Below are 128,196 nucleotides of genomic sequence, written 5' to 3'. Positions count from 1 at the left end.
AGATGCTCAAACACCAAATCTATACGTATTGCGAGGCATCAACGATGCATTAACGACACATGCCTGTGGCAAACATGCTTTGATGATGTGTGCAGCTGTGCATTGTCCTTGCAAGCCATTGGCCTACGCCTCCTGTGTGACCGTCTCCCAAGTGTTCGACCCGAGAACGCCAAGACTCACGGCACAAAGGCGATGGAAGTATGAGACTGAAGACAATTGTGGAGATTGTAACAGACGCAAAAGTAACAGAAACTGAACTGTTTTGCATGAGAACATTGAAGCGAGTGTAAACATCTAATTTGCCTCCAGAACAATCAAACATCCACACACACACGCGCGCACACACGCCTACAGAAGCGCACACACGCCTACAGAAGCGCACACACACACAGAAGCACACGCTGCTCGGGCCACGCACTCGTTGCTTTATTGATAAGAAGACAGTCGTGACAAGCTGCAGGCAAGCGCCACCACACCTTGCATGGACATATAGAGGACCCCAGTTAAGGCACACAACATGTGGGCAACTTACTTGAGGAAAAGCATCGGCGTTACTACCGCCTGTTTGTGCTCGTACACGTTTCAAAGAAAACTGTTTCGCTTGTGCGTGATTGAAGGTGGGGCTTGAGAAAAGTTACGTTTCTAACGAACACGAACAGTTGCTCTTTTTGTGAAGGAAATTGGTAAATATTCGTCGACGTTGCATTTGTGTGCGTCAGCGGCGCCGGAGTGGAAGATGACATTGGTCGAGGCGTGGCGATGAGCGACGAAGCCCCAAAGTCCGAGCGTGAGTAGGACGAGAGCGCTTGAGTGGACAAGACGCAGCGCACGACGACAACGTGGAATATCTTGGACTAAGGTTGACAAAGTTCCACAGGTCGTTGACTCGACTAAGACAAACTAAATGTGGACTTAATTAACACCGATTAAAACGAACTTAACATTTTTTAGAACAACTTATGATTGTTAATTAAACATAAAAAGGGTTGCAACTGTACCGACTAATATGTAACCAGATGTTTGTATATTCATTTCTCTGTATCGAACAATGAAAATATACACCGGAATGCCAACCCAGTACGAACATTCTTTGAAAAACTGGACCATCGTTTAAACATTGTGAATGTTGTACAAACGACATGGCGACTTGTGGAAAGTTAGAAACACATTCACAATACTTACAATTTGACTCTCATAACATGATAAAACAAAAAATGCGTTACTTTGGTGAAATATACACAACGTATTCGAAAGAGATTTCTTCCATGTGACTAATACCATCCCAGAGCACCGAGCCAGGTCTGGGTTCAAATGTGGACCGGCACCCATGGTCACACATGGTCACCCATGGTCACACATGGCCACACATGGTCACACATGGTCACACATGGTCACATAACACATCGCACATTGTTCTGAAACGCAGCGGCAAGTTACTGGTCTCGGAACCATAACAAATGGCAGCACATTAAATGTTAAATACAATTTGGATTTTTCAGCTCGGAGTGAAACTTGTGTAGGTCTTAAAACATGTGCCCCCAAAGCTTAGAATAGTAACACGTCTATTGAAGGGACTTCAGAAGTAGATGTGACATCAACTGCTCGTTGTGACCATTTCGAATGCGGATTGTCTGGTACTGTGGTAGTACAGCAAATAATGTGGGTTTTTTCCTCTCGAATCGCAGCAGTGAATTGTGCAGCTTTATCCTCGATAATATTTTTTTACACTATATTTGAGATGGACCCAATGTATCTATGGAGTGGATACGGAGAGGAGGCAGAGACAGAAGAGATGGCAGTGGGAGAGAATCGAAGCGTTTGGAGGCATCTACAAAACTAGAATGAGGAAAATGGGGAAAATTGGAGAAGCATTTGCCCAGCAGCAGGAAGTTACAAGCTGATGACTCCATACAGTAAAATATTACTGGAAACATATCGTAAAAAAACCCAGCGCAACTTGTATAATAGCTCATACATTGAAAACTTAATCCACGCATTTCAATACTAAAAGAACCCTTAACTAAATGTGGTACATCTAAAAGTAATCTACATCTCCCATGATTAAACATGGGCACACGCATCAAAATGTAACGGCAGAAAAAACTATGAACGTGCAGAACTCGGTGCGTTTATAGACCACTTCTCACAAAACGAACAAGAAAGTCCATTAAGGCAGCCTCCACTTTGTTATAAGATCGGACTGTGCCAAAACTTGCGTAGTCCTCACTCGCATACACGGTGGGCACAGACTTGGAGCACACGTGCTCCAGTTTAACACATGGCAGGCGCTCGCGATCAATATCATCCATAACACAGGTGTGTTTGCGTTAGGTCGCGTAAAGAAAAATGCGTCGTTAAACCCGCCACCACCCGACACAGCCAATTAGTAAGGTTTGTCACGTAAACAGAACATGCCAAATCGTTACTAGTACAGCACGCCGGTGTGTTGGAGAGCAAATCCATAACATTTAAAATATTGTGTAAATATAATTCTTAGTCGAGGCCCCTCCTCCACCCACGGTGGTGTGAGTAAAGCAATTGCAGGGCTGCACCTTTGCCACTGTGCCCCAGTAATATCGATATGGGCATTGGTGTTGTTTGCAAAGTGTCAATGGACGAACGGTTGGACAAGATTTGTTCAGGCATAGCACGCAGTCAAACAGGCTCACTAAAATTAGATTTGCATAAAATCCGTTGATTAGGACATTCAACAAAATAACATTCTGTACTGTGTATCCCACTGACATGTGCACATCTGATCAATCAAGGGAGATGCTCAAACTCGAGTTGCTGCAATGTGGTGATACTCGATCTCATACACGGTCCACGATCATCGTGTTGTCCGCTTACAAAGTAATGTGTCGTGATAATGGTTCCTCATTTTACATTTTAAAGTATATATTTTATTTATGTAAAACGCAATCTAATGTTCTAGATAAATAGCTGATACTTATTAAGTGATTTTCAAAACGTTTCCGTGAGTAATTAACAGAATGGTGGTTGTGTTAATTATTTTTCCAGTCTGCTTCATTATTTTTCACCCCTCCGTCCGCACGTGATCATGATCATTTAGAAATTTAAAATGAGCAATTTTGAGAATACCGATGGCAGGCTTGTGTTGAGTAGACTGCAGTGAAAGAACTCGCAAGTCATCTTTATGCATTCAAGTGCGCTCAGCACAAACAAATCAATGAACCGGTGCAATGTCGTGATCGTCATATCGTGGCATGAAACAGTCGCAGCAACCCTCGGGGAAATAAATAAATATGATTTTCTCTGCTGCAACTTGTCTGCTAGAACCTGTCCCAAGAAACCGGATCTCACGGGACACAATGAAAGTCACACAGTTGATTGATTCATCAACGCATGTTGATAATCGACGTTTAACGTTGATAATCGAAGTGTAACGGAATGTGATAGTAGCTGATTGGTTGTAAACCGTTCACAAGCATGACCACGTGGTGTTCTCCTGAAGAACACAGACCTCAGCACATTTTATTCAGACACCCTTAAGTCTTTGTTGATTTGTTTTGCTCTTAACGTTGAATACAAACACTCATTCACCGATTAGCCAACATTTAGTAATGCACATCCGTATTAGTAAAACATGATTTGGGGGTAAAAGTTTTTTTTATATTTCATTAACGAGCATTTGTAATTCGAGATGAAACTGCAGCACCCAGAGAAAACCTGAGCACATGAGAGTGGTACGAGGGAATGCCGCCGTATGCACCACACAGATAGATTCACGAATCCATTGCTCTACAGGACTGCCATCTTTCAGTTAAATCACAGCCCAAGCCTTCATCTGGTGTTCTCCAGCTTCGCTTCTGAGATTTGAAAAGATCTGGCACATTCAAGGCGATTTGGTCATATATCAATAGGTTCATAGTATCCCTCTAATATTTAATGGAATGAAATGTCTACAATAACTAGAACTAATGACAAATGTTCTTCTTAGTTTCAAATCATATTTTTTTATAAATTAGTGACACAAACACGTGGTTCTGAAACATGGTTACAATTGTCACGTTTACAGGTGACGTACGGACTTGGTGAGCACACTTGCTGATATTTTACCGAGTTATTTCACCGTACACCCAAGTGCTTTTACCCATCACATTTAAAACGAAACCATGCTTCCTAAAGACGAAACCTGCTTTCTGACAAACTTATTTTAAACGAATTGCTGGGACATTTTTACATCATAATTTACTGCGAGACAAAAGGTCAAAATAACAACACACACAACAATACGTAACGACTTTTCACACAGATGTGCGTGGAGCAGCCCTTCGTAAATCCTCCGCTGGGCGAGGGTCTCGCCACACTGTGCAGGCTGCTGCTGTGCGGATTAGTGAGGAGGAAAGGCCTTTCCCGCCAGCAGTGGCATAAGAAAGAATGTGCAGGGCTGCAACGTGACCGTGATATTCATTGTAAGTGGGGTGACTGGTGGCAATGTCTGAACGGCGTCTTTGAAGGTTGGAGACTGCACCATGATTGATTGGTGTAAAGGGTATTGTTGTATCAGCCGTGGAAATAATACAGCAACCCCAAATACTTTCCATGCGCTTTTAAACACATGTAAAATAATGTTCTCGCATTATTGTTAATGTGGTATCATATTTCCATGTAAACTAGCTATTACAGAAACAAAATCAAACAAATGAACAAAACATTGGTGTTTACTAGCACTGAAGAATGCAGTATTCCCTTTCAAATAATAACCTGATCAAGGCGACATGACCCATTGAATGCACATGCATAACAGCCAAACAACAACAACAATTGTAAAAACACCAAGTACTCATTCTTGGGGCAAGTAAAAAATATAAATATTAAATTAAATATCTTTAATAAAATAAATGTATTGTGAAAGTAAATGATATTAAAACAAAAGCACATCGACTAGAAACGAGATTTTTGCAAGCCAAACCAAATATAATTACCAACAAAACATTTGTGTTGGTTTATATGTAAGAGGTATATCCATATAGGGTGTGTCCAAAATGGTATCATCCAATATTAAACAGAGTAGTTTCATGGAGGTTAATGACACCACACAAACACACTGGGAAGTATGAACATTCTATCGTCGGAGTCTCATCGCTCTAAACCTCCACCTGGCTGCTACAGCATTGGCTGTTAAGGATCGCTTGACCTGTTCAGTTTAGAATAAGGAATATTTTGCCACTCTTTCAACCACGCAATTGAAACTGCTCTTTGTACTTCTTTAACAGCTAATACCTGCATAGAAACCAATGACACAATGTCGTGTAAACTAACGGGCTATCTGCCCACGGATTATGATGACGTTCATGGACACCCTGTGCTGTATGTTATATGAATAAATAATAATTTAAGGGTAATTTTATATTTGCTTGGAGCAAATGGCAAACTGCAGGCAGAGTATTCCAACGGGCTTATATAATCGCCCAACATTGGAATACATTACTCCGATGAACTGAACACATGCGTCAATAACACTGCCTTAAAATCTACATATAATAGGTGATGCATTTGGTATGGCCCTTCTTAATAGCGCACAATGTGCTATGAATGTGCTCGCTAGGGCCCATCGCCTGAAATGTCGCCTCTTGTGTATTTTTTCCCTGTTTCCGCAGTGTCATCGACGGGGTGTGAGCTGCTTTGCTATTTGTGTTTGTGCGCCGTTGCCGACGCAGCAGCAGCGTCGCCAAATGATTTACTCACTCAGAATTTTGCCGGATTATGAAAAATCACTTGCACTAATTGCTCCACGTATTTAAGCCGTAAAAATCCATGATTATTTTTGGATAAACAGTGCTTTTGCTTTAATATCGATTGCAAATATTATAAATAAACACAAAAATGTCGTACGTGCAGATTTTATACGAGTATCATTTTACGGTTTATAAATTATCTTTGTTCACGTTTCCTTGATTCTGAATCATTTGGTTTTAAATTCTTGTGCTAAAATATTCCAGAAAATGTTTGGATCCTGCCAGCGCAGGTGACATGCCATGCTTTAGTAAAGCTGATGACAAATAAGTGCTTAATAATATAATACCAAAATAAATTAATGGGGGAAATGCAGCACATATCAAAGATCTGGGATTGTCGGTCTGGAGCGAGCGTCGCGCTAGAACCGGCCTTGTCGACCAGATTAAGGTCAAGTCGCTTGTGACCCAAAACAACCCGTTAGTCACATTAGTCACAGTGAAGCCCCAGCGAGCCAGACTTCGCACTTAGCCGCGCCAGCTCGCCACGGGGACATCCATTGAGTAGCTACGCAAAAATCTGACAAAATTTGACCCCCCCCCTCCCTGTAGGCAAGTGGACTTTTTACACCCCCCCCCCCCCACCTGCGTACGTACACCTGACGCACCCCCCCGAGTCCTATAGAACGGCCGATATTTAATCGACGCAGAAACGATAAATAATATTAACGTGTTAAAGCAAACAGATAGACCACCGCTGGACTATCTAACTCATTTGAGGGCCAAAGTAGACAAATTAGTATCGAGTCTTCACCCCCCCCCCCCCCGTTTCCTATGCGTACATTGTCAGCAGACCCCCCATACACAAGCGGAACGCATTTGGCTTAACCCCCCCTCCCCCCTCCATGCGTACGTACTCAATGGATGGCTCCTACCCACACGTGCAGCGCGTCCACACACCCAGTGGGCGGCGGTATCTCCGTGTAGCCGTCTCAGTAGCCCTGCCTCTCTCGCTTCGTGCCACTCCTCAACTCCCCGTTAGTATTTCATTCTGTTAAGTCCACTCCGTTTTTGTGTTCATTAGATCTCTTCTCAGAGAGCATCAACACAGCTCAACAATGAGCAGAGTGCTGCACTCACACTGTAAACACAGTTCTTGGATTCGTTTTTGTTCACGAAATTTGTATCTAGCATTGAAAACACAGGTAAATGTATTGATTTAGACTACATTTCACACGTGTTTCTCACACTTTACAGTGTTGTTATTTTCATGATGTACAGGGTTGTTTACGATTTTATATTCATCGGCAATAATTTTCATTGTTGCAGCAACTAGTTGGACTTTTCAGCGTAAACAGACTTCTCCTCCTTAAGTCCAGCTTGCCGAGATTTTGAAGCATCACAGCGATGCCCTCCACGACTCCCGACTCGGATGTGGCTCAACCACCTCAATGTAAAATGAGACTTGTTACTCGACATCACCGTCATCATCCATACAAGCCGGGATGTCGGTTGGTGTGCATGTCAACTTCATGTTCGCATAATTGATTTCATCTATCTGGTCAATCTTTGTAAATCTAGGCAGGCCCGTGCTTCCTACATATGTCAACTAAACGCTTATGCCCTCCTCACTGTGTCAAGCAACAATCCAGGATAAAAAGTGCACATTTATGAATTGAGGAATGTATACTAAAAATGAAAGAAAAATCTGCAGCTTTAAACAATATGAACATGCCTAAGTGGCAAGTGTACAGTAGAATTAACGTTTTTGTTATTCCTTCAACTAAGACAACTCCAAAGTTTAAAGGAATACAAAAAAAGCTTCTGTACTTAAAAAAATAATACAGTGGATTTAACTTAACGGAGCGCAAGACGTGGAATTACGTCCTTTGCACTACTAAGCAGGAGGTACAACCCTAGGAACAGCGTCTGAATGTCTGTGGACTAACATTGGAGGCTTTTTTTTCCAGGTCAAGTGTGACCCAGGAATGGCTTCGCACAAACCTAAAGGGGATGCATGGTGCTCGGACGTGCGACCTACAAACCTGCAAGTCACAAATAAATAAATAAACTTCGATCCAAAAATTGTGCTCATTCAGCTCAACTGATTGCTTTAAAGTCAAACATCTCCAACCGTATTGAGTAAATCTGAAAAGCACCTTGGGGTGTTTTTTCTCATAATACTTGATATTAAAGCTTTCCTTTGAAGTGTAAAACCACATGATGCTTTCACGTATATCAACCCACAAGCGCAACTTTATCGCCGAATAAAAATGCAGGCTTGCCACGAAACGTTCACACGCCGGTCTTCCGCTGGTCTGCGCTCAGATAGAGGAACCTTCGTTGCAGGAGACGGGCAAGTAGGTGTTTGGCGAGAGCCCGTTGGAATGCTTTTCATCCGGAGTCCCAGTTATCGTCTGCCAGTAATACCACAAAGGAAACGGGTCACCGCATAATACAGGTCAAGTATATGGCAAAGATAGATAAGTGCTGTGCCGTGGCGTGCCACGGTTAAAGGATATTTTCAAACGTCTTGCAGAGGCCTGGAGCACACATCTATGAGTGTGCAGATCCCGATGGAGAGTTCTTCTTCGCATCATCCGATGCCGATAGCATAATGCTAATTTAATTGGGGAGGGGAGGGGAATTAACACAAATAAAATAACGTTTAACTGCAACAAGTGAGAATGCAAGTGTTTTACCTCCGCCTTCACAAAACCCAGATTCGCACTTTGCCTCCGTAGATCCGACTTGATAAGTGCTTCAGAAACAAATCGTAGAGAACAGGGAACGGTACAAGTCAGAGGCGTTTCCGTGTTCAAAACATCAAGCATTCTCCATTGGCAGGCAGTGGCACAAAACTCACCACTCGCACAATGGGGCTCCGTCTACCCGTAGCATGAACGCTGTGGAGCTCCCACAAAGTGGTATACAATTTCTAGTCTCATCTAAACATTTTATTCAATTAGCAATCAACACAAAGGGGGGGGGGGGAGATGGGAGGGGAATGTATGTACGCAGCGTACGTAGCCAGTCCCGTGCTAATCGGAGGTGCAGGGAAAGGACAACAAACTAAGGACAAAAAGCAGTTCTAAACAAATGAGTCTTCAATCTAGTTGATTTAAAAGTGCTTAGCTCCAGTGGCTTCCTAATATTGGAAGGAAGAGCATTCCAGACGGCCGCAGAAGCGCATCTGAAAGCGCCGCGTGATGCGGTGATCACCTCAAACCATGCTCGACGTGCCAGCAACGCCAGCAAATACAATTACTGAAGGCAACGTCGACTTGAGCGGGGTTGAACGACAGCCGTGGGAGAAGGCTTAAGATTCTATGACCTGGAAAATGGTCTTCACGCAGCGTCGATCCCACGTGCATGCACCGGTGCGGCCCCTTTAACTTTATCGTTACTCCCCCGAGGGATTATGGGTTTGAGTCGAATGCGAGCCAAGCACGCTAACTACAGCGCTGCCTGGCGCTTTAACGGCATTCTGACGAGGCTTTCTGGACAAATGTTTTAAAATTTCTGACAGGTACAAGATCATCATTTGTTTGTATTCACTGTGTGGGAGAGGGTGATGAGTGAGGGCAGACTGGTAACCACAAGCACATTTGGTTTTCATCACACAAATTATCAACGGATAAGTTTGTAGCTTTACGTATACAGTATATACAAAACACAATGGTCACAGGTGAAATATTTACCGTGGGCATATTTTTATGAAAAGTACTTGACGTACAGTAGATACAAATGAGCTTGGTTCAACAGAGCCATGGTTCCCATCAATTCTAAAGGCTGCACGATGTCAAATAGCAGTTGTAGGATGAGATTATTTCATTCAGCGTTTTATATTGAATGTAAAAAAAAGGTACAAAACAGCAACTAGTTGTTATTATGTTGCTCTAAGTCTGAATAAATCCCCTCAAGCCATCGTCACGTCGAACTAGCCTGCAATGTAACGATACACCTAGGATCCGAACGTGAACAGATTTCATCGCTCCATTTCTTGGCTGCCACTTCGACATTATTCTAGACCAACGACTCTGATCCCTTCTAAACCATGACATACACTGCACAAGCAAGCTTAATTTTCAAAACCGTCTCAATGATGTCATTATCATGCGCATGCTCTCAAATGCACGCGTTCCTTTTCCTGTCTCTCAATGTCGTCGCAAGCTCACATCTCTCCAGGATTCGTTGCACACTTTGGGGGTGCCACGGTGGTGAGATGTTAACTACCTCGCCTGGTATACAGCAGGTCGTGGGCTCAATCACAACCCTGACGTTTGTATATTTGGAGTTTGTATGTTGCTCTCCCTGTGATCGTGTGGATATTTCTTTGGGTCATCTGGTCTTTCCCTCCACATTCAGAATCGACACATTTTTAGAGTATTTGGCTGCTATGAATTTCCACATCAGCAAATTCGTTGAGCTATGATTTATGGGCAGATCACTTCTAAAAACGAGCGATATAGCTGAGTGGGAGTCTGACCTGGTGAAATAAAAAATTGTTTAATAGTTTCTATTTTTCACAAATTATTATGCTTATGAACCATATATTTGCAGGTAGAAGTGGTAAAGCTCTACAATGTCTGTATGTTGAACTGCACCGTACGTAGCCAACCGTGCTACTCGGGAGGTGCGGGGATGGATCTCACCAGTGAGGACGCACCCCAGCAGCAGGAAGGCACACAGAAAGATATTCCCTGCCAGCGGGCTGTACAAGGTCGTCAGCTTCCCTTGCACCAGCGTGAAGATCAGGCCAAAGATCTGCACGATGCATTACGATGACAATCAGACTCATCTCTCTTCAAGCGAGTGCAGTTCGTTCACAAATATCCGTCAGTGGATTATCGGGAATGCCGATTCACCGAGCTTGTGATAAATAAAATATCTTTACGAGCGTTGGTTTAAATCGTTTGGCTGCTCCTCACTCAAGGTTATAAAAATAATACTCTACCCCTTCTGGCATATATACAGGAGGTGTTATGATGTTCAAACACCAAATAGACACCGATTGCAAGGCATCACGTCTGCATTAACCACACATGTCACAATACAAGAAAATACGCATTTCTGTTTAATGCAGACTTGATGCCTTGTACAAAGGTGTCTATTTGGTGTTTGAACATCTTAACACCTGGATTCATGACAGAAAAGGTCAAGTATTTTTTTTTATCTTGATACAGTACTAGCAAAAAGGGTCCCGTAGAAATGCTTCTCACTCGTTGAGGGTCTGCAACTCAGTGATCATGTGACATCCTTACGGCATTCCAAACAAATAAATATATATTATCACCTAATTTACATGAAGCTTGCAATAGTCGTGATGTTTAGCCCAGCAATCTATTACCCTAGATCACTACGAGTCACTGTACATGTGTATGTAGCTTCTCAATGACATTTACTTCCAATTCTGGAAGGGATATGAAAAAAACTCGATGCCAAATGCCTTCATAGGATTTATTTCCTCCTTTCATGGTCATAGGTCATTATATTACTTTTTGAAATCGAATTCATCAGTTATCAAGCCGTCTAGCGTAGGTCCTTGCACCAGCAGGTGCGCCACGGTGGCTAGATGTTAACTACCTCGCCTGGTATTGAGGAAGTCGTGGGTTCGATCCCGACCCTGGCGCCTGCTGTATATTTGGAGTTTGCTTGTCTCTCTCCCCGTGGTCGCTTGGATTTTTCTCCGCATCCTCTGGTTTTTCCCTCCAAATTTATAAATACGCATTTAGAGTACATGTATTTAGCTGCTATAAAGTTCCACATGAGAAGCCACCTTCGTTGGGCTATCATTTGTGGCCAGGTCACTTCTGAAAAAGAGCTAAATAGCTCAGTGGGCCTTACCCAGTGAAATATAAATCGTTTAGTTGCTTAGATAAATTCCAGGGCTGCACTTTTATCTTGACATAGTAATAGCAATCCTCCCCCCTCGTGTGGATACTTTGCTCCCTTGGACGTAACGCAGCGGCTCGTGGGACTCGGCACGGACGTGAAATGAGAGACGTCGAAGAAAGAGCTGGAGCATTGTTCACCGCTGCATTTTCATGTTGTGATATGGACAGTGTGTCCAGCAGTGGAAAGAGCATGGCCAATGATGATGATGATAATGATGCACAGCTGCTCGAGGGATCCATGTGCGCACCTGTGCAGAGGCGTTGAGAAGCCCGGAGGAGGTGCCCTCGGACTCGGGATACGTGATCTCAGCGGCAAACTCGAAACCAAGAGGCAGGTAGCCTGTCATGAAAAACCTGTACGAGAAACACATGCGGTGTGTAAAAATACGACAAGGTAAATATGCAGCCGTGAAATTGCTTACCCACACCGCTGTTGGTGGAAAGGCCTCCACTAGCCGTGAGTGGATATAAACAGCCACTCCAGAGGGTATTTTTTTTGGCCTACTCTTCCACGCTCGCCAGACGCCTTAAAATAATTGGGAGAACCCACACTTTTTTTTTTCACCACGCGCGACCTACCGATCGGCTAACTGCGATGCATCCATTTACACTGCTGGGAGGGCGGTGGTGGGGGGAGGGGGAATGTGAGAAACTTGCCCCATTGCTGCAAGTGCCGTGCCGGGAGATGCTGCCGGAGTGCTAACGGTGAGCAGACTGGACTGGCGAGCCAGAGGTCATCGGTTGGTCAAATCTTTTAACAATCTAATTTAGCATTGGCGTTTTAAGTAACTGTATATGTTGTAAACAATTTGTTATATAAAAACCAATGCACTCATGATTGCAATTAGGCATGTAACGATTCACTCCACTCAATTCGATGAGTCGTCATTATTCGGGCTCTTTATTTCATCCAAGAATCGATCCTTTGTTTTAACACTCGCTGGAGCGCCTCGAGTAGCCGCAGTGGCTACAGGCACCAACTACAACTCGCACTCAGTTGAATATAACCGATTCCCTGCAAGCACAATTTGATGCATGTATCACGAGTGGAACGACCGGTTTTAATAACTGAAACAATGTTGTTACATGCCTGATTGTCATCAGTAATTATATTGCTGCTGTCCTGCTGAAAATGTGCTTAGCAAACATTGCCAATGAACACTCGCTTATTTGTTTTAGTTTCAGTGAATTTAGTGGACATGTTAATTATGAACAATCTATAGCGGGGAGCAGGATTTATGAACATGTGTGTGTGCATGTTCAACTTCTTTCTCGCCGTACGTAGCCAACCGCGCTCATCGGAGGTGCGGGGAAGGGCAATAAACTAAACGCAAAAAGCAGCTCTAAAGAAATGCATTTTCAAATTTTCAATCTTGATTTTACAAAAGCACTTCATAACCCAGGTCACCCTTGCAAATAACAAATGTCTTATGGGTCTCAAATAGTTTCTTATTTAATCTTCTGGTTAAGTAAAGGATACAACAACTCATTAGTAATATTATTGTAAGACATCTTCTTGGTTCTTTCGGTAAAGTCACGTAGAAGGGAAGTAATACAATAATAAAAATAAAACATAATAAATTTTTATTATTATTTTATTACTTCACTTCTACGTGACTTTACCGAAAGAACCAAGAAGATGAATCCCTGCAGTCACGAAAGCTTTAAATCAAAATTGTAAGACATGTTTACCCAGTAAAACCTCACTGAGCCTCAAGACTCTTTTTGGAGTCTTTGAGGGTCCTGTCAAGGTTTTGCCAGAGCGGGCGACATTGCTGTGTGGGAGCCAAAATTCGTCAATTTGCAGGAATGTTTCGGCAGTGGGACGTTGTGGACAATACCAGTTACACTGGATGGATTGTAGCTACGGGAGGGAACTGTGGAAGCCGGAGGAAACCAATGCAGGACAGGGAGAGAACATAGACTCCACACAGAAAGGCAACCGAGTGGGGAATCGAACACAGGTCTTTGGTGCGAGGTGCAACCGTCACCAATGCACCACCCTGCCGCTTAGCATGTAAGACTTGGACTGATCGCTACGAGGATACAAGGACACCCCACCTACCCGAGCAGGCCAGCGGTCAGAAAGACCAACCACATGTAGCCCAGGTCCAGTGTGAAGGTGAACACCACCATGAAGACGAAGGACAAGATGTAGACTGTCAGCGTTGTCTGCCTGCAAGTAAGACAAACACAATGATCATTCATTGAAGAAGTGGTTCGCGCAGCAGGAATGAAAACATGTCGCATGTTTTAAGCTGTGACGCTTGCATGCCAACCGTATACAATGCGGTGTTTAATATACGGGTAAGGTAAAAACAAAATGTACAGGGGACTGCAATAGGTTCCTTACATCAGTACCGGCATAATGCCCTCCACTGAAGGCAGCTCTACCGAGCAGCTCAAGAGGATAAATGCGGCCCACTCTTACACGCTGTAAAGCATTGTGGGTAATACATCAAATAAACTGTTGCCCTATCTCCAGTTAAATACAAAATGGACTTCTGCTTCGATCAGCATAACGACCTGCCAGACTTACGTTGACAGTACAATATTTAATCCAGCACGTAAACTCTGGACCGGTTTCATGCATCCGGGGCTCATCGGCAGTTCGGCTTGTAAAATAACTGCTGGTTCACTCTTCCAAGCTTGCCAGACGTTTCGGAAGAGGCACGAAATATATAATCGAGAAATAAAATGTAAGCAAAATAAACCTTTTAGATTTAGTTACATGAGCTGAACTGAAGCTGTTGGTTGTACACTCATCATATAAAACCTTCAAGTACTTCTGACAGATGTAATGTAGTTTTGGTTCAAACACGTCATAGCCTTAGAAAAATGCATGCGTGGCTGACACACCTTGTCCTGTGGCCACTGTGTGAAAGGATAACCTATGATATACACCTCTGGAACTAACACGTTTATTCTTTATTTATCTCAGTCCAAATGACTTGCTAAAAACTACACGCCTTGCTCATACGAAATAGTGGGCAAATACGCAGCCCCTACAAGTGCTGACTCGCGCCACTGCTGGCAGAAGGCTTCCACTGGAGGGAGCTGAAGAGAGCCCTTCCTCCCACAGGGTATTTTTTTGCCTCCTCTTCGAAGCTGGCCAGATATCCTAGAAGAGGTAGGAAGAGTCCCTAGAATTTGCCCCACCAGATGCTACCTGCCAGTCAACTAACTGTGATGCATCCATTTATACTGCTGGGTGGTCAGAGGTCGTGGGATTTAAGAATCTTGCCAAATATTTCGACTGCCACACCAGGAGATTGAATCGGCAACCTCTTAATTGCAAGCCCAGTGTGCAAACTATCACAAAACCACAGCATCCAAATATGTGTGTAAAATTTCTTGAACATATGCAGGTGCAATACAAACAGCAAGCCCAATGCGGAAAAGGTGTGCGAGCCACATTGGCACTTACTTAAAGGTCTTGGTGCGGTCCAACCAAATGCCACAGATGATGGAACCCAGCATCCCCGCCAGCACGATGGTAAGACCGATCCAGCCAGCAGCCACCTCATTCCCCTGTGTGCAACAACAAGAATTCATTGTCGTCAGAGGGTAAGAAAGTTCAAGTTAAGAGCTCGTGAAAAAGCAAGTCAGTCTGTCATCGATGCCTCCTCCATCATGTCGATTTCATGACAGTGTGAACGTCATATATGTGCAATGCCTTGCAATACATTTTGCACATGGTACCTTGCCTATGACCAAATCACCCAAAATGCATCAGATTCCAGATGCTAAGCAGGTATCAGCCTGGATAGTGCCTGCATAGGTGACCACCATGTACTTTCAGGTTGTCGTAGGTGGTTGCTACTTAGTGGGCAGTAGCCAACAGATGTAGCAAATTTCACTGTTGTACTATACTTCTATGCTTCCCACCTTTTACCAACCCGCACTGATTGGCAGGGTCAAACAGCACCTGACACGGTGTGGAGAGGCCCTCATCAAGAAGTGGAATGACAAGCACTGTACATGTTACCCGACAATTTGGGAATGCTTTAAACCTGTAACACATGGATACATTCCCAGCGCAGTTATCTTAGGAGCTAGAAACACACTCTGGAGAACATTTTCTCTCTCACAAACAGTGGATTGTGGTCATATCTTCTTAATTGTGCTGTTTAAGGGAAATGATTTTGTGCAAGGACAAGCCGTGACATGCCTTCCCAAATGAAAGAACTCCGCGAGGCAAACATACTTAACGTGTTTGCCAAAGGAGTTATAACTACATTGCTCTTCACGAACCTGACAGATGATTTACACAAGGAAAGCATTACGGTAGATTGCATAAATGTACATAACCTCCTGATCGCAAACGGTTAATAGCAGCTTTAAAAAATGCAGTATCGATTCACAACCCTTTCACCTCCAACACTTTGGTCATATAGTGGTGGTATTTATGTCAAACACAAGTGCCGATTTACTAACCTTAAAAGTTAATCATTAACAATGCATATTAAATTAGCATTACAGGCAACAAACACAGGAATGTGTTTTAAGTTTATTGTATTGAATAACATGTATATAAGTATAACATGCAGCCTATATATTTCATGACTGCAATGATACATTTGACTTCAAGTTTTCTTCATTTATTAGAATGATTGCCGTTATATAATGTTTCACGATATATTAATGACAATTATTGCAAAACCAGTTCCCCGTAGCGTTCTATATATATTTAACATTTTTATCGCTTTGTTTGGTGCTTTCCTGTTTGTCCATTTCAAATAAAGATGACTTCATTCTTCTACCGATGTTCACTCAACACACGCCTGCCATACACGTCTGATAATTATTGCAAATTTGCACATTCTGCGAGTCAGTGCTCGTCATGGGACCTTTTTGCCAGCATCAAGGAATCAAGTTGCTGCATTAACCACACGTGCTCGTGGTGAACATGCAAACAAACATGCTCTGACAATATATGTACTGATTTTTAAACTGATTGGCCTACACCAGAGGCAATATAACGATATTTAGAAAAACGAAATTACCGTATGATATATCATACCGCTGCGTCATCCTGGAAACCAACGTAATTTGTGAAGAGCCAATGAGGGGGGTTAAGGTGCAAGAGGTCAATGTTTGTGACCCAAAATAATAAAAATGTAACCAAAGACACGCTGGATGTGAACTTTGTCTGACTTGTGAGACACACATGGCCACATCATCATCGCGGCATTATCGATGTTTCGTCATTGTGGGGGAACGGCCCCCCGTGGGGGTGGGCGGAGTATCTGTTGAGAATGCTGAGAGCCAGAAACCGACAGTCTCGAGGGGTGAAAGGAGTTAGTTAGCGTTAAGCCATGCAGCCTCTACAGACACTAGGATGCACTACAATGTAACTAAAATATCACTCCTTTTTGACAACAATTGTGACTAAATTGTGACAATGCGTTACATCTCTGGATAGAAGAGTCACGTATTCTGTTTATTACATATGGTAGCAGCGACTCCAGATGGCTGGATACCTCAATAGCTCGAACACAAGTTACTCACCATTGCGAAGTCTGCACACATTCAATAATACAAATGTCGATGCAGCCCATTAACATTACCAACGAGTAGTCTTCTGTTAAAAAAAAACATTTGAAATCTGACTGCAAATAACAAGCTGCAAGTTTAACACGTGGGCTTTCGCGACCAATATCATCCATAATGCAAGTTTTTTGGGTTAGATGACAATTCATTATTAGTACAGCACACCGGTGTGTTGGAGAGCTAAGCCACACCATTTACAATCTGAGTACGACGTTTCGCCAGTAGTTACAACTTGCTTCATCAGGCAACATCCAGATTTGTGGAGAAATCCTCCCGTTTCGTTCCTTAAACAGAGACGTAGATATGAGGACGACACTTGTGAGCAACTTCTTGCGCTATAAATGTTGTGGCTTGGCTCTCCAACACACCGGTGTGCTGTACTAGTGACGAATTGGCACGTTCTGTTTACGTGACAAACCTTACTAGTTGGCTGTGTCGGGTGGTGGCGGGTTTAACGACACATTTATATAATTACGCGATCTAACCCAAAAAAACCTGTATTATAAACAAGCTGCAAGTAGATTTTTTGTGGCATAATATAATGATCATGACTGTCCACCCTTGAGGTGAGTTGTGAGACAGTGTGATGTGTTTGTCAGACAGCTTTAATCTCTGTCACCTCACCGGGTAGTGACGAATCACCATCTGATTGAGGAGGGTAGACATGGAGTAGAAGGATCCCGTGTTTATGCCTGACAAGACATCAACATTTCCATCACTCATTTACATATCCTCTTCAATAACAAAGTGAACACAACTTAACGACTACTGTAGAAATTTGACTGAGCCCTCTACACCCTCTAAATCACGTGGCTGGAACTTAATACTGTACATATAGAAATCGCCATCTCATAGTGGTTCGTGCTCTTTGTTATGAACCCGGCCACGGCTAACGCCAGACTAGAATGAACATTCTCGAGCAACGCGAATCTGGACCCACACATTCAAACCGTCTTCAATAGCTGGAGGGGGCGATGGACGTCAGAGTCTTTCCTCATGCGCAAGGGGGGGGGGCGAGAGCCAGAGCAGACTATACGACAAACAGACGCAGATCCTATGGTCGGCGTTCCACATTGACCGCGTCGTCCCCACCCTGAGCATGTGTGCGCCCTCCTCCCTTAAACGAGGTCACGATACGGGGGTTTCCCAGACATGAGCACACAGGTGCACGCATCTGCGGATAAAAATCAATGTCGCATTGGCTAGCTATCGAGTGCACAGGGCTTTACAACCGCACCAAGGTCCACGGGCCGGAAGGTCTCAGGTGCTGGCCTCGGTAGAGGGACGAAGTTAGACCGGGGGTTGCCCAATTCATTCTTTGTACAGGTGTTCCTCGCTTTATGCGCTAGTAGTAGATGCGTCCCAAAAAAAGTGCACACAAAGCGAAACCGCATGAGACAGCTGCCTGCTTAGTAGCGTGCGCAGTGCACGCACAGTACACACACTGTACACACACACAGTACACACAGAGTACACACGCAGAACACAGTACACACACAATGTTGTCCCACGTCCGAGCGCATAGCCGCAAGCGAGAGAATTCAAACCGCATAATATAGCGAATTTTGGGTAGAAATAGGTTCGCCGCATTATACAGCGGGAAATCGCAAACCCAACCCCTATAAAGCGAGGGAAACCTGTGCGAGGGGCCCCATGCCTACGACACCACGCCGCTGGACTCCCCGTTAACATCCGTGTCGTACCGTAGGTGACGACGAGAAGGCAGAAGGGCCTGCTCCGTGCGAGGTGGACGATGGAGCGCCTGTACGAGTACTCGATGGGCGGCACGAGGAGGAGCGAAGCCTGCGCCCGACTTGGGGGCAAGGAAGGCCCCTCCTTGAACACTGCAGAAAGCGAACATTGTCAGTGCGCACTGGAAACGCTGAGATCAACTCGATGAATTTAACTCTGACAAAAGAACTGACCTTCAAATAACACTTAGTAGATTAATCATCATAATGGATATGACTTGTGGGGTGATATGGCTCTTTCATTATGGGGCTGGAACAAAAACCCAGAGTATTTTGACAAAAGTAGACAAATTATTTTAAAATGAGAAGAGTAGTTTTTCTTTCAGTAGATGCTCAATATAAACACACCCTTAGAAAAATATAGAAAAAAATCAAACGCTCCAAGTTAATGTTGAAAAATACTAAAGGAGGAAAAACTGTTAACTGGTGCAGTTCCCACTGTCAATTTAAATAAGCTGTTTACAATATAGGCTAAGCCATGTAAAGCTGCACATGCTGAGCGCGTGATGAGTCGGTCACTCCTGTCGCCGTTGTGCTGTGTGGCTCTCCGATGTGTTTTCGGGTCGTGCCGTGCGTTGTCCGATGTAATGGCTCAGCTCATGAAAAAGCTCCCAGCATGTGGAGCGAAACAATGGGACATCATGCCAAACCCGCAGGCATATAGAACCGTAAAAACACACAAACACATCGGAAAGCTGGCCACTCACTCTTCTGCTCTGAACAAGGGCCTATGCCTGTTTATCTTTTCTACTGTAAAAAATTTCTCCTATAAAGACATTCACTATTATTGCAGTTCGTGGTTTTTGACTTGTGCATACTGCCAACAGTCTTAATAATTATTTAAGTTTTCATCAATCCTTACATATCTTGTAGATTCGTATTATATGCTGGCTGTGCTAACTAATGTCTATTTTCTGTTCTGGATGAGACATTTGCAAAGATAATCACATTCCAAATTTTATTAATTTACCCCATCTCCTTTAACAGCCCAGCTTTGAAACAATGCACATGATATAATATATTTAATTCAAGTAATGTATAGCAGCCCTTTGTTAATCCACTGCTGGATGAAGGCCTATCCACTCTGTTCCCATAATGGGGGTTTGTTTGACGATACATCACATTGGTCCATACGGGTTGGTGAAGTCAGTGGGGAGGGGTCAGGACGGGCTCGGATATCACTCGCCACTGATAATAGCCATGGCCAGGAATCTAACCGAGGTCACCTGTTTGCAGAGGTGGGACAAAGTCATTGTCATGCAAGTCCAAGTCGAGTCTGAAGTCATCAAATTCATGACTCGAGTCTGACTCGAGTCCAAGTCACATGACTCGAGTCCACACCTCAGAGGTGGGACAAAGTCATTGTCATGCAAGTCCAAGTCGAGTCTGAAGTCATCAAATTCATGACTCGAGTCTGACTCGAGTCCAAGTCACATGACTCGAGTCCACACCTCTGCCTGTTTGATAGTGCAGTGTGCTGCCCCCTACGCTACAGCTCCCACACTATGTTCACAAAGCTTAAAAAGCCGCCTTTCAAATGTATATTCATTCTCTGAGGCAACTTAAAAGGTGTATTCTTTACCCGAATATAATGTAATGTTCAGGGAAACAGGAAGCCAGGCTACTGATGTGGAGTGGAAAGACCATGGGTAGTGTACATTGTTACCCTATGACAGTTGGCATGTCACCAAATATACACTCGGCCTTGCCGCATTGTTTGCTGTCCTTTTAATACAAAAAGCTGTTAGCCAGCCACTTTACCGTTAAAATATTTTGTCCATCATGCTCGATGATTAGGGGACTAAATTCGGGATTTTAAGGACAATTCTCGATAATTTTCCCAGAAATGTATTAATGCCAACCGAAGTTCCAGGTGACACCACTTGCAGTGAGAAAAGAGCAACGTGATGTGATGCAAGTAACCTTCACTTCCTGTGACATCAAACGTTGGGATAAATCTGAAACAAATAATTTGTTCGGATCGTCACGAATTTGGTCTCTCGGTCCGATTTAGGATTATTCACATGAATCCAACAGCCTGGAACACATCCCGATCGCTGATATATTTTGTAAGGGGAGTATGGCTGCTTATTTTGTGTGGTAATGGTTGCCTTGAGATTGGTAATAAAATACATTCAGAAAGAAACACTTTATCCAGATGATGTCAGCGATTCATAGAAATGAATACACACTACAGGGAGACCTGCATAAACAGCGAATAATATAATAGTGTAGTTTTTTGTGGTGTGCTGTATATCTCTGCAGTGTGTTTTCGGGTTGTATTGTGTATAATGTACAATGTGTTGCTCTGCATACTCCCAGCACGTAGATAATACTGAAAACGCATCGGAGAGCTAAAATAATTTCAGTCACTAATGGGACCTAACATTGCCCTAGCATAAAGCAAACATGTGGTCGTATTACTTTATAGGTTGTGACAGTGTCTAATAACATCATAGAAAGTATGGTCCCTCATTCACCATATCTCAGTGCACGTCATTTTATTTGTAAATCATCTTGAGATGCAGTCATATCCAGGCGCTTTATACATCCACACTGTACTGTAACTGAAGCTTCCAGTCACAATAAAGCGACAGCACCCTGGGCACTCGTGCCAACCCGCACTTCCATCCCTTATCTACGCGCAAAACCAGCCCTGCTATTGCTTCCCTACTTGCGACACTCCATGCATGCCATCTCGTTGGCTACTCTCACTCAGGGCCAGGGTAGTGCTGGCCAAATAAACATTTGCTCTAAAATATACATTTTCCGAGAGATGTTCGCAGCATGCGCAGCGAAACGTCAGACATCTGACACACAAGCCGAAACCGCACTGGGGAGCTGGCACAGCAGCACGACCGCTCCTGCAGTACCCCTAGAGAAGAGTTAGAGGTACATCATCACTTTATTATACGGCTCACGCCAACTGTAATATACAACCAAACATTGCAATTAACGCATGTTCAATTGAGCAAATGGTTGCTGCCGTTGTAGGGCTTACGCTGGAATGTATTTACTCTAGAATATTGTGGAGTATTGTTCGTTTTTGAATAGTTTGCAAAAAAAAATTGAAATGCCACTGGCACAAATGCTTTCCTTAGTTGCTGTAATCCGGGTCATGGGATGAACAATCCGCTCACAACACACTAACACCCTTCTAATCTGCAGGTGACCGTGCCAACAGAAGGCGAGCCAGTCACGAGGTACTCGAGATGTGTATTTGCCAAACTGACGTTTTCCCCCCATCACTTTGGGTTGCCACGTCCCTCTCATTTGTTTAACCCTCTAGGTGACCTGAGGATGTAAATAACACAGTATTTTTTTGTTAACATGGGTAAGCCGAATTCACATCTTGATGGGTGATGGGTGAATAACAAGGTACTTACCTGGTCGTAAAGGTCTACCCCTACAATATATACATTGTCAACTATGTTTATTATACATTTATAAAGGTATAGCATATACTGTACATTGCATTAAATCATTAATCGCTTTATTGACACATAGAAAATGTGTTTGACCAAATTAGCAGGAATGTGTTGCATCTCAAATCGCTGAAGCTAAGCAGATTTGAGCCTGGCTAGTACTTGGATGGGTGAACACCATGCCCAGCAGGATGTTCTAGGCTGTGGAGCTATGTGGTTGGCAATGCAGTAATATCCATTATTGTACTGCACTTCAATGCATCTGTCTGTGCTCCCCACCTTCACCAACCTGCACTGACCTGCGCGATGAAGTATGGTCAAATAACCACCATGACCGGCATGGTCTGCGGGAGGTCATCATCCAGCAGTGGACTGACAAAAGGAGCTGTACATGTAGCAAGGCTATTTCACCCCAGACTGTCTGCCGCTGCTGATGTTCAATAATGCAAAGCAAACAGGCAGCTGAAACTACACTGCACAAAAAGGTCGGGCTGAACTTATTGAACTCGGCAGCTGTAGAAAGAGCTTTTGTTTGAATGTTTTCTACCATTTCCATTCAAGATTAATGATTGATTTACATTGAAGACTTTTGAGTCAATCCACTGCTGAGCGGAGGCCTCCGTGCACCGTCACGATCACAGGGGTTGTTTGACCATACTTCATCTGTGAGCCTGGGTCCAGTTTAGATATCACGAGGCAGTGGTGTGAGCTGTGGCTGGATATTGCAATATAAATGTAAACTTGTTTAAAACGCCATCGCCGGAACATTACTTTAAATGTATGAACAGTTGATCATTATTACTATAACAACCCAGAAATCTGTCCCGCGTGTGACGTCACACCACATGCCGCACCCCCCCCCAGCGGAAAGATTTTTTTTTCACAAAGTCGCTTCTTTACAGAAAGTGACGGTCAAAATGTATCTACGCAGCACAGTGCTACATCCGTACGTAACGTCACTGCAAAAGAGCCCCCCCCCCCCACCCCCGTCATGACTAGAATAAGAATAAAAAAAAATTCGCTTAAAATTTGACATTTCTTTATTTAAAGTTATTCAAATAAATAATTCAACGCGACACTTTATTTACAGAAAGTGACGGTAAAAAATAAATATACGCAGCAGTGCTACATCCCCCCCCCCTCATTAATAATCATGAGCGGGTGGATTTTTACACTCCCATAGGTCGAGCAGATTTTTTTTTACGCAAATTCGCTTTAAATTTGACGTTTATTTATTTAAAGTTAATCAAATAACTAATTCTACGCTGCAACAAAGTGTATTTGGTGTCTTTATTTATTTCTGCAGCACTTGCAACAAAAGGTAAGTCTTCCCATCGACAGTTGCACGTGGCCCTGTCTAGATCTAAAAATCCTCAGCGGATCAAAATGTTCATCAAGGATAGTCAACTGCATGGAAAACCTTTTGAACAGTGATAAGAGATTCACACAAAATATCGTATACTGAAAAATCTTCCAAAGGCCTTAAGTTCATTTTAAAAGTTATGAAAATTTTATTTACGTGCAACAATTACTCAAAAAAATTGCAATCACACAAGAAAACGCAAATGTACATGTTTAATATTACAGCTTCTGTCCTAGGACGGGCAAAAGGCTAGTATTTTATAAGATCTGTACGCTGAAAATCTGCATGTAGGAAGGGTGAGGAGGTCTAGCCGCTTGCCATTCAAGAAAGCCAGACTCCGGTAAGTGTAAGCTCATTGTAGAATACTCCATCGAGACTTGTGCTCCTTGAAGAGGTACATTATAAAATATGAAGATGCCATTTAAAACTGAGACGATATTAATACCTTAATATTTTACTGGGAGGATAAACATTGGAGAGGCGTTGTAATTGATCATTCGTTTTGTTGTCATCCAAAAACGCAGATCACCAAATCACCCAGAGTGTGCCCGAGGCTGTCAGACCTCGGAAGCTCAGCAGGATTTTGAGCCTGGATCGTGCTGGGATGGGTAACCACCCATTGTGGGTAACAGAGAGCAGTGCTGCAACATCCACTGTTGTTCTGTACCTTTGCCAACTTGCACTACCGAGCGTGGTGAAGTATGAACAAATAACCCCGACGGCCCGCACAAGGTGGGGAAAGCGGATCAAGCAGTGGACTGACGAAGAGGCTGTACACGTACACGCTATCCAAAACATCAAGGTCCAGCAGTTAACTCCCAGCCTGACGCAACGCGACACGAGTGTAACGAGCAGACTGGTAGATTGCGTCAGTCAAATTTCACATTCACAAGAGTAGACCTTACCAAGCAAAACGAGCAGGAACAGTAGTGTGGAAACGCCGGCTGTGCCATAGAAGAGGATGTTGATGTAGTAGCCAAGCGAGGCCACCTCCACGTTTGGAATCACCTGGGGTGGAACCAGGAAACCAATGGCCACCCCAAGCTGTGGAGAGAAGCCAGAGACAGATTTTACATTCAACCCAGAAAGCTACATCTACTCGGGGAACCCTACACAGTTCAGGAATATAAAAAGTTTAATGTGCAGCCCTGCATTTGCTTTTCATTTACATAACACAGTTAAATGAATTACTTATATTTAACTACTTAAGGAACTGTCTGTAGAATGTACTATAAGCCTCTGAATTTATCACTATTGACTGCAACTGTAAAATGCTAACTGGTTCAAGACGGAAATGTACTGTAAAGCTTACAAAACATAATCATAACAACCCCATGACAGCCTTTGTACTGTAAGAATGGCACAAATGCCAAATGGCCTTATATTAAGAGTCTCTATGGGTTCTCCACAATGATGTAACCTCATTTGTAGAAATTACTCAAAGGGTAGCTATGAATTTTCACTTGTTCAGCTGCAGAATATTCTAGATGGTCAAACAACATGAATATCCACGTGTGCAATGATTTTTCCTATCTTCTTTGGGTTTGCATGGAATATTGCGAAAGTGCAGGTGAAATGATGAAATGCTGACATAATATAGCATCACTTTTTCACTGCTTGTTCGTTGACGGATCAATCCCGAGAGGTAATTGAAGTGTTCTTATTCCCTACTCGAATTGTCATCACGAATGCGCTCCACACTCGTTCAGGGTTCATGTAAGAGGGTTTTTTTCATTCTTGAGTTTATTCTTGCGCATATAAGTTTCTCTCCCTCCCTTTCACCCTTTTTACAACGCAATGTTCGCATTATAGTTCACGCATTTCTAATTTACAATGGTAACCATGATATGAAATTAATATCCCATCACACAATGAGAGCTGATACAATTACATTTAAGGAAACCTAATAACCATTACAGTTTAGTCTGGTTTTGTCGCAGTCTTAAAACACACACGTGTAGTGTGGGGCCATCCATTGAGTACGTACGCATGGAGGGGGGAGGGGGGTTAACCAAAATGCGCTCGCTTGCGTATGGGGGGGGGGTCTACTGACAGTATGCGCATATGGATCGGGGGGGGGGGGTGAAGCCTCGATAATAACAATGCAGCCGGCGGTGGACTATCTGTTTGCTTAAACACGTTAATATTATTAATCCTTTATCGTTTCTGCGTGGATTAAATACCGGCCGTTCTATAGGATTCGTGGGGGGGGGGGGGGGGGTGCGTCAGGCGAACCTGCACAGGTGGGGGGGGGGGGGTAAAAGTCCGCGTGCCTACAGGGAGAGGGGGGGGGGTCAAGCCAGAGCATTGGCAGGCCATGATACGCAATTGTGAGTGTTGCAGATTCAGTATGCAATCATGTAGGAGGATATGGTGGCTGTAAATTGATTAGCGAGGCTCAAAATATGGCCCTGGCAAAATGTCTAATAAAAAATGGGCCAGGAATTTTTTTTTTTTTATCAAAGGAGCAACTGGCAGATTTTGCAGGTAACTGGGATGGAATACGCCTCCACGTGAATCACCAGGAGCCATGAGCAAATCAAATTTTGGATAAAGGCTTCCCCGAGCCGTCGCCATCTCTCGCAAGTCTCTCTTGCAAGTCTCAGGTCGGGGCTTAATTTCAGGCGGAACTGTCCAGTTCCTGAAAATATCTCCCTGCTCCACAGCCAGACGCTAGGGGACAGGGTCCAGCTGTTTGAGAATTTAATCCCGTTTAATTGGCATCTTAAAATCTCCAAAACCGTTGGAGGTGGCCCAATTTATGGCATCGAATTCAGGATATGGCTAGTGGCAGAGAGATATTATATTACAAGCGTGAATTTGGTGGCCGAGAGCACGCCGATATGGTCAGATTACGGCACACGCAGCGCACAGACCCGCACAGCACCATGCACAGCACCTGGTTGCCAAAGACGGCTACGGCACAGGCGGTGGAGACCTCCCTGGGGCCGAACCACACGGAGGCGATGCGTGAGGGCATGCCCAGGATGAAGACCTGGCCCACGGAGCACACGGCCTGCGCCAGCATCGTGATCCCGAAGCCCGCGTGGTCCGGCCTCACGCTGGCCAGCTTCAGCCAGGCCCCGACGCAGTTGAGGGCCGAGCCGACCACGGCGATGAGGCGAAGGCCCTTGAGGTCCAGCATCCACGTCACGGGGAAGATGAGCGGCACGTACAGCAGCATGTAGATCATCGACAGCCAGTCCACAGACATCAGGCTCACGTCGTAGTAGCGCGCGAAGATGTTGCTCACGATGCTGTACTCGATCCACTGGAAGGCGTTGGCCAGCGAGTAGGTGCTGAAGACGAACAGCACCAGCCATCGGCGAGAGGACAAGCCGGTGGCAGGCGGAGCCTCGGGGGTCGTGGTCGGGGTCGGTGATGGAGACGGGGCCATGAGGGGGCCGCGCTCCGGGCCTTTAGAAGTCCCCCGAGCCCCGGTCACCTCCTCCTCCTCCTCCAGCACCTCGTCCTCGGCATTGCCTGGCACGGACAAGTATGGACGCTTACCGAATGGACTGGCGGTCTGATGGTGGTGGTCTCCTGTGTAAGCGCTGCCAGATTTTGACATCGTCCACGCGTCCGCGGACGGGGCAGTTTCAATGAATGAATGGATCGACTGACTCGCTGACACGCCGCTGACACGCCGGGCTCGTCGTTCACCAAAGTAACGAATGTAATCAACGTCGTGTTCCCATTCACTCATTCATTCATTACAATCCAATGGTTTGTTCAATCGGCGAAGCGAGCGTCCGTTCGACACCGCCGCCCGCTGTTGAGTGCGCAGAGCGAGTTGCGGAGATCGCGGGTCAACCAAAAATGTGACGCCTCCCCTCCACCCTCAGCACACAGCAGCTGGTGACGCGGTGACAGCGCGACACGAGCACAGCCGCGCCATCTTAGGAGGGGAGTAACGCAGAGGAGGGCGGCCTCTCGACTTCCACGGGCGACATTGACCTGCGGCGCCACCCAGCGGGCGATCGTTGTCGTGCGATGTCCTTGCGTAACATGGCGGTCTGTTGTTTCGTCTTAACGAGTGGGACCTCGAGACGTTTCGATGTATATCGAGTGTACGGTTCTGTGGAGTTCACGTGCGGCACGCTGCCATGCTGCTCGTGTACGACTGTAATTTTTTTGTAATAAATGAAATAAAGCTGAGATATCTATGCGTGTAGTTTACACTGCAGGAATGGATCGATGTACAAGGTGGTCCATATGTCTTGTGACCTTCCAATTAATGGACCCCGAGAAAATTTTTCCATTGAATCATTATTTCTGATGTAAATAAACCTCACGTAACGAATGCAAGGTTTTAGATGATTAAATTGGGCTCACAAGACGTCTGGACCATGCTGTACAGGACTGGCAGCAGCATGGGGGCGGAAGCCTTCATCCAGCAGTGGATCGACCACGGCTGATGATGTTGCCTATTCCGAGTATCGTAACGCAATACTGTATTCTAACATAAATTAATATACGAATGGCGAAATAAATTGCCTGTTTACATATTTTGGTCACCGATTATCGGTTCGATTAGTAAAATCGAATAACTAAAACGGTGTCATCTCAGTAACCCGCGATTCGTGTTCACCATACTTCACCACACTGGTCAGTGGTGGGGGGCAGGGTGGGGTGGTGGGGGGCACGGTGGGGGGGGGGGCACGGTGGGGTGGTGGGGGGCACGGTGGGGTGGTGGGGGGCACTGTGGGGTGGTGGGGGGGGGCAGGGTGGGGTGGTGGGGGGCACGGTGGGGTGGTGGGGGGCACTGTGGGGTGGTGGGGGGCACGGTGGGGGGGGGCAGGGTGGGGTGGTGGGGGGCACGGTGGGGTGGTGGGGGGCACTGTGGGGTGGTGGGGGGCACGGTGGGGGGGGGCAGGGTGCAGTGGTGGGGGGCACGGTGGGGTGGTGGGGGGCACTGTGGGGTGGTGGGGGGCACGGTGGGGGAGGGCACGGTGGGGGGGGGCAGGGTGGGGTGGTGGGGGGCACGGTGGGGTGGTGGGGGGCACGGTGGGGGGGGGGGGCACTGTGGGGTGGTGGGGGGCACTGTGGGTGGGGGGCACGGTGGGGTGTGTTGTAGTGCCCCCTGTTGACAAAGTAGCAGATGAGGCCTCCACGACAATTAAAATCGCGCCGAGGTGGAATGGAAACGTGACTTGGTCCATAATACAGGGGGGGGTGAGATCGCGTAAATAAATATAAGTGTCGTTAAACCCGCCACCACCCGACACAGCCAATTAGTAAGGTTTGTCACGTAAACAGAACGTGCCAATTCGTTACTAGTACAGCACCACGCCGGTGTGTTGGAGAGGCAAGTCCACGCCATTTACAATCGGATTGTAAATGTTTACGTGACAAACATTACTAATTGGTTGTGTCGGGTGGTGGCGGGTTTAACGACACGTTTATATTTACGCGATCTCACCCAAAACACCTGTATTGTGGATATTCGTCGCGAAAGCCTCCTACGTGTTAAAGTGCCAATTGTCGGTGCAGTGTCACTGAGGTCCACCCACAAGCAACGTGGCCCAATGCCCCCTGTCCTCTGATGACCACGGCGATGATAATTCACAATGTAACACGATTTTTGTTCCTGTTATTTTCTAATTGCTTATGCCTCAAGTATAGAAAGTGGCTATTCCCCACAAACTTTGCTTTGGTGACCAGGACTTTATGTGAAGGAATGACACAAATGCACACGTTTGCTCATTGAAAATAGGTAAATTTCGAAATATCACTGTCCTGGTCACAAAAGCAAGGTTTGTGGGAAATAATAGGCATTTTCTGTACTTTTGAGGCATAAGCAATTAGGAAATAACTCTTACTACCCAGGAACATTTTTTTTGTTACACAGTGTTATTATCATTGCCGTGGCCAGCAGAGGGCATTGCAGTGAAAACACATTTTATTGTAGAGGACTTCCATGCTCCCGGCTGCTTTCACGAACCCCGCACAGACTTGTGTGGTGAAGTGTGCTCCAATAACCACTATGACCCACAGAGTGTGGCGAGGAGGCCCTCATTCGGCAGTGGATTGACAAAGGACCTTTGTGCATTGAACATAATTAGTACCGAGCAAAGATGACTAGGCTGGTGTTGCAATAAAAGTTACGCCCTGCCAGGCGCAATTAGTGGTCCGCCACCCACCAACGTGGAGTTGCACAAAGATGCTTTCTGGCACAGACATTGCCAGTAAGAGGCGAGTATTGGATATGTGGTCTGGTGAGAGCGTTGTGAGTGGGAAGCGTGAATGGGGAGTGCGTTTCAGGTGAGTTGTGGTGGGGGAAATCCATCAAACTGATCGAAATTCTGTTTTCCACAGGTGTCTCATGATTAAACTGCATCTGGTGAGTGGTGTGTCGGTGAATTTATCGTGTCAGGTGAGCGGTAGATGGTGTCTGGTGAGTGGTGTGTGGTGAGTTGTCTCGTGTGGTGAGTGGCATGAGGTATGGAGAGTGGCGAGCCGTGTCTGGTGTGTGGCGAAAAGATGCGACATGACCTGAGGTCGACCTACTTTGGCGTGCAACTTCACCACACACCGACTTTACATGAACACTGGAAACAAGTTTGCCTCCGTGCTTCGGGCATCGACCATACCCTGGCGAATTCGAGCGCAGAGAACCGTTCTGCCATGCCCGACTCATCCCATGCCCAACTGGACATCGTGCTGCAAATCATCACGGGAACTTTAATTGTTATTCTTGGTAGATCACACACATGTGAAACTCACAAATGTGGGCGTCGATGTGGCATAGAGAATGCCATACAGCCAACATGTGTCACTGGATGAGCCAGTCAATACGGAAAACAAAAATCAACAATTTTGTGGTTAAGATTAACTCGCTTAGGACAACAATTGGAATGCATCAAATGCTCTTTGGTTTTGTATTATGCAATCCGCATAGACTTGAAGGTAGATTGCTGGAGAAAATGTACAATTTTGAGGGAAATAGGGATTCTGTATTCTGGAGGTAGAATGTCATGGGTTGATGTAACCTGGTGTGTGGGAGAGCGAAACAACTACATGGACATTTTAAAGCTGAGATGCGCCTTATCTCTATACTCTGCATAGAGGATATACAGTAGTATATGTCAATGCTTGCAGTGGTTGCATGTTGTATTATTTTGTAAGCATTTTTTATCGTCTTTCAAGCACCCAGAATACAGTGGAGAATATCGAAAGGAGGGAGGAACAACATTCAACAACATCCCAGGCGGAATGCGCCACCACCCCCTAAAGTAGGAAATGAACGAGGGCATCGGTCTCGCCGTCCTACCGTGGTCGGGGTGATGATCAATGGGAGCAGTGTGTTTAAGGGGAGGGAGGAAAATGCGAAATAACATAAAGGCGATGTCCCAAGTGTGTCAGTATTATTATCTCCCAGGAGCAACGGTTGCCATGTGTTACTGAGGGTGGCGTCGTGTCCAGAGTCCATCCCATCTCTCTCGCCCCCATTTCACCGGCTATTCGTGCTGGGTTCTGCGATAACGGGGACCATATGGCATCGTATTCCCTCTCCCAGGTACACACCAAGGCCTGCTGAAAGATCTATAAACACCTTTTTCATGCGGTGAAGGTCATACGTTTTGCCAACGGCACGAACGATAATTCATTTCACGATTGCACGTGTTTTAAGATTGTATCGCCAACTCTCAGTTGCTTCCTCATCTCTTGGCATGTGGTTCAACCGGGACATTTCTCACGCTTTGATGCTTTAAACAACCCCACAGAGCTTGCACTGAAAATTCTATGGATGGAAAACATCTGTGAACGGAGGGCAAGTAAATACAGTACGGTATTGAAAAGTGGGAGTACATGAGATTTGTCGCTAAGTTTGATTATATCACTTTCGTATATAACCGAGCTTATAATCGCTGAAACCCATACATACATTAAAAACAAATGTTCAAGCAGGCAGAGGAAACAAGTGTATTAAATATTGACTTAAAGCTTTCGTGACTGCAGGAATTCATATTGTTTGGGTCTTTCGGTAAAGTCACGTAGAAGGTTCAAAGAAACGAAGTGTATTAAGTTGCATATTTGACAGTGTTCTTGCATAAGGTATGTACCACAAGTGCGATACAGTGTATGTGGAAATGAACCGACTTATGTCCCCAGCAGATGCAGGAAAAGAAAATTGAGCTAATTATATTTGTTCCTTCTTCTCTACAGTGCATTCAATAAAATAAGTACCGTAATTCAAAGGTCAGCTCGTTTGCAATGGGTTTCACATCTTTTATGTGTTTTTTTAAATACTACTTACGAGCGAGTTGTACTACAATGTACGAAAATCCACCATCAAAACCACGAAGGAAAATGTTCTTAATTTCATACCGAAGCTTTCATGACCACACCAACCGCTTGCACCTCGTGCTTAAAGTACAACTCTGTTACAATACGATCTTAACCCTTCAGGTGCACACATGTTCTTCTAAATGTTAAGACACTTGTGCTGAAATGCAAAATGTGATGTGTTTTTCAAGAAACTGAGGAACCCAGCCATCGTTACTTAAGTGTATTATTCATCAATATAAATGCACTCTCTTTGGTATTTGTTCTTTTGAACCCACTTATAGCCTCCACAACGACACCAATTACTATTTTGAGTTCTGTATTTTATAATTTATCATCGAACTGTGAACCATATCTTGAAGGGGTGGTCCTTGTCTGTAACATTTGGCAATTCACCAGCATTGAATGAAGCAAGCCTGACCCTAGTTTAGTAAAACAAAATCTCTGTGCCACCTCCACTTCCATCTCAGCTTTTTGCTGAATATGCCACGTTACAAATATTGGATTGATTTAAGTCCAGAGTTAGAGTTCTTGTTTTGAATCAAATGCTGGTGAAATGATGTTACTCCCAAAAGGAACGTGGCCACGCCAATGGCTTATGCAATGTGTGTGGAGAGATGGGATAGGAGATGTCCGCTGACCTACAGTATGGTGTTCTTGCAAAACCAGTTCACACACGGAAGTTCTTCTGAAAGAGTTTAAATCGATGGAAGCTGAGACTTTGCTAAAGGCAACTTTGCAATATTTCGCAAGACGTAGTCCACACGAGTTTTACTTAAAGTCCCGCCATAGAGCATTGGCTCAGGGCGATAAACAACAGATAAGCACCATCTCAATGCTTATGTGTGTAGGAATTCACTTTTTGACTTTAAGTAACATGTTTAAGGTACAGCCCTTGCAACAACAGCTCGCTCGCCCCTCTGCTGGTGAAGGGGCTTCCACAAGAGCGATCTCCAACACCACGGGCTGGTTTAAGATTACAATTCCAGCCTGCGTAATCATTATCAACCACAGCAGCAGCATTATCATCACCTGTCGTATATGCTTGTAAATAAACCCGAACAACCAGCAATTAACATTGGACGCGTAATTACACGCTAATATTGACAGACATGTTCTTCACCTGAGGACGGCTGCTTGCGTTGTGGCCGAAACGTCGTGAGAATTGTTTTATTATGTTTTATTTTTATTATTTTATTACTTCCCTTCTACGTGACTTTACCGAAAGAACCAAGAAGATGAATCCCTGCAGTCACGAAAGCTTTAAATCGATATGTTTTATTATTTTATTAGTTCCCTTCTACGTGACTTTACCGAAAGAACCGAGAAGACATTCACGCAAAGTTAAATTTTTTGCTCGAATGGCGAGTGAACTGACCCGGGCTAAATATAGTCTTGGGCTAGAGTCTGGCTATTTTTAGTTGCACAAGTTTCCTGCAACCATTGGTCGCGTCGGATGGTGGAGAGGGCAAAGAAGTGGGCTGACCCCATCCCCTCCTCCACTCTGGCGCTTGAGGCGTGGGTCTAGCAAGCCATTGTACACCACCGCCAGCGAGTCGCGCGTGTCGCTTGGAACGCCTCTCTCTCCGTCTCTCCAGTTGCTAGCAACACAACGACGCCTCTCACACTCCCTTACACACACACACATCATCACACACACACTCCCTTACACACACACATCATCACACTCTTACACACTCTCCTACACACACACATCATCACACGCACTCTTACACACGCACACTCTCCTACACACTCCCTTACACACACACACATCATCACACTCCCTTACACACACACTATCACACACACTATTACACACACACACTATCACACACACTTACACACACTATCACTCACTATTACACACACGCACGTGTGCTCCCACAAAGGCGAGTAGGGAGTGGGGATAGTTGAAGACGACTCCCACCGCCCTCGAGACGAAGCCTCATCGCCGCCAAGGCAATGGACGAGGCAGCGAAGGAGGGGCAGGTGCACATCCTGCAGCACAAGTTCGCCAAGGTGAGAGGGAGGGGAGGAGGCGAGGGCAGAGGGGATGCGGCACGCGTGGAGGACGAGGAGGAACAAGCAATGGCTTTGCTCCCTCCTGGTGCCGCCACCACCACCGACTGCACCACCACCACCACTGCACCACCACCACCACCACTGCACCACCACCACCACCACTGCACCACCACCACCACCACTGCACCACCACCACCACCACTGCACCACCACCACCACCACTGCACCACCACCACCACTGCACCACCACTGCACCACCACCACCACCACTGCTGCTGTTGTTGTTGGTTGTTGGCACGCGACGAGGATGAGGCTTGCAGGTTTCCGCTGATTACCAGTCGAGAGTTGTTCCAAACGTTGCAGTGTATGATGTGCACAGGCCTCTCTTCTACAAATGTTGTCAATGTGCATGGCTCTAGATAGACAAAGATCCCTCCCCCCCCGTGTAGCCTTGACAGACTGCTGGGGCTGTTAGCGAGTAGCAGCAGCACCTGTGAAGGCTACCGGCACGGTGGCACACGAGGGGGTGGGTGGCCAGCACCACGCCCGGCCGCCTTTGTCTCCCCAGCGGAGATGTTTGCGCACTGCACCAGGTAACTCACTTGAGGCTGAGTCGACCTAGGGGAGGCCCAGGCACCGGTTTAGATAATCGTCACGGGTGTTGGGTCACTGCACGACCACTCTGCACACACTGCGTGATCCATGTATAGATACCCTAGCAACATAACAATAGAGCACTTTGTAGGTGAAAGCCTTTCTCCAGTGTACGCCACCCATCTCAATGCACCCACTGTGCTGTACTACTACTACACCTTTAGCACGCTCACCTGTAAGACATTGAGTCAGTGCTTTCACAATGGTAAATCTTATGGAGAAATAAATAAAGGGTAAAAGTTTTGGAAATCAGTGGGGTATCTGTAAACGGATCACTCTCCATGTGTACGTGATCAACAATGATGTATATCTGGGAAGCTAAGCAAGCTCTCGTCTGGACATTGCGTCTATGCGCGACCACCATGCACACATAGCAGGGGGCGACGTTGTGGGGCAGCAGTGGGCAGGGCAGCAACATCCAGAGTTGTACGGTAGTCTGCGTCCACGTCTACGCTCCCCAGCCTAAACAACCCGCACTGGCCACCAGCCTGGTGAAGTATGGTCAAGTAAAACCCCCACGGCTTGCAACAGCGTGGGGGGGGGGGGGCTCGTACAGCAGTGGAATGACCATGTCCGAAGATCACGTACATCTGTCAATCAGAATTCGCTGTGTTGAGCCAATTGTCACTAATCTCCTGTTGGGCGAGGGCTTCCATGACACCGTGTCGGTTATGGGGGTTGTGTGGGCCATACTTCACCACTACATGTGTGAAGTTGAGAGGGGCAGGGAGCAGGACAGGTTGATGGATGATGTTAGCCGTGGGCAGGATGCGAACTCGGGTGTTGATGAGTGTACATGGCGATGCTGCGCCACGCCGGCATCCCGTGTTTAAAGTGCCACTGTTGAAATTCAATACGGGGAGGTTGGTGTGACTTGGTAGCAATGTGTCAATGTTTGCGGTGGCGACATGGGACTTCCAAATTTCCTTTTGTTATGACACAACAGCCAGGATAATATGCAGTGCCCGGTCACCAGCGTGAATAAAACATTTCGTTGTGTTTGTAAACGTGAACAGTTTTAATGTACAACAACAGTATTTGTGTTTTGAAAATCGATTGCTATGGTCTGATGTCGTTGCTTAAGCTCGCGATACATTTACCGAATGTATGTTTATTATTCGTGTGACCCGTGCAACCACGAGAGGCTCTCTACCATTCTCGTTAGAGATAATAACAACAATAATCATAATAAAAGCTGCTTCATTGCAGCCGTGGCAATTCATCTCATTGTTGGAGGTGGCACTGATGGCGTGAATTGTCCCCAGGGCACATGCCAGGGATCACTCTTTGGTCCTTTCGGTGAAGTCACGGAGAAAGGGAAAATAATAAATTAAATAATGGCAGACGACGTTTCGATTGCAACACAAGCAATCATCATCAGGTACAAATGAAAGAGAAAACAAAACCTAGTAAACTTAGAAATATAATGTAATACAACACAGAGAGTCGGCTAACATAACAGTCAACATCCTACCTGGTTGATTACGTTCTTCCAAAGATTGCAAAATTTAAGAGAGAGATTAAACACAGAACAGGAGACACATAGACAGACACGTAAGCAGAGAGAGACACACAGAGACACACAGAGAGAGAGACACACAGAGAGACACACAGAGAGAGACACACAGAGAGAGACACACAGAGAGAGACACACAGAGAGAGACACACAGAGACACACAGAGAGAGACACACAGAGACACACAGAGAGACACACAGAGACACAGAGAGAGACACACAGAGAGAGACACACAGAGACACACAGAGAGACACACAGAGACACACAGAGAGAGACACACAGAGACACACAGAGAGAGACACACAGAGAGAGACACACACAGAGACACACAGAGAGAGACACACAGAGACACAGAGAGAGACACACAGAGACACACAGAGAGAGACACACAGAGACACACAGAGAGAGACACACAGAGACACACAGAGAGAGACACGACGCCTCTGTGTCGTGGCGTTGTTTATTCACGACCACCGTCTCTTGTGAATTTCACAAAGTGCATTGCGGCTCTTGAAATATGTGTTTGACTGAATTCGATAATTAAAAAAATGTCTCTTCTTGTTGTTTTGGTTGAAGACCGCTGGCCCAGACGGAACCTTTTTGTAAAGATGCGAAATGTTTGGGAACCCTGAATATTGGTGTATTCAGGGAAATCTTGTACGCGATAATGTGGGGTACGAATAATGAGGATCTCAGCTGGGCAATCCGTGGATAATGGGGGGACAAGGTTATAGGGTCACGGATAGTTGGAGTTCTATAATGTCTTGAGGACAAGATCGAAGCTCGAAAAGTGAATTTGCTTGTCGCAAAAGTTGGAATAGTTCAGAATGGGGCCTCATAGGCGACAAATTTGCTGCAGAATGTATGCAGTAGATTTAAATGTCACTTCAAGTGTTCTAATAACATAACATTTATTGATAGAACGCCTTCCATACCACAACGTACAAGACATTTCACGCAAATTAAGAAAAATATATAAAAAACATTTAAAAACACTCGTAAAATAATAAGAATACTTAAATGGATAAAATAGCAAACAACCATAAGCTATGTCAAGCGCCATGAGTGAAGACGCTCTGTCAATATAAATAAGATAACATCTAAAATCACAAGGGTAATTGATGTAAATAGTTCTTGAGCTTTGATGTAAAAGTCGTCACAGTGGGCGACCCTCTGACGCGATAGGGAGACAATCACTTTGAGCGATAACTCTTAACGAGTAACATGGTGAGAGTTGAAGTCGTGTATGAGAGTTGTGTATGAGTGTTGTGTATGAGTGTTGTGTATGAGTGTTGTGTATGAGAGTTGTGTATGAGTGTTGTGTATGAGAGTTGTGTATGAGAGTTGTGTATGAGAGTTGTGTATGAGTGTTGTGTATGAGAGTTGTGTATGAGTGTTGTGTATGAGTGTTGTGTATGAGTGTTGTGTATGAGTGTTGTGTATGAGTGTTGTGTATGAGTGTTGTGTATGAGTGTTGTGTATGAGTGTTGTGTATGAGTGTTGTGTATGAGTGTTGTGTATGAGTGTTGTGTATGAGTGTTGTGTATGAGAGTTGTGTATGAGTGTTGTGTATGAGTGTTGTGTATGAGTGTTGTGTATGAGTGTTGTGTATGAGTGTTGTGTATGAGTGTTGTGTATGAGTGTTGTGTATGAGTGTTGTGTATGAGTGTTGTGTATGAGAGTTGTGTATGAGTGTTGTGTATGAGTGTTGTGTATGAGTGTTGTGTATGAGTGTTGTGTATGAGTGTTGTGTATGAGTGTTGTGTATGAGTGTTGTGTATGAGTGTTGTGTATGAGTGTTGTGTATGAGAGTTGTGTATGAGTGTTGTGTATGAGTGTTGTGTATGAGTGTTGTGTATGAGTGTTGTGTATGAGTGTGTATGAGTTGTGTATGAGTGTTGTGTATGAGTGTTGTGTATGAGTGTTGTGTATGAGTGTTGTGTATGAGTGTTGTGTATGAGTGTTGTGTATGAGTGTTGTGTATGAGTGTTGTGTATGAGTGTTGTGTATGAGTGTTGTGTATGAGTGTTGTGTATGAGTGTTGTGTATGAGTGTTGTGTATGAGTGTTGTGTATGAGTGTTGTGTATGAGTGTTGTGTATGAGTGTTGTGTATGAGTGTTGTGTATGAGAGTTGTGTATGAGTGTTGTGTATGAGTGTTGTGTATGAGAGTTGTGTATGAGAGTTGTGTATGAGAGTTGTGTATGAGTGTTGTGTATGAGTGTTGTGTATGAGTGTTGTGTATGAGTGTTGTGTATGAGAGTTGTGTATGAGTGTTGTGTATGAGAGTTGTGTATGAGTGTTGTGTATGAGTGTTGTGTATGAGTGTTGTGTATGAGTGTTGTGTATGAGTGTTGTGTATGAGTGTTGTGTATGAGTGTTGTGTATGAGTGTTGTGTATGAGTGTTGTGTATGAGTGTTGTGTATGAGTGTTGTGTATGAGTGTTGTGTATGAGTGTTGTGTATGAGAGTTGTGTATGAGAGTTGTGTATGAGTGTTGTGTATGAGTGTTGTGTATGAGTGTTGTGTATGAGTGTTGTGTATGAGTGTTGTGTATGAGTGTTGTGTATGAGTGTTGTGTATGAGTGTTGTGTATGAGTGTTGTGTATGAGTGTTGTGTATGAGTGTTGTGTATGAGTGTTGTGTATGAGTGTTGTGTATGAGTGTTGTGTATGAGTGTTGTGTATGAGTGTTGTGTATGAGTGTTGTGTATGAGTGTTGAACTTCCTTTCGCACCGTACGTAGCTAACTGTGTTTATCGAAGGTGCGTGTGAAGGACATCAAACTAAACACAAAGCAGTAATAAAGAAATGCTTTAAACGTTAGCAATACTTTTAAATATTTCTCATACAGCATAGGATTATATAGCAGCTTAGTGTTTGATTTTAAAGCCTCTATTCTGCGCATATTTGTATTCGTAATCGCTTTTTACGAGGAGTTCTACTGTTGTATACTTTTAGCTGAGTTCAAACTCAAGGTGGGCAAGACAGTTCAATATTGTCTTGTTGCCTAACTTTGTCATAATGTATGTGTGGCCATTCACTTGGCAACAAGTAGTGTATGAGTGTTTCATACTTGAATACGCCACTCCATTGAAGTGAACTATTTGGTGGTGCTGCTGCTGTTGCGTTGGTGTGCAAGGCGCATTGACAAAGCAAGTTGGACATCCGCGTCAACAGCCGCCGACTCTAGAGAGGAACTCAAACATGGGCGACGTTTTGGGCAATGGACCTGCTTCGTAGCACATCATGTGCAATGGGTTTTTGTATTTAAGCCAAAGTTATTTAGAAGCACCCTCTTATTTAGTTTGGATACGCAGTAGTATATATACACACACGTATTTGTTTCCTTCATTGCATATAACAATTCGTGTAATTGTCCATTGTTGTTGATGCCTTCTGATTAATCATATTTCGGCCGAGTAACGTGTTTAATTAAATTTAACAATTACACCAATATATTTGTGGTGTTTTGACATTTTTATCTATGGGACCTTTTTGCCAGTAGCAAAGTATGAAAGAATAACCGGTTTTACCTTTTCTGGAAATTAAACAGTTGTGTTAAGATGTTCAAACACCAAGTAGAAACTTTTGCAAGGAATCAGGTCGGCATTGACCACACGCAGTGCTTGTGGTGAACATGATCTGATCACATTTGCATTGTGTTTGTACTGTTCGCTGTTCGGTGTTCTCTGGTCTGACACTGGTGAGACTAAAGACGGCTGTCTGGTGGAGGCCAATCAGTTTAGAAGAGAATTCGCATACAGGTGCTTAACAAAAATGTCAACACTTATATGGGACTATCGTTTTTATTGGAAAAATAACGGATAATATGTTAACAAATGTAATGTTAATAGCTTTAAAAGTCAGTCTCCACTTGTTCGCCATGATTGTCAACACGTGCCAGGAATCTTCTCCAGAGCCCGCAGGCACATTTCTCGTGGTGTTGTTGCACATTCTCAGAAGTGTTCACATGTTTTCAAGCACCCTGTATTATCAGAGCATGTGTTCTTGCATGTTCACCACAACTACGTGTGGTTACTGCAGACATGATTCCTTCTTAAAGGTTTCTATTTTGCGTTTGAACATCTTAACACAACTGTTTTATTGCCAGAAAGGGTAAAACCAATCATGTTTTCATATTGTTATTTATTTTGACCTCATACGAAAATAATAGGAGTAATTAGAACGTGTAACCTGGCATTCGAAGCACAATTCAAATCAATGTGCTGTTATGTTTTCAGTTACCAGTTGTAGATTACTCCACCCCCCCCCCCCCTTATTATTTTGGTTGAACAAATACACTCCAGTCATTTACCGGTGAGCTTATCCACTTTCCAACCACTACAATATCCTGTGTTTTTTAATTTGAAAGACAAACTGCATTCTGACAAGACACACCATTTACAATAAACAAGAGCACGGGCTCTGTAACATCCGGCTTGCTTGGGATAATTTTTAACGATATTATATTGGGTCTGATTTTACAGCCGTAAAAGCGAGAAAAAAAGTAATTTGCAGAATTACTGCAGGATTTACAGCAAAGGTGATGGCAGTGAATGGATGCCGGATCAATTCACTGATAAGGGGCAGTTTTAATTCACTTCTCATATCTCATATTTACAGAGTGAGAAAGGAGAGGAAATTTCAGATATTTCAAAGCAGTGCAGAGAGTATCTTGTAGTTTAGCACGAAAAAATGTACCCTTTGATATTTTGGCAACAAGCAATGCCTGTGCGGTCTATGTTACACATTGGTTTCTATTGCATAATAATAATTTACCAAATTGCATACAATTTGGTAAATTATTATAATTTCATATTTATACCACACCTCTCATGCAGTACACATCGATGCGCCAGAATGGTGTAATTTGAGATCAATAATAACTCACAAAGTGATTGTAGACAATACAATGCGGAAAACAACCTGGAATCTAAGCAGTAAACACAGAAAATCGAGATTTAAAAAAAGATAAACTTTGCTTGACTCCAGTACTAAATGAGTTTGAGTTGGTGAGATTAATGTTTGCTGTGGACAAACGTAGAAAACTACAACTAGTGCACTTTGTACGTTCTAGTATTCTGACAATTGTTGTACCGAAGTGGATGTGGCAGTCATCTCAAAGTACTGGACTGTCACATCCTTCATAATCACTCTGCTCTTGAAGAGAAACAAAGCAGGTATTGTCGTGTATTCCTGCTGAAGACGATACACTGCAGAGCAAGTCTATTCCATGTCATGTGTACCAGTCAAGTCATATGGTACAGAAACTGAACTGTCATACGTCCCAAGGCATGGGTTAAATGCAATAAGCTCATGCCAGCTGATGTGTGACGCCCAACAGCCAGAGCAAATACAATAAAATGACACAAACAGGTTGTCGTAAAACAAAGTAGAGGGTTGTGTTTATTAGCCGATAGGTGCCAGAGCAAATACACTTCTGATCAATATGAGCAAGTCTGCTTGCAATGCCTCCGTGTGAAACATCGTGAGATGCTTTGAGACGTGCTCACCACCGCTTAGTATGGTTGGCTACGTATGGTGTGAAAGAAGTTCAGCATACAGGACATGTGCAAATAAAATCCGGCCATACTGTGAAATTGACCCACGTGGTTCTCTCGTTTTACCGTTAGCATTTAAAGCGTAGAGTTGTCCAAGTCGCAGTCTGTAGTACGAAACCTCGGTGAATGTGCTTTTTTGCTGGTGAATGTCAGATTGTAAGGGTTTGATGTTTAAATCCCAGCTTTACTTCATAACGTTTGGAGTTGTAGCCAAGCACAGCAACTGTCTCGTTTAGATATGAAGACCAATTGATGTGACTGGTAACAGATATCCCCATTTCCTTCAGTCCTTTTGCGCTTTGTTAAATAATGATCAACTAAAAACACTAAACAGTCCTTTGTCTTTGCACTGCTGGGTGAAGGCTTCCAACCGCCATATTAGTCATGCTTGACCATACTTCACCACACGAGTGAATGTGCATTGCTGAACGGGTGACAAGGACCGGTTCAGCTATCACTCTCCACTGATGGTGGCCGTGGCCCGGAATCAAGACTGGTGGCTGGTCGTGCCCCGCGTGCCGCTAACCACTGTGTCCACTACGCATAACACGGCACTGCAGCCGTCCTGTATTGTGTTGTGTCTGTTCGTTGGAGGTGTGCGTGTAATATGTGTGTGTGAAGGAATTGCCCTTTACTTGGTAAAGTACGGTACAGCACTCCATGTCGTAGAGTACTCTGATTTCAAATACTGAGGTCAAACTTTGTAAATCAGTGGCCTCAAAAGTTAAAATTTAATGCCACAATTTGTATTGAGAAGCACGGTACGGACTGCGTTTTGTGTTTCGTTCGTTGTCCTTCCCCTGCACCGCCGATTAGCACGGGTGGCTGTCGTAGTGCGAAATAAACTCCAACATTGTACATTAATACTGCATTTTAGTTTCTTTCCACTCTGTCGACTAAACTGACACAACATGTTACTTATCCTTCAGATTACACCAGTTTGTTTTTCTTTAGTGGTTTATGCAGTGGGTATGAAATGCAGTGCTCTATTTATAGAACAGTGGTGGTTTGACTGCATCTTACATGCATTTAAGCAGCGCAATAAGATTACAACGACTACATCAATATAAGACGGCCTATGACTCAATCACCGGACATGATCTCATCGAATCTTGAAAGCGAAGCAGGTGTGAGCCTGGATGGCCCTTGGATGGACAAACAGGTGCGTTGTAGCCTGTTGCAGGGCTACGTTGTCATGAGAGGGCTGGTCTTCAACATTCATTGACTCAGAATCGTTATTTCGACTGGAGGAATCCGATGAGCTATAAAGCTCATTTTTGATAGATGTCCACATTCCTGTCAACCCCTTATTAGTGCCCTACCTTATGACAGACCAACTCAGACCTTCTTGGTCACCCCGTGCCCATATAAATCTCAACGTCCGTCCTTCAAAGTCCCATCACAAGGGAGAAACACAAACAAATACACAACAATGTTTTTGTGTCCGTATTGAAACGGCTGTATGCCGTGTGGACCTGAAAACTCAATTTCCTTGAACAAAAATACGGGGTAAACGGTATGGGTTGACAGGTATGTGTCCAGTAGGGGTGGGTCAGAACGTTTCAACGAACAATACAAAAACGCGTGTGGAGTGCAAAACAACCAAAATAACAAGAAGATATATTTTTTTCGAATCAGGTAATATATATATTTAAAGATCCGCAATGCATGTGAATATGAGACGGTGATCCGAGATAAACAACGTCACCGGGCAGGTTTTAAAGAACTGGGTTGACAACATCTACATGGGCAATACAAGAACGTTTTCGACCACTGTATTGCCATACTTATTAATTTAGTTTTAAGAGTTCAGGTACAGTATCCATGTATTCATTTCAAAGTTTAATGGGGATTAGTAGACGGGAGAATGGAGATGCCAGGTGGGTGATGAGGAGGCTGGGAAGGAATGAGCGACTGAGAGGCTGGGACGTGTGCGAGCCCGCACCGCCGATGACCACGGTCGGCTACGTATGGTGCGAAAGAAGTTCAAGAATATGTCACCTTCCATGTGACACGTTCCATCTTAATGGAATGGAATGTGGAATCCTTTTGATTATTTTACTGGTGTGTGTCGTGCGTTCACAAAGTGAAATACGGTCTAAACAGTTGACAAGTATTGTCAAGAATTATGGCCGTTTCTGGCAGCAGACCTGCATATTACAGTTCCGTGAGAGAATGCGGATACGAATGTCGACTGTCAATTCGAATAGCCAAGGTGACTTCCTGCTAAAATAATCTTTGAGGCGGTGTTCACCTCCTGTTGACAGGCCAGAGCGAAATAGTGACAATTACACAAGTCATATGGCAAGTCTATCCATACCATATTGTACACTTTATTGTATGTTACATGTCTATCACTTTGTGTGTGTGTGTATGACCTGTATGTCCAATTACTTCATTGTTGTGAAGATCTAGACTTGACTTAAGGGGTTTATTTTAAGAACGCGCGTGTGGCAACATTCCTTTACATTTTGCCTTCAAGGGAATTCTTTGCCTGGCATATGATGGCTAGTAGGCAGGTTCATGTTCGGCCATACTGCAAAATGATTCGCCTACAGCTCTAAGACTTGCATCATGTGTGGCTTTCCTGCTATCAGTATTTGAAGGTCCTTAGATTTTGTTTCAATCACAGTTATCAAGCACAGGTGTGAAGGCCCAAACACCAAGTTTAAGATTATTTCAGTTGTTACACAGATGATCCCATTGAGCCAGTTGCCAAGTGATTTTGCAAGGGAGATCAGTGGAGCGTGTGAGTACAGCAACAACAACGCAGTGACTAAAATGTCCAGAGTGCGGAGAACGAGTTCATGCTCCTTCTCAGTGTCCGGCAGCAGACAGCGCCGATGTATTGAGGCGTTATAAGTTACAGTAATACAATGTATGGATTGAGCAAGGTTATACCTTGCGGTGCAAAAGAAGTTCTACGTACGTACAGAACGTGCAAACTTGGGAAAAGAGAGGATGGAAGGGGATTTCAAATTGTAGCACTGTAAGGAAATGAGTTGTACTTTAGAGAAGCAAGTGTCGTGAGCTTCAGTGTGGTCGTTGAACCGCACAGTCTGGTAGACCGAGGCCTCGACATTGGTGGAGGAATCGACGAGTGAAGGTTGTGACCATGACAGGAGCAATAGAAGTGTGGTCAGCAGGTGACTGACTGCCAGTGAGAGGGACTGGAGTAAATCGAGGAACGTTGGGTCATCAACCCGAATGTTTTATTGTACGTTGGATTCTATTAAATTGCTGTACATCCTGGTAGGAATTAGTGCATCACTACAGATGACAACAGTATTTTCCAGCTGTGGACAAATTTGTGCTTTGTATAGTGCTAATGATTGATCAGAGTTAAAGAAGGCGTTGGCACAGAATATAATATCAGGTTTCTGTGTCTCCTTAGCTAGATTAGTCATACTGTAGAGCATATTGCATACAACATGAATACGATTTTCACAAGTGGCTCGCTGCAGAAAGTACAACAGTTTGAATTTCCGTTTCCTTTAACTTCTGATTACCACATTGACGTTTCTTATAAACATCGGGTGACAGTAAGCCATTCCTTTTGGTCAGGCTGAGCTGTTTATTTTCTATTGGAAAAGCATGCTTCCTCCATCCTACGCACTGCTCCCATGGCCATGTTTACATAGACACAGGCACAGTCCTGTGCAGCAAACCTCAACGCAGTTCATTCATAAATAACTTAGTGGAATACATATTTCCTCTGCTTTTATTTGAATAATTATTTGAGCAACTTACGATGTACTTCTCTTTAGCCAGAGGCGGCTCTGGAAACTTCCCAAAGTTGGCGTGGTCCCCAAAATGTAAATCTTTTTTTTTAAATATGGCCCTCCATCTATTATAAAGCAAAATATATGAACAAATTTTCTCTGATAAATATAAATAAAATACAAATTTGCGATGCCGACGGATCTGCCACTGTCTTCTTGTATCGCTACTGTCATGGTGTCATGGCTCGCACGCTCGATGCAGTCTGGAGGTTGACAGGTTCATTGTGGTCTCCTGGCATGGCAGTTGAAACAGGTTTCTGAAACGCCTCCCGCTTCTGTCCACACCAGAATCGAGCGGTAGGTCGTGTGTGGTGGGGTCAAGTAGGGCCACTGGCACCTATTTCAACATGTCCTGTCAGTGTGGAAGAGCAGGCAGAGCAAATAAAAAAGATTACGACGAAACTGTTTTTATTTGACCAGGTTAGGCCCACTGAGCTACATAGCGTTTTTTCAGAAGCGACCTGGCCACAAATGATAGCTCAACGAAGTCGCTTATGACGTGGAAATTTAGACCAGCCAAATACTCTAAAACATATGTTGATTCTAAATGTGGAGGGCAAAATCGGAGAACCCAGAGAAAAATCCACGCGACTACGGGGAGAAAGACATGGAAACTCCAAATATACAGCAGCAGGCGTCGGGGTCGAGTTTGAACCCGCGACCTCCTGCGTACCAGGCGAGGTGGTTAACATCTCCTCGCCACTGCGGCGCCCCTCTCAAGGGCATCTGGAGAGCCCCCTCTCGTGAAGGCCCTGGCGCCAGACGTGCCATGAGGAAGACGTTTCCGAACATCTTACCTCGACTGGTGGAATCGTATGCGATTCATGCAGTTTTACAGGAGCATCTTGATGATGCATGTCATCGGTTGTAATTTTGTCATGTGAAGCTTATTTAAACTTAGAATGTATTCACTGTGTCCAACATCTCTTTACTGTAATGGATATGCGACAGCATATAAAGGGAACTATAGATTATTTTATTTATATATAAATTATAAACGTGTACTGTATATATTTTTTTATTTGTCCAAGAAAAATATATTGAACAGCTTTTATTCAAATAAACATCGCTGATTTAAATAACGTCCATGGCCAACGCAGAATGGGGAAGTTTCATCCAGGAGGGGATTGACACAGAGGACTGAATGTTATTATAGTGGGGTATTATTCTGGCTGTTTATTAACCATGGTAACCTTGTTCTATGCAACTATTGTAACCCTTCCCCTGCTTAGTGCTTGCTGCCATATTATCCGTGTAGGTTGGATCGTCGTGGAAACAAAGCGTCTTAGTGGGCCTTACTCGAAATTAACTGACAAAATAGAATAAATAAGTAAAAATTTCATTTGGTAAGGCGGTAACATTGTGGTAGAGGTATGAATTAGCCTTCACGCAACAGTAAACATGCCTTCCTCTTACCGTCATTAAACACAATGCAACTATACGTGCAGTCAAGCATGGATCGTGTCTAAATTAGTTTTACACAGTGTGTACAGTTTCGTGTACACTCGAGTAATTGTGTAAGTATGTTCGACTGTTCACCCTGCACGGCTGTTGCAAGATGTGTGGCGGTGCGGGTCGCGGAGGTTGTTTGGCCATACTTCATCCCGCTGGTCGGTAGTGGTGTGGGTCGGTAGTGGTGTTGGTCGGTAGTGGTGTTGGTTGATGAGGGTGGGAGCATAGACGGTGTAGGCGATGATGGTACAGCACGAACAAATGTTTTTGCTGCGCTGACCCTGTGCTACCCACCACGTATCCCCAGCGCGATGAAACCCAGTCGCCACCGATCCAAGCACTATCCAGGCTCAACCCTGCTTAGCTTCCACATGGTAAATGTGCAACGTTGGGCCAACGTTGGGCCACTGTTGATCTAATGGTGCCAACCAAATGCCAACGTTGGCCTCAACGTTGCATGATGACCACTGGGCACTGTCTGATGAGACTGGAGCAGATTCGGGTGTTTTGGCCACAAGCACCGTGAGTGTTTTAACGGTGTCACATTTTCATGTACGTGAAATGTAAACATTTGGCCACACCATTTCTCAACTTTGTGAATCGATAACTGTAGAAGCTTGCATTCTACGCGTCATTTTGCTCTTATGTTTACACGCAACTATAATTAATACTCTTTGGTTCTTTAGGTAAAGTCACGTAAGTAGAAAAAATAATAGATCACAACGTTTCGATCGCAACACAAGCGACCGTCTTTTTCACTTGACTTTAAAGAACCAAAGAGCATGGATTCCTGTAGTCACGAAAGCTTCAAATAAACAATAATTAAGTTTGTTCAATCTTGATTTGAATGAAGTTTATGTTTTGTCTAACCAGGTGAGAACGCAAGGGATGAGTCACGTGGGCTACCAAAATATAAAAAGAAGATCAAAATAAATAAATGACATCAATGAAGCAAATTTAAACTCAGTGTAGACACAATTATGTAATAGAAAAAAAATCTGAAATATTACACGAACATAAATCATTGTTAAAGAATACACATTCCCCACAGCATAAGTTGGCTCGAGCAGACTGATCATAATACTATAAGTTACAGAAACATTGAACAGATAGAGGGTAACTATTGTACTAAAATGTAAACAGACGAGGATAAATATCAAATGTATCAGTCGTAGGCTTTTAAAAGAAGGCGGCTTGGCAACAAAGACACGTGCGTGCGTGTGTGTGCACACAATCAAACACATGTGTTGCTAATTTTGTATGCCTGAGTGTGAATGTGTGAAATACCATTATCAAAATGTCCCAGCTTCCGTTGCAGCTAATACACCACAGCCAGTGCTAGTTTGTCGGGAAAAATGTGGTTCAGTATCCTGTTGTGGTCTCATGGAATATTTTTTATCTGCTGGGATACTCGGCACTAGCGACACACTTATGTATACGCGTGTTCCCAGCAGTTACTCGAGCAGTTCATGTAATAGGCCATTAGTAGGTGCATTACGTGAATCAATGGTAGTAAATTTAGCATACAGACGCAATCAACAGCTGATGGCTAACAGATGGTTGTTTTGCATATGTTACGTGTAAATGAGTAGAGCAATTATTTACAATTTAAGGTGATCACTATAAACACAGCTTGTTTAGAAGATAAAGTACTGTGCAGTACCGGTTCCATCTCTTGGTGCGGTAGTTGTAACAACAGGTGAGTTTCTTAAATGCTCCCCACCTCTGTCTACTCGGCACAATCGATCCGCTGCTTGCATGTGGCGCAGTAAGGTGTGGAGACTTACACCCCTTCCAGATTGCCTGGCCAGGGTGGAAGAGTAGGCCAACTACCATCTTAGAGGGGTTGCGAAGAGCTCCCACAAGTGCAGGTTTTTCCACCCTCAGTGGCATGAGCAAACACATTGTAGGGCTGCACCTGAACCTTTCACTAAACACCAGAGAAATACGACAATTTATTTTGATGCTAAGTTGTAAATATTTGGACAATAATATGGTACATGTTAAAATGATGGTTAGCGTTTGAGAGACATGCTATCTGGCACAATAAACGCAATGCATAACGCTGAGAATAGCCATAATTTTACCCAACAGCGATCACTCTTATCAGCTGAGGTTACTCTGGCTGTGAAGCCAAACCACCATCTCCTGGAAAAAGTTGTGGACAGAAATGTGGTATGATGGTTTTTTTAGTGTGTTACTGAATTAGATAGTCCATGAAAATAGTTTGTGGTAACAATTTATTACATTGTACACCACTTTAATGTCTGAGCATTGCAAGGTGGAAGAGTTGACTGAAGTAGCTCTCGACTCAAAAGACCGATACCGATTATTTTGACAAGGGCAACTATTTATGCTCTCATCCCCTAAACCTTATGGATAAGATAAGTTACTCGATACTACACAGTATTTGACCATAAGGCCGACGAATGAGTGCATCTATGCGTACCGATGCTACATCGCAGGATCGTGAGAGATGGAGACGACTTTGGGGACGCCTTCATCCAGCAGTGGATTAAGCATGGCTGATAATGATGACGCTTCCCAAAATACCCTTTGTGCCTTTCTCCCAACATGTAAGTGAGCTGTTACATCACAGTGACGTTGCTCATGTCCACAGATGGTCATGGAAGTAATTATTACTCTGATCGACAAACTTAAATCGTGGATAAATGGAGATAACAGGATGAATCCTAAGCATGATAACGATGTTGATCATTAACCATGTAACATTTCATCTCCCACAGTAAGGCATGTTTACCTTCTTTCGCACCGTACGCAGACTACCATGGTAATCGGAGGACAACACGCTAAACACAATAAGCAGTTTTAGAGAAATTACCTTTCAATCTAGGTTATAAAGTGCACAGCTCCAGTCGCTTGCTAATATCGAAAGGAAGAGCGTTCCAGACGGCCACAATGACGTGTCACAATTAGGGGTTCAGAGTCCAATCTTTTTCGTCTCCTTTTAACTCTCTCATTTGTATTGTCTTTTTGTTCTATTTGGTTTGGACAATTTTGTTTACTTCATTACACTAAACGTAACATCATATGCGTATAATACAAATAAATGCATAATTGATTCTTACATTCAGGTGTGGACAACAAGACTGTTTTTGTCAGATATTTGCCGAAAATGTGCCAGTGCCAATGCTGCCAACATTGTGGAAAATGTGCAAGGTTGTGTGCCGAGAAAGTTTCGTCAAGATGGGGATCTCGTCTCGGGGTCTCTGATTCACACATTGCTAAAAGTTCCCTGTTGGACAATTTTCTTTTTTTTTTACAAACACGTCATTCGTCGTCATCCGCAATGAAACAAATTTGCCAAGGTGGTGTATTTCAGTCACTTTTTATATACAGCATTCGGTGCTTGCCCAGTAACATTAATTGATTAACTGATCGCAGTTAATTTAATTATCTATCAGTTCCTTGTCTAACTGACAACTTGTGTGTTAAGCAAGCAATATAGCTCATGTTAACTTATGTTAACTCACCTACAGTTGAACTTTTAAGTGATCTTTTTACGTACTGGGGGTGTTGCAAAGCATAAAAACAATGCAATAATAATAAAAATACAATTACAAATTTGCATGAAACGGATATCGCCATATGGTAATTATCTTACACTAAAAATGTATGTCGTATCATGTTTGGAAAAATCATATTTGTGGTAGTTCCTTACAGATGGAAATTCCTTCTGGGACTCAACTTTGTTTAAACACCATTTCACGCGTGCCCCGAAGAGCAGTCAGGGGCCAGAAACAGGTTCACTTTGATTCACGAAATTCTTCTTTCTACAACGTAACTTTGTCACGAGACTTGTACCAAACGCGGGCATGCTTTGACAGTGGCAATCAATGTCTTGTGTACATGTCGATGGTGAATTTAGAATGCAGCTGTAGTATTTCAGTTGATCGGAGTGTTCATCTTATCCGTTGCAAAACGGAAAGTTTAGAAATGTAGCGCTGCAATTGTTTTTCCGGGGAAATTTCATGAAATGTTTTAACCGTCTTATTCAACCGAACATTGTGAAATTTAAGTCGTAGAAATGTACTTCTGTATAATACAGTCATCCCTGAAAATATATGTGGATTATTTAAGAAATGATTTAAATATCTCTAAACGTCTAAATAATGTGCTAGAAGAACAACCAGTGTTTTTTTCAATTCAGCTTTTCAAACAATGGTCCAAACTTCATGTGACATTCACCCTTTAGAGCAGATAAGCTCTGTTTTTAAGGTTAATCTTAAAATTGTATTATGTATGTAAAATTATTTATATCGCCACTAAGCAGAGCGAGTTTAAGTGGCAGACCCAGGGTCTTTCTGCTATCGCTCGACACTGATTTTGGTCAGGGCCGAGAATGGAACTCAGGTTCTGATAGCGCATTTCGCTAGCCACCGTGTCACCACTCTGCACGTGTACTGTAGCTTGTTTTTTTCTTTCAAAAATATTAATCGCATCTGACATTGATTAGTTTGGCAAAATATAAAGGATGTGTACAATGTCATCCTTTTTGGCGAGTGATCGTTTCTATGGAAGGACCTTTCTACGTGTTTATTATATGGCTTTTACGAATCACTTTTATTTTAATAAATATCCTATAGCAGTATTTGTATTAAATAAGCGAATTATAAGCCCATTAAATGAATGTATAGTATCCTAAATATCGTACAATCCATATTGTGGTCCTGTCTCGTAGTGGTTTCACAGGATCTTGTTTAAGGCTTCTCCTCTGCAGTGGTGGAACATGTGCTGTGTGTGTCCACGCGTGTGTTAGTGGCACACCAACATGGATGGTGACCTGTAACGCAGCGTATTCTGGATTGATGCAGTGGAGATATTCAAATGTTACAGGACATTTTTGGCGAGTCAGTTTTGCAAGGTGCATGGCTGCAATGTCTTGCTCATGCCACTGCTGGAGGAAGGGTATTTTAGCCAACTCTTCCACACTGGCCAAATATCACGGGGGCGGCAGAGTACCTCCGCTTTCCTCCACCACGTGACTTCCAGATCATCTACACTACAGTAAGTGGGTTTATTTTTCAACTGCCATGCTGGGCCGTGGAATGAAACTGGCGCCGTTTGGATTGCAAGTCCAGACTGGTTGTCTTTGTTCAATTGCAGTACATTACAGTCATATCTCTTTTTTATTTTCATTGTAAAATTGTGGTGTTAAATAAGGTACATGTATTATGCAAAGTTACTGTATTCCATGTCCTGTTCACCAATTTACGTTCAATGTCCGCTTTTTTTTTCAAATACTGGACTCTAGCTTCCTCTTAGCTTGGCATCGATATACGCTATTTGAACTTGAGTGTAGCAATTGAAGCAACTGTTGGTTATGAGTGGCACTGCTCCACATTTGTTAACTTTAATATGTTCGGCATTAACTGGAGTATGGATTGTGGGTGTTTGAAAGTGTCCATTTTCATTGTGTGGCCCCAACCAGCTTAAAGTCATCACAGTTAAACATAAACACGTTTTGAACTTCCTCTTGGCTTCACACTGCATCGTCTATGGCCGGTGCCATCTCAAAATGCACAAAAAGTTCCAACCATATTGTGACTTAGAGCTTTCGTGACTGCAGGAATACATATTCTATGCCACGTGGCTTTACCGAAAGGCCCATAGAATACGTATTGTGACACCTAATTTCTTAATACACTCAACTGCACACATTGTCTTGTGCAAAAGTGTTCGCACTGCAGCCACACACACAAACAGAAGTCGACCACAGATGCTGACATGGTGTGGGAGAGGCCTTCCCCCACCAGTGGATTGACAAAGGGCTGTAAAATAAAATACATTTATTTAAATTTATATATGGGCCAGTTTTGTAAGTTAGGTAACCTCAGTAAAAAAAAACCCTGCGAACCTCATACATATTGCAGCACATATGGTTTGTACTTTTTAAGATAATTACACAATATGGCTTATTTATGGAATAAGTATAAATTGTTTGACACGGATGCATGCAGCGAGATGCTGACACCAGGCAGAGATGTGGAGACGTGTGCTGGAAAGCTCTTGTGGAGCAAAGCGGGGAGACATCCTGTTGTACAACACCTGGTACAACGCAAAAAAATATTCGGAGAATTACGCAGCACAACTGCAAAAAAACCTACGCGCTCGTATAACTCGAACTTATTATGTCCTTAATTCTAGATTTGAAGCTTTCGTGACGGCAAGGATTCATACTCTTAGGTTTTTTCGGTAAAGTCACGTAGGTTAAAATAAATAATAAAAGTAAAAAGTAATAGAAATAATAATAGAAATAAAAGAATAAATCACGACGTTTCGGAGGCAACACAAGTCTCCGTCATCAGGTGGGACCGTCACAGCTAGATTTATAATGTCCTTTAAGACACCATTGTGTCGAGATTCTCAATGTAGGCAGAGCAGCGCTGCACCGAGTCTGTTCTCGGCGTGTAAACAATTGGGCATATTCTCTCCCCCCCGCAGAGAGCGTGGCGCAAGGTCCACGGAGCGCTCTACTCGGGCAGCAGCTGCGGCGTCGCTCGCCTCGAGCTGCTCGAGGGCAAGGACGCCGCCGAGCGGCACAGCCGCAGCAAGGAGAAGAAGATCATCAAGATGAGCGACTGCGTGAGCATCAAGCGCAACGACGAGCTCGGCGCCCCGCGCGACTGCCTCGTCCTGCGCCTGGAGACCACGGCCAAGGAGTTCTACCTGGCGGCCGAGAGAGCGGACTTTGACGATTGGTTCTGCCAACTCTGTCAGATCGCCTTCCCGGTGAGTGCCCGTTCGACTCGGTGTCATCGCGGTGAATTTGCTTCAGGGCCACTTTTCCCAAACTCCAATCCTCACGAAACACCAAGGTCTACTGTTCCGAGATTACTAATTGTTTTCCGCTTGGGTACAAATTAATTCTAAGTGCACAGCTGCACATGTCTCACGGTTGCTAAATGCGTCACGCTTGACGTAGAGAGTGAAAATTTATATTAAATTGGGGATCGTGTGTGCATGCGCACGTGCTTACCAACCATCGGGTATGTATGCTGAACTTCTTTCGCACCGTACATAGCCAACCATACTAATCGAAGGTGCAGGGGAAGGACAACAAACTAAACACAAAAAGCAGTTCGAAAAAATGTAGTTTTCGATCTAGATTTCAAAGTGCCATAGCTCCAGTGGCTTCTTAATATCGGAAGGAAGAGCGTTCCAGACGGCCGCAGACACGCATCTGAAAGCGCTCGGTGCAGTGGCCGTCTTTGTTCGATGGTGAGTCACAAAGCCGCTGCTGCTGCGAGGATGACGGAAGTTCACGTAACGGTTTAATACCCTTGACGAGACCATCGCACACTGCATGGCTACGTGCAGTGACTTCATTTGTGTTTGAACGGAGGAGGTTGGTTAACAAGAAGAGGCAGAGTGGTGGGTTGCAAGCTGTTTGGGATCCTGGTTTAGAGAATTACCATTGAATAAAAAAAGGTTGTTAATATTCTTGAAGTAAACATTATAAAACATTCAGAATGTACATGGTGGTTTCATATACGTATTTGTGTGAACTGTTTTCAATGCAGATTTATGGTGTACACCCACTCACATTCATTAAGCACTGCTCACAGGCCTTGCACCTGTTTGTGCCGTGAACAGATATTAGGTGATGTTTTTATTTAAATAACAGTTTCTGATCACAGGTTCGAAAGTTCACATTGCTGAGCAACCCACATTAAACAGCGTTATTGAAGGTGGAATACATAAGAGTTAATACGTTTTTATTTCTTTTGCAAGATTATTCTACGAACTTAAGTTGAAAGGAGACGATGGGAGGGTATTCCCAAGTTGAGCAGTGTGAGCAAAGAGAGGTGTTTTGACCTGCAGTGGGATGGGTTGAACCCCAAGTCTTCCTCTGAGCAAACGTGTCCATTGTTGTCCCATACTACTTTGTTACACACATTCACCAACCCACACTGACTAGCATGGTGAAGTATGGTCAAATAATCCCCATGAACCTCGTGACTTCGTGGGGAGGATTAACAAAGGGCTGTACGTGTATAACATCAAACACTGCACATGGAATTTTTTAGTATTAAAAACGTCTTCAAATGTAATAACGACCTTCCTTTGTTTGGCCTGTGAGACCTCAGCATACGGTGTCAAAATAACTGCTCCCAAAATAGCAGAAACAGCCACCACAACCTAATTTTTGCTTCTGGTTCACCCTAACGCACGCAACAGACACAGACTTGAGAACAACCTACACTCCCCCCCCGCCCCCATACTTATCTCTTTGTACAGACGACTTCCCAGAAAACCCTTCTGCACTCACCATAAATGAGTGGGATGCACCCCACAGTTCATGCAGTTGTCCATTATGATGTCCGTACAAGAAACGTCTCCAAAGCTACGCGCAGACTCCCACGCTCAGTGATGACTTCACGTGTGAGGGCAGTGCTGCTCTCCAGCACAGTCTGTGTGCGGGCGCATAGTTTTAAAGGATGGTGACAACTGCAGTTATTGTCTTTACAACAGTGTGTAGGTTGAGTTATTATTTTAGGTTCGGTTATAGATATGCATTCATGGTATGCACTGTTCAACAAAGTTGTCAAAAAAAAACACTTCCTGCTCAAATGCACATTGAAGCTGTTCTCAACTCCCGTTCACAGCGCTTAGCCAGTGGTGGAAATTCCACGTTCTTATGGCGGTTCTTTGCATGGGACAACCACTGTTGACTCCCCCACAAAGTGATACTCCGTTTTATCGACCCCAGAGAGATGATGGGTTGAGTCAACCTCTCACCAGGATTTTAACTTTTGGAACCTTTCCAGTTTCTACCGCTGAGCCACCTGTCTCCCCCTCCCCAGCGTGTGCACACTCAATATCGCCACGAGTGGTGGCTCGTGCTTTGAGTGAGGCTGTGGGGAGAATGGAGATTGTAAGGAGCGCTGCCGCTTTCCGTCTGGATCCTGTCTGGAGTTGGGGGCATGAGGAAAGGAGTGAGGGAAACAGCAGCTGTTTTGTACCGAGGAAGATGTTTGGTTAAAATTGAACAACAGCAGGGACGTTACTGGTGTTTTGCTGAGTAGCGATGTGAATACTTGCTGAAAGATATGACGTGGAATGCAAGCAACGTCAAATTGGAGTAAAAGCGCTTCTGACCTCTCAGTGTTTGCTTCGGTAAACAGCACAAACTGCTCGCTTTATTCATAATACGGGAAGACTGGTGCTGACCTTTGTTATGTGGTGAGATGTTATCTGTCTCGCCAGCTCCACAGTAGGTCGGGGGTTTGATCCCGACCCTGATATCTGTTGTGTATTATAGAGGCTGCATGTTCTCTCTCCCTGTGGCTGTGTCGATATTTCTCCCCCGGGTCCTTTGGGTTCGCCCTCCATATTTAGAAACACGATAAGCTAACTTGTATGAGCGATCACGTGTGGCCAGGTTGCCTCTGAAAACTCGGTGATAGCTCGGTGTGCTTTACCTGGTGAGACACACGTTTAGTTTAGCAGTGAAAACCATGGTGCAAGTTTCTTAAATCCCTCCCCGCCTCTGTCCACTCAGCAGTGTAAATGGCTACACTACGTTCAATCGATTGCCAGGTCGCATGTAATGGAGTACAATGTGGGTTCGGCCACCCGTTCCAACATGTCAATGTGGCTTCAGTTTCATTCATTAGGTGTAGCCCTGTGAGCCATTCGGCTCTTGAATCGGGTGCAACCGCAACAAACAAAACACTAAAACATGAACAAGAAAACTACCGTAAGCTAAATGCCCTACATAGTTTTCTCCAGTGGAGGCCCTTCCGTTTGCAGCGACAATCGCAAGCACCTGCAGGGCTGCACCTTTGCCTGTCTCACCGCAGGTGTCGAGGCACACACCTGGACGGGCGTTTGTCACAGAGCAACTGACGTCACGCCTCACGCCCTCTGGCTGGTTGGAGGCGTTTCGGTGAATCTCTGGAAAATCTCCTGTGAATTCAGGATAGATAAAGATTTTAATAGGGAGGTTCCGGGCTTTGCTGATTCACGCCAAGTTTTACTTTCACACCTTGTCAAAGTATGTGAACGTCGCCCTGAATGTATGTCGACACAGTGCACTGCCTGTTTAAAACAAGAGGCCTTGACGAGTATGATCATTTGGTGTTGATTGAAATTTTCAGCTCACTATGTTTGATAGTGTTATGGTGGTGTTTGCCTCTGTCGTTGTATTACTAAGTTTGATCAATATAGACTGCACATCTTTGCAAATTGTACACATTGCGATAGAGTATCCGGTGCGCAGCGGCCATCGTTGCGCGCCGTGAACCCGGCGACCTGAGTTCGATCCCCAACCTCGGCGGCGAACGTGGGTGGCACCGATGTGACATGCGGATCAGACCTGGGCACCCCCCCCATCCATCCCCACTCGTGTTTAGCAACTTGCAGTGACCAGTGTGGTGAAGTATGGTCAAACAATTCTCATGACGATGGTGGAATGACAAAAGGGCTGGATATGATTGGGACTATCTTGTCCTCGTCATGCTTGATATCGAGACGTTTACAGAGTAACACACGGCATGGGTCTTTGTAACTGAGGCTGGTACAGTATTTACCAACCTACCATGCCTATCCGCCCACTCGTAACCCAAATGTCCCAGCGAGATTGGCCACTTTCTGCTGCATGCCGCTGGTGTATTCGTGCATTGCGCGCGGTCCAAACCTGCCCCGTTCTGTGCACTGCGGTTTCATCAGCCGAGGAGTTAGCTCGGCACGCGTTCCTTCCCCTCCCGTCCCACACGTGCCTGCCCGAACCAGTTTGGGGAGCTGCTCTTGCCTCTCCACGCACTCCATGCTGAAAGTTGTGGCTATTGTACATGGTGGTCCAGATGTCTTGTACCCCCCCCCCCCCCCAATTTCGTTATCCCAAACCTTTATAAAAAAATTTAAAGTAAGGTTTATTAAAAATAAATTCTTCTACTTTCGTGTGGCTGCTGATGTAGATGCAGAGCCACAACTCCACATTCAGGTGGTAGAGCCAGACAACCGCGTCTGGAGCAGCAGAGTGTGTCTCTGTGATGATGCCTCCTTCGTTTTTGTGGTTCGGGCATTGCGCCCTTAAGGGATCAATTAATTGGGGGCCACAATACATCTGGACCACCCTGTACATTGGGGTGGGGAGGAGGTGGGGGGGGGTGTTGAGGCATCTGCGTTCGTGTGGCAGGAATCGCTTGTCCCTATCTCAGATCTGTCACAGCCCTTGTGCTGAATTGTAGGAAACTGCAAACTGTTTTGAGAGAGCTAATCTGGCCGGGAAGTACACGTGGGATTTTTCTACAGTGGGGTAGGTGGCAGCCCGACTCGGCCTGCCGTACAGACTGCCTGCAAATGTTGAAGGGGGCTCGGGAGATGATGCACAAATCGGCCGCGCTTGCGGTAAGCGATGGGTGTCGCAGCCTTTCCTCGTACACACAGAGCGTGAAAGATCGGAGACTGTGCGGCATACGAAGGCAAATCGCGTCGTTACTAATTTTCTAAATTTGCTTAACATCGACTCCGTCGTGACCCCGTTTAGCAAGATCACGCTAGATGCTGTGAGCTGACTTGCGCTTTCAGCGTTGCGTACAAATTCGGGGTGCTTTATAGATGTAATCAATGAAGGGTTTTTTGTGGTGAAGAAATAAGCTGTTGCACAGAAATCGTTACTTAAAGCAAACACAACTCCCACTCATGCAATACATGTAGAGTTTGGTTGATCGCCGGTTGATAGCATACCTACAGTCAAGCCTTCGCACCCACTGCATGCAGAGATAAACACAGCATGTTCGTAAAAAAAACTGCATGTTCGCTCGCAGTTTTGTACTTCGAATGTATGCAAACTTGTATTTTTTTTCCATCCCTTCTCCTGGGCGTAATCTTTAACATTGTTGTCTAGGTTGTTTTGAATTTTATATATGCAAGCATATCGTTTTACCATGGGAGCTCACGTTGTTATAGGTACAGGGTACCTATAACAATGTGAATGGTCCCCATATTCACCCACCCTCCCTGACCGGCATGACCAAAATCCTCCACGATCAATTTCGCATGGGAAGGCCCTCATCCAGCAGTGGATTGACAAAGGGGTGTACATATATACACATGTATGTAAACGGGTGGTAAAGGCAAAGGTGCAGGCGTGAAACAACTTGCTCTTGTCACTGCTGGCGGAGATCCATCCACTGGAGGGAGCTCTCCAGCACACCTCGGATAACTTGGCTGATTTTGCCACAGCGGCCGGACGGCTTGGAAGAGATCGGGGTCCCCACACTTTACCCCACAGAACCTACCGATTGGACCAATTGTGGTTCATAGTGCTGGGTAGACAAGGGGGGGGGGGGGATGGGAGGGTGGGGGGAGTAGAGGGGAGAGGTGCTAAGGAGGAGGGGATGCGGCACTCCGGAAGCTTGACCACCATTTAAACTGCTTCACCCTTTTTGTTTCTTCAGCAGAATGTGCTGGGTTCATCTGCCCGTGTGTTGTATATTCCACGTGTGCGCCACCTTAATGTGCCCTACCTTAATACGCGTCGCTTCCTTTCTTGTGTTCCTCTCCATCTGTCCATGAGCAGCAGGCGGCTTCAGGATATGGATCATTGGATAATGGCCTTGCCTCTAAGCCCCTGGAGATGGAGGAGAACAGCATCTATTCTTCTGCTGACGAAGGTAATCAGATGTTTTAGTTTACTTCATTTCTCCTTCAGAATCGCCGTAGGGTCCACTCAAGCCACTTTAAAGGGTATTTAAAACGTTCTTGGAAAAATGTGGAAAGCAGAGTATCCGCTAATATTTTGTGGATATTAATAACATTTCTAAAACATAGCAGGTGTTCATACATTTATGTAATGTTTAAAAACGTATATATCTATGGGAACATTTGCGTATTCGGTGTAAGAAGACAATAGTGGAAACAACATGTCCATGCGCACCCAATCACATTGATTTGTTTGTGGAAAATATAACAGCAACAACGTGAGGTCTTCTCAGGATATGGATTTCATGTATAGATCACTTAAATGGCTTATCTCAACCATTTCAGTGTACTGCTGCAGTTTAGCCAAGGGGCCCCAAGTGGCAGCAGTCTCTGTGTAGCACGTGGTGTTGGCAGTCTCTGTGTAGCACGTGGTGGTAGCAGCACCTGCATGGTCCCATGTTGTAGCTGCTCACCACGAGCTATTGATGCCCTGATAGTGGCATTGTCTTTGTACTGTTTGCCTCTTGCCGTCCTCTGGTCTAACACTGGTTGAGACCAGGCCCTAAAGAAAGCTGTCTCTGGTGTAGACCAATCAGTTCAATGCCATATATTACCAGATAATGTTTTTTTTTTGCATGTTCACCGCAAGTATCGTGTGTGCTTAATGCAGACATGATTCCTTGCGAAAGGTGTCTGTTTGGTGTTTGAACATCTTCACACAACTGTTTTGTTGCCAGAAAGGGTAAAACCTGTTCGTATTCTTGGGCATTCGTTTGTCAGTCGGGGGCGCGATGCTTCTTTGTGGCTTTTTAAAATCGGGTAATATGCGAATCTGGCCCGTGACGCCGGCACGCGTAGCCGGCTCTTTCACGAATAACGCCACGGGGATCTTTGACAGAAACCGTGAAGGAGACGGCGCGTGCTTTGTGGGTTAATGCTCCGGCAGTATTTACCAGGGCGGTCACTGGGCACGAACAGCGAACCTCCGCAACGAGCGGCAAACACGCCACCGCTCGGTCATATCACCACACCAAGCCAAGGAAAGACAAGTGATCATCAAATCAATCGGATTGTCACTCACAATATTGCCATTCTGACATTAAAAGCTATCTGATGTTTTAATGTAAATATGGCCACACACAGCATGCTATCTCTGTGCCATCAACCTTCGTGGGTTTTTCTGTCTTATCGACAGCAAGGCGCTGCACGTCGGCACTGCATCAGCTGGTTCTATTTGCGTGTGGGTTGAAGCAGAGGCTGGCAGTGTGCTCTAAGGCGGCATTGATGTCAAAGAATATAAACAAGATTGTTCCAATGTCTGAAAAGCCACACGTGGAACACGCTTTAGGCTTTGTAGATGTCATACGATCTCTCAGCAGGTTTAAATCCCAGCACTCTCCTTAGAGCATTGCCCTTCTGCTCGCCATCGCTTGAGGGCGCTGCAAGAGCACAAAGTGACCACCACGGGGCAGTGCTCTCACCCACCGTGAGCCCGGGTGGGTGGCTGGTAATGTGTTGTAGGTGGTAATGTGGTGGTGATGTGTTGTAGGTGGTAATGTGGTGGTGATGTGTTGTAGGTGGTAATGTGTTATAGGTGGTAATGTGGTGGTGATGTGTTGTAGGTGGTAATCTGGTGGTAATGTGGTGGTGATGTGTTGTAGGTGATAATGTGGTGGTAATGTGTTGTTGGTGGCAATGTGGTGGTAATGTGTTGTAGGTGGCAATGTGGTGGTAATGTGTTGTAGCCGAGGGAGAATTCACAATGCCTTGTGTGATTCGTTATCTGATTGCGAACAAGGAAATCGAGCGGGGCCAAATTTCGTGACAATTTGCCCAATTTGCTCGAGTCTGCATCTCGGTGTGTGTCTCGGTGTCAGTGTGTGTCTCTGTGTCAGTGTGTGTCTCTGTGTCAGTGTGTTTCTCCATGTGAGTGTGTGTCTCTGTGTCAGTGTGTGTCTCTGTCAGTGTGTCTCCTTGTCAGTGTGTGTCTCTGTGGCAGTGTGTCTCCTTGTGAGTGTGTGTCTCTGTGTCAGTGTGTGTCTCCTTGCAAGTGTGTGTGTCTCTGTGTCAGTGTGTCTCTGTGTCAGTGTGTCTCTGTGTCAGTGTGTGTCTCTGTGTCAGTGTGTCTCCTTGTCAGTGTGTGTCTCTGTGGCAGTGTGTCTCCTTGTGAGTGTGTGTCTCTGTGTCAGTGTGTGTCTCCTTGCAAGTGTGTGTCTCTGTGTCAGTGTGTCTCCTTGTCAGTGTGTGTCTCTGTGTCAGTGTGTGTCTCCTTGTGAGTGTGTGTCTCGAGACTACAGTGGAGTAATCCATGTATAGATACCCCAATAAAATAAGAGGAAGACGTTATAACAGCCGCATGATTTCAAAGCCTCTGCGTGTCATCCAACAGCCTCAATACCCTTGTAAAATATTTGACGCTCGCCTCTACAATATGGAGCCATCGCTTTTGCAAAATAAAATTACTTTTTAAGAAGCAAGAGTCATGATGCATCAGTGGGTTATCTATAAATGTTTCGACCTGTGTGGTTCACTCATGCCGGCTGTTTGTCCGATCCCAACCCCAGAAGTTTGACTTGATTCGTGGAATTGAGTGGAATTTGTGAAAATTGCCATTGTTTTCCATGAGGATTTGCCAAAGCGTGCCGTCCAATGGCTATGTTGAAATCGACACCAGAAATACCATTTATGTGGAAAAAGGTGCAGGAATCACGATTGAAATGAATGGGTTTCTGTGAGCATCGCAAAGATGACGAAAATGGTAATGAAGATGCCTTTCGGCAAAGATGGTGTAGAAGATGATAAAACCACAAACTCAGCACACACCTCACGACAGCCTCTTTCATGCACACACAAACAAAGGACATATACTCCAACACACACAAAACCTACCACATACACACCGCACACTCTAATGTACCTGTTTTACACACCACACACACAAAACGTACCACCTAGACACAGTGACACATGCCCAAACACACCACACACACAAAACGTACCACCTAGACACAGTGACACATGCCCAAACAGACCACACACATAAAACCTACCACAAAGTCTCAGACGTGCACAAAACCACGCACACAACACCAATCCAAACCTGTTCACTTCCATGGAGTGTGGTTTGGTTGGCTTGCGTAGTTAACCGCACACCGTTCATTTGGCTCTACTTCCAATGGGCTCGCAGGGCCAAACCACCTTTGAGGCCGGATGTTTGCCGTCTCATGTACCTGGAAAATGTCTCGGCCCTCGCACACATGCGCACAGAAGCACGGGCATGTACTCCATCGTCGCGTAACAAAGGCAGATTTACGCTCGAAGGGAGGGAGAGGCAATGACGCGCGGCTCATTTCAACGTTCACAGTGGACGAGTTCTTGGTGGTGACCCAGAAGACGGACGCGTCGGAGCGGAGTAAGCTGCAGGGGAAGTACATCCTGAAGGTGAACCAGGAGAGACTCGAGCTCATGGACCAGAACACGCGCCTTGTGCTGCAGTCCTGGGCCCTCGACTCCCTGCGCCGATACGGCAAGGACCAGGTGTGCGCCGCTCCCACCTTCACTGCCCTTCACGGAGTGGTTCACCCTCAGTTACCCTGGGTAACGCGGGGGAGGGGGGGGGGCTGGAAAGATGGCCCTGAACAAAACAAAAACACACAATGCAAAGCGTGTACAAATGGGGCTGTAACAAAACATCCGTTAGTTACCCACGTAGAATAGGCAGTGACGACATAGAACGCCGTGAGCTGCCTTCTCGAGTCTTGATGTGGGCGAGAGCCACGAGGCTCGTCGTTTAATTTAACACTCTCGAGCACGTGGCGGTCAGAGGGCGACCGCCTTGCTTGCGCTGTCTGACTGTGCAATTGTGAATTTATCAATGTGCCAGAGGGCTTTGGAGTCACTCGTGGTTCTGCTGCCAGGGACGAGCACCCCCGGCCGCTGCTGTAAACGCAATTTTCTACAGTCTAAAACGTTGTTGTTGTTAAAAAGTTAAAGAAAAAATCCATGTCTTCATCGAACCGCACGAGCTGTGCCAGGGAGCCGCAATCAGCTGGCGAGCTGCGGTTTGGCCACGCCTGGCATAGAATGTGCGCTGTCCCCTGGGTACTGACGGGTGAGGAGCAGCTATTCTACCAAAGTGCACTTAAAATGTGTGAATGAGCACAGTAAATCCACAACCGCGATGATCTGCCTATAGATGATAAAGAGGTGAACACCATTACACTGCCAAGCACACGGAGGCAACCGAGTTGCAGCTCCACTGAGATCCACGGCTCGTCTGCGTCGGCCTTCTCCCACCTAATCTCCATACTCGGTTTATTCTTTGTCGAGACGTTGCAATGATTCTTTCCCGTCATGATTCCATTAATTGTCCCTCCCCAGCACCTCCGATTAGCATGGCTGGCTACGTACGGTGCGAAAGAAGTATCAAAATATGTACATATAAAGTAAACAAATTAATTCCTGCTAAAACACAATGTTGTAATGTTTCGTTTGCAGAAAATGTTCACGTTCGAAGCTGGACGTAGGTGCCAGACTGGACCGGGCAATTTCAATTTCGAGACGACCCAGGGAAAGGAAATATTCAATCTTATCGTCAATTTCATCAGCAAACTGCCACCAGGAAATCATGGTGGCAGCACCAACGTGGACTCGAGCGCAGCTCACTTCTCGCGAGCAAACGCTTCGCCGGTGCGTCACGTGGAGGCCGATGAATTCCTGCACGCTGCCGGACCTGCGGCCGACGGGATGAAGCTCATGTCACTTAAACCCGAGGGAGCCATTCTGCTGCCCTACGGCGGAAAGCCTAACGGGGGCAAGATGTCACCCTTGAAGTTTCCCCCCTCTCCGAATTCGGAGCCCGTCTTTCCGAAGAAGAATTCAAATCGGAATAGCGAGCCCGTCTATTCGGAGGTTTACGACGGTTGTCTGCTTGGCAAAAACCGTGGGCCGGCGATGCAAAACAGCCAGCCTCCCCGGGCAGAGCACATTTACGACGATCCTGAGTGCGCTGCTCGCAGCAGCGCTGCGAAGACCATCTACAGCACCATTCATTGCAAAGATGAGGTTCAGAAAGATGAGGCTGCGCCACGGCCGACCGCGCCAGTACCCCCTGCAAAGCCACATTTTCCGAAGCCAAATGATCGACCGATCAAAGTTCCGCTCTTGCCCAGTCGTCCGATCCCCACGTCCGTAAATGTCGATGACGATGTGTCAGCCCTCTACTGCAAGGTGAATAAGAAGCCTCCAGCGGTGGTGCGAGTGAGAAGCTGCGATGAGTTGACCTATCCCTCTGCTGCCCGTACAGAGGATTCCTTTGAAGAGAAAGTCATAACGTTTTAAACAAATTATGGAGTTGTCTTGATTAAATTTTTCATATATCCAAACGTGTTGGCCTGCTCAAAACGCGTACCACATGTTTCTTTGGCATTTGTCATTTACGTTGATGATGAATATAACCGCGAAGTTTGGTGTAAGATAATAATGTGCTCATTAATCGGATATTTTATTCAATTAATAAACCTCTATCTATTTTTTTTTAATCCGCACCATAATCCATTTTGGTCGTTTTGCCAGCTAATATATTTTTGCATTTTTGATCAATAAAGTTTAATTGATTGGGAAGTTAGTTTGATCCCTCATTGTAATTTAACTTTTTGTAATGACATTTTTAATGGTTTCATGTGGTGTAGATGTCTAAAATAAACATTCCATACAACCGTATGTTGACAAAAAAATTCAACACGAGCGTCATTAACACTGTGGCCTTAAAAATAAAAATGTGTAATAGGCGATGTGTCGGGCACAATGGCTCTTCTTTATAGCAACCTATTTACGAATGTGAGTTTTTGTTATTTGTGCTTGTGCACCACTGCCAGCAGAGTGTTGCCAAATAACTGTATTTTGTAGAGGGTTGGACTAACATTTAAAAGATTGAACTGGAGGTTCATCATCATTGTGAATACAATTTCCAAACCCAGCTTTGTTCTCTCCATAGTCAATAGAATGAGAACTACATGGAGACAGCTCCACCACTTCTCACCCAGTGAACCGTGGAGCACAGATATACAGATAGTTCTTGACTCATCACGAACAACAATGACATATCTTTACGAAACCCAGTTTAAAACATAAGTAACGTACATGCAATTTATACGAATTAAATAAAAAAAACATTTAGGACTTAAACACTTCTCAACGATTCTCATCCTGTCTGAGCCTCTGTACATAATAACCCTCGCACACATTGAGCACCACACTAACCTACAAAGTTTAATATTTTGCCAGTTTACTTTCAAATTCTGTAGGCTGGCCTACATCCACAGTGATGGGTTACACGCCCAGCTCGCTTATGCTTGCGTGCCGTAGTTTTTCCTGTGTGTGTGTGGTCGTATGTCCGTGCACAATAATGCTGTATGATTAATAGTGAAGAGAAAATGTTGACAATTGTTTTATTTTAAAGAAATCAATTTTTTTGGTTATTTTGTTGATAATTATTACTGTAGGTTTTGGTGTCATGTGGCTCCAGTTGGGGTTTGCAGTGAGGGCTGCACAGTCCACTTGAGGATTTCTCGTCTCGGGTAACGCGTGCAGCTGGATTCATTGACTTGCCCCCACTCTCTTCAACCTGCACTGACCAGCACGGTGATGTACGGTCAAGCAATCTCCCATTACTCACATGGTGTGGGGAGGCCTTCATCCAGCAGGGAATGAATGAGAAAGGGCTGTAAACCCTGACTCGCTGTGAGGTGGGGTTCTTGTGCCATCTCGCTCTACTCGGTAATTGTTTTCGTTCGATTTTTGCTGTACTCCTGCCTAATAGCTACGGTCAGCGGTACAACGTCGCCTATCCGACCGTCCACACATCCCTCCTATTTAATTAACTGGCCACAAACAGTGCACATTGTTTGTGCGTGGTGTAACTCGTTATCCAGAGTTGTTCACAAGTCCAAGCTTTTAACACGAGGGAGTGTTATTGTTCATCATATAATATTTGCTTAAATATCAAGCAAAGTAAAATAATTTTGCCACGTTTAAAAATAAGTTTGAGATTTTTTGTGTCTGGCAACATATTGGTGTATAGTGTAACTGTCACTTTGTACAGATCTTAACCTTATCCCATCTGTTCACACATCAGCCGATACCTCAGTGAGCCGGATATGCGACGTTGTACTGTGTGTGTGTATATTATGAAACAAGGTGTATATACATATTTATACACACTGTATGACTTTAAACATATATTGTAACCTATCATTTTTAAATATCACCTCTTCATGTGTTTTATATTAAAAGTAGTGTACTTTTGGTGTTTTACTGAGTCTTGTTAATATAATATAGGTCATGTTTAAGTATTGTTTTGCTTGTAAATCAAGAACGAATCTAAAAATGATTGTACATTTGGGTTGCTTTTTTATCATTTCGCAATGATGACTTTTCAGGCAATGAAAAATATTAAAGTTTTTTTTATATATATACGTACATGCAGTCTCACTTACGAACGAGTTTCCATATGAGAATAGGTTTTCCCCTTTTTTATGGCAACAAAACAGCTGTGTTAAGATGTTAAAACACCAAACTGAAACCTTTAACAAAGAATCATGTCTGCATTAACCACAATGCTTGCGGTCAGAATGCAAACAAAAAACACACTGATAATATATGCTTTGTCCTTGAAGCTGATTGGTCCACACCAGAGACATCTTTCTTTGGAGCCTCGTCTCAAAACGGTGTTAGACCAGAGGACGCCAAACGGCGAACAAAAAAGTGGAAAATCTATTCTCATATTTGTGTACTGGCAAAGGAGGTCCCATGATGAGTTCCATATGGTCATCATTTCTTAACCATCCGACTGGCGGACGCGAGCTCGCACTTACGAATCGAACCGCGGAACTATTTGGTTCGGTGCAGCGAGCCTCGGAATACGCAACGGCAGTGACCTGCCGGCGACGTTTTGCGTTTAAACACAGTGCATGTTGTGTTTAAATACAGTGAATTGTTGTGTTTAAACACAGTGCATATTGTGTTTAAACACAGTGCATTGTTGTGTTTAAATACAGTGAATTGTTGTGTTTAAACACAGTGCATATTGTGTTTAAACACAGTGCATATTGTGTTTAAATACAGTGAATTGTTGTGTTTATACACAGTGCATATTGTGTTTAAACACAGTGCATATTGTGTTAAATGCAGTGCATTGTTGTGTTTAAACACAGTGAATTGTTATGTTTCCGACTTACAAACCGTTTGACTTACAAACGGGCCTCAGAAACGGAACGCGTTTGTAAGTTGAAGACTGCCTGTATAGTTAAACTGCATGCTTCACATAGTGCAATTTATATGTAATGTTTTGAAATAATATGCATAAAAAACACGCAAGAGAACTCCTCTTATCCGCCATGATGTGGGGGACCAATATCACCGATCCTATTATCTGCCCGGTTATCCACAAGTTTACTCCCAAAATTCGCGGCTTATGGTAACAATAGGGCCGTGGATTATAGGGGTTATCGCAAACCCAAATGGATAATAGTCACGAGTAATAGGGTCGCGGATAAGAGGAGTTACGAATTTGCAGATACGTACCCGAGGCGGCTATCTGACACGAGGTTGCCACTTTGTTAATGAGCAAACGAGATTGTAAAGTCGGCCATGCGGCTTGAGCCATGGCGACCCAGTAGTGACGTCACAGTGGTTCGATTGTCCGTCACCGCAGCACGCTCCTCCATTAACAAGCAGCCCTCCTCTCGTCGGCAGCGATGTGGGGGCTGCATGACGCGGATCACATTATCCGCCGTGTGATTTGCACATTAACTTATTCGCGGAAAAAATTCAGATCATCTTCGCTAACAGGATGAATTTATCGAGCGGCAATAGAAAAAATAGCGGATAACAGGAAGCTGCTCAGCAAAGTGCTGGGCTGGAAAAACCACAGGTATCAAGAAAAGAGGTGTGGATTCAATGGGTATTTGGTAGACCGAATGCCCCCCCAGAGACGATGATTCGTGGGTATATAGGTAAATAGGGTCGTGGATAAGAGGAGTGGAGCGGGGTCCTTTTCCATCGAGCGAGCTTCAGGCTCGTTGACGGCGCATGCGTTGGGCCGCACGCGGCCTCGTGGCGACGAGTCTGCAAGCATCCGCGCCGCACGCCTCTTACACATGGCTGCGTCTCGCTGTGAGCAGACCGCCTTTGATCTCTTTAGTCCTCAATTCATTAACACAACTCCCAACCCTAAGCACCTGGGTTCTCTTATAGTCCGTGTCTACTGGGGGGGTGTTCTGCGTCTGGACACTTAATGCGAGCTGCCTTAGCCTGCATATGTATAGCTGGGTGTATTGGTGACATCCGACGTGTGTGTAAGCGCTAACTCTTAGCATTTAGTCCCTGGGTAATGTGTTAGCTAACCATATACTATAAACTATAATAAAACATTTTTTAAAACAATCCAATGTTTTGAAACGTTATTTTACATTGTACCCTACTTGCTTGTACGCACGAGGTCGCGTCCGTGTGAATGAGGACGCATTTCTTCAAGGGGCTGTCTTTGAGCTCCCTTCTGCCAGCAGTGGCTTCACCAAGTGTTGTTATTGCAGGGTCGCATCTTGACAATGACCAACTCCTGTGTGGTAATCAGAGACGCTATTGTGATCCACAGTCTTCTCCCCCTAATGGGAAATATCGATGGCGCTGTGGTATTCCTCGATAATGAGTTTGGGAGTCCCCTCTGAAAGTTCAAACATTTCCTGGCTGGACCAGATTTGGCTTGCCAGGATAATTCTCACGTGGCTGCCACGTGGGTCTGTAATCAGCACGTGCCCGATGCCCTCAATTAGCGTGCTTTTCCTCAAGCTTGACGCATAATGAGAATCACTGAAATTAAGCCTGCAGACAGCAACACAGCTTGTAGCAATTACCCCAAGACTAATCCACACTCCCCTCACACGGTTAAGCGATGAGCACTCTACCACTGCCAATCATCTACGCCCCTTTGCAAGCCACGGATAGATTAAAGCCGCGTGTCTGCCGAGTGCTCTCTCAATGTGGCACTTGCCTCGAAGTGGTGTGGAAGCATGAGAGCGTTGTCGACCCCAGTCGCCATGCTGGTGCACATGGATCGCTGGGCTGTGGATGAGGACACGTGGACTGGACTTGAGATTTACTAAACGGATTCACGTTACACAGTGGAGAGTCGCGTGACTTGGCACGACTGGATTATCTGTTGATGGCTGGAAGCCACCATTGGCAGCTTGGTAATAGAGATAGAATTGTCAAACTGTCCGAAGTGTTTTCGGGTTGTGACCGTGTGTCGTTCAGCGTGATGCACGTTGCGTTGGCCGTACTGGGAGCTTCTATTGAGTTCCTGAACAATTCACACGCTGAAAACACTTCCGAATTCATAAAACGTCGTTGTACAGTTCCTGAATTGGCTCCCGGCACGTGCAGCTGAAACTTGGTGTCCACACGAGCACACGGAAGGGCACCAACAGAGCACCGTCACGCCACGTCCTGCAACAATCGGCGTTGTTCACCTCCGCGATGCTGGTGTTTGCCTTGTGCCGTGGGGTTGTTCGGCAGGAACTGGACAAGCTGAATAATCTCCCAGCACACGTAGCGAAACGTCAGACATCATGCCATAGCCTCACGCGGTACAACACGCAAACACATCGGGGACGTACAGCACAACCGTGGAGCCACACACACGGTAGTCAAAACGCACCGAACATTCAATAACATTTCCGTAAAAAGACAACTCGTCATACTTTGTGGCCGTTCTTCATAGCACAGAGTTAGTCCATAGAGGTGACTTCATTAAGTACATACTTTGCCTTTTACGGCAGTGTTATTGACGAATGTGTTATTGTGTAATTTTTGTGTAATTTTTGCCGATGTTACGGACTGCCAACTCCGTATCACCAAAGCAGCAGAATTACTCGGCCTTCAAGGCGCAAAAACAACACCAGGTGGCACTGCGGCATAAGCTTGACGACATGCGGACCTGACGTTCCATACAAGATCCAACAGCTCTCGACTGCACAGCGGAGGGGCATGCAATGATGCAACGATGCATCGATTATAATCGATTTTTACAGCTCAACTCACGTGTATTGAATCGTGCGCGTGAGATTGTGTTATTGACGATTCACGCGCGCGTAGAAACCTTCAGAATAATCGAGAGAAGAAAGCTATAATGTGAGGAGGAGGTGGAGGAAGAAAAATGTAAAGGAGACCAACAACATCAAAGCTTGAGTGGAACACAGCACCCACTTGGAGTTGCGACAATTCTCATAATTGTTGGTGGGGGGGGGAGGTTAAATTGGTTAAATTGGTTAAATTGGTAACGGTCTCAAGTGCAGGCTACATAGATTTCTCTGTGGCCTGCATTCATTTTTAAATTCCAATCCTGTAATGTCGAAGGGTAAATTCGTGTTGGCTTCTCAAGCAGTGCCTCACATTCGGTGTGCTGCGGCAAGGTCCCAATGTGTGCCTCGCTTATTTTCAGAGCGACAGGAAAGGGAAATTAACCTCACTGTTGGTCAAGAGGACAGACGAACTCCCCTCCTCCGTGCCGTTCAGTGGCCGATCCATTGGTCGCGCATGCGCAGTACGGCGGCGGCCGTCAGCCCCCCCCCCAACCACCCCACCCACAGCGTGCCCCCCACGGCGAGTCCGGTTCGACGAAGGATGATCGAGCGAGCTCCAAAGTGTGCCGTGAAATTAAACAAGTTTGGGCGGCAGCGTTCCGTGTGTGTGCGCACGAGGACACCATCAGATGTTGCACGAATGAACCCCGCCTGATTAAAAAGGCCTCCTCCTCTCTGTCTCTCTCCGCCTCTGTCTTGCCTCTGTAGTCTTTCGCTGGTGACTTGTCATTTCTAGTTCTTGTTTACATGCACGAATGGCGCTTTGAGGTCTATTAAGGTTACCCGATAAATCTAAATGTTCGTGCATAATAAAGGTTATCGTTATTTAATAAGTTCTCAAATGGACGCATTCGTTAATTTTGTCAAACAGTACGAGACATTGGCCGACATTGCGTAGGGGAGACCTTTATCCGGCAGTGGATTGACAAACGGTTGAAAGTGTCGTCATCTAATAATTTTGGTTCTAAGCAACTTTGACGTATTATTATTATTGTTGCACAATGGCTGAGGTCACCTCCATCCCGGTTGTTGTTGGTGTTGTTGTTGGTGTTGTTGTCCCCGTAACTTCTTTCATTCCCCCAGTTGCTTCTGTCCAGAAGTGGCCTCCCAAACTTTTTTTAATTTAATGTCGCCATCCCTTCTACCTTCCTCTGCCTGTTTTGCCTGTACATATGCGTAGTCTTCAGAGCGAATGAAAATCTAACTCAAGCAGCAACGGCAGCCTCTTCTAGATTTGTAATCCTGTTTTTTTTGGCTGGGTGACGACTGTTCACAATGACGTTCTTGTCTGGTAACAGAGTTGAAAGTGCCGTGTTGACTTCTCTGCTTAACACTTAGCAGGTTAACAGTTTGAATGCAAATGGGGGGGATTATCTGATAAGGAACTAGGCTGTGATGGGTCAAGGGATCTAGAGAAGAAGACAGCTGCAGACGACCACCCAGCTCTTGTTTGCTTGAATCATCCTTGCAAATGCTACCATAACTTGTTCTCCATTTACTCAAAGCCCTTGTCTGAAAGACCCACCACCCACCAACACAACCACCCACCACCACCACTCACCACCACCCACCACCATCCACCACCACCACAACAACAAATGCTTGACTGTGCGTAGGTTTTCGCGAATGTGCAGTGCAGCCCTGCTCGTGTTCTCGGGTCGTCCAGCGCGCTGTTGGCGCAATGTCCGTCGTCTCGCGCCACCTTGCTGGGAGTCTCTCGGCTTGTTCACCTCCTGCCGAACAGCGCGTGGCACAGCGCGTGGCACAACGCGACATAAAACACCGCAGCGGCGAGCTGACCAAGCGCTGAGTTTGTTCAGGAGGTGGTGGTACAGCCCTCTGCCAGAGCAGGTGCCCTTCCACGTGACCTTGTGGGCGCTCAACGCGCCTGGCCTGTGCCAGACCAGGTGCACTTTGAGGCCGCCACGTGAAGTGTCGAAGGCCTCGCTGCTGGCAGGAGGTCACGGGACAGACCCAGGTGGCGCCATGGGTTGACTGACTGAGATGACTGGCAGATGCACTGCCAGCTGTGCCCCCCACTGCTGCAACACCCCAAACTCTTTCTCAGGTTTATCTGTGCGTGGTAGTTCCTGTGTACATGTCAACACGTTCAAATATGTGAGAACTCTTATTTATAGAAAAGTAGAACTCGCATTTGGTATGCATGCCAATCTGATAGCATGAGGCTGTCTCACAGAGATGTATAGTCGACTAACAGAGGGTGCCAGCATTATTACCCATCAGTATGAACCATCAGTATTGACCAGCAGTATTGACCAGCAGTATGAACCAGCAGTATTGACCAGCAGTATTGACTAGCAGTATTGACCAGCAGTATTGACCAGCAGGATTGACTAGCAGTATGAATCAGCAGTATTGACCAGCAGTATTGACCAGCAGTATTGACCAGCAGTATGAACCAGCAGTATGAACCAGCAGTATTGACCAGCAATATTTACCAGTAGTATTACCCAGCAATATTAACCAGCAGTATTGACCAGCAGTATTAACCAGCAGTATTAACCAGCAGTATTAACCAGCAGTATTGACCAGCAGTATTAACCAGCAGTATTAACCAGCAGTATTGACCAGCAGTATTGACCAGCAGTATGGACCAGCAGTATTAACCAGCAGTATTGACCAGCAGTATGGACCAGCAGTATGAACCAGCAGTATTGACCAGCAGTATTAACCAGCAGTATTGACCAGCAGTATGAACCAGCAGTATGAACCAGCAGTATTGACCAGCAGTATTAACCAGCAGTATTGACTAGCAGTATTGACCAGCAGTATTGACCAGCAGTATGAACCAGCAGTATGAACCAGCAGTATTGACCAGCAGTATTAACCAGCAGTATTGACCAGCAGTATTGACCAGCAGTATTGACCAGCAGTATGAACCAGCAGTATGAACCAGCAGTATTGACCAGCAGTATTAACCAGCAGTATTGACCAGCAGTATGAACCAGCAGTATTAACCAGCAGTATTGACCAGCAGTATGAACCAGCAGTATGAACCAGGGCAGCCACCAGTGTCACACTGCAAACCTCCGCAACAAACAGCACCATTCCCTTATTGCTTACCCCTAATTTAAATGACTGATAGTTTACCTTTAAAAGTGCATGAACTCATAGCTACAATTTACTACAGGGATTAGCAAACACGGTGCCAGCATTAGCCACTGTGCCAGTCCCATATGGATTTCTCTTCGTGTACATGAAATATGTGCGGCCAATGCAGCCAACTGGAATAATGGTACATGCACAAGTAGGTTATGTAAAGCTTTAATGCACAAAGTATTAACCGGAAAATATGTTAAACAAGGGGCGAAATCCACAAATACACTACCCAGAGAAGCCGTAATTACATTTAACCAATGTTGCCACCAATGGTATTATAAGCTGGTATGATAGACAGCGTTCATGCTGGTTCTATAGGCTGTGGAGCTATGTTTTGATCTGCAGAGGGAAGTGCAGAAAAATGTTGTACTGGATTATGCCTGACGTCTATGCTCCCCGCCTTCACCAACCTGCATTGACCAGCGTGGTGAAGTATGGTCAAATAACCCCATGGACTGCACGGCGTGGCGAGGCTCTCATCCAGCAGTGGATTATGATGGAAGTATAAAGAATCACCTTTAATTGTAATTTCGCCAATCACATTCAAGGGACTGCGTTTGGCAGTGGTACCGAAACACAGGCTCATATATTACCATCATTAACAAACATTTACTTGGAACTGGAACATTTTCGTAATAATTTAATGTTTTGGAGTATGCTTGGAAATTTGAGTTTATTAACTTTAAGGGCAGTAAATAATACTGTGATGGAGGGCCACGTGCACTCGTGACCATGGCTGGTGGTGGGGGGATAAAACTCGCACATTATTTATCCAAACGCGCGTGGAATTTGTCCAACGGTTCAGTTTGTTGACTTTGCACCACATCGAGATTCATTTGCCCGTGGGGCTCTTGGTGGGGGGCGGGTGCGTCTTGAAAAACCTGGAGGCTGCCACTTACAATCTGTGTCGTCTCTGTGAGTGATGGATCACCCCCCTGGGTCTGGGCAGGCATCACTGCCGCCTCGCTCGCTCGCTCTGCCTCCACTTTGTGCCGGTGGCGAGTTCGCCACGATCTCAGCGGCGAAGTGCCCGGGTGTTCACCTGCTGCACCATCGTTCGATGCTTTGCTGGAGGGAAATTTAAAAGCATCTCCCCCCCCCCCCCCCCCCCAGTTCTATCCGCCCACGGGAACAAGCAGAAATCGCGGGGACATTGTTCGGGTCGTTGTGTTTGTGTCGTTGCGAAACAAGGTCTCCGTTTGTCAAATAGAGCTGCAAGAGGGACACGAGGTCTGCCACCGACTCCACATGGGAGATGTGCACAAATGTCAAGATGCAGCACCAACAGCCCTACAGATAAATGTATTCAGATGTAACACAAAATTAAGCAAACTACACGTTGAACCAATGTCGGTGCAATTAGGTTATGTACATGCTAGCAATTGCCTACCACCTTTTGTGTGAATATATATATAAAATATATAAGCTAACATTTCAAGCAATGGCTCTCAATCGCTTGGCATGCAAAACATTAATTTCATACCACGTTATAATGCTTTCAGGCCTGCTGTTTTAGTGGTGGTATTAAAAGTCTCTCTGCCATTCTGTGTGTCCGAACAACTCACGGTACAATCCGAAAACAAACTGTAGAGCTACATAGCACGCGGTGGGGCACTTCGTGTTCTACACACACGTGTTTTATAGACACGTGTAGTGACTGACTCGGAGACACTAAGAGTAGGAGTCACTCTGTTTATGAACACGGCCTGACAGTGAACACTTTATAATTCGTCACTATTTGGGAACTACGGCTCCCAGTCAGGACACCTGCTCGACTGCCTGACTGGCGACGCCGAGATGGTGAAGACTCCGGCAGCAGCACGAGGGGAACCCCCCCCACCCCACTCCACACGACAACCCCGAGGTCCCCTCCAGGGCCCCTCTTATACCGGCCCCCGGCCACGCCCCCTTCTGGAACCTTCTCGCGGGTTCTCGGTGTGCCCCTTCCGTGCCCTTTCCCCTCCACCCCCCTCTGGTCTACCACGTGACCTGCTGCTAGTCAGGGCTGCTGTAGCTGCAGATCCCCTTCCCTGCCAGCAGCCAGCGCTACGCTGCTATGTGACCCATTCTATGTCACTACACACATGCCCCCAATCACCTTCATTGTGGATTCAATAGTCTTACTTGACCAACGACATCGGAATTATTTAGCTGTAATCGACAGGCTCATTCAACAGTAATGGCTATCTAAAATGTAAAATGAAAACTCCGAGTGTTGCGAGCAAAGTTTATTCCGCACCAGGTGGCTGCAAGAAGGTAAAGACTGATAACCTGCGCCATAATTTATTTTATATATTTATAAAGCTTTAAATAACACGTTACAATCACAAATTGGTAATGTGGTAACTAGGCCATTAAGGATATAATCCACAAATCGCCTCATATCTGTGATCTATTTGACTTATTCTTGATACGTTCTTTATTTTGTTTAGCAGCAGTCTATGAAATAATAGCTAAACAAAATATGAATGTGTAATCTCATTAATATGTTGACAATATAAATGTTTGCCACGGCTATAACGTTACGCATTTCCACTTATAAAGGGTTTAAAAATATGACAACTGCAGTTGAGCATTTTCAGCTTGCAGTTTTTATATCGTTAACTTTTCCAATAGAAAGTATGTGTCTGGCAAACATTCTACATGATGTAAAAAATTCAATTTAAAAGTTTCAACTGTAATATTTTCCTCTGTCACATTGAAAATATGGTGCCAGTTTTAATCTGCGATAGACGAGATTTAATAATAAACATTGATTATCTTTTGGATTGTACAGTTTACAGTTTGTTTCAAGGGTGTCTTTGAGAAATTGGATTAATATCTAACAACGTATATCCTGCAAAACAACCCCAGACCAAACTCGAATAAATTGCACAATCAAACAAACACCTCATGATGTAAAAATCTGTCATTGTAGCACCAACAGCGTATACAAGTGACATTTAGAGTATTTGTTTAAATGCCACAAAAATAAAAAAAATAAACACACTTGAGGCATCATAAAATATGAAGATTAATTATGAGCACCAGAGTCCAATTTTGCGTTCGCGTTTCCTTTTATAGTTAAATACTTTGAGCGGATGTGCGCTGCTCACAACACATTAATTTACTTTGTTGTGCCATCAATAGTCTAGGATGGACACGGGCTGTTGGCTTTGATTAAAATTAACAACGTGGAGTTTATAACCTTAATCGGGGCAATACATCAACCCCAATTTTAATTTCACACTTTGAAGCACAAGCCTCTTTGATGGAGAGACGGAATCTAATTCTGTTGAATGTCTTTGCGCCAAGTGAATTTGTCATGAGTTGGGCAGAAATAAGAGATTGCAAATTCGGAGCAAATGTGTGTGTAGAAATATTTTTAAAATGCCAAAACCAAACCTTGAACATGTGTCTCCCTCGCTACTGCCAAGTGGTTGTAAAATCCGTTGGAATTATTTCGTGTAAATATGTGGAGGGGAAAAAATGTGGCTGCCCTGTCAAAATCCTACCTCCAAGTCTTCTTTTAGAACAAACCCACAATATGCAGTTGTGGGGCATTATGGGTAAAGCGTATATAAGCAAAATTCCATTCTGTCTCTGCACATATAAATAAAACGTGTCGTAGTCCATCAGCCTATTAATTTTTCGGCCCAGTATTATTCAGCAGCATTTGTTTAAGAAAAATCTCTGAAGACACAGAACAGTTATTTTTTCTAACAGCGGATTCTTTCAGAACATCTCTGTGCAGATACACAGGGTTTGCGCATTACGAACATTGATTAAATTAACAGCGTTTTTACTTACACAGAGTATTTTGCTGACATTGCAGTACAACTCGTGTTTTTAGAAATTGCAGTATTCATAATTTCTCGGCAAATAAAATGTGCATCTACCCGTACTGCTATGAAAAACACACACTGGATAGTTTTGGCTCACAGGCTTTTATCAGGGCCGATTGTAAAGTCTTGACTTAAAGCTTTCGTGACTGCAGGAATTCCTACTCTTTGGGTCTTTCGGTTAAGTCGCGTATCGATCGCAACACAAGCGATCGTCATCGGGAGGAAAAATAGTCTTTTTATTTTTTTCTCCTGATGACGATCGCTTGTATTGTGATCGAAACGTCGTAGCTTTTTGTAAATATTTTTGTATTTGAACCTATCTACGTGACTTTACCGAAAGACTCAAAGATTCGGGCCGATTGTATGAAGAGCAAAGTGTGAGTTAGACAAATCGCGAGTAGACCTTTGTCTAAGAGGAAAGCTCTAAGCAAAAACCTTTCCATTTTCAAGTAAGTAGACATGTTTTAAAAGCTCTTGACACAATCGCCACAACTGGACAATGCTTCATGGTTAGCGTGTTGCGGAAAATATAAATATATACAGGACGCATTGTAGACAGAATTGTGCTCATGGACACGGAGCTGAAATGTTTGAAATGTGCAACGAAAACATGTATTTACATGTGATATGTATACCGTGTGTGAAAGCGGTGACATGATCGAGTGGTAGCACATTTGCCGTTTGTCACGGAGGTTTGTGGTTCAAGGCCCAGCAGCCGTCCTGGTTAATGCTGCGTACATATAAAGTCTAAACTGTCTCTATGTTACCAGGTAAGGTCTACTGAGCTGCATCTTTCTCTATCAGAAGCGACCTGTCCACAAATGATAGCTCGACGAATTGGCTTATGTGTGGAAATGTACATCAGCCAAATACTCTAATAATGCATGTTGATTCTAAATGTGGAGGGGAAAACCAGAGGACTCAACGAAAAATCCACATAACCACAGAGAGTGAGACGTGCAAACTCCAAATATACAGCAGCAGCAGCAGGCGTCAGTGTCGGGATCGAGCCCACGACCTCCTGTCGACCAGGCGAGGGAGATAACATCTCGCTCTGCTCGCAGCTTCTTAGTGGACGTTGGAGCGCCTGTATATAATTTAAAAAAAGTCGGTCACGTGTGTCGGCAGCGTGGTTCTAATTTGTCAAATTTGATATATGACTAGCAAATGAATTAATTAATTGGGGAAAAAACACACTGATATTGTCCCGACTGGCAGAAGAATGCTCAATTGCAGGCCAGTGCTGCATCCACCTCGTGCCACACAGGGGCAGGTGCCACTGGGGGCCCCTTGTCCAGACTAGTGGAGACGAACCGTGATGCCAGGTGCACTGAGTTGCTGAGACATTCATCAGCGCGCTATCAATGCAAACCCTTATTGCCATCCTTTCCTTATAGTTATTGATGCAAAATTTACTGTAGAATCATTCGAGCTGCTGGAGAGAGACAGGGCTCTATGTAAGATAAAGTTTTGCTGGCTGGCTGTGAGGGACAGACAGACGATCACGTCCAGAGGACGTGGGAGTTGATAGTTATTGTAAATTTCAAAACCTCTCACAACCTATGCAGAAAACAGATGCCTTTCATTTAATTGGGATCAATTAATATTTGCACTACAGCTTAAACAGACGATAAACTATTGAATGAATGACGTTGCTTGTTTATGTGGTTTGTGACGCTGGGTCACGAGCAAAAGTTACGATCATTGTACTTCCCAGAGCGCTGTGTATCTCCTCGATCCCAATACTTAAACTTGAAAAGCACGCCCACAACATCACTGCGCAACAGAGCGCACTCACACGCAGTAAAGTGCACACGTCAACCCGCGATCCAGTTGGCATTCAGACCAAAATCCAAACATTGGGACCTTTTAGCAGTTCATGTGTTTTCAATTCAAAAACGCTCTGTTCCTGCACTTAAAATAAAACAAATAAAATATCTTCTGGCTGAGAAATGTGTCTCTCTCGGTGAGTCCCGGCCAAGCTGTGTGTATTCTCAATGTGTTCCTCCCACTGCTGAGCAGACAATTCACTGTCCTGAGAAAATCCAAAACAACAAAACTCGCTCTCACTGAGTTCACGGGCAGTCAAAGGAGCGCCAGATATTGCGTGGCCACTGCAGGAGGCGGCCGATGCTCCCAGGAGATCAGAGCCAGGAATGCCACGGGAAAGGCGGCATTCAGCAGGAACACAATGCTGCTGACGGGAGCAATGGGCAGAACACTGAAGAAGAGATTCGTGAAGAGGCCCTATCCTTGAGTGTAGTGTGGTATGGAGTGTAGTGTAGTATGTAGTGTAGTGTGGAGTGTAGTGTGGTACGTAGTGTAGTGTGGTATGGAGTGTAGTGTGGTATAGAGTGTAGTGTAGTATGCAGTGTAGTGTAGTATGTAGTGTAGTATAGTATGGAGTGTAGTGTAGTATGGAGTGTAGTATGGAGTGTAGTGTAGTGTGTAGTGTAGTATGTAGTGTAGTGTAGTATGTAGTGTAGTATGTAGTGTAGTGTAGTATGGAGTGTAGTGTGGTGTGGTATGGAGTGTAGTGTAGTATGGAGTGTAGTGTGGTGTGGAGTGTAGTGTAGTATGTAGTGTAGTGTGGTATGCAGTGTAGTGTAGTATGTAGTGTAGTGTGGTATGCAGTGTAGTGTAGTATGTAGTGTAGTGTAGTATGGAGTGTAGTGTGGTATGTAGTGTAGTATGGAGTGTAGTGTGGTATGTAGTGTAGTGTGTAGTGTAGTATGTAGTGTAGTATGGAGTGTAGTGTAGTGTGGTAGACTGCCTAAGGTGTCAATTGGAGCACATTAAGCCCCTCCACTCTTTACCAGCCTGCACAGACCAGCGTGATGAAGTATGGTCAAACAACCCCCACCGCAGCATGGGGAGGCCTTAGTCCAGCAGTGGATTGAGAATGTCTGTAAAAGATCATCATCGGTTCACAATAGCCATCGTGCATCGACTTCACAGCGGTCTCCTTCACGTGAACCCTCGTGAGAGTTGTTCTGGGGGGGCAGCAGTTGGTACCCCACGTGACGCGTTGGTCGGCAGGCGAATCTGGACGGCAGAGTTGCCGCTCGGCTGACATTCAACGCGGTTTGGTTTTGCATCAATCAACTCTCTGGCCAAGTGGCACAGTAGTAGAGCTAAACGAGAGATCTGCGTATGCACATGGGTAGTTTGGGCCAAGCGTGATGATGGATAAAAGTGTTGAACGCCGTTTGTGTTTGTGCGCCAGTGCCACCAACGCAGGGTCGCCGTGTCTCCGTTTCCCACTCAGTCGAGTGCATGGCGAGTTCAAATCCCAGCTGGGATGTGCCCTTCGTTCTGCCATGGCGTACACTACGAGAACCACCACTTCGTTGGGCAAAGTCGGTCGTGGATGCGCAATGAATCGACTCGCCCATACCCCCGCCCTAGTAATGTGGAATTGTCACTGCCGGCCCAGGGTTGTAAACAGGAAATGAGCCGCGCATCACACGCTGGGCTGAGCACAAAACCACTCCGCGATGTTCCTCGTGAGATAAACAAAATCATTGCCACAGAATAGTTCATAGCGAGGGCACAACGCAGCCAACTGTGAACCACTTTGTGTCTGTGTGAAGCACTTTGTGTCTGTGTGAATCACTTTGTGTCTGTGTGAACCACTTTGTGTCTGTGTGAACCACTTTGTGTCTGTGTGAACCACTTTGTGTCTGTGTCTGTGCCGAGTGGAATACACCGCTACTCCGTTTTGCGGACAAATGACCGCGTGGTTTAAGCCGTTGTTTCGAAAGCAAATGAAATGTAATTGAACGAAATTAACAATGACATCGAGTGCCGCGTGAGTCATGAATCATTGTCGCGACTTTGCCTGAAGTGGCCGTCCCAAGCAGCTACACAAGCTACACGAGCTACACAAGCTACACAAGCTACACAAGCTACACGAGCTACACGAGCTACACGAGCTACACAAGCTACACGAGCTACACAAGCTACACGAGCTACACAAGCTACACGAGCTACACAAGCTACACAAGCTGCACAAGCTACACAAGCTGCACAAGCTACACAAGCTACACAAGCTACACGAGCTGCAAGGATGCCGCACCTTGCTGTAGGCCGAGAGGTCGAGTCCCGACTCGGTGCAATGCAGATTCACATTCACACAAGCACTCGCCCAGTGAGGGATGGACGGGCTGAGCACAGCCAAGGGAGATGATGGTGATGATGATGGTGGTGATGGTGGTGATGATCATGGTGGTGATGATGGTGATGATTATGGTGATGATGGTGATGATGATGGTGATGATGATGATGATGGGGATGATGGTGATGATGATGATGGCGATGATGGTGATGATGATGGTGATGATGATCGTGATGATGATGGTGATGATGATCGTGATGATGATCGTGATGATGATGGTGATGATGATCGTGATGATGATGGCGATGATGGTGTTCTCCACAACAAGCGGCACACGCGGACCCAGCTCTGTGTCACGTGGCTCACAGCTGGTCGTGTCGCCTCTCTCGAGCCGTCGCTGTGATTGTGCTGTCCAGGGGAGTCCAGATGTCTTGTGACCCCCGCCTCCTCCCATTTAATTATCTGAAACGTTTTATATTTGTGTTAGGTAAGCTGTATTTAAAACAGAAATGATGATGATGCAAATGAAAGCAAATGTTCGGGGTCAATTAATTGTAGGTCACGAAACATCTGGAGCACCCTGCACAACACTCCTGGAAAGTATATTGGAATTCGACGAGGCTATCTAAATTAAACTATTTAAACTCCTACTATTTTTATCTTACCAGGTAAGGCCCACTGAGCTGCACATAGTTCTTTTTCAGAAGCGACCTGGTCACAAATGATAGCTCAACGAAGTGGCTTATCAATGTGGAAATGTATAGCAGCCAAATAATCTAAACGCGTGATGTTGATTATAAATGTGGACCCGGAAAACAAATCCACGTGAGCACGGGGAGAGAGACACCGCAAACTCCAAATATACAGCAGCAGCAGGGATCAGGGTCGGGGTCGAACCCACCACCTCCTGTAGACCAGGCGAGGTAGTTAACATCTCTCCACCTCCCACAGTGATCATTTCTGAATAAATAACTAAACAATAGACACTCGACATCCACCAAGTGAAGAATACCCCTTACCCATGCCATGTCGGCCATGGGGGTGCTATGACCATACTTCACCACGTTGGTCAGTGCGGGTTAGCGAAGGAGGTGGGCAGAGCAGGACAGGTTCTGAGATTGCTTGCCACTGACATCAGCCGCGGGTGTGAATGGCGAGTACTGACTATTGTGCGCGCACTGGACTGGGTGCGCAGAGCACTGCGCAACATCAGGACCAGGGTATTTAGGGTATTACCATCTCCTTGCACCGTGGGACATTTTTTACTGATCGGATGAAGCCAGGCAAATAATCAGTGAGCAGCATCATACGATATTAAACATTACACCTACATCAGATTACAATTTGCCTGAATTATGAGGAGCTTGAAGCACACACACCACGTGGTTCCTGTGGGAAAGGCGCTCTATGTCGGGGTCTACGCATTGCTCAGTGGACAATGCGAATTGGTGTGAAAGGGCATTTTGTTTAAAGATGAAAACAGCCGTCCCGGATGCTCGCCCTCACCACTCAACCGACAGATTTTCCAATCTGGCAATCTTCTCATCTCACACCGGGGAACAAGGTGCAAACTGATATGCGACAAAAAACTAAAAGCATTTGCAGACGTTCAATTATTAATTGCCATGTGGTGAAGCATCAGGGGTGTGTGAGGAAGAAAGCATTTGGAAGCATCTGCAGCAGTAAAAAATATATAATTTCAAGGAAATAAATCGGAGGCAAAACCGCGTGGGTTGCTGCGTAAAATAATAACAGTCAAATAAAATATCTCGGTAATAATGGGGCAATTCACGTGTAAAGGGCACGTATGGAGGTGGCCAGCCTTGCCGATTATTTACGACACGCTGTTACGTAACATTGTTTCTCAGCAGTTCGAGTGAAATTAATTCCATTAGAATATCCTGCAGCCAAATACAAACCCGAGTCTCGGAGGCATTCTGATGGTTTACCAGGCTCAGCCACTTTAACAAATGCTCATTCTGTGAACAGACACATAACATAGCCGAATCGTATCACCCAGTCACTTGTGTTATGTTTACTCATGTTCACATCACTGCTGGATGAAGGCCTCATCACGCCACGTAGGTCATGGGGAGTTGTTTGACCATACTTCACCAGCCACTGCGCTCGGCAATGTGGCTTGGGCAAGGGATTGAGGACCAGGACTGGTTCAGATGTGACTCCGTTTTCAGTTTTCATTTCAGTTTCATTTATTAGGTATAGCCCTGTGAGCCATTCGGCTCTTGAATCGGGTGCAACCGCAACAAACAAAAAACAAAAACATGAACAAGAAAACATCTTAAAGTGACTATGCGCAAACAGAAAAATCCAGGAAAAAAGCACCGTACACCACTAATGTCAGCTCTGCCCAGCAATTGAACTCAGGTGGCTGGAAACATTGTGTTGATGGGTAAGATTGTGTTGATGGGTAAGATTGTGTTGATGGGTAAGCTTGTGTTGATGGGTAAGATTGTGTTGATGGGTAGCATTGTGTTGATGGGTAAGATTGTGTTGATGGGTAAGATTGTGTTGATGGGTAAGATTGTGTTGTTATTGCTGCTGCTACCGGCCAATGGCCATTGAGACAATGATTGAGAAGCGTTGATGCAAGAAGTGTAAGTGGCACACACCTCCATTGGGAGTCACTAAATCATGTCAGCATCTCCATCCTTTTAGGGCCAGTGAATCTTAACGGATGTTGCCATTAATGAGGCCATTATAGAGGATGTGGAGGCTTGAAAACCTGCAAGCTTTGCCTCTATGGCAACATAAGTGGGTTTCCAAGAGAAACAAACGAGGATTCAGTTAATAAGATGCATTGGATGATACTATTCAATCAAGAGGGGTGACGGTGGCGTTTGCATGTTTATAGCAGACAACCACGCACACCGCTCTGTCTGCTCTATTCGTGAGTCAGGCACGTGTTGTGGGTCAAAGTGAGGCGAATCCCAATTCGTCCCAGACGTCTGGCTAGCTTGGAAGAGTAGGCCAAATACCCTCTAGAGGGTTTCTCGATCGAGCTTTCTCTGGCGGAGGCCCTTCTGCCAGCAGTTGCGTGACAGCAATTGCAGGGCTGCACTTTGTACCTTTCCCTTGATGTCTCAGGTGTAGCTTCTTGACGAGTAGACACTTGAATTCATCTCTTTCTGTGTGGGTGCATCGATTTATTTCTGTTATTTTATTGTTTTTGCTTTTCTAGGAAAAGAAGTTGTGAATACAGTACAAGATAATGAATATATATTTGTTTTCAATAGGAAGTGTAATCAGACTCTTTTGAAGCTTTGCTCGTTAAATAGCTGTGCTCTAATTACGGCTGTTTATCCTGAAAATTAAAATGCATGCCAGCATAAACTACAACCAGACACACGGGCAAATGACCCGTTTGCTAATGGAAGCTTTAATTTTTGTGTAAATGGTACAGCCCAATAGTTGCAGTGAACTCGCGTTGAAGTGGCACTCATAACTCTTTCATGGGCCGGGGTAATGGCTCTCCCAGAGCGAGGCTGTGGAGATGTCTTCTTACAAACTGGCTGCTGGAGCACGCAGATCAATAGCGTGCAACAGACAATCTCGTCGACAACAACTCCTCCAGTTATCACCGCATGTCGTCATGTGTTTAACCAGACACCTTAACACGTTTCTATTGCGAGTAATTATCTCAGAAGAAAACAACAACAACAGCAGCTATGTATTTTAAGACGGTTTATTTTGTGAGGTAGCAAAGTGTACAATGCAGCGTGTGTTTGCACAGTCTCTCTCTCTATAACTGGGTTTCAAGACGCTGTACAAAGGCATTGCGGCACGCGCATCATTGTGCTCTGTCAATGAAACAGGCAGGGGATTAAAGAAGTCAAAGAGATTACACTTTTAACGATATTTTATTTGACCAGGTAAGGCCCACTGAGCTATGTAGCTCTTTTCCAGAAGCGACCTGGCCACAAATGATAGCTCAACGAAGTGGCTCATCGCGTGGAAATGGAGGATTCGGAGGGAAATCCACGCGACCATGGAGAGAACACACAAACTCCAAATACACCGGCGCCGTCAGGCTCGGGAACGAACCCACGACCACCTGTAGCCAGGGGCCGGATTCAGGCGTGGGGGCTTCAGGGCCTCTGCCTGCTGGAGAGGGCATCCAGAGATGAAGTGAACAGTTATTTCGTTTGTGAATGCTGAATTTTATTTGTTGTTAGCCTTGTAAAAATAAATTTGATTTTGCTTAACTCTTTTTAATAGCTACTCATTGCGCTGTGACGGTGATTTATTCGGTGTTGTAAAGTTTGTTCCTGATTACAGCTTTCATTGATTGATTCCATCATTTTACTCTAAAACTTAACTTATCCATTGCATTAAACATGCATTCATTTAAATACATGATAAAGGACACATACTAGAGCCTTACCCCGTTTGCAAGCAGAAAGGGGGTTTTCTCTAAGACACTTTTGTCCATTCTTATTTTCCCAACAAACATTCATTTCAATAAACGAACCAAATTGTTTAAATTAGGAACGCATTTATGGTCTAGCATTCGGTCACATTGCTATATACCTTTTAACATAAAATACTTAGTTGCTGTCAAGATCACCACTGATATTGTAATTGTGTATAATCTGCATGTCGTGAATTGCTGAGAACACAACGTGCCAATGGGATATCAGAAAAAAAAAATGTTCTGGCAACATAAAATCCAAAAACCAAACAGTTATTTCTGACTCGTTTGAGACTCCAAATTTAAAATCTGTAAATTCCACTTGAAGAAATAACAGAGTATATTATCGCTATTTCCAAAAAGTGCAAGTTAGATATACAAATATTGTGTACCGCAAGTTTCGTTGTGTTTGAGCAATTAAATATACACAAATGGCGCACCCACATTACAACGTGTATACATATGTTGCTTACCAACCACAGCAGTGTGAGTTTTGTAAATGATTTTAAAACAACGACAACAACCACAACAAAGGTTGACCTTGTTTGACGAGCTATCTCACATCAATAAATATCCATCGAGAAATACCATTAAAACAAAAAACATGCTGACTCTTTATTAAATTGTGTTGGTCAAATTTGAAAAACCTCTCCCATTAATATTTTATTTATAGTCTCAGAGCTAAACAGCGGGGCACTGCCTCAACATAAAACAGCGCAGAAGAGAGGGGCACACATCTCTGTTGTGAGAATCATACCCTTGGGTGCAAGGCTATCGTTGCTTTTGGCATTTATTAGCAATTAATCCCATCTTTAAATATGATTTACTACGTACATAGTACTGCATCTTATACTGTCCTGGTACCAGACGACGCGACACTCACCCCTGGGGCCGCGCTGCAACTGCGATGTTGCATTAAAAAAAAACATTTAATGAGGCCGAAGCAACAGTCGTGTTGTAAGCAATGTAACACGTGGCCTAATATGGGGTTGTCTTGAAAAAGATGTCTCCTAAAGGGGCTTTAAAAAGCATTTGCATGCAGTCATTCGTGAATGGATTATTGTAACTATGAAAGCCAGATTCAGTATCCATATGCCATACATTTCGTTGTAGCATTTTGGCTGAGAAATGGTGAGAAATCCGTGTGGATGTCAGCCCAGCCACGCAGCTCTCTGGCTGGAGTTCCTGCGATGGGCTTAAGCGCGAGTTTTATTTTACTGATCCCAAAACAGACATATCTATCGTTTGAGCTTCTCTAACACCATTGTAAAATATATATTTGTGTTATTTATCATGAAAATACATGCATTTTTTAAATGTTAGATATACACAAACACATACATGAGCGTTATTTTTTTATAGGTTTCCAATGTAATGCACAATATTAAGAAAACCCCATTTTATTCACTTTAGAGTTTAGACATTGAGTTTTGAGTTAAGTCAACAATTAACCAAGTACACGCGAACAATGTGTTGGGCATTGTGGTTAACACGTTTACTAGAATCCGCTGGGTACGTTGTACACGTTTCATTATAGATGGGACAATCAGTCGGTTCAGCCTAATAATTAATTAGTCGGTTAAGCCGAATAATTAGTTGGTTAATAATTAGTTGGTTAGGCTTAATAATTCGTTGGTTAATAATTCGTTTGTTAAGCCTAATTATCAACTTACATCAGAGTTGTGATGGCCCCTTCATCTTATTCATATTATTCATCTCGCCCCCGAAGGTGGGAAACCCCCCACAAGCCACGCCCAGCATGACGTCATGGCCGCACGATGATGCTGATGGATGTCACCAAGCCACGCCCATCACCTTCAGTGAGGCGGCACGTGGGAACAGAAACTGGACATTTTTTAAAACTATTTTAGTGCAATCCTATTATTCGAGGAATCAAATTTAGATGAGTACAATGTATAGTCAAATGTAACACGCATACTTTGAGCAATCAGAATAATGATCCGTAGATTAATCGATTTACTTAAATAATCTGATGACCCAGCTTCACATGCATCACATACTTGAGACTCTGGATGTGCTGCGCTCATTAAGTGTCCAGCAGAGATCAGTAAAGCAATTGGTTTACTCGGCTGTTTGTATTGATTGTTGAACGTTATCTCCTCATCGAAGTGCTTCGATTTCCTCCCACACACCGAGCAGTCATTAGGCAATTGGCCCAACATCCCAATTCAGGATCCTCCTAAAAAAAGTTTGAACACTCACTGAAGCTGTGTGTGTGTTTGTTATGGCTCCTGTACTTGAAGTAAAGTAGGTTATTGTTTGACAGTCAATTGGCAGGTCGCTTGTGGCGGGATATAGAGTGTGGATTCTCCCACCTCTTCCAAGACGCCTGACCAGGGTGGAGGAGTAGGCCAAACAACGACCGTGCTGAGAGGGCCTCTCTCGAGCAGTGGCTCCCAGCCGCTGGGGCAACGCGATCCGCTGGGGGTACGCGAGGCGATTTGTAAAATGCGTGAAATGATATCGTGCACGAGAGAGTCAATGATTATGTATGACCTATAACGATGTGAAATACCTTTCTAAACTCATTGATCGTAAACAACGCGATTTCCAAGAGTAAGCAGCGAGTGCAAACGAATGACGTCACGCGTGCAGACCGTCCGTTGTGTTTGTTTTCATTCTTTTGCAGCCACTTGCTCGCAAGGAAACCTCAGAAGATGCACTTTTAGTTAAAATATCGATGTCCTTCATTCGTGCATTTATTTGTCAGAACCATGTTTGGGTCAGGCAAAGGGGGCTACACGGTTCAAGCGACATTCACCGAGGGGGTCACGGGAGCCACCAAGGGTGGCGAGCCGCTGCTCTCGAGCTCGCTCTCGTGCAGGACGCCCTTCCTCCAGCAGGAGCCACGAGCGAGATGTTTCTGGGCTGCGACTTTAACTTCAGTTTTTTTGCTTTTTAGTTTTTTTTTCCGGGCAGCTGGCGGCACGCGTCTGCTGATGCGCCATTTTGGAGGCGAAGGTTGGAGGCGGTTCACACGCATTCATGACACCCCCTGCCTTGAAGGCATCGTGGTTTCCAGCTCCTGGCTTGCCAGGGTATGGCAAGCACAACAAGTGGATCAATATTCCATCTCTTTTCCATCTGTAAGCGAAATGAGTGTTACTCTCATTGCACACACTGGTTCTTACCGGATACTCTGTTTTTCTCGCACATGTGTAAACGCGCATCGATGGAGTGGGCCAAACACCCCAATATAGAACGCAGAGCTTGGGCAATTGTTGGTGTCGGTCTGGGCTGCCTTTCTCGCTTGTCTGTGACGTCCCGCGCCTCCGTGAGAAAACTGTGCGCTGCAAATTCTACAGCATCGTTTTTTAGGCGCAAATTCGCGTGAATGCCGTGATGTAGCAATACAGCGTCATTGCTGGGGCCGTGGCTTCTTCATTGCTGGGGCCGTGGCTTCTGTAACTGCCTGCGCTATGCGATCGTGAAGATCTCAGCTCCGAGAGGACGTGTCTTTGTTTTCCACTCATTCATCGGTAGCTTTCGTGTACGACCTCACCACCTCGCACCGGTGTTCGTCTCAAGCGAGGCCACTTAATGGTGCAGGGCATGGAGGGGACAAGGAGGAGGCTCACGGCGCGCTGGGGAATTGGGCCGAGAGGGGGGGGGGGGAGCGAAATGCAAACGATGTCTGAGGAGTGTAAGTGGAGCTGCGCGGGGTGCGGGATTAATGTGGAGCCACTTCAGCAGATAACTCGAAACAGCCTCGCTTGGAGGAATATCAGACATATCCTGCGTAATGTGATAATTGCAGCGGAGGATTTATCTGCTTTTCCCTAGACGCTGCTTGACAATGCAGCCACTTTATGGCCCAGTTCACGGTGATTGATGACAGCGATGAAGTTGATGATTGTTTGTGACGTGCTCCTTTTCTCATTTGATACGCGCATTCAAATGATGTGCATATAATGCCACCGCTGAACTTTGAATTATGAAGTCCGATATATATTTTAAAAATCTAATATCATCTGTATTGTTTTAGGTTACAAAGCTTTAGCGTAAGATTCACTGCTCCGTTTACGCATTTATCTAATCTGAAGTGTGTCCGTAAAGGCACAATCCAACATTAAACAATTATAATTCGACATCAGTTTGAGACAGATTGACACAACGTCACAAACAGTTGGCAGTGTGAAGATCGGTCGAGTGAATGTTGATTGAAGCCCCCCCCCCCCCCACGCGTCTGCCACCGCGCTGGCGATTTGAGAGTCTCCGGCGCTCACCAACACCTCGCGTGTGATTGTTTCTCATTAACGAGGTGTCCACTAAACCACCGCGATGAAAATGCCACTTAAAGGGATCTCAAATGTAGTTTGTGACATCGCCTTCTACGAGCTAGTCTCTTGCGTGCATGGTGATGCACTGCTCTGCAATAGTTTTGAGTTGACCCTTTGTCTCGTGCCATCTTCTAAACAAATCTCGGGCGTGCGACTGAGCTCACCCAGAACTCCATTCCGGATTCACCAACGAGAAGGAGGCATCTCAGCGAGATACCACTCCGCTCTTCCCGACGCAATTGTCTGGCTCAACCACCTCAATTAAACATTGTAGCCTTCTCTGTACAGCGACATCAGCCGTACGAAGAAGAGGATACAGACGGAACAATGGGAATGATATTGAGGAAGAAAAGAAAAGCACCCGGACAATATACAAGACAGAGATGACGAACCACGTTGCGTTTAGCGCGAATGACGCGGCCTGCAGCGCGACACCGACGCGTGGACCACCCCAGACGCGTAGAGACGCGCGGCGTGCGCTGCCCTCACGTCTTGTGTGGGGCTACGACATCACGACCGCGCCTCGCTCCCATCATTCTCATCTGGCTCCCCCCAGAAGCAGTCGCTCTGCTGAGTGAGCGTTGCCCGTGCCGCGTGCCCATGCAGCCCGGTAGCTGCTGCCCGAGTGAGATGCGGCGTGGTTGGCACGGGCCCTTGTGCCAGGAATACAATTGAGCCCCTGGGACAAATTCCGCCCCTGCCTTTGTAGCGCGGTGGCACCACAGGGCGATGGGCACCACAGGGCGATGGGCACCCCGGGGCAGTGGCACCGCCTGTACACGCAGTGGCAGTGCCGCTCGGTGAGCTCACTCACCACTCACCAATCACCATTCACCAATCACCAATCACCACTCACCGCTCACCACTCACCAATCACCGCTCCCCACTCACCGCTCCCCACTCACCAATCACCACTCACCAATCACCAATCCAGACTCAATGCAAAAGCCGCAGAAGAAAGCAACGTGACCACTGTGTAGGTTTTCTCGGCCACGCGGTGTTGTACTCTCTCTCTGATGTTTCCTTCTGCTTGTGGCGCGTGTTATTCTTCAGCACGATGTCCGACGATTCTGTCCGCGTGCCGGGAGCTTCTTCAGTTCAGCTCTTGAAGAAGCTCCCCCCGCACGCGGAGGAGCCCGGCGTTCTCGGCCGGCGTCGTGCCGAACAGCACGCGGCCAAGCGCGAAAGCGTGGAGAGAGCTGAGAAGCGAATGCTCTCCCAGACATCGGAGACTCGCTAACGGCGGCTTATATCACAACCCGCCTACAGAGCGGCGCGTAGCCGGTGGCACTTGTGCCCGCTGGCTCGCGCTTGCTGCCATTCCCCCAATGGCCATAATGCGCTTTGAAAGAGGGACAGGGATCAGACGCAATTAGGCGCTGCCCAACTCCGTAACGCGAGATTGCGAGGGATTTGTTTCCCGTTAATAATGCATGCCTCTAAGTGACGCGTGTGGAGGGAGCTCTCTGGCGAGCTGTCCGCCGTTTTCTTACGATGTCCGGTTGGATTTTTTCCCCTTTTCTTCCCAAGATGAATTTATTAAAGCAGCTGCAGCTTCGAGTAAAAGGGGAGGGCGACCGCACTGCCCAGTGAATGGTGAACTCTGCAGCGACCAGCGAGCTAAGAGTAAATGGTGTCTGCTACCATGATAAATAATTTACGAGGTCGGTATGCATCGTTTTATATACATCTAGCCAGGGCTTCATTTCGGCCGGATCTCGAGGAAAAAGAACCCCTCCACCCCTGCACTCCTGTCAGCCGACGGGGTCTGGGTAGATGGGAGTTGGGGAGCCCTGTGTATAGCATATGTATTGTATATGTAGAGTATATGTCGAGTGTATGTGTAGTATATGTATTGTGTATGTGTAGTATATGTAGAGTGTATGTAGAGTGCCAGGCCGTAGCCATGGAGTCAACATTGGGGGGGGGGGGCAAATCTTCCAGGGGGTCTGTGGGGGGACCCCCAGAAAAAAAATCTAAATTTGAAAACTCATTTCCTGCCTAAAATATCAAAAAATCACTAACACATGGGATGGACTTTTTATTTATTTTTTACAATAATGCCTTATAGTGTTTTGTATTACATTGCTCTGTTTTTTCATTTTCACCTTTTCTTGTTTCATTGTATGTAATGGCAGATATTAGGGATTAATCAAGTACAACCATAACCACAATCATATAAACAGAAATCTATGCATTGTTATATGAAGACAAGTCCAGATATTGTGGCCAAGGTTTAGCAAATTGTTGTTTTTATTTACATAACATAGCAATTTTTTTAAAATATTGTTTATAGTAATATTTTTGGGGGAGGATATTTTGAGCATATTTTTAATATTGGGATGTGTCCTCCCAATATATATTATAATTACGGCCTTGGTAGAGTGTATGTATAGTATATGTGTAGTATATGTGTAGTATATGTGTAGTATATGTATAGTATATGTATAGTATATGTATAGTATATGTATAGTATATGTGTATGGCTCACGATAAAGTAACATGTGCAGATCTCAGAAACTTCATCCAGCATCGGATTGAAATGGCTCCAAGAGAATGTATGACGTAGCCTAAAAATGCATGCGTTTATTAACTTACAGGAATGTAGAATGATATGATGTGCTGTACTATGTTGAACTTCTTTCGCACCGTACGAAGCCAACCGTGCTAATCAGATTTAAAAGTGCATAGCTCCTAATATCGTAAGGAAGAGTGGAAGAGCGTTCCAGACGGCCGCAGAAGCGCATCTGAGAGCGTGTGACGCAGTGGCCGTCTTTGTTCGATGGCAGCAGCCACAAGCCGCCGCTGCCGCGAGGGTGACCACCGGAGTTCGCGTGATGGTGGTTTATGCTCCTTGACGAGATCACCGAGGTGGTATCGTGGTTCATTTGTCTATGAGGGTTGAGAGTGGACCGGGCTTGGATGGGTAACCAGCACATCACATGGGTTCATGGACTGCTGCAAAGCGACATTATGGGCAGGAAAAACATCCACTGGGTACTCGATGCTGCTGCCGGATTGATGTTCCACGAACCCTAGTGGTGAAGTATGGTCACACAACTCCCTCGAACCGCGCGATGGGGGAACACGCCATCGAGCAGTGGATTGACTCAAGGTCTGCACACGTATGTTTACATGCGAGTACGTGGGAGCCATGTGGTAGACGTTTTCAGACTGGTCTCGAGACGGGTCACGTGAGTTTGACTCCTGGCCACGACTACCAAACACGTCCTCACCAAGCCTCACGGGCCGTAGTGGTGAAGGGTGGGGCACCCGTTGTTGTTGTTGTTACACCCGTTGTTGTTGTTGTTGTTGTTACACCCGTTGTTGTTGTTGTTACACCCGTTGTTGTTGTTGTTACACTGTGCACCTCGGCCAGCATCACTGGCTGGCTCTCTCCTGAGCGACGTGAGAGACTGGGGATGATTAAATAATGAATAACAACAACAACAACCCTCACCTGATTGCTGGGAGGGGGTGGGGTTGGCATTGATTACCCCATGGAGTGCCTGGGGTAAATCGTCTGAGCGTCTCCTGCTGCTGCTGCTGCTGCCACATCCAGGGGCTGTCGAAGCCAGAGGCAGCAGGAAGCTGTGGCTGCGTGCCAACGATTCTGATGCCGGTTCTGCTGCTGCTGATGAGGATGATGATGTTGATGATAAGGATGATGTTGATGATGTTGATGGTGTTCCGAGCTGGAGCTATATATAAGAATCGCTAACGAATCCTGTTTCGGAGTTTCACCTGATGGCACTACTTGTTATTATTATTAAGCCCTCTGACGAACATTGCTGTGGGAGCGCTTCATCCAGCAGTGGATTGACACATTTCTGCCCGTTTTTACTCTGTGTTGTGTGTGAAATCTGGAACTGCAGTTTCAGCGTGTGTAGGAAGTGCATAACCTAACAGCAACCGGTTCATGAAAGTATTCATTTATTTGTAGTTTGTTCAATATTTATTACAAGATTATTTATTCGTTGCATCCCAGATCTGAATCATTTGCCCAACAGTCTTTGCTTACCGCAAAATCACCCCTTGATGTCTCCAATCTAAAGAGACGTCATCACGAGCTGGGCAGGCTGGAGCCTGGGCCGCACTTCGATGGGAGAGCCACAGTTGGAGTCTCAGAGGTGGTGCAGGGAGTCAGAGGTGGTGCAGGGAGTGTGAGTGATTGTGCAGGGAGTGTGAGTGATTGTGCAGGGAGTGTGAGTGATTGTGCAGGGGGTGTGAGTGGTTGTGCAGGGGGTGTGAGTGATTGTGCAGGGAGTGTGAGTGGTTGTGCAGGGGGTGTGAGTGATTGTGCAGGGAGTGTGAGTGATTGTGCAGGGAGTGTGAGTGATTGTGCAGGGGGGGTCAGAGGTGGTGCAGGGAGTGTGAGTGATTGTGCAGGGGGTGTGAGTGATTGTGCAGGGGGTGTGAGTGATTGTGCAGGGGGGGTCAGAGGTGGTGCAGGGAGTGTGAGTGATTGTGCAGGGAGTGTGAGTGATTGTGCAGGGGGTGTGAGTGATTGTGCAGGGGTGGTCAGAGGTGGTGCAGGGAGTGTGAGTGATTGTGCAGGGAGTGTGAGTGATTGTGCAGGGAGTGTGAGTGATTGTGCAGGGGGGGGGTCAGAGGTGGTGCAGGGAGTGTGAGTGATTGTGCAGGGAGTGTGAGTGATTGTGCAGGGAGTGTGAGTGATTGTGCAGGGGGGGTCAGAGGTGGTGCAGGGAGTGTGAGTGATTGTGCAGGGAGTGTGAGTGATTGTGCAGGGAGTGTGAGTGATTGTGCAGGGAGTGTGAGTGATTGTGCAGGGAGTGTGAGTGATTGTGCAAGGGAGTGTGAGTGGTTGTGCAGGGAGTGTGAGTGATTGTGCAGGGAGTGTGAGTGATTGTGCAGGGAGTGTGAGTGGTTGTGCAGGGAGTGTGAGTGATTGTGCAGGGAGTGTGAGTGGTTGTGCAAGGAGTGTGAGTGAATGTGCAGGGAGTGTGAGTGGTTGTGCAAGGAGTGTGAGTGATTGCGCAGGGAGTGTGAGTGATTGTGCAGGGAGTGTGAGTGGTTGTGCAGGGAGTGTGAGTGATTGTGCAGGGAGTGTGAGTGGTTGTGCAAGGAGTGTGAGTGATTGTGCAGGGAGTGTGAGTGATTGTGCAGGGAGTGTGAGTGGTTGTGCAGGGAGTGTGAGTGATTGTGCAGGGAGTGTGAGTGATTGTGCAAGGGAGTGTGAGTGATTGTGCAAGGAGTGTGAGTGATTGTGCAGGGAGTGTGAGTGATTGTGCAGGGAGTGTGAGTGATTGTGCAGGGAGTGTGAGTGATTGTGCAGGGAGTGTGAGTGATTGTGCAGGGAGTGTGAGTGATTGTGCAGGGAGTGTGAGTGATTGTGCAGGGAGTGTGAGTGATTGTGCAGGGAGTGTGAGTGGTTGTGCAGGGAGTGTGAGTGATTGTGCAGGGAGTGTGAGTGATTGTGCAGGGAGTGTGAGTGATTGTGCAGGGAGTGTGAGTGATTGTGCAGGGAGTGTGAGTGATTGTGCAGGGAGTGTGAGTGATTGTGCAGGGGGTGTGAGTGATTGTGCAGGGAGTGTGAGTGATTGTGCAGGGAGTGTGAGTGATTGTGCAGGGAGTGTGAGTGATTGTGCAGGGAGTGTGAGTGATGTGCAGGGCTCGTGCTGTGAGGTGGTGGCGAGGAGATGGCACCGCTGCTGCAGTGTTCCACCCCAGCGGCTCGGGATTTCCCGCAGGAGCTCCGGTCTGTATGTACGTGTTGAACTTCTTTCGCACCGTACGTAGCCAACCGTGCTAATCGCAGGTGTGGTGGAATGACAGTAAACTATATACAAAAAGCGTTTGTTGTGGTTTTCTCCCGCATGCCATACGCTCAAGAATCCCATTAAACGATATTTTCAATGCTTGACTCCCCTTCAAAAGAGCCCCAAAACTCATTGAGGCTTCCGTGGATGAAGGGCTGTATTGTTGTTGTAATGATCATTATTCATTTTCAGGTATTGCAAACGGCTGTTCCAAAGGCAGATTTCTCTCACTGCTCCTTGTTGAGATGTTTAAGTGGCGCTTCCATCGACCAATAATTAATTTCCGCTTCAAGTTGTGCTCAGTGAAACAAACGCACTCTAGTTAATTCTCGTTGAAACATATTTGGAATGCAATTTTTCTTAAAATAAAATCATGCCAATAAACAAAGGTGCCATACAATTTATAATACGTAATGTGTGCGTTATTTTTACGAAAATAATAGTGTTGCCAGCAAGCCGTCTCATTTTATTGCGCGACGATAATTAAATGCGCGATGTTAATCCCTCGTCCCCGAGTGCCCAATAAAGCACCTATAAAAAAACATCACGTGGCTCTGAGCAGTAAAACATCAACAACTTATTTATAACATGTGAAGGCGCAGCCCTGCAATTGCTCGCTCACGGCACTGCTGGTAGAAGGAGCTCCACTGAAGGGAGCTCTATAGAACTCCCCTAGAGGGCATTTGGTCTGCTTTTCCACGCCGGCAATACATTCCACCAGATGTGGGAGCTCCCACACTTATTTCCACCACATGCGACCTGCAGATGTATGAGCAGTCAAGTAAACATTTCCCTGCCAGTTCGACAGAATCGGTGGGGTTGATTTAATAAATCTGGCCCATTATTTCAATCGCCGTGCCCACAGATGGAATCGAACTTGCGACCTCTCTGGGATCTCTGGGCTGCAAGTCCCCCGCGCTCACCAACACATCGCAGCAGCTTCCAAAAACTCAAGCATGTGTGTGTACTGTGTAAAGTATACGTATCTATCAGTATTACATATATTTAGACCTAAAGCTAAAACTTTGAAGATTTAATATGATCTTGTTATATGATCTACTATAAATGGTAATGGAGAGAGAAATGATATTTTAGTAAAATGGAAACAGATGAGAAGGAACACGTTCCGAATGTGCGGATGGTGAAAACGGCTCACGCAAACATCGCCTAAAGGCTTCTTCCCATGTGGTTGGCAGAAGAAAAAAATCACGTTTAGAAACTGTGTTTATGCTTTTGTGGATGAAAAAACCCCTAAATATATATCCACTTGGCCAGCCAAAGATGAATGAATCAATGGCTACAATAGACCTGTCAGCAGAATCCAAACAAGGACCACTTTCGCAGAGCTGTCCATGTTATATTTTCTGGCACGGCAGTTGTATGACAGTGGAGCGGCAGGGTACACGGTGTGCATGGGTACACCACAGTCAGTAGACTGGCACGCCGCATGTGTGTATGTTTGTGGAACTCCTTTCGCACCGTACATAGACAGCCGTGATAGTCGGAGGTGGGATAAATAGTGGCCACTGCCGCCTCATGTAAAGAGTGAGGCCAAAATAGTCTCTGGAGGGGCCCTCTCGGTCTCCCTCCAGGAGAGGTCCTTCTGCCAACAGGGAAATCAACAAGCACTTGCAGGGCTACACCTTTGCCCCCATTCATCCACAGACTGCTCCACATTACAGTTCTAAAATGTGTTCAGAACATTTACATTTTTAAAATAATAATATACTTTTTTAATTCACGTTTTCCGATGATATGGCAGACTTCCAACAATATACACATTTTCATGTTTAAATTCCGTAATGACTGTCTAGATATATGTGTGCTCTACACATAGTGATACATTGCAACTTGAAGTCGTGACTTTTAAAATATATATACATAATGCATAAACGGTGCTGAGTAATTTAGTAATCAACTATACAGGATTTTGCTGCGCAAGTCATAAGCAGAACTACATGGACGTGGGCGCTGACAAACAGTTTTCCCCTGCAAATGCATTAATCACATCGTATTGATGCAACCTTTGGAAAACCAGTGGAGCCTAAGCAATCAAATCCCGATCCTTAACACTTAGTGGTATGAGCACTATTGGAACTCGTGATGGCATTACATTCACTGTGTTCCATTTAAAATAAGCATAATGGATTGGGCACCGATTTGCATTTGCTAATAGAATGTGCGTGCATTTGTTTGTAAACCGATACAACATTTTACATTGCATTTATATTGAGCATGAAGCTAATTGTTGATGTTATTAATTTCTCTACCGAAGCACTTACTGGGGGAACTTTCCCAGAGAAAGTATTTGTAATGTTCAAATGAAAACCCATTAACTCTTCATGCTATATAATCCTGCTGCAATGTCTAATCTTTCTGCGGTATTTTAAGACTAATTTCAATGCACCGTCATAATTCATTTAGCATGCTGGTTTGAGATGTTCATTACATTAGTTTTAGATTTGTTTCTCGGGATTTAACGACACTTTTATATATTTACGCGATCTAACCCATAAAACCTCTATTGTGGATGATATTGATCGCGCAAGCCTACGTGCTAAATAGTGTATAAAGTTAACTTATTTAGCAGTTGTTGATTTTTATTGTGGCTGTGTTGTGGCAGTGCAGAAACATCTGTTGCTGCCCTGTACTTCTACGCCTCAACATCTGTGCTCTCCGCCTTCACCAAACCACGCTGACCAGCACGCTGATGTTATGGTCATACAACCTCCATGACCCGCAAGACTTGCGGGAGCGCTCGTCTAGCAGAGGAACAGACTTCACAAGAGAGAGTGTTTTTGTTCCAGTAAGAAGCAGCATTGCACCCAAGGTTTTGTAATGATAGAAACAGTTCATGGCTGATTATGAAGATGAATGATAGAAACAAAGTTACCTCTGGCCGTACGACATCTATAAAGTTATTGCTGAAGGCACAGCCCTGAAATTGCTTGCTGATGCCACTGCTAGAGGAAGGATGCTCCATTAGACGCGGGCTCAAGAGTGGCCCTATGCAGGGTGTTTGGTCTACTCTTCCATGCTGGAGTTGCTTGAGAGCGTTTTTTAAGTGTTTGAATGTTAATATTTCCCGTGGTATTCATCTTCCTGCTATTAAATATACTGTACGCCTCGAGTTTCCTGGCTGGCTGCTGGCTGGGCACCTCTCTTGTTAGTGGCTGCGGGCCGTTCACACCAAACTATCTGGGTGACTGGCTGCACGGAAATTCCCGTGTAATAAATAAACGTTGACTTGAGCAGGCAGAAGAAGTTTGAAAAACAATAAATCGATAGTGACAGTAACAAGTACCGATGACCGATACCGTTAATTTAAAATCGCTCAAAAGTTTCAATTTCTGCTCCTATTAATATCATTCTTTCGCCAGATTATTTTTCTTTTGTAAATCCTAGGGAACATATAAAAAAACTCACGCTACGTATTATCTTGGCATGTTATTACGTAAACAAGGGGCTGGTGTTGAATTCCGCGAGCACACGAGGAGTGTAAGAGGAGTATGGACTTTACGTGTCCGTCTCTTGTCTCCCGTTGCAGTACAGCAGCAGCAAAGGGTTCTCTACTGCTCGTCTGTTACAACAAACAGCAACTCCACCTCTAGCCGTGATCGTATTCAGAGCGCCGTAACGAGTTTACTAAGACTAGCGCTACGTAGACATGTATAGCGTCCACATTGTTTGAACCAGTTGGTTTAATATACTACAATTAATATTCACGTTTAAAAGTCAGGACAAGGATATGCAAAAGCAATAGTTAATACTGCACTTGCGTGATATTTATATATTTAACATTCATCAGGAATATTTCGTTTATGCAGGTCGTGAGTGTCGGTAAGGGGAAATTTTATGCAAAACTAAAATATGAAATAATGCAATTATTTAACGTGCCTGTGGGATATGTATAACCTTTTAGCATTAAATAAACTCCAGTGCACCAACAGGAAGCTTAGTTAATTATAAATCGTAACAGAGTGGAAGACAAAAAGTGTAGGTCAAATGAAAGGTCCCAATACAGTGTTAATGACGGCCATGCACAGGACTAATCACCAATGTATTATTCAGCCGGGTAATTTAATGCCGCTGGATGGACCTGAAACCCACAAGTCGATACATCTGCAGGCGTGGGCAGCCTTCTAGCGTCCTCTACCCTTGAAAGTCACACGTGGAGAGAGAGAGAGAGAACGCAGCAAGCATGTGGTTTTGAGCCGTTCAATAGTCCACGTGCTACCCTGTAATGGGGTGTCCCGCCTCTTGTCAACCCACTGCTGCATGAAGCCCTCCAGCCACGGCGTGCCGGCAATGGGGGTTGTTTCACCATTCTTCACCATTCTTCACCATTCTTCACCGTGGCTTGGTCAGAGGGGGAGGGCCGCGGCAGATGCCAGTCGCCACTGTCCGGCACTCGAGCTGAGGGGCGATCGAACATCAATCGACTTGTCAGTTTGGTGAAATGTGTGAGCGTTAACAATGTTATTGCAATAATACTGATCACTACTACGGTGCGTTGGTAGGGCAATGTGCGACGCACGGTTGTAATGTGGCTTTTGTTGTTTCATGTCCTCGTGACGTGTTTGTTGTGAATCGCTTTAATCGCTTTCAGAGTCTTTATCTGCATGGCAATGCGCGTACTGATGTTGATTTTTAAATCCTTTATATTAAGTTCGCTTGCTTGCGTGCTTGCTTGCTTGCTTACGACCGTGCACATCTTTCGGTCGTTTTTTAACCCACTTCCCGTGATCCAATCGAGCTGACATTTTCCACACAGACTCGTTGTGCGTGACAATTTATTCTCGTGAAATTTTTTTTCCAAAATGTTACACTGTTTAGGGAAAAATATTAAATATTTAATTACCAATTGCTTAATGCTGGCAGACAATCATCTGACCCATAGGTGGCAGCCATCTCAAGCCAGAGGACGAGAGGACTCTAGCCGCCACGCATATAAAGGATTTAGAGTGAAAAACTTTTTTTTACGGGTTAATTTTTTTCTTGTTTTCTTTTAATCGTTTAAAATATCTGAGGTCTCCTGGTCGTAAAGGATGTATAGTGTTTATGTATTTGCAAATCATTGTTGCCTCATCAATTTGAAATAAACCTACATGCAAAGGGAATTGATCAACAAAGAACAGTGGTTTGAACGTGTGTCGGGGGAGCGGTGGCGCAGTGGTTAGCACACTGTGCTAAACACCCGTTAATTCTCCCGAGTCTGATTCCCGGCCACGGCTCACATCAGTAGCGACTGATACCTTAATCGGTCCTGGTCCTTCTCTATGTCCACTCAGCCTTAAATGAGTGCTGTACCTGGCAAAGTGTATCAACATCAGCACTTTAGATACACAGTGGGTGGTACTGGCCATTCCATGCACTCACTGGTGCTTTCTCACAGCACTTGCCCCAACAGTCTCTATAGGAATATACAGACGTTTCAAGTTCATTTTGTGAGAAATAAAGAGACCAGGATAATCCTGCAGGTGTCTTTACGACTGCAGTCACAACGCCACTGCTTCACGAGATTTGACTTGGTGATATTGAGTTTCAATTCACCGTCTCTATCATACGAGACCAGCGATTGACATTTTAATTCCGTATTGACAGAGCATCAAAAAGAAAGCCAATCTCTAAGTTTTTTACTGGCAAAACTGCACGCTTACCTAAATACCGAGAATGCACAAGGAAATTACATGTTGCCGTCGTATATATATTTAGTAAGAATGTTTTATAAAACGTACGTAAACACGAGTGCTTGAAGAGAGATACATGCCTCGGCCAGTCGCCTGTCCCTTAGGCTCTTTCACAAACATCTTCATCAAATCTCGGCGCACCACTCCACCACTCGCATTCGCCATCGGTCGTGACAACGCAGCGTCGTTTGCCTGTCCACTCGTGCTCGTTGGATGTGTTGGTTCGCTCTCACGCTCTCACGCTCTCACGCTCCCACGGTCCCACAGTCTCGTGGCGTTTCATTGTCAGCAGCGCGATTGCCTCGGACACGCGTCTCATGAAACAAAGTCACGATCTTCGTGGCTCTCCAGACCAACATTATTCAGCAGCATTTGTTTGAAGCGAGCAAATCCTCAACCGGACACAGCAGTACAGGTTGGTTGATCACACATTGGTCCTGAAAATTCTAGTTCATACCCAATGCATCCTTTGTTTATGCAAACTCATGTGGTGTTGTTGTGTGTATATTGAACTTCATCACGCACCGTACGTAGCCAACCGTGCTAGTCGGAGGTGCGGGGGAAGGACAACACACTAAACACAAACACGCTGTTCCAAAGAAATTAGTTTTCAATCTTAGTTTAGAAGTGTCAAGTCAAGTTAAATACACATTTTTTTTATTAAACAAGTGGCGCCTCTCTAGCACAAATCTGCCACTCAATGCGCCCTCACACCGACACACAATTCTTACATCCACGACACGTACGTGGAATTGTGCGCGTGACAATGAACAAAAAAGAATTTATGAAGTTATACGTCAATGGAATGCGAATGTCTCTAACTCGCTACGTTCTCTCATCCACGCCGCGTTCCTCTTCCTGTATCTCGGTGTTACCCCGAGTGAGTGTGAATCTCTCCACGCTTTAATTAACTTTTTCCATCTTTGTTTAATTGTTGGTCAATGTCCAAGTTTTTTTAATCAATATGTCCAAAGCATGTCTCACTCTTTAAACCATAACAAGACTCGGGCATTTATAAGGACCATTCTCCTTTACACGTAGACCACTTTTTCTGCCCTAAAGCCATGCATGGGTTGGGTTGCATTGGATGCTTCGTTTAGCTGTGGCGACACCGCCAGACGATTATCTAATTTAGCGGAAATTCTGGAGACCCCCCAGGAACTGAGCCTCCCACACAACAGCAGAGGCCACGACATGGCCTCAATCACTTTGACCTTTTTTAAACTCGGAGGCGAGCAGACTGTCTGATATCCAACGCTGGCAGTGATGCATCTAGATTTGTCTCAGAGCTATGAAATGCAAGAAGAACCCAGGCAACCTCCTTGTTTCAAGGGGTCCCTTATGTACATTACACATTGCGTGTGTACTTGTGCTCCTGATCAATCTACAATGCTGGTATGACAATATCGTTTATATTACAAATACAAAGTGCGTCATACATATGAAATAGAGTTTTAAGTAGCTGTACATCATTGCTTGTGAAGCCTTTGACAAAATCACCGTTAATGTGTCACATCTCGGAAGCTCAGCAGAGTGGAACGTGGATCGTGCTTGGATGAGCGATCGCCATGCACGACTGGTCGTTATGCGAAGCCGCGGGTCTACATTGTGGGCAGTAAGGAGCAGTGTATTGAGATCCATTGTTGTACTGCATTTCTATGCCCCCACGTCTACATTGCCTGCCTTCACCAACCCATACTGACCAGCGTGGTGAAGTATGGTCAAATAACCCCCATTGTGTGGGGAGGTCGTCATCCGCAGTTGATCGACAAAGAGCCATAAACAAACTAAAATACGGACTGATACATAACAAAGGGCTGTAAGGAAATATGCCCTCTAAGTTTGAAGTACAGTGCACGTCTGCCAAATACAGATTTTTTTTGTAGTTTGGCTGTGCAAAATCCCCCAACAACGTTTTACAAAAGTAACGGACCGCAGGTTTGACGCTTTGGCCGCATTTGTTGAAAAATTAATTTTGTTGCGAAATCAAATTTCCCAGGAGACGCGGGGCCGAGCAATGAGAGATGTTAATGCCACTGAGGATTCCTGTGGCAAGAGTGCAAGAAGATATTAAATATATAATGCTGCTGCTGATGATGATGATTTTGGCTTCATGGAATAGCAGTCACTGCGGTATGGGCGCGTGTTTGAACAGATGGCTGTGCGGAAGTTGCAGGATTCAAATCGGAAAAGATTCACAGAATGCAGTCTCTCTGCTACGAGCGCAGAGGAAGTCTTCTCGTCCCAACGTGCGATGCGCGGCTTTGTTTGCCGAGATTGCGTGTTAATTAAAAAATGTTTATAACGGGTGTTCCGCAACTAAATAGACATATGGTGTTTACGTTGGTGAATCCGTTTCACACGTCTGTTGTGTTTATGACTTCACGGTGCTTGTTAAATGCTTTGGCTTCTCCATCCCATTGTGGTCTAAATTGAATGTTGTCACCACGAAGGCTAGGAATGTATCATATTTGATCTATGTTCACGTGGAAACGCGCACGTTTTGGCAGCCGCTTGTAATCCAAATGTGGTTTTGTTCCCAGATGGGCTGCTTGTTGAGAATATATTTTCTCAAGATGAACCGTGCATTCGTGTGCGCACATTGTAAAACGTGTTTCCGCCGTTGTCCTGCGTATTGTAACGGCGCGATGTTCGCATTAACGCTGCACAAACTGAATTGCTCTTCAGGAAATGACTCGTTCCTGAAGAAGCATCCCAGCACGTTGAGGGAAACGTCGGGCATTGTGCCGAACCCTCGGCACGACCCAAGCACGGTCGGAGAGCCGGACAGTGCGAGTGTGCAACTCCACGCTGCACTGTGTGCACGGTCGCTTGCACGAGCTGGATAAAGACCAACTATGTTACACACACGTACGTGCGTGCGTAGTAGGTATGTATGCAATATTGATTTCACGCAATATGCCACGGTATATTGTGAACTTTTAAGAGGTTCTTATTAAATTTGAGGAAACTGCAAGAGTAGTGTGGACCTGCAATTGCTTTTGCAGATTTGGAAAAGAAACCAGTAACCCGACATTGAATTATTTTGTGCGAAGTGAAACAAAGTCAAGGAAAGGAGATCATCCAAGCCATCAAGCAAGCATCCAAGTTGGAGTGTAACACAAAATACTCACGCACACCCGTCACCCTTGCTTCAGCTGTCCCAGATTGTACCTAACAAAAAGGCATTTACATTTCACAGACTGTCTAGTTTACAATCAGGTCACAATAGCAAGGGGAAGGTCGCCCCTTATTTTAACAACAGTCGAGACAGGATTGTTCACCACTGACTTCCCCTGCCGACCTCTCCCCTCTCACCACTCCCCCGTCCACGCAATCTGCACATCCGCCGCCGAGGCCTTCTGTTGAAGCCCAGAGTCCCATTCGCTCAGCGGCAGCTTGACGCCGTTTTCCTCTGCTACCCCAGCGGCCTGCTACTTCGTTCGCCCGCCGTCATCCGCGCTGTCAACTCCCCGCTGCCCTTGTTCAGGTTCAGGGACCCGTCTCGATACGCGGCATCGCGTACCGATGCCATGGCAGGTTTACAGAACAGGGGAGATGGAGCACCCTGCGGCCGTGCTGGATGTTATGCCTCGAGTGGACATCGTTGCGTCGTTGCGATAGACTGTAATAACACACATTGCTTTTATTTCATACAGTTACCCCTATTTTATGACAATAGCTATTGTCATGTTAAGTTAATTAGATATCTATCTCACGAGAGAATGAACGAACGTTATCAGCGCTGCTGAATGTTCGCGCACTGTGTTTGTGCACGGTTCGCTTCGTCACCTGCGCGCACTTTCACAAGACGTTCTGTAACCAGGTACCGTGTGTGTGTACTGTATCTTGAACTTCTTTCGCACCGTACATAGCCAACGGTGCTCATCGGAGGTGCGGGGGAAGGACAACAAACCGAACACAAAACGCAGTTCTCAAGAAGTAAGTTTTCAATTGAGATTTAAAAGTGCATCGCTCCAGTGGCTTCCTAACACCGGAAGGGAGAGCGTTCCAGACGGCCGCAGGAGCGCATGTGAAAGCGGCGGTTCAAAGGGGGAGGCGTCGTCCCAGCGAGGCGCAGCTGCGCTGTTGCCGTCCTCGGACCTGGGGAGGTCCCTCGTCAGCCCAAAGAGACAAGTCCTGCATCGTAACTCGGCTAATTACACAGCTCAGCATGTAAATGTTTAATGTTAACTTTGAACAACTCTATTCAAATACAACTTATTTTTGCTGAGGCCAATAATAAAGTGGCTCATTAATTGATGGATACATTACCATAATGTAATAACCAGCCCATGCCCTGTGGTTTAAGTGCTCAGACTGAATAACTTTCACGTTTCCAGGTCTCTTTCATCACGGAGCTATCGGAGCAGAGGTTGTGTCAAGCATACTAAGTGTGAGCACAACTTTCAAATGGGCGCCGTTCTCATCACTCAACCGTGTCTAAACTTTTAGGACTCAAAGGTGACATTGAAAGTGGCATTTGAGAACAAGGCTTTGCCGGCTTACAGGAAGCAGGCGTACGACGAAAAGTTTCGCGAAGACCGCATTCGCGTGCAGAATATACCGCGGTAATGTGATGGCAGTGCAAATGTGCGATGCAGCATTCGAAAGGCCAAAGTGCGGCCCTGCAATCGCCTGCTCGTGCCACTGCTGACGGAAGGATCTACATGAGAGCAACACCGACAACATCGATCCACTGCTGGACGAGGGCCTCTCCGCACGGCGCGAGGGTCGTGGGGTCACTGGCCGCCTTCGCCACGCTTGTTAGAGCAGTGTCGTGGATCGTCGTCATGATTGAGAGCGGTGGTGCCTCGTGCAAGGGTCGGCAACCAGCGTAACAAGAAGAGGCATGTGTTTGTCGAATTTGGTAATAAACTCAACATGTCAAGATCCGCGATGCACGTGAATACGAGGCGGTGGTCCTTAATGACACATAGAAACTGTCACGTAGCAGCGGCACTGCTCGAGTGTCAGTGAGGATCACTACGGCTCACGACTCGACCCACACAGATACTCGTCGACAAACATTGACTCTTACACTTGTGATTTGATGCATCTAACTTGAGATGATGTATCTTCTTCATCGATTCATCATCGCAGCGTCCCACCACTGAACACGATGCTCTGTGTGGTGGTTGTGTGCGTGTGGAAGGGAGCGAATACTCGAGAGGCAGTGTATTCTCTTCCCTGCTGAACACTGAGGCTGAAGTCCAGCCAACTGACACGCAGCCTCCCGTGCCTTGTCCCCCAGCAGCGTTTATCATTCTTGTCCCGCCCCCCATGCAAGGGTCCTCTGTCTAGCTCCCTTTCGTCCAAATTAAATGAAGGGACCTCCTGGCATGGGGCAGAAGGTGAATGTGTGGATGTCTGAGACGCCCTGGGTCTAATGCCTGCGGGGGAAATCCTCACAATGCACCGCTAACCTATTCAACCTCCAGTGCTCAAGACCATTGCCAGAAACAAGTCAACTGCCAGAGAGTTCATTCACCTCTCACCAGTACAGAGGCTGTAACATTCACTCTGTAACAAAAAATGTTTCGTCATGGGTAGTAAGTGTTATTTTCCAATTGCTTATGCCTCAAAAGTACAGAAAATTCCTATTATTCTCCACAAACTTTGTTTTTGTGACCAGGGCAGTGATATTTTGAAATGTACCTATTTTCAATGAGAAAACGTGCACATTTGTGTCATTCCTTCACGTAAAGTCCTGGTCACAAAAGCAAAGTTTGTGGGGAATAATAATAGCCACTTTCTATTCTTTTCAGGCATAAGCAATTCGAAATTAACACTTACTACCCAGGAACGAAAATCGTGTTACATAGTGAATTACACTGTCCACGTACCCATTTTTAGTCTGCTTAAGCGTAGTTGCTCAAACTCTGTATTCCATGGTAGCGAAGCATGTATAGGTTCTTCTAACTTACTCAATAAAAAATGCGTTGCACTCTTATCGATGTCACCTTCAATCGTGCCGTGTGTTGCTCACTGCGTGGCTTATTGGCCCTTTGGCCATGTGCTCGGGAACCATGATATTAATACAGTCGAATCGCAATCCAAATACTAGACTTAACAATCTTTACGTCTTCGAGTATTTTTTTTTTATCACGCTCTTGCTGAAATAGCTGTACATTTCAGAAACGCCTTAGTTTAAACTTATCCTTTGACAGCTTCCCTTTAATCTGCTGTTTAATTGTATGCTCTGGTTTGAATTCCCACTAGGAATGATCATTGTAACCCTAAAAAGAAATATATGGCACGCAAATACGACAGCAGACAAGGTCTCACGGTTTTATTGGTGAATGCGGTCATATTTTATGGCCGAGATAAAACGTAAACAAAGCCTCAGTTGTTCATCAACTGATGCTCAAGAGCACGGCCAGAGAAGAACTTGTGACTCGTCTTACACAAGTCCGGATGTGTCATGTCACGCTCGCTGCCGTCGGGGCAACAGAAGAAAACACGAAACGGTGACCTGCCGACGCACACAGATGGATGGGACCTGAAGGCAATCAGTGCCTCGAGATTCACGACACATTAGCCTAATTATGTTTGGGTGCTATCGAGTTCCTTATTGGCACCGGCTGATCCGCAAGTACCTGCAGGTTTTGAGCTCCTGAATTTGAATGGTTTTTTTTGTCTCCCATCCTCTTTGTTGAATATAACCGGAATGCCGTTTTGCGTTTATTTCATTTCGCTTTTCTGCGGCCGTTGTCAGTGGGGAATAGAAAGACGGCAGTTTAATTGTCTCCGCGATGCTGAGTTACTTCGATTGGTCGCACAGTTCCCGATGACCTCTCTAACACCGCATTCACGTGAGTGGATAACCACAAATAAAGCCGAGCGTTTCCTGAAACGTCAGGTTTCTTCCTGAAGGAGAGTTTCACTGAGTAATGACGATGGCTGATAGGATATTGACGCCAACACACTATATATATACTTTTGTAATTGGAAAACTACTGTTTAACAACAAGCTATTTTGTTTTATTTTACCAAGTAATGCCCGCTGAGCTATGTAGCTCCTTTTCAGAAGCGACCTGGCCACAAGTGACAGCTCACCAAAGTGGCTCATCACGTGGAAATGTAAAACAGACAAATACTCTAAACGCGTCATGTTGATTCCAAATGTGGAGGAAAAAAATCGGAGGAACCGGAGAAAAATCCACGCGACCACGGGGAGAGCATGCAAGCTTCAAATATACAGGAGGCGTCAGGGTCTGGATCAAACCCACGACCACCTGAATTACAGGCGAGTTAGTTAACACCTCGCCACAATTCATCACAAGCCACGGCCAATCCACTGCTGGATGAAGGCCTCCCCAAGTCTCCGCCATCTCTCCCAATCCTGCCGTGTCATAATTACAAATTACGAACTGTAACGACTCTTGAATAATTATGCAATTCCAAAGCCAATTCATCGCTCCATCTCCTTTGGTCAATGCCCTCCCGGACGTGTGCCATTCCTCGGCTATCACTCGGCGATGATTCTTGACTATCGACCATCTGTCTGACTCGTGATGTGTCCTGCCCAAGCACACTTACTGTTCCTACAAGAATTCTGTAAAAATTGCAAAAAGTAGACAATTAAAGGTACTTGCTGCTGACAGAAATACTACATGAGGAATCCCAAGGGCGATATTTGCACGGCAAAATGGTTCTGAGAATTTTAGTTAAACGTCTTTACATATGCATGCATAATTAAATACTGGAGGGAGCGCAACTTTGCTTTTTCCACGCGATGAATGATGTAGATGAATGCGCAGCGACGCTATTCGCAAGAGAGGCACCAATCGCTACACTTTTTGCTCGCTCGTATTAATGAATGTCATCAATACAAATTACAAACCGTAACGACTGTTGAATAATTATGCGATCAAATCAAAGATTCATACCATCCTACCTGCCACATTACCTCCAATTCCATACAGGAGATTACATCGAATCGAGGCTGTATAGTTTACTAGTGCAAGGTGGTATATTTCTCAAATGGTTTCTTTATTATCCTACGTTTCGTATGCCTTCAGTTAGGGAAGCCTTGTTGGATACATTTCAATAATTGTATAATTTTCTCATTACTGTTGTGCATGTGGTGCACACTAAGGTTTTATAGAAGATAATTTAATTAAAAACTGAAACAATGATGCATTTACGATGAAACTCATTTGAATCAATAAAGTAGTAACTATCCCCCCAACTATACTTGTGCGTCATGTATTTTCTTTACCAACAGTGGTTTTGACATAGATGGAAGTTAAAGTTGAAAGCACCTTTTCTTTGTTTTTAAATTGTGATTACTTTTTTACATTTTACGCGATGGCAAAGAAATTACGATCTGCTGGATACACGATGCAATTTCTCGGTGACATAAACCTCTTACTCTATTTAAGTAAGACGTTGCCTAACAACAGATGTGTTATACAGTCATCATTAACATTAAAATAACCTTTCTCAATGCTACGAGACTTTAGCGAGGCACGTACGAAGTCCTACGACCACGTGTGGTTTCGTGGCTGTGCTTTGTAGCTCGCTGATGTGGTTTTGTTTTCGGTTGTGCCCACGAGTTTTGTTCAGGAATAATTCCTGAACAGTCTGCCAGGACGTGGAGCGAAACGTCGGACAACATGAAAACCTGAAAGCCCATCAGATAGAGAGAGAGAGAGGGAGCAACGCACGAAGTCTGCCTCCTGAATGGGAAGCTAGTCAAGTGAGCAGGCCCATGTGAACGCCACAGCTTTCACGCGGGTGATGGTCGGACGGCGTAGATCATGTTTGAGGTGGCCACGGAATGCGCGGCTAAAATTAGACATGCCTGGCAACGGCCCCGAACCAAAATCGACGTGGCCCAATCCTGGCCAGTCCTGCTAAGTGGCAAGAAATTGACTCGCGCTTACCATAAAACACGGCGATACGCACTTTGCATTGCCTTGCCCTCATGGCACGGCTATTTTCATCCCCGTACTAATCTGTGGTTGTCACGGATCTCTGCTCGTTTGCTGCGGCGACACAGACGCGTGCAAGTGCTGTGTAATTTTAGTAAACATTTACTTTCTGTGGAAATTGTTCACCTTTTCTTAGAATCTGTGTAAAACAGCGAATGACATCCAGAGGTGTGTTTCTTCATTCTACGTTGCTTCACGAGGAGCTCGTTTGGATGTAAAAAGTGACCCGGGTACTTCCATGGCTTCTTTCAAGTCTCCTTTTTTGGCTGCATGGTGTTTAATTCTGAGGTCGGGCTGTGATATTGACTTCAATTATAATTTATGGATATAATAACCTTATGATTCATAATAGATTTTCGGTCAGATCATATCAATAAGATGTGTCTTGTACACCCTCCTTCACCCGACACAGCCAATGAATAATTAAACAATTAGCTAATTAATTAGATTAAATAATAACAAATTTCCATTTTCGTTAATAAAACTATTATTAATAATGTATAAAACATCATAACATTAGTCACGAAATCCTGACATGTTGATCGTGGTACCGTACGTTGTTCGTCGGTTCGCTCCGCACGTGGGAATCTTATGCAGGAACTGAATATTCAGGGAGCTTCTTGGGAGAGGCTTGCAGTACATGCAGTGAAACGTCGGACACCATTCCAAACGACACGCGGTACAACTCAAGAGTCAGAGAGCTATCCAGCGTGACCAAGAACACCTGTACACTCGTCAAAGTGATTGCTCTAACAAGCATCTGGGTGATGCTCATCTTCTTTTAACAGCCTGTGGTGGAAACTCCACATTTCTGTGACGAGGGTGAGTGTTCCCTGAGGAAAACCGCTGTTAACTTATCACAAATTAGTGCCAATGTTATTGACTCCAGAGGAAAGCCAAGCTGGAATTGAACTTATAACTGTTCAATGGCGAGTTGTACTCACAGCATGACGTGGGCTTGACAACGTGGAGAGGAACCGGCCATCGGTGCGGGAAACATTATTCAGGTAACCTTGGGCAAAGTTTGTTCAATAATGGAAGCACAATATATCACAGGTGACAATCTCCAGTTGCGTGCCACAGTGCTGTGTGTGTTTCTCAAGTTTAGCTCTTCATCAATTGGTATAGTTGTATCTTACATTTATATGTGAAATGTTCACGATTTTTTTTAGCACTTGTGCTTAAAGAGTGATGCTTTCTCTCTGAGCGCTGAGGTGCGGCCAAGGCCCTGGGTTTGAATCCAGACAGCTGCCTGTCATTGAACTGGGTTTGAATCCAGACAGCTGCCTGTCATTGAACTGGGTTTGAATCCAGACAGCTGCCTGTCATTGAACTGGGTTTGAATCCAGACAGCTGCCTGTCATTGAACTGGGTTTGAATCCAGACAGCTGCCTGTCATTGAACTGGGTTTGAATCCAGACAGCTGCCTGTCATTGAACTGGGTTTGAATCCAGACAGCTGCCTGTCATTGAACTGGGTTTGAATCCAGACAGCTGCCTGTCATTGAACTGGGTTTGAATCCAGACAGCTGCCTGTCATTGAACTGGGTTTGAATCCAGACAGCTGCCTGTCATTGAACTGGGTTTGAATCCAGACAGCTGCCTGTCATTGAACTGGGTTTGAATCCAGACAGCTGCCTGTCATTGAACTGGGTTTGAATCCAGACAGCTGCCTGTCATTGAACTGGGTTTGAATCCAGACAGCTGCCTGTCATTGAACTGGGTTTGAATCCAGACAGCTGCCTGTCATTGAACTGGGTTTGAATCCAGACAGCTGCCTGTCATTGAACTGGGTTTGAATCCAGACAGCTGCCTGTCATTGAACTGGGTTTGAATCCAGACAGCTGCCTGTCATTGAACTGGGTTTGAATCCAGACAGCTGCCTGTCATTGAACTGGGTTTGAATCCAGACAGCTGCCTGTCATTGAACTGGGTTTGAATCCAGACAGCTGCCTGTCATTGAACTGGGTTTGAATCCAGACAGCTGCCTGTCATTGAACTGGGTTTGAATCCAGACAGCTGCCTGTCATTGAACTGGGTTTGAATCCAGACAGCTGCCTGTCATTGAACTGGGTTTGAATCCAGACAGCTGCCTGTCATTGAACTGGGTTTGAATCCAGACAGCTGCCTGTCATTGAACTGGGTTTGAATCCAGACAGCTGCCTGTCATTGAACTGGGTTTGAATCCAGACAGCTGCCTGTCATTGAACTGGGTTTGAATCCAGACAGCTGCCTGTCATTGAACTGGGTTTGAATCCAGACAGCTGCCTGTCATTGAACTGGGTTTGAATCCAGACAGCTGCCTGTCATTGAACTGGGTTTGAATCCAGACAGCTGCCTGTCATTGAACTGGGTTTGAATCCAGACAGCTGCCTGTCATTGAACTGGGTTTGAATCCAGACAGCTGCCTGTCATTGAACTGGGTTTGAATCCAGACAGCTGCCTGTCATTGAACTGGGTTTGAATCCAGACAGCTGCCTGTCATTGAACTGGGTTTGAATCCAGACAGCTGCCTGTCATTGAACTGGGTTTGAATCCAGACAGCTGCCTGTCATTGAACTGGGTTTGAATCCAGACAGCTGCCTGTCATTGAACTGGGTTTGAATCCAGACAGCTGCCTGTCATTGAACTGGGTTTGAATCCAGACAGCTGCCTGTCATTGAACTGGGTTTGAATCCAGACAGCTGCCTGTCATTGAACTGGGTTTGAATCCAGACAGCTGCCTGTCATTGAACTGGGTTTGAATCCAGACAGCTGCCTGTCATTGAACTGGGTTTGAATCCAGACAGCTGCCTGTCATTGAACTGGGTTTGAATCCAGACAGCTGCCTGTCATTGAACTGGGTTTGAATCCAGACAGCTGCCTGTCATTGAACTGGGTTTGAATCCAGACAGCTGCCTGTCATTGAACTGGGTTTGAATCCAGACAGCTGCCTGTCATTGAACTGGGTTTGAATCCAGACAGCTGCCTGTCATTGAACTGGGTTTGAATCCAGACAGCTGCCTGTCATTGAACTGGGTTTGAATCCAGACAGCTGCCTGTCATTGAACTGGGTTTGAATCCAGACAGCTGCCTGTCATTGAACTGGGTTTGAATCCAGACAGCTGCCTGTCATTGAACTGGGTTTGAATCCAGACAGCTGCCTGTCATTGAACTGGGTTTGAATCCAGACAGCTGCCTGTCATTGAACTGGGTTGAATCCAGACAGCTGCCTGTCATTGAACTGGGTTTGAATCCAGACAGCTGCCTGTCATTGAACTGGGTTTGAATCCAGACAGCTGCCTGTCATTGAACTGGGTTTGAATCCAGACAGCTGCCTGTCATTGAACTGGGTTTGAATCCAGACAGCTGCCTGTCATTGAACTGGGTTTGAATCCAGACAGCTGCCTGTCATTGAACTGGGTTTGAATCCAGACAGCTGCCTGTTCATTGAACTGGGTTTGAATCCAGACAGCTGCCTGTCATTGAACTGGGTTTGAATCCAGACAGCTGCCTGTCATTGAACTGGGTTTGAATCCAGACAGCTGCCTGTCATTGAACTGGGTTTGAATCCAGACAGCTGCCTGTCATTGAACTGGGTTTGAATCCAGACAGCTGCCTGTCATTGAACTGGGTTTGAATCCAGACATGCCTGTTCATTGAACGGGTTGTCCAGACAGCTGCCTGTCATTGAACTGGGTTTGAATCCAGACAGCTGCCTGTCATTGAACTGGGTTTGAATCCAGACAGCTGCCTGTCATTGAACTGGGTTTGAATCCAGACAGCTGCCTGTCATTGAACTGGGTTTGAATCCAGACAGCTGCCTGTCATTGAACTGGGTTTGAATCCAGACAGCTGCCTGTCATTGAACTGGGTTTGAATCCGACAGCTGCCTGTCATTGAACTGGGTTTGAATCCAGACAGCTGCCTGTCATTGAACTGGGTTTGAATCCAGACAGCTGCCTGTCATTGAACTGGGTTTGAATCCAGACAGCTGCCTGTCATTGAACTGGGTTTGAATCCAGACAGCTGCCTGTCATTGAACTGGGTTTGAATCCAGACAGCTGCCTGTCATTGAACTGGGTTTGAATCCAGACAGCTGCCTGTCATTGAACTGGGTTTGAATCCAGACAGCTGCCTGTCATTGAACTGGGTTTGAATCCAGACAGCTGCCTGTCATTGAACTGGGTTTGAATCCAGACAGCTGCCTGTCATTGAACTGGGTTTGAATCCAGACAGCTGCCTGTCATTGAACTGGGTTTGAATCCAGACAGCTGCCTGTCATTGAACTGGGTTTGAATCCAGACAGCTGCCTGTCATTGAACTGGGTTTGAATCCAGACAGCTGCCTGTCATTGAACTGGGTTTGAATCCAGACAGCTGCCTGTCATTGAACTGGGTTTGAATCCAGACAGCTGCCTGTCATTGAACTGGGTTTGAATCCAGACAGCTGCCTGTCATTGAACTGGGTTTGAATCCAGACAGCTGCCTGTCATTGAACTGGGTTTGAATCCAGACAGCTGCCTGTCATTGAACTGGGTTTGAATCCAGACAGCTGCCTGTCATTGAACTGGGTTTGAATCCAGACAGCTGCCTGTCATTGAACTGGGTTTGAATCCAGACAGCTGCCTGTCATTGAACTGGGTTTGAATCCAGACAGCTGCCTGTCATTGAACTGGGTTTGAATCCAGACAGCTGCCTGTCATTGAACTGGGTTTGAATCCAGACAGCTGCCTGTCATTGAACTGGGTTTGAATCCAGACAGCTGCCTGTCATTGAACTGGGTTTGAATCCAGACAGCTGCCTGTCATTGAACTGGGTTTGAATCCAGACAGCTGCCTGTCATTGAACTGGGTTTGAATCCAGACAGCTGCCTGTCATTGAACTGGGTTTGAATCCAGACAGCTGCCTGTCATTGAACTGGGTTTGAATCCAGACAGCTGCCTGTCATTGAACTGGGTTTGAATCCAGACAGCTGCCTGTCATTGAACTGGGTTTGAATCCAGACAGCTGCCTGTCATTGAACTGGGTTTGAATCCAGACAGCTGCCTGTCATTGAACTGGGTTTGAATCCAGACAGCTGCCTGTCATTGAACTGGGTTTGAATCCAGACAGCTGCCTGTCATTGAACTGGGTTTGAATCCAGACAGCTGCCTGTCATTGAACTGGGTTTGAATCCAGACAGCTGCCTGTCATTGAACTGGGTTTGAATCCAGACAGCTGCCTGTCATTGAACTGGGTTTGAATCCAGACAGCTGCCTGTCATTGAACTGGGTTTGAATCCAGACAGCTGCCTGTCATTGAACTGGGTTTGAATCCAGACAGCTGCCTGTCATTGAACTGGGTTTGAATCCAGACAGCTGCCTGTCATTGAACTGGGTTTGAATCCAGACAGCTGCCTGTCATTGAACTGGGTTTGAATCCAGACAGCTGCCTGTCATTGAACTGGGTTTGAATCCAGACAGCTGCCTGTCATTGAACTGGGTTTGAATCCAGACAGCTGCCTGTCATTGAACTGGGTTTGAATCCAGACAGCTGCCTGTCATTGAACTGGGTTTGAATCCAGACAGCTGCCTGTCATTGAACTGGGTTTGAATCCAGACAGCTGCCTGTCATTGAACTGGGTTTGAATCCAGACAGCTGCCTGTCATTGAACTGGGTTTGAATCCAGACAGCTGCCTGTCATTGAACTGGGTTTGAATCCAGACAGCTGCCTGTCATTGAACTGGGTTTGAATCCAGACAGCTGCCTGTCATTGAACTGGGTTTGAATCCAGACAGCTGCCTGTCATTGAACTGGGTTTGAATCCAGACAGCTGCCTGTCATTGAACTGGGTTTGAATCCAGACAGCTGCCTGTCATTGAACTGGGTTTGAATCCAGACAGCTGCCTGTCATTGAACTGGGTTTGAATCCAGACAGCTGCCTGTCATTGAACTGGGTTTGAATCCAGACAGCTGCCTGTCATTGAACTGGGTTTGAATCCAGACAGCTGCCTGTCATTGAACTGGGTTGAATCAGACAGGCATGTCATGAACTGGGTTGATCCAGACAGCTGCCTGTCATTGAACTGGGTTTGAATCCAGACAGCTGCCTGTCATTGAACTGGGTTTGAATCCAGACAGCTGCCTGTCATTGAACTGGGTTTGAATCCAGACAGCTGCCTGTCATTGAACTGGGTTTGAATCCAGACAGCTGCCTGTCATTGAACTGGGTTTGAATCCAGACAGCTGCCTGTCATTGAACTGGGTTTGAATCCAGACAGCTGCCTGTCATTGAACTGGGTTTGAATCCAGACAGCTGCCTGTCATTGAACTGGGTTTGAATCCAGACAGCTGCCTGTCATTGAACTGGGTTTGAATCCAGACAGCTGCCTGTCATTGAACTGGGTTTGAATCCAGACAGCTGCCTGTCATTGAACTGGGTTTGAATCCAGACAGCTGCCTGTCATTGAACTGGGTTTGAATCCAGACAGCTGCCTGTCATTGAACTGGGTTTGAATCCAGACAGCTGCCTGTCATTGAACTGGGTTTGAATCCAGACAGCTGCCTGTCATTGAACTGGGTTTGAATCCAGACAGCTGCCTGTCATTGAACTGGGTTTGAATCCAGACAGCTGCCTGTCATTGAACTGGGTTTGAATCCAGACAGCTGCCTGTCATTGAACTGGGTTTGAATCCAGACAGCTGCCTGTCATTGAACTGGGTTTGAATCCAGACAGCTGCCTGTCATTGAACTGGGTTTGAATCCAGACAGCTGCCTGTCATTGAACTGGGTTTGAATCCAGACAGCTGCCTGTCATTGAACTGGGTTTGAATCCAGACAGCTGCCTGTCATTGAACTGGGTTTGAATCCAGACAGCTGCCTGTCATTGAACTGGGTTTGAATCCAGACAGCTGCCTGTCATTGAACTGGGTTTGAATCCAGACAGCTGCCTGTCATTGAACTGGGTTTGAATCCAGACAGCTGCCTGTCATTGAACTGGGTTTGAATCCAGACAGCTGCCTGTCATTGAACTGGGTTTGAATCCAGACAGCTGCCTGTCATTGAACTGGGTTTGAATCCAGACAGCTGCCTGTCATTGAACTGGGTTTGAATCCAGACAGCTGCCTGTCATTGAACTGGGTTTGAATCCAGACAGCTGCCTGTCATTGAACTGGGTTTGAATCCAGACAGCTGCCTGTCATTGAACTGGGTTTGAATCCAGACAGCTGCCTGTCATTGAACTGGGTTTGAATCCAGACAGCTGCCTGTCATTGAACTGGGTTGAAGAATCCATGGAATCCAGACAGCTGCCTGTCATTGAACTGGGTTTGAATCCAGACAGCTGCCTGTCATTGAACTGGGTTTGAATCCAGACAGCTGCCTGTCATTGAACTGGGTTTGAATCCAGACAGCTGCCTGTCATTGAACTGGGTTTGAATCCAGACAGCTGCCTGTCATTGAACTGGGTTTGAATCCAGACAGCTGCCTGTCATTGAACTGGGTTTGAATCCAGACAGCTGCCTGTCATTGAACTGGGTTTGAATCCAGACAGCTGCCTGTCATTGAACTGGGTTTGAATCCAGACAGCTGCCTGTCATTGAACTGGGTTTGAATCCAGACAGCTGCCTGTCATTGAACTGGGTTTGAATCCAGACAGCTGCCTGTCATTGAACTGGGTTTGAATCCAGACAGCTGCCTGTCATTGAACTGGGTTTGAATCCAGACAGCTGCCTGTCATTGAACTGGGTTTGAATCCAGACAGCTGCCTGTCATTGAACTGGGTTTGAATCCAGACAGCTGCCTGTCATTGAACTGGGTTTGAATCCAGACAGCTGCCTGTCATTAAACTGGGTTTGAATCCAGACAGCTGCCTGTCATTGAACTGGGTTTGAATCCAGACAGCTGCCTGTCATTGAACTGGGTTTGAATCCAGACAGCTGCCTGTCATTGAACTGGGTTCTCAAGTGTCGCGAGTGGATGGTCTTAGCCTCGTCACCAATAATTACATCAAACAAACAAAATAAATCATCACATATTTGGTTCTGCGCTGGCTAAATTGGAGCTCTTAGAATGAAACAATGTTGCTTAGACTATCATGCGATGAACATTATTGTCAGTGGAATAGATGTTGGGAAAGTGTTGCCCCTCCGTTGTGTGGGACAGAGGTCACTTGGAGGGGTCTCAGAGGTAGTTCTGTGGTGTCTGCTTCTGTAGGACGCTCAGTTCTGTGAGAGGTCCAATTGGTGATTTTGTTTCGTGACATCATTCCGATAGCACTATCGGAATAAAAAAAAAGGGGGGGGGGTCTAAAAAAACTAGTGCTGTTCATAATGGGCCGTTTTCTGAAGCTGTGAGCTAACGCAATGCATCTGATTACAATTGCACTAAACTTTTCTAGCATTAGACGCACCAGCAACACACTGTGATGGTCTAATAGTGGATGCCTGATGCCTAATAGTGCCACTAAATCCTGTATCGATTGAAATTCCATCCCGTCGCGTTATGATAAATGATGGTCAGACAATGCTTAATGCAAACCACCAGATATTGATTATCGTAAAGCGCATTAATCCTTTAAAAACAACCCGGCAAACATTAAAATGGCTCTCAAAGAATCGAAAACGTCATGCAGGGACATTTTCCTACGTTTATGTTGAGAGATTTTTGTTTTAATTTAGAGGCTTAGGAATATATATTTTAAAATAAATTGTGAAGAATGGCATATTGATGAGAGGGCTTAGGCATTCTACAGTACAATTTAGATATCATTTTTCACGATCCGATTATTATCATGCACAAGCTGTCAGTTGTGCAAGAAACAGCTAAATTATTAAAATAACTACGAAAACGACGATGTCATATAACCACCAAGCCATTAATTACTCCGCATATGTTTCGTAGACCACTAATTTAATGGATAATTACATATAACCTTCCCTATTGTGCTATGTCATAAATGTTTAAACATGATATATACTTTAAATATTTTTTTAGCAACGACGATGATGATGTGACGATATAGTATTTTACAAATCGGATGATACTGTCACAGTGGTTTTTGTTTTATATCATGGAGATATATAAATAGCGTAGGACCGCCATATATCTCGAGCAGCCCTTGGACTAACGCCAGTGCCGGACCCACACGTTTGTGGTTCGGGCTTGACAGCTCCGTGTCATTCCCGCCAGCTCATCTGACTCGCACCCAGAGAGCGCGAGAGCGCGTGCCTCTGGTGTGCCAGTTTCAAGCTGACCCTCCCCTGTTGGGAAAAGTAACCAAAAAAAAACAAAAGTAAGTTTCATAAATAGTTTATTTTGGGCGGGATCGTCGTGGAGGTAGAATGCCGATCGGTTTTGTGTTTCTGTCATCCACGACCCGAGAGAGCCGATCAAATCAACGTGTCACGTGGGCAAATATGCCAATTGATTTGGATTTTCAGCCAAGCGAATGTTGAAAAGCAAGCAAACGGTTGACAGTTGTGTAAGACGCTGAGCTGGATATTACTTCCGACATCATCAAGTGTTCACGAAGCCCATGATTGTAAAACAACTTTGCTTGCTTTTCAACTTTCCGGTTTGCTGATAAGCCAAATTACACATTTTCCCACGTGGGAAGAGAGGGGGGGGGGGCAGTGGAGCGGGAACAGTGGAAGAGGGGGGGGAGCAGGCGAGGAGATCAGGAAGGGGCATCGGGGGTCTGGGGAGATTCTGGCGGGGAACGGATTGGGAGAGGGTGGGGGCCAAGTGTGGACTGGGGGAAAATTAAGGACCCCCCCCCAACCTCGTGTCGGCTCTACTTTACACGAGCAGAGCTGGAGGTCCCCGCTGTTGACATCCCTCCCGTCTAGCCGGGTCCAGCCGGCTCCAGCCGGGTCTACACATCTGAGCAGGACAATGCAGCGACAGGCATTGCGACCTTTCCGCGCGCACACGGGAGGGGTGACGACCTCGGGCAGAATGCGCGAGAGACGACGGCACGGACCACTCGGGACTCGTCCGGCTTCGCGGTGAACGTTGGTTTCACGTTTGTTTTGATCGCGAGCTGTTTTAAACACCCTCGATGCCTGGGTGCAGCAGCTGCACACAACCACTCCCTCGTCTTGAAGAGATCACAACAACAACAAGAGGAGAGAGGGGGGAGGAAAAACAAGAGAGAGCGAGAGGGAGAACGAGAGAGAACGAGAGAGTGAGCGAGAGAGTGGGAGTACATAAAGGAAAGCATTAAAAAAACGAAAAAAAAAACGAAATGATGAACGAAGCAAAGTGCCGACTACACCGAGCATCTTCTTGTTTCCTCTGATCGTAAAAACAGAGGGGGGAGGAGGAGGACAGAGGGGGGAGGGGAGACTGTTGGGGTCTCGCGCTGTTCGCGAGGAGCGCCTGTGGATGTCGCCATCATCGCGGTGCACGAGGGGGGGGGGGGCGGACAGCACCACGCTCAGTCGCCTTACGTCTCCGCAGTGGCGATGTTGACGCACCGCACCGGGTGCTCATTTGAGGCTGAGTCGATCTAGGAGACGCCCGGGGCCGGTTCAATTAACGGTCACCGGTGTTGGCCGTGAGCGGGAATCAAACTCGAGGTGGCCGGGTCCGCAGAGCAACGCAGCGCTGACGGCTGCCCATCGCTGCGTCGCCACTTCTGTAAACACACGGACATGCACTCGTGTTGATTGTGTGACTTGTATAATCGATTGTTCGATTCAGAAGAGATTATTAAGGGGCTCGCGAGTGTAGCGAGTTCATTGCGCTCGGGAGGATAAGCCAATGACCGCACGACAATGCATCGAATTGTCATTTAGTTCTCCCTGTAAGGAGTCAAAATCAAGAAAAATGTTGCGAGCGATGTTGCTATATCACACTAGTGACTTCTGTCAACATTGGAAATGTGTGCTTTATTAAAATCACTCTACCTCCCTATGTATTGTGACGATGGGCCGTTGCCCAGAGCGTCAGCTGTTATATTTCATTATATTCCCTTTTGAGGCGGTGTTACTGGCAAATGTGTTGAGTTTGTCGTGGTTGAACTGGATTGTCAAGTGCAGCGGGTTGATCGGTCTCAGCCTGGTAAAGCAATGCCTGCACACACACAAATAGACTGCGTTGACTTTGCGTGTTCATATAATTCAGCTTATTTAGCCACTGTCATAAATCACGTGTCCCTGGTGTGGATACATCGTCAAATTGAATAGTCCTGTTGCATAAATAGTCATATTGAATCGTTCTATTGAATTGGCTTCAGAGATTAAAAGGTCCTAGTGAATTGGCTTCAGAGATGAGACGTCGTGCTGTCATATCTTCCTCCGGGCACACACGGTGGTACACTGCTCCCGGTGATAGCTCCTGATGCATATGTATAGACTTACAGACATGATGCCGATGGTACATTTGATGGTTACATTTGGATTTAAAACAAATGAAACATTTAAAACGTAGAACACGTGTATAATTACTATGGGAAGCGTTATTTACAGATGAGACCTTTGGGAAAGGGCACTTTGGTTATTGAAATTTAAATGTGTTAGGCACATTTGTAAATGCGCTGACGTGAAAGAGCTCCCAGTGCGATCTGCTGCAGGGCTCCAGCCCTGCCCTCGTGTAGAGAGAGCTTCGATGTTGCGGCGTGGCGCTGAGCGCGTGCCAAAAACTGCTCTTGCGCAGCGTATTCATTACCTAGGGGCCGGCCATAAATAACGTCACGCACCTGGGGGGGGGGGGGGGGGTCAGACATTTGTGACGATGTGTGACGAGGGGGGGGGGGGGTGAGAAATGTGACGTCACATCAAAATGCGCAACTTTAAATAAATATATACACACGTTCTACTTAATTAACATAGACTTTTTAATAAATGTTTTCTCCTACAACGTCAGAGTGCAGCGCCACATTAATTACACACTACAATGTGAATAGTTTAAAGCGTGTTTTATTTGGGGGGGGGGCAGAGCTTTGTGACGTCATATTTGAAGGGGTCTGACCTTTTGTCACGCCGTGAGACGAAGGGGGGGGGGGCGTCAAATATCGTCCAAAATCGCGTGACGTCATTTATGGACGGCCCCTTATTTGTTGACGTTTATTTCCAACAGTGTGCTTCGCACTGTTATTTCAGTCTCATAGTCAAGAGCTCCACATTTTTCTATCACAATAACATCAAATCTAAGTAATGACATTAAAGATCTGAGCGATGCTTATCTTTATATAATCAAGAAATGTTTACGTATAATACACATTCTAATTGAACATTGCATTTTAATTACAGCACCGTATCGTCATCGGCGGCTCTGATCCATCCCCCACTGGGATGTGGCCATGTCTCACCCACTGGCATTGCAACGACGCGTCCAGGTCGTGCACACGAAGCCAATCGCATGGCCCAATCTCTGTGGCACAGGCCCTCTCCTCTCTCGCGTGTCCCCCCCTCCCCCCCTTTCACCGCCACTCCGACGTTTAGTCGAGAGCAGCACCCCTCGTCCATTCTGACGACGTGTCGTGCCGAAGCCGACTTACTCTTCCTGGCAATCTGATGTCTTTAACTTCGATGTCTTCTCAAGTTCACGTGTTCCTCTTCCCGTCTCTAAGTTCCATCGCAGGCAAGCAGCTCTCCGTGATTCTTCGTGCACTTTTAGGATTGTGTTCCGTTTTCATTGTTCCTGTCGCTGATCCACACATCGGCAGGCCAAGCACACCAGTGACAAACGTTCTTCTCTAGACACAGTGGTCATATGAAGTTTCTTTCCCAAAAGCAGAATTTGTATCTCCATCCTGCAGCTATTAAGTCTTTTAGTACCCTAATGCTTATTCGTGTCTTAAGTCAGTCAGTTGAGTTCATTTCCTTTGGTTGCAATAATGACTATTATCAAAAAATGTGATGTGGTCAATAATGTATGTATAATTATTCTTGCCTTAATATCTCGACTCAAGTTGTCAGGAAACATCTTCTAATGTCACCATGAATAACGTTGGTGAAGGCCTAATTAATTGTAATAATTACAATATTAAACATTTACAAAGATAGGGACAGATACCCTCATATTGCACAAGTAAACTAACAAATACACACTAAAATAAGTCAGACGAGGTATATATTTGTACTAAAGCTGAGTGCAGTACAACCAGTCCACCCATTAGGCTGACATAAGACTGTTAGTTCGAGGTCAGAGCAAACGTTATTTTGTCCAATCAGTTTAATATAGATTAGAATGCGTAGTATTTAATTTCATGATTAAATATACGGGGGGAATGGAATGACAATACATCCATAGGTCACGACATCTATCTTCCTGTTCCTGCGAAGAGTGAAGTTAATCTTTCTGAGACTAAAAATCATAGAAGTGATCACAGTCATATTGTGAACATGATTAGAGTGAAGAGATACACATGCACACATGTGCATGTCCAGAGCTGGTACCTCTGTACACGTGAGTGCACTTTCAATATCAACATTTGTACAGTATAATAAAAAAAATGTAACCCATATTTCTGCCAAGCAATTTCAGCACACGCATCTACCATATGAATCTACAGAATGTATATTTACAACTTCAAGTGCAGGGACAAAACAAATAACTGCAGCATTAAACTCTCAACAAACCAAGCCCGCCAAACTAAGCACGTGTACATGCACACCAACACGTACCCGAACACACACAACGCCAGCATTAAACTCTCAACAAATCAAGCCCACCAAACTAAGCACGTGTACATGCACACCAACAGGTGCCCGAACACACACAACGCCAGCATTAAACTCTCAACAAATCAAGCCCACCAAACTAAGCACGTGTACATGCACACCAACAGGTGCCCGAACACACACAACGCCAGCATTAAACTCTCAACAAATCAAGCCCACCAAACTAAGCACGTGTACATGCACACCAACACGTGCCCGAACACACACAACGCACCAAGACCACGGCGCAGCTTCCACGCGTGGCGCTCAGCTGCTATTTGGAGACTCGTTTTTTGGACGTTGAACAAAAGAATAATCCACGCGCTGACTTGATGTGTTTTTTTTTTATTGTGCAACACGTGTTTTTATACACGTGGCATTGCTTTACAAAACAAAAAGCCACACTTCGCGTGACAGCCAGGGTTTGTAGACATTTATCCGAAGCACTTTTTACCCACACTTTTTGCATCTTAAGAAGATGTCATGCATGCCCAAGAGACACCTAATTCAATTTCGCCTACACACATGTCCGCTGTTCATGTGTCACTGTTAACTGGACCATTGTTTGTCTCTTTGACTGTTATAAATCTATCCTATTTATTTTCAACTGTCATGACACGGCCTGCTTTGTCGCGCTTTAAGGATCCATGCCGGCGACATGTTTGGGCAGAGGTTGTCAGCGGAAAGTTTTAGGGCGATGGGATTGTTGGTTTTAAAGTGCGTCCCTTTCTGCTGTGCAATCAATCAATAGGCGACTCTTCTGAACGATAACGAATGGGAGCACGAGGCTTGAACCAATCTACCCCCATGTTGATAGCACGCTGGCTTACCCCGCAATACGCCTCGCTGGGCCTCAAGACTCTTTTCAGATGGCTCATACCAAGTTTTTGCAGGAGGCAGCAATGCCGCTTTGTGAAATCCCAAATGAGTTTAAATTTGTAGGAAGTTTTTTAGCATTGGGATGTTTGGCCAATACCGGTGACATAGTAAGTATGTTTTAACGATAGGAGGACACCGCAGAGCCCAGAATAAAGAGGGAGAGAAGACAGAAACTACACGCAGGAAGATCCCAAGTCAGGAATTGCACCCAGCCCCTTCTTGCTGCTGCGAGGGATAAGCGTTACCCCTGTGACAACCTGCCCCCCACTTAGTCCCATGTCGGCCAGGCGAGTCATCGTGACACCTTTCACGTCACCGTGCGAGAGAGGGGCTAAGAGGATTTATTCCTGTAACGAGCACAGAATCATCTCAGAGCTCTACTTCTCATGCTATTTATTCCAGGGATGCCCAACATCCTACCTCGTTAATAGCTCCTTCTGAAATCAAGGCCTGATAATTATCATTGTCACGCTCTGTTATGATTATCGTTACACTATAGCATGCACGCTGTTTTTAGTGTATTCAGTAAAATAAATACGGATTTTCTCATTCTTGCATGCACACTGCCCATATGTGACTTTAATTGACATCATCCTGTGGCTATTTGTTAATTGAATGCAGAGCGAGGTTTGTTTTCCTTCTCAAGTTTCCACGGAATAAAGCATCAACAATAAAAGCCCGTGGCTTTATATTGCCGCAGTGTCTGTTTTCACTCTACGTTTGTGTAAACATCTTCATACCACTTTGTGTTTTTCATTGTAAGCCAAGCAGATGGATGCGCAATGGTCCATTGCCGACCGCTCCAAGGCACCGTAAATCCGCCGTGGGCTCACAGGACTCGAGATCTCGGCCAAGGGAGCCACGTGCGTGGGGTCGCCAGGCGCAGCGTTGATTGCGTTACCAAAATCAGCGGCTAAAATCGGAATCAACTAAATCGTATTTTGTACCTTCCTCAACGATGACCATGAGTGGATGAACAGTTTCAAGCGTGACAATTCTATTCTATTTCGCATGTATATATCGTCTTTTCCAGGGCGCCTTAAATGTCTACTCCGACTAACCGCCAAACACCTAGGCATGACTCACATTGCCAAATTAGAAAATTGAACCACAACTTACTCAACCGAGATCATACGCAGCAATCATCGCCCCCTGCTGGGAGACTCATGCCCCAGGTCCCGCTTGCAAATTAAAGTATCCTGGCCTCAACAGGTTGAACAACATAAACTTAAAGATGATGAAATTCACGAATATGAATGAAAAGAAAGACCAATTAATTGTATTCACGTTCTTGGAAACTGAAGTATAAAGAGGAACACCAAACATGGCAATTGCCGATGTATGTGCAGCATATACAAAATACTAATATAGATTAATATCCAAAATACTCACTGAATTTACTGATTGGCTGAGTCGATGATGTTGGGGTGGCGTTGCACGCCCCTCACACCAACATCAAGAGCTCAGAGTGTTTGACACAAAATATTTGGCTGCTTTTTTGGTTGTCCTTCTCGCGCACCTCCGATTAGCACGGCTGGCTAAGTACGGTGCGAAAGAAGTTCAGCACGCGTACATACACGCACATAGTCGAGTAGACTCGGAGAAAAATTAAGTGAAAATCCACAGCGTTGGGCTTCCATAAAAGTCCACAGGTTTCCGTGGACGAAACGAAGTCTGCGGCTAAGACGACCGCAGCTGACGACACCAACAACTGGACCGGTCACTCGCGTCAAGCGCCGACGGAGCCGTCGCTCCGCACGGCGTCTGCACATCGTGCGAGCTCCCATGCCCCCCCCCCCCATCCCCCACGACGTTCTCTCTCCTCTCTCCGAGCCAGTCGACCGCAATCGGCGATTGTGCTGACGCTCCACGCGCTGAAGGTTCGATGCCCGCATCGCAGCGAGGCGGATTGCTTTGTAAATCTGCTAAGTGGCAATCCGTCTTGCATCTGCAGTTGCCGCAGTCTACGGTCAAAACCGCATTCGGATTTGAATAGCGCGCAGCCATGCCAATGCTTCAATAAGAATAACGTCATTTGCTATTTTTCTATGTTATTGTCGTGCCTATTCTTTGGGCATTCTGAATAGCTGTTATAGTACTGTATTCAATCAAAAACAATTCATTTATAACATGCTACAGGAGAAGAACATTAAGAGAATTGTTTTATCAACGTAAGATTTGGCGTTGTGATTGCTACCAAGATGAGGCTGTGGAGGGAACCTGGTGGCGAGTCGCCACTGCTGAGCTCCTCGGTTGGAATCGGTGCAGTGACTTCATGTCCTGGTCACCAACGTCTGCATACACACAGACAATGATTGAGTGTGATGGGTGTTTGTTTGCTGGCCATTGGTGACCAGCCTCAGACCATGAACTCACTATGATTGAACCCCCCACTTAATCAAGGCGAATTGCCTGGATTAAAACCTCGGTCACACAGTGGTGCAGGCTCTGAGATAACCTCTGAGCCATCGAACCGCATCACACACACACACATATAGATTTGAACTCCCGTGCACTTTAAGGCAACACCATTTTCCAGTTTTTACTTAGTCCAACCAATATTGCAGCAAATAGTATTGATGAAAAAATGATTCTCCATTTTGGGATATAAAATCAAAGCAGTTTTTGATTAAGATTTGGTTATTAGAATATAAAAGTGCAGCACTTTCCATTTGCTTACTCACACCACTTATGCTAGAAGAGCCTCCAC

General features: G+C 45.3%; 2 protein-coding genes across 2 annotated transcripts; one reads left to right on the top strand and one right to left on the bottom strand.

The window, feature by feature from the left end:
* Nucleotides 1-6,601: 6,601 nt before the first annotated feature.
* On the bottom strand, nucleotides 6,602-27,702 carry LOC133361458 (heme transporter FLVCR1-like). Its single transcript, XM_061580377.1, has 10 exons — nucleotides 26,588-27,702; nucleotides 24,594-24,732; nucleotides 18,853-18,993; nucleotides 17,774-17,841; nucleotides 15,024-15,127; nucleotides 13,662-13,772; nucleotides 11,845-11,950; nucleotides 10,355-10,466; nucleotides 8,402-8,460; nucleotides 6,602-8,116 (listed from the first exon to the last, which is right to left on the bottom strand). Exons 1-10 carry the CDS (start codon nucleotides 27,392-27,394, stop codon nucleotides 8,024-8,026), a joined length of 1,740 nt encoding a protein of 579 aa, XP_061436361.1. The 5' UTR covers nucleotides 27,395-27,702; the 3' UTR covers nucleotides 6,602-8,023.
* A 5,771-nt stretch (nucleotides 27,703-33,473) lies between these two features.
* On the top strand, nucleotides 33,474-67,113 carry LOC133361447 (docking protein 2-like). The gene is made up of 5 exons (XM_061580368.1): nucleotides 33,474-33,999; nucleotides 53,434-53,721; nucleotides 59,519-59,612; nucleotides 63,005-63,177; nucleotides 64,138-67,113. Exons 1-5 carry the CDS (start codon nucleotides 33,943-33,945, stop codon nucleotides 64,978-64,980), a joined length of 1,455 nt encoding a protein of 484 aa, XP_061436352.1. The 5' UTR covers nucleotides 33,474-33,942; the 3' UTR covers nucleotides 64,981-67,113.
* The last annotated feature ends 61,083 nt before the right edge of the window (nucleotides 67,114-128,196 follow it).

This window comes from Lethenteron reissneri, chromosome 8 (assembly GCF_015708825.2).
Source record: "Lethenteron reissneri isolate LAM-NWPU_2019-01 chromosome 8, ASM1570882v1, whole genome shotgun sequence".
Taxonomy (NCBI): domain Eukaryota; kingdom Metazoa; phylum Chordata; class Hyperoartia; order Petromyzontiformes; family Petromyzontidae; genus Lethenteron; species Lethenteron reissneri.
The sequence above is the reverse complement of the archived record's forward strand: the minus strand, read 5'-3'. Positions and strand labels throughout refer to the sequence as shown.

Excerpts from the sequence above, each read along its gene's own strand:
- LOC133361458 (XM_061580377.1), bottom strand. The coding sequence starts at position 27,394 with ATGAGTGAATGGGAACACGACGTTGATTACATTCGTTACTTTGGTGAA. Across the intron at positions 24,733-26,587 it reads TAGCCGTCTTTGGCAACCAG|CTTGGGGTGGCCATTGGTTT; the intron begins GTGCTGTGCATG and ends TTCTCTCCACAG. Across the intron at positions 13,773-15,023 it reads GACCGCACCAAGACCTTTAA|GCAGACAACGCTGACAGTCT; the intron begins GTAAGTGCCAAT and ends TCTTACTTGCAG.
- LOC133361447 (XM_061580368.1), top strand. The coding sequence starts at position 33,943 with ATGGACGAGGCAGCGAAGGAGGGGCAGGTGCACATCCTGCAGCACAAG. Across the intron at positions 53,722-59,518 it reads TCTGTCAGATCGCCTTCCCG|CAGGCGGCTTCAGGATATGG; the intron begins GTGAGTGCCCGT and ends GTCCATGAGCAG. Across the intron at positions 59,613-63,004 it reads CTATTCTTCTGCTGACGAAG|TGGACGAGTTCTTGGTGGTG; the intron begins GTAATCAGATGT and ends CAACGTTCACAG.